The sequence below is a fragment of the Pseudophryne corroboree genome, unplaced genomic scaffold (genome assembly GCF_028390025.1).
Source record: "Pseudophryne corroboree isolate aPseCor3 unplaced genomic scaffold, aPseCor3.hap2 scaffold_571, whole genome shotgun sequence".
In the NCBI taxonomy this organism is placed as follows: Eukaryota; Metazoa; Chordata; class Amphibia; order Anura; family Myobatrachidae; genus Pseudophryne; species Pseudophryne corroboree.
Window position 1 is genome coordinate 38,113 of NW_026970170.1, and position 121,896 is coordinate 160,008.

The 121,896-nt window shown below is 46.1% G+C and overlaps 69 non-coding genes and 8 pseudogenes across 69 annotated transcripts; 72 read left to right on the forward strand and 5 right to left on the reverse strand.

Moving 5' to 3' along the window:
• The first annotated feature begins 19,743 nt into the window (after positions 1 to 19,743).
• On the forward strand, positions 19,744 to 19,906 carry LOC135033336 (U1 spliceosomal RNA). The gene has a single exon (XR_010228724.1). It is a non-coding gene; the product is annotated as a U1 spliceosomal RNA (small nuclear RNA).
• Positions 19,907 to 23,158: 3,252 nt separating this feature from the next.
• Positions 23,159 to 23,337, reverse strand: LOC135033413 (U1 spliceosomal RNA; annotated as a pseudogene).
• Positions 23,338 to 45,407: 22,070 nt separating this feature from the next.
• TRNAN-AUU (transfer RNA asparagine (anticodon AUU)) lies at positions 45,408 to 45,481 on the forward strand. Its single transcript has one exon. It is a non-coding gene; the product is annotated as a tRNA-Asn (tRNA).
• An 18,557-nt stretch (positions 45,482 to 64,038) lies between these two features.
• Positions 64,039 to 64,154, reverse strand: LOC135033437 (U5 spliceosomal RNA). The gene has a single exon (XR_010228802.1). It is a non-coding gene; the product is annotated as a U5 spliceosomal RNA (small nuclear RNA).
• Positions 64,155 to 64,428: 274 nt separating this feature from the next.
• LOC135033431 (U5 spliceosomal RNA) lies at positions 64,429 to 64,544 on the reverse strand. Its single transcript, XR_010228796.1, has one exon. It is a non-coding gene; the product is annotated as a U5 spliceosomal RNA (small nuclear RNA).
• Positions 64,545 to 64,830: 286 nt separating this feature from the next.
• Positions 64,831 to 64,946, reverse strand: LOC135033427 (U5 spliceosomal RNA). Its single transcript, XR_010228792.1, has one exon. It is a non-coding gene; the product is annotated as a U5 spliceosomal RNA (small nuclear RNA).
• Positions 64,947 to 65,216: 270 nt separating this feature from the next.
• Positions 65,217 to 65,332, reverse strand: LOC135033429 (U5 spliceosomal RNA). Its single transcript, XR_010228794.1, has one exon. It is a non-coding gene; the product is annotated as a U5 spliceosomal RNA (small nuclear RNA).
• A 144-nt stretch (positions 65,333 to 65,476) lies between these two features.
• On the forward strand, positions 65,477 to 65,639 carry LOC135033399 (U1 spliceosomal RNA). The gene has a single exon (XR_010228771.1). It is a non-coding gene; the product is annotated as a U1 spliceosomal RNA (small nuclear RNA).
• A 671-nt stretch (positions 65,640 to 66,310) lies between these two features.
• LOC135033263 (U1 spliceosomal RNA) lies at positions 66,311 to 66,474 on the forward strand. The gene has a single exon (XR_010228654.1). It is a non-coding gene; the product is annotated as a U1 spliceosomal RNA (small nuclear RNA).
• A 152-nt stretch (positions 66,475 to 66,626) lies between these two features.
• On the forward strand, positions 66,627 to 66,789 carry LOC135033403 (U1 spliceosomal RNA). The gene has a single exon (XR_010228775.1). It is a non-coding gene; the product is annotated as a U1 spliceosomal RNA (small nuclear RNA).
• Positions 66,790 to 67,450: 661 nt separating this feature from the next.
• Positions 67,451 to 67,614, forward strand: LOC135033470 (U1 spliceosomal RNA). Its single transcript, XR_010228834.1, has one exon. It is a non-coding gene; the product is annotated as a U1 spliceosomal RNA (small nuclear RNA).
• A 152-nt stretch (positions 67,615 to 67,766) lies between these two features.
• LOC135033387 (U1 spliceosomal RNA) lies at positions 67,767 to 67,929 on the forward strand. Its single transcript, XR_010228760.1, has one exon. It is a non-coding gene; the product is annotated as a U1 spliceosomal RNA (small nuclear RNA).
• Positions 67,930 to 68,544: 615 nt separating this feature from the next.
• On the forward strand, positions 68,545 to 68,708 carry LOC135033266 (U1 spliceosomal RNA). The gene has a single exon (XR_010228657.1). It is a non-coding gene; the product is annotated as a U1 spliceosomal RNA (small nuclear RNA).
• A 152-nt stretch (positions 68,709 to 68,860) lies between these two features.
• On the forward strand, positions 68,861 to 68,996 carry LOC135033375 (U1 spliceosomal RNA; annotated as a pseudogene).
• A 688-nt stretch (positions 68,997 to 69,684) lies between these two features.
• On the forward strand, positions 69,685 to 69,848 carry LOC135033471 (U1 spliceosomal RNA). The gene has a single exon (XR_010228835.1). It is a non-coding gene; the product is annotated as a U1 spliceosomal RNA (small nuclear RNA).
• Positions 69,849 to 70,000: 152 nt separating this feature from the next.
• Positions 70,001 to 70,163, forward strand: LOC135033388 (U1 spliceosomal RNA). The gene has a single exon (XR_010228761.1). It is a non-coding gene; the product is annotated as a U1 spliceosomal RNA (small nuclear RNA).
• A 615-nt stretch (positions 70,164 to 70,778) lies between these two features.
• Positions 70,779 to 70,942, forward strand: LOC135033267 (U1 spliceosomal RNA). Its single transcript, XR_010228658.1, has one exon. It is a non-coding gene; the product is annotated as a U1 spliceosomal RNA (small nuclear RNA).
• Positions 70,943 to 71,094: 152 nt separating this feature from the next.
• On the forward strand, positions 71,095 to 71,230 carry LOC135033376 (U1 spliceosomal RNA; annotated as a pseudogene).
• Positions 71,231 to 71,928: 698 nt separating this feature from the next.
• LOC135033472 (U1 spliceosomal RNA) lies at positions 71,929 to 72,092 on the forward strand. The gene has a single exon (XR_010228836.1). It is a non-coding gene; the product is annotated as a U1 spliceosomal RNA (small nuclear RNA).
• Positions 72,093 to 72,244: 152 nt separating this feature from the next.
• On the forward strand, positions 72,245 to 72,407 carry LOC135033389 (U1 spliceosomal RNA). Its single transcript, XR_010228762.1, has one exon. It is a non-coding gene; the product is annotated as a U1 spliceosomal RNA (small nuclear RNA).
• Positions 72,408 to 73,079: 672 nt separating this feature from the next.
• Positions 73,080 to 73,243, forward strand: LOC135033316 (U1 spliceosomal RNA). Its single transcript, XR_010228705.1, has one exon. It is a non-coding gene; the product is annotated as a U1 spliceosomal RNA (small nuclear RNA).
• A 153-nt stretch (positions 73,244 to 73,396) lies between these two features.
• Positions 73,397 to 73,559, forward strand: LOC135033357 (U1 spliceosomal RNA). The gene has a single exon (XR_010228737.1). It is a non-coding gene; the product is annotated as a U1 spliceosomal RNA (small nuclear RNA).
• Positions 73,560 to 74,230: 671 nt separating this feature from the next.
• Positions 74,231 to 74,394, forward strand: LOC135033269 (U1 spliceosomal RNA). The gene has a single exon (XR_010228660.1). It is a non-coding gene; the product is annotated as a U1 spliceosomal RNA (small nuclear RNA).
• Positions 74,395 to 74,546: 152 nt separating this feature from the next.
• LOC135033332 (U1 spliceosomal RNA) lies at positions 74,547 to 74,709 on the forward strand. Its single transcript, XR_010228721.1, has one exon. It is a non-coding gene; the product is annotated as a U1 spliceosomal RNA (small nuclear RNA).
• Positions 74,710 to 75,380: 671 nt separating this feature from the next.
• Positions 75,381 to 75,543, forward strand: LOC135033360 (U1 spliceosomal RNA). The gene has a single exon (XR_010228740.1). It is a non-coding gene; the product is annotated as a U1 spliceosomal RNA (small nuclear RNA).
• Positions 75,544 to 75,695: 152 nt separating this feature from the next.
• Positions 75,696 to 75,847, forward strand: LOC135033378 (U1 spliceosomal RNA; annotated as a pseudogene).
• Positions 75,848 to 76,530: 683 nt separating this feature from the next.
• Positions 76,531 to 76,694, forward strand: LOC135033383 (U1 spliceosomal RNA). The gene has a single exon (XR_010228757.1). It is a non-coding gene; the product is annotated as a U1 spliceosomal RNA (small nuclear RNA).
• A 152-nt stretch (positions 76,695 to 76,846) lies between these two features.
• Positions 76,847 to 76,988, forward strand: LOC135033372 (U1 spliceosomal RNA; annotated as a pseudogene).
• A 694-nt stretch (positions 76,989 to 77,682) lies between these two features.
• LOC135033291 (U1 spliceosomal RNA) lies at positions 77,683 to 77,846 on the forward strand. Its single transcript, XR_010228681.1, has one exon. It is a non-coding gene; the product is annotated as a U1 spliceosomal RNA (small nuclear RNA).
• A 152-nt stretch (positions 77,847 to 77,998) lies between these two features.
• On the forward strand, positions 77,999 to 78,161 carry LOC135033352 (U1 spliceosomal RNA). Its single transcript, XR_010228732.1, has one exon. It is a non-coding gene; the product is annotated as a U1 spliceosomal RNA (small nuclear RNA).
• A 671-nt stretch (positions 78,162 to 78,832) lies between these two features.
• LOC135033462 (U1 spliceosomal RNA) lies at positions 78,833 to 78,996 on the forward strand. Its single transcript, XR_010228826.1, has one exon. It is a non-coding gene; the product is annotated as a U1 spliceosomal RNA (small nuclear RNA).
• A 152-nt stretch (positions 78,997 to 79,148) lies between these two features.
• On the forward strand, positions 79,149 to 79,311 carry LOC135033353 (U1 spliceosomal RNA). The gene has a single exon (XR_010228733.1). It is a non-coding gene; the product is annotated as a U1 spliceosomal RNA (small nuclear RNA).
• A 671-nt stretch (positions 79,312 to 79,982) lies between these two features.
• On the forward strand, positions 79,983 to 80,146 carry LOC135033317 (U1 spliceosomal RNA). Its single transcript, XR_010228706.1, has one exon. It is a non-coding gene; the product is annotated as a U1 spliceosomal RNA (small nuclear RNA).
• Positions 80,147 to 80,299: 153 nt separating this feature from the next.
• Positions 80,300 to 80,462, forward strand: LOC135033358 (U1 spliceosomal RNA). Its single transcript, XR_010228738.1, has one exon. It is a non-coding gene; the product is annotated as a U1 spliceosomal RNA (small nuclear RNA).
• Positions 80,463 to 81,133: 671 nt separating this feature from the next.
• LOC135033270 (U1 spliceosomal RNA) lies at positions 81,134 to 81,297 on the forward strand. The gene has a single exon (XR_010228661.1). It is a non-coding gene; the product is annotated as a U1 spliceosomal RNA (small nuclear RNA).
• A 152-nt stretch (positions 81,298 to 81,449) lies between these two features.
• On the forward strand, positions 81,450 to 81,612 carry LOC135033334 (U1 spliceosomal RNA). The gene has a single exon (XR_010228722.1). It is a non-coding gene; the product is annotated as a U1 spliceosomal RNA (small nuclear RNA).
• A 671-nt stretch (positions 81,613 to 82,283) lies between these two features.
• On the forward strand, positions 82,284 to 82,446 carry LOC135033371 (U1 spliceosomal RNA). Its single transcript, XR_010228750.1, has one exon. It is a non-coding gene; the product is annotated as a U1 spliceosomal RNA (small nuclear RNA).
• Positions 82,447 to 82,598: 152 nt separating this feature from the next.
• LOC135033351 (U1 spliceosomal RNA) lies at positions 82,599 to 82,750 on the forward strand (annotated as a pseudogene).
• Positions 82,751 to 83,433: 683 nt separating this feature from the next.
• LOC135033395 (U1 spliceosomal RNA) lies at positions 83,434 to 83,597 on the forward strand. The gene has a single exon (XR_010228768.1). It is a non-coding gene; the product is annotated as a U1 spliceosomal RNA (small nuclear RNA).
• Positions 83,598 to 83,749: 152 nt separating this feature from the next.
• Positions 83,750 to 83,891, forward strand: LOC135033373 (U1 spliceosomal RNA; annotated as a pseudogene).
• A 694-nt stretch (positions 83,892 to 84,585) lies between these two features.
• On the forward strand, positions 84,586 to 84,749 carry LOC135033302 (U1 spliceosomal RNA). The gene has a single exon (XR_010228692.1). It is a non-coding gene; the product is annotated as a U1 spliceosomal RNA (small nuclear RNA).
• Positions 84,750 to 84,901: 152 nt separating this feature from the next.
• On the forward strand, positions 84,902 to 85,064 carry LOC135033354 (U1 spliceosomal RNA). Its single transcript, XR_010228734.1, has one exon. It is a non-coding gene; the product is annotated as a U1 spliceosomal RNA (small nuclear RNA).
• A 671-nt stretch (positions 85,065 to 85,735) lies between these two features.
• Positions 85,736 to 85,899, forward strand: LOC135033463 (U1 spliceosomal RNA). Its single transcript, XR_010228827.1, has one exon. It is a non-coding gene; the product is annotated as a U1 spliceosomal RNA (small nuclear RNA).
• Positions 85,900 to 86,051: 152 nt separating this feature from the next.
• Positions 86,052 to 86,214, forward strand: LOC135033355 (U1 spliceosomal RNA). Its single transcript, XR_010228735.1, has one exon. It is a non-coding gene; the product is annotated as a U1 spliceosomal RNA (small nuclear RNA).
• Positions 86,215 to 86,885: 671 nt separating this feature from the next.
• Positions 86,886 to 87,049, forward strand: LOC135033310 (U1 spliceosomal RNA). Its single transcript, XR_010228699.1, has one exon. It is a non-coding gene; the product is annotated as a U1 spliceosomal RNA (small nuclear RNA).
• A 152-nt stretch (positions 87,050 to 87,201) lies between these two features.
• Positions 87,202 to 87,364, forward strand: LOC135033344 (U1 spliceosomal RNA). The gene has a single exon (XR_010228726.1). It is a non-coding gene; the product is annotated as a U1 spliceosomal RNA (small nuclear RNA).
• A 674-nt stretch (positions 87,365 to 88,038) lies between these two features.
• Positions 88,039 to 88,202, forward strand: LOC135033298 (U1 spliceosomal RNA). The gene has a single exon (XR_010228688.1). It is a non-coding gene; the product is annotated as a U1 spliceosomal RNA (small nuclear RNA).
• Positions 88,203 to 88,354: 152 nt separating this feature from the next.
• On the forward strand, positions 88,355 to 88,517 carry LOC135033323 (U1 spliceosomal RNA). Its single transcript, XR_010228712.1, has one exon. It is a non-coding gene; the product is annotated as a U1 spliceosomal RNA (small nuclear RNA).
• A 674-nt stretch (positions 88,518 to 89,191) lies between these two features.
• Positions 89,192 to 89,355, forward strand: LOC135033300 (U1 spliceosomal RNA). The gene has a single exon (XR_010228690.1). It is a non-coding gene; the product is annotated as a U1 spliceosomal RNA (small nuclear RNA).
• Positions 89,356 to 89,507: 152 nt separating this feature from the next.
• LOC135033345 (U1 spliceosomal RNA) lies at positions 89,508 to 89,670 on the forward strand. Its single transcript, XR_010228727.1, has one exon. It is a non-coding gene; the product is annotated as a U1 spliceosomal RNA (small nuclear RNA).
• Positions 89,671 to 90,344: 674 nt separating this feature from the next.
• On the forward strand, positions 90,345 to 90,508 carry LOC135033293 (U1 spliceosomal RNA). The gene has a single exon (XR_010228683.1). It is a non-coding gene; the product is annotated as a U1 spliceosomal RNA (small nuclear RNA).
• Positions 90,509 to 90,660: 152 nt separating this feature from the next.
• LOC135033321 (U1 spliceosomal RNA) lies at positions 90,661 to 90,823 on the forward strand. The gene has a single exon (XR_010228710.1). It is a non-coding gene; the product is annotated as a U1 spliceosomal RNA (small nuclear RNA).
• Positions 90,824 to 91,497: 674 nt separating this feature from the next.
• LOC135033491 (U1 spliceosomal RNA) lies at positions 91,498 to 91,661 on the forward strand. The gene has a single exon (XR_010228854.1). It is a non-coding gene; the product is annotated as a U1 spliceosomal RNA (small nuclear RNA).
• Positions 91,662 to 91,813: 152 nt separating this feature from the next.
• Positions 91,814 to 91,976, forward strand: LOC135033369 (U1 spliceosomal RNA). The gene has a single exon (XR_010228748.1). It is a non-coding gene; the product is annotated as a U1 spliceosomal RNA (small nuclear RNA).
• A 671-nt stretch (positions 91,977 to 92,647) lies between these two features.
• LOC135033473 (U1 spliceosomal RNA) lies at positions 92,648 to 92,811 on the forward strand. The gene has a single exon (XR_010228837.1). It is a non-coding gene; the product is annotated as a U1 spliceosomal RNA (small nuclear RNA).
• A 152-nt stretch (positions 92,812 to 92,963) lies between these two features.
• Positions 92,964 to 93,126, forward strand: LOC135033390 (U1 spliceosomal RNA). The gene has a single exon (XR_010228763.1). It is a non-coding gene; the product is annotated as a U1 spliceosomal RNA (small nuclear RNA).
• A 672-nt stretch (positions 93,127 to 93,798) lies between these two features.
• On the forward strand, positions 93,799 to 93,962 carry LOC135033303 (U1 spliceosomal RNA). Its single transcript, XR_010228693.1, has one exon. It is a non-coding gene; the product is annotated as a U1 spliceosomal RNA (small nuclear RNA).
• A 152-nt stretch (positions 93,963 to 94,114) lies between these two features.
• Positions 94,115 to 94,277, forward strand: LOC135033359 (U1 spliceosomal RNA). Its single transcript, XR_010228739.1, has one exon. It is a non-coding gene; the product is annotated as a U1 spliceosomal RNA (small nuclear RNA).
• Positions 94,278 to 94,892: 615 nt separating this feature from the next.
• On the forward strand, positions 94,893 to 95,056 carry LOC135033468 (U1 spliceosomal RNA). The gene has a single exon (XR_010228832.1). It is a non-coding gene; the product is annotated as a U1 spliceosomal RNA (small nuclear RNA).
• A 152-nt stretch (positions 95,057 to 95,208) lies between these two features.
• Positions 95,209 to 95,371, forward strand: LOC135033370 (U1 spliceosomal RNA). Its single transcript, XR_010228749.1, has one exon. It is a non-coding gene; the product is annotated as a U1 spliceosomal RNA (small nuclear RNA).
• A 671-nt stretch (positions 95,372 to 96,042) lies between these two features.
• Positions 96,043 to 96,206, forward strand: LOC135033474 (U1 spliceosomal RNA). Its single transcript, XR_010228838.1, has one exon. It is a non-coding gene; the product is annotated as a U1 spliceosomal RNA (small nuclear RNA).
• Positions 96,207 to 96,358: 152 nt separating this feature from the next.
• LOC135033391 (U1 spliceosomal RNA) lies at positions 96,359 to 96,521 on the forward strand. Its single transcript, XR_010228765.1, has one exon. It is a non-coding gene; the product is annotated as a U1 spliceosomal RNA (small nuclear RNA).
• Positions 96,522 to 97,193: 672 nt separating this feature from the next.
• Positions 97,194 to 97,357, forward strand: LOC135033304 (U1 spliceosomal RNA). Its single transcript, XR_010228694.1, has one exon. It is a non-coding gene; the product is annotated as a U1 spliceosomal RNA (small nuclear RNA).
• A 152-nt stretch (positions 97,358 to 97,509) lies between these two features.
• On the forward strand, positions 97,510 to 97,672 carry LOC135033361 (U1 spliceosomal RNA). The gene has a single exon (XR_010228741.1). It is a non-coding gene; the product is annotated as a U1 spliceosomal RNA (small nuclear RNA).
• Positions 97,673 to 98,287: 615 nt separating this feature from the next.
• On the forward strand, positions 98,288 to 98,451 carry LOC135033469 (U1 spliceosomal RNA). Its single transcript, XR_010228833.1, has one exon. It is a non-coding gene; the product is annotated as a U1 spliceosomal RNA (small nuclear RNA).
• Positions 98,452 to 98,603: 152 nt separating this feature from the next.
• On the forward strand, positions 98,604 to 98,766 carry LOC135033402 (U1 spliceosomal RNA). The gene has a single exon (XR_010228774.1). It is a non-coding gene; the product is annotated as a U1 spliceosomal RNA (small nuclear RNA).
• A 671-nt stretch (positions 98,767 to 99,437) lies between these two features.
• LOC135033476 (U1 spliceosomal RNA) lies at positions 99,438 to 99,601 on the forward strand. The gene has a single exon (XR_010228840.1). It is a non-coding gene; the product is annotated as a U1 spliceosomal RNA (small nuclear RNA).
• Positions 99,602 to 99,753: 152 nt separating this feature from the next.
• LOC135033394 (U1 spliceosomal RNA) lies at positions 99,754 to 99,916 on the forward strand. Its single transcript, XR_010228767.1, has one exon. It is a non-coding gene; the product is annotated as a U1 spliceosomal RNA (small nuclear RNA).
• A 672-nt stretch (positions 99,917 to 100,588) lies between these two features.
• Positions 100,589 to 100,752, forward strand: LOC135033305 (U1 spliceosomal RNA). The gene has a single exon (XR_010228695.1). It is a non-coding gene; the product is annotated as a U1 spliceosomal RNA (small nuclear RNA).
• A 153-nt stretch (positions 100,753 to 100,905) lies between these two features.
• LOC135033362 (U1 spliceosomal RNA) lies at positions 100,906 to 101,068 on the forward strand. Its single transcript, XR_010228742.1, has one exon. It is a non-coding gene; the product is annotated as a U1 spliceosomal RNA (small nuclear RNA).
• A 671-nt stretch (positions 101,069 to 101,739) lies between these two features.
• LOC135033485 (U1 spliceosomal RNA) lies at positions 101,740 to 101,903 on the forward strand. Its single transcript, XR_010228848.1, has one exon. It is a non-coding gene; the product is annotated as a U1 spliceosomal RNA (small nuclear RNA).
• Positions 101,904 to 102,055: 152 nt separating this feature from the next.
• LOC135033379 (U1 spliceosomal RNA) lies at positions 102,056 to 102,219 on the forward strand. The gene has a single exon (XR_010228752.1). It is a non-coding gene; the product is annotated as a U1 spliceosomal RNA (small nuclear RNA).
• Positions 102,220 to 102,890: 671 nt separating this feature from the next.
• LOC135033276 (U1 spliceosomal RNA) lies at positions 102,891 to 103,054 on the forward strand. Its single transcript, XR_010228666.1, has one exon. It is a non-coding gene; the product is annotated as a U1 spliceosomal RNA (small nuclear RNA).
• Positions 103,055 to 103,206: 152 nt separating this feature from the next.
• Positions 103,207 to 103,348, forward strand: LOC135033374 (U1 spliceosomal RNA; annotated as a pseudogene).
• Positions 103,349 to 104,043: 695 nt separating this feature from the next.
• On the forward strand, positions 104,044 to 104,207 carry LOC135033306 (U1 spliceosomal RNA). Its single transcript, XR_010228696.1, has one exon. It is a non-coding gene; the product is annotated as a U1 spliceosomal RNA (small nuclear RNA).
• Positions 104,208 to 104,359: 152 nt separating this feature from the next.
• On the forward strand, positions 104,360 to 104,522 carry LOC135033346 (U1 spliceosomal RNA). Its single transcript, XR_010228728.1, has one exon. It is a non-coding gene; the product is annotated as a U1 spliceosomal RNA (small nuclear RNA).
• A 674-nt stretch (positions 104,523 to 105,196) lies between these two features.
• On the forward strand, positions 105,197 to 105,360 carry LOC135033299 (U1 spliceosomal RNA). The gene has a single exon (XR_010228689.1). It is a non-coding gene; the product is annotated as a U1 spliceosomal RNA (small nuclear RNA).
• The last annotated feature ends 16,536 nt before the right edge of the window (positions 105,361 to 121,896 follow it).

Below are 121,896 nucleotides of genomic sequence, written 5' to 3' on the forward strand. Positions count from 1 at the left end.
GCAACACAATGCAGCACAAGACAATGAACAGTGATACTGAGCACTGATGAGGATACTACTGAGAACTGACACTGAGCAGGAGAGACACACTACTAGTATTACTGAGCAGCAATAAGTAACCACTGATACTGAGCACTGATATTGAGATTTCCACTGAGAGAACATAGCCACGTCCTCTCCGCTCTCTCTTCAATGCACGAGTAAAAATGGCGGCAACGCGCAGCTCTATATATAATATCCGAATCTCGCGAGAATCCGACAGCGGGATGATGACATTTTCCCTTGTTCAGGTTTTCCGAGTCAGGCGGGAACAACCGAGCCTGCCTCAGACCAGTGTAAACCACGTGGAGTTCGTGGGGAATTCGGTTCTCGGAGAACCGAACCCGCTCCTCTCTACCTTATACCCATCAATTTTTTTTATTTTCAATCTAAGCCCCTGCAGTTTTCTGTAAGCATCTGCTTCGCTATGATGATCAACAAGTCACAAGGGCAAACACTCAGGGCTTGAGGCATAGATCTTTGGACCAGCTGCTACAAGCATTTCAGAGGTGTCACTATCACTGGTGACACCCAGAGAGGTGGCGAGGGAGATTGTAATGCAGTGCGTGCAAATAAGCAGCGCAATGGTAAAAAGGAGGCATTATTTCATAGGTAGGGGCGTGGCCTGGTGGCCTGAATCTACATTTTGTTGCTCCGGGTGTCCCGGGGGTTGGGGGCTGCACCCGGGGACTAGTGTGTAAGCGGTGCTGGCTCCTGCACAGTGACAGGGCATGGCCACCCAGTATGACACCTCCCTTCTTGACCATGCTGTAATTGCAGTCGCACTGCAGTTCAGCGTGATCATAAACAATGGTGTAGCCTCCTGCTGGTGCAGACTGTATGTGCGCGCAGGAAGCCGCCACCATTTTTGTGATTACAGCGGCTGAATGTGATGTCATACAGCCGCTGTGACCACGCCCCCTGTGTCTCCTCCATTGCAGACCCCATTTTGAAGCCTTGCCCCCGCACTGCTCCATCCCTGACTTGGAAATGGAGTGTTGCTGACCCCACTCTCCCCCCCTGCCCCGATTGACAGGCAGAGGCGATCGCATGCAGGCACATGCGTATGCTCTTAGCAATTTTTGCAGTTGGATCGCTTATTGTGATTGCAATCCAACCTGAATCAGGCCCTATTACCTATCACAATGCGCTGCGGGCAGTACAAAATTGGGTTAATATAGGAGAAAAACCCCCAGACCTGTGCTCCTTAACTGTACCTGGTGGCTAGTGGAGCGGCTGCCCAGTAATCAGTGTCCACCCCAGTGCGCACACGGCCCACCCCCTACGGCCACGCTCCCCTTAATCAGCGGCCTCGTGATCCGGAAGGGCGGTGTGTGTGTGACTGACCTTAGGAAGAAACCGGAGCCTCCGCTGCAGTGACCCAGCAACCAGGGCACGGGAGTATACAGCGCCGCTGGGAGTGATGAAGCTGCAGTAAAGATGTCTATTAGACCTAGCCTGCTGCAGCCCTTGTAGATTCTCATAAAACAAGTTCTTCTTTTCTTGTCAAAATTAATAGCTAAGAATAGGCTGCCTGAGGCAGGCCCCTGTTAAGTGGCCTGCTACTGAAGGCACCAACTACAAACTGAGCTCCCTGTTCATGGAAGCGGGGTTATAGAGGAGGATGCGCTGAGCATCTTGGGAACAGTCAAAAGCTTTGAGCCGGTTGGTGCCTCAGATCAAGATCCTACTCTACACCCCAATGTGAATCCTTGTGGAGTCCAGTGTACCCCACAGAAGAAATTAATGTGTCACACCCATTGGCAGCAACCTTAGAATAGCTGCTGACGGGCACAATTGAGAAAGGAAGGGGGGGGGGGGGGCATTTGAATCCAGCACATAGATGCAATTCAAATATGTAATTTGTACCTTCCTATTTTAAAATATAATGGATGAACCTAACCCTGTGAGAACAATCTTCATGATCAAGAGATCTAATATGTAAAATAAGTATGAGTTGGGATAGGGCTGGGGAGGGTGGCAGCTCGGGCAGCCCCTCCCCCGTCAAGTTAAGGAGATTCAACTGAGGAAGCACAAGGGAACTCTCGTCTGGGGACAACAACTGCAGGGAGACCACATCTTTTCAGATGAACATGGGAGGGCGGAAGGCTGCCTAATACTGAAGCACCATCAAATATCAAACCATATCCAACAACTAGTACAAGCATTCCTGGGGGAAGGTCTGCAGCAGACGGATTTGCATACGGTGATGTCATCCAAGCAGTGGGCCAAAGTTGGCTGGAACCCTCATCTGCATATAAAAAGAGAAAAGGGGCATGCAGGGCATGGCGGCCTTTTGCAGTGCTTGGATGACCCCTAGTTCGCATTAAACACCCCCACCCTCCTTTGGTGTGGGGCTCATGTTGGCCATGCCCAATCCCCTGAAGCATTCATGCTGATTTCTTGCAGCAGCTGGGCACTGTAACAGCTCCAGAGCTGCTCTGTAAGGCAAGTAAAAGGGTGTGGGCCCTGCAGCACCACCTGTAGTTCGCATTGTGCGTTGGAAGGCACAAAGTAAGCAGACGGGAGGAGAAGTCAGGATAGTACACAAGGGCATCCTTTTCTCTTAGTCCGTAAAGGATGCTGGGGTCACATTAAGAACCATGGGGTATAGACGGGATCCGCAAGAGACATGGGCACTTTAAGACTTTCAAAGGGTGTGGACTGGCTCCTCCCTCTATGCCCCTCCTCCAGACTCCAGTTATAGGAACTGTGCCCAGGGAGACTGACATTTCGAGGAAAGGATTTATTGTTAAACTAAGGTGAGCATCTTACCAGCTCACACCTTAAGCATGCCGCAGAACGTGGCATTCAACAGAACACAAGCCAACGGCATGAACAATTGCAGCAAAAAGCTGACCAGAACCGTAACACAACATGTGTATAACCACAAGTAATAACTGCAGACACAGTATGGACTGGGACGGGTGCCCAGCATCCTCTACGTACTAAGAGAAAAGGATTTACCGGTAGGTATTAAAATCCTATTTTCTCATACGACCTAGAGGACCTAGAGGATGCTGGGGTCACATTAAGAACCATGGGGTTATACCAAAGCTCGTGTCCGCGTGGTTGGATGTGCATCTGTCAGCCTGGCGCCTCCTGTCTCCGGTGGCCGGCGCCGCCATTACTGTTTTCATTACCACATGGATTACAAACCAAAACTTCCCTCCAAGTGTCTGCATGGGCGCAGCCATCTTGGATTCTGTCAGCTGATCATTTCCACCAATCTGTTCTCAGTATTGATAATCTGCATAATTGCCTAGCCAATCCCTTCCTTGCTGCAGGTATAAATACACTGTGCCTGAGTAAGGAAGGCGTCAGTGCTTTGGTTGTCAAACCTAGTTCCTGTTTGTCTCTCTCCTGTGATTGTCTTCCAGGTTCCAGCTCCTGTCTCAAGACTTCCACCATAGAGACCCGCACCAGCATTCCACCTGCGGTGTAGCCTGACTCTCCAATCCATTGTGGATTCATCTGTTTCCAGCTACAACATTACCTGCTTCCAGCTCAGCTTCCAGCAGAGTACAGCTTCCCTTAAAGGGCCGGTGTCCTTTCTACACTTTACCACTCTCCACCGGTATTATTATTTCTCCGCTCTCAAGTTCTACATTTCAGTTCATATTTCATCGCTCCCAAGTTCATTTATTATTTAACTGGTTCCAGCCAGTATCCACTCCGTGCTAACAACAGTCTGGTTCCAGCCAGTATCCACAGCAGCTGTTTTATCTTCAGCAACCCAGCTTTTCCTGGAACACCAGCTGGCACAATCCTGGGTTATCTCCATTGCTACAGTCGGGCCTGGTAAGGACTTTCCATCTAGAAGATCATAAGAGCTATCTCACACTACCAGTGCCCTGTGGCTCCTGCCATCCTGTAGTACCCAGGAACTGTATTTATTCTTTGCTGACTTTTACGTTTTCTTTTACTGCTGCTGTGTTGCAGAGTTGTCATAATAAACATCATTGACTTTTATCCAAGTTGTCGTGGTCACGCCTTCGGGCATTTATTATTTATGTTACTTACATGTCCAGGGGTCTGATACAACCTCCCAGGTTCCGGTACATCTCAGCCCCTACAACTGAGGCTGCCTCCCGTCAGCTCAGGCCCTCAGTTGTGACAGTAAGCACTGACCAAATGAATCCAGCCGGAGACCAGGATCAAGCGGCCAGGCCGATGCAAGAACTGGCAGCCCGACTAGAACATCAGGAGGCTGCACAGGGCCACATCATCCGCTGTCTCCAGGATCTCTCTACTCGGCTGGATGGGATTCAGACAACTCTCCGTGGATCAGGCGCGTCTGGTGCGTCAACCACAGTGACTCCAGCTATAACCCCACCCACCTTACCCATTTCTGCTCCACGTCTTCATCTTCCAACGCCAGCAAAATTTGACGGATCTCCAAGATTCTGCAGGGGATTTCTCAACTAGTGTGAGATTCAGTTTGAGCTACAACCTGGCAATTTTCCCAGTGACCGTACAAAAATTGCCTACATTATTTCTCTTCTCAGTGGCTCAGCCCTTGATTGGGCATCACCGTTATGGGAGAGGTCCGACACCCTGCTATCTTCCTACACTGCCTTCGTGTCAACATTCAGGCGCATCTTCGACGAGCCAGGCCGGGTAACCTCAGCTTCATCCGAGATTCTCCGTTTACGCCAGGGGTCACGTACTGTAGGACAATATCTGATACAGTTCCAGATCCTGGCATCCGAACTGGCATGGAACGACGAGGCCCTGTATGCTGCATTCTGGCATGGCTTATCTGAGCGTATTAAAGATGAGTTAGCTACCAGAGACTTACCTTCTAAGTTAGATGAGCTAATCTCACTCTGCACGAAAGTTGATTTACGTTTCAGAGAGAGAGCAACTGAGCGTGGAAGATCATCTGCTCCAAAATCTTCTGCTCCTCCTCCTCGTCAACTGTCACCATCTAAAGATGAGCCCATGCAACTTGGCCGTTCCCGTTTAACCCCTGCTGAGCGCCGAAGACGTCTCTCCGAGTTTCTCTGTCTCTATTGTGCAGCTCCGTCTCACACCATTAATGCCTGTCCCAAACGTCTGGGAAACTTCAAATCCTAGCTCGCCAAGGAGAGGGCCGGCTAGGAGTAATGATCTCCTCTCCATCTTCTCAAGATTGTAATCTCCCAGTCTCGCTTCAAGTTGCTCAACGTTATCGGAACGTCATTGCCCTCCTTGATTCCGGAGCAGCTGGGAACTTTATTACCGAAGCCTATGTTAAACGGTGGTCCCTACCCACCGAGAGACTTCCTTCGTCCATTTCTTTAACTGCCGTGGATGGCAGCAAAATTTTTGATGCAGTTATTTCTTTAAGGACTCTACCAGTTCGTCTGAGAGTGGGAGTTCTTCATTCCGAACTTATTTCTTTTTTAGTGATTCCAAGAGCCACACATCCTGTGGTCCTGGGCCTTCCATGGCTCCGTCTTCACAATCCTACAATTGATTGGACGACTACGCAAATCCTGGCATGGGGTTCCTCCTGTGCTGAGACATGTTTGTTTAAAGTATTGCCTGTCTGTTCTTCCTCCCCCAGGTCGTCTGATGTTCCACCTCCTCCATATCAAGATTTCACGGATGTGTTCAGTAAAGCTTCTGCTGATATCCTTCCTCCTCATAGAGAATGGGACTGTCCGATTGATCTCGTTCCAGGGAAGGTTCCACCTCGAGGCCGAACTTATCCGTTGTCTCTGCCTGAGACGCATTCTATGGAGGAATATATTAAAGAGAACCTAGCAAAGGGGTTCATTCGACCTTCTTCTTCTCCAGCCGGCGCAGGCTTCTTTTTTGTAAAAAAGAAAGATGGTGGTCTGCGGCCGTGCATCGACTACAGAGGTTTGAACGACATTACCATCAAGAACCGTTATCCTTTACCCCTGATTACTGAGCTCTTTGACAGAGTTAGCGGAGCTACCATCTTTACAAAGCTGGACTTGCGAGGTGCATACAATCTCATCCGGATCCGTGAGGGTGACGAGTGGAAGACCGCATTTAACACCCGTGACGGACATTATGAGTACCTCGTCATGCCCTTCGGATTGAGCAATGCTCCAGCTGTCTTCCAGCATTTCGTCAATGAGATCTTCAGAGACATTCTATACCGTCATGTCGTGGTCTATCTAGATGATATCCTCATTTTTGCCAACAATTTAGAGGAACATCGTTTTTGGGTAAAGGAGGTTCTGTCCCGTCTCCGTGTCAATCATCTCTATTGCAAATTAGAGAAATGCGTCTTTGAAGTCAAGTCCATTCCGTTTCTAGGGTACATTGTGTCCGGTTTCGGACTAGAGATGGATCCTGAGAAACTACAAGCAATTCAGAATTGGCCAGTACCCTTAACCCTCAAAGGGGTCCAGAGGTTCTTAGGGTTCGCCAATTATTACCGAAAGTTTATACGAGACTTTCCCACCATTGTGGCGCCTATTACTGCTTTCACCAAGAAGGGTGCTAACCCGTCCAAGTGGTCTGAAGAAGCCATGCAAGCTTTTCATCTTTTAAAACAGAGGTTCATCTCTGCGCCTGTCCTGAAACAGCCTGACATCGACTCTCCTTTCATCCTAGAGGTGGATGCCTCCTCCGTTGGAGTAGGAGCGGTGTTATCTCAGAGGGCTAAAGATGGCCATTTACATCCTTGCAGTTTCTTTTCACGGAAGTTCTCCCCAGCGGAGCGCAACTATGCCATTGGCGACCAGGAGTTGCTAGCCATCAAGCTCGCTCTAGAGGAGTGGAGATATCTGTTGGAGGGAGCTTCTCATTCAATCACCATCCTTACAGACCACAAGAACGTTCTATATTTGAAAGGCGCACAATGTCTCAACCCTCGTCAGGCCAGATGGGCACTTTTCTTTTCCAGGTTCGACTTTAAACTCCAGTTCTGTCCGGGCTCTCAGAATCGCAAGGCCGATGCCCTTTCCCGCTCATGGGAGCAAGAAAATGAGTCAGAGTCTTCAGACAAGCATCCTATTATAAGTCCGTTGGCATTCTCCACGGTAGGGATGGACTCTACGCCCCCATCAGGGAAAAGTTTTGTGAAGCCGATGCTAAGGAAGAAGCTCATGCATTGGGCCCATGCTTCCCGTTTTGCCGGACATACAGGTATCCAAAAAACCCTGGAGTTTATCTCTAGGTCCTATTGGTGGCCAACTCTGAAAAAGGACGTCTTGGAGTTTATTGCATCTTGCCCAAAGTGTGCCCAACATAAAGTATCCCGCCAGTCGCCTGCGGGGCAACTGGTTCCACTATCCGTTCCCCGTCGACCATGGACCCACTTGTCGATGGATTTCATTACAGACTTACCCATGTGCAACAAGTTCAATACCATCTGGGTGGTAGTTGACCGGTTCACCAAGATGGCACACTTCATTCCTCTCACCGGTCTTCCGTCAGCTTCCAAGTTGGCTCAAGTATTCATACAAGAGATCTTCCGACTCCACGGTCTTCCTGAAGAAATTATCTCAGATCGAGGAGTTCAATTCACAGCCAAATTCTGGCGAAGTTTATGTCAAGTCCTCCAAGTCAAGCTAAAGTTTTCCACGGCTTACCATCCTCAGACCAATGGTCAAACCGAGAGGGTGAATCAGGACTTGGAGGCCTTCCTCCGCATCTATGTGTCCTCCTCTCAAGATGACTGGGTTCAATTACTTCCCTGGGCCGAGTTCTGTCATAACAACCAGTATCATTCTTCATCTGCTTCAACACCATTCTTCACTAACTTTGGATTCCACCCTAAAGTCCCTGAGTTCCAACCGCTTCCAGCAACTTCTGTTCCCGCAGTGGATATCACCTTGCATCAGTTTGCCAATATCTGGAAGAGCGTACGATCAGCTCTGCTCAAGGCATCGTTCAGGTACAAGAAGTTTGCGGATAAGAAGCGTCGAGCAGTTCCTGCTCTCAAGGTGGGTGATCGGGTATGGTTATCCACGAAGAATTTGAGGTTAAGAGTTCCCAGTATGAAGTTTGCACCTCGCTATATCGGTCCTTTCAAGATTGAACAAGTCATCAATCCTGTTGCTTACAGACTCCAGTTGCCTCCCTTCTTAAAAATACCCAGGACATTCCATGTTTCCCTGTTGAAACCGCTGATCTTGAATCGGTTTCATTCCTCACTTCCTCCAACTCCGAAAGTCCAAACTCAATGAGGCGTTGAGTATGAAGTGGCCAAGATCCTGGACTCACGTCACCGTTACGGTCAACTACAATATCTTATTGACTGGAAGGGTTATGGTCCTGAGGAACGTTCATGGACCAATGCTTCTGATGTCCATGCTCCTGCCTTGGTCCGGAGATTCCATTCCAAGTTTCCTCAAAAGCCAAAGAAGTGTCCTGGGGCCACTCCTAAAGGGGGGGGTGCTGTCACGATCCGGGTATCTGGACGCCATTTCTTACCCATCAGATGCCTCCTAAGGCTGGCTCAGCGCTCCAGGACCGGATCCCATCTGTTATCCTGATGTGTACATTCCTGTATTCTCTCCTGTCACTCTGGGACGCTGTCACAGTAAACGCCATATTACACCTGGCATGGCGTCTCCCGCGGCCTCCGCCGTGTCCGCGTGGTTGGATGTGCATCTGTCAGCCTGGCGCCTCCTGTCTCCGGTGGCCGGCGCCGCCATTACTGTTTTCATTACCACATGGATTACAAACCAAAACTTCCCTCCAAGTGTCTGCATGGGCGCAGCCATCTTGGATTCTGTCAGCTGATCATTTCCACCAATCTGTTCTCAGTATTGATAATCTGCACAATTGCCTAGCCAATCCCTTCCTTGCTGCAGGTATAAATACACTGTGCCTGAGTAAGGAAGGCGTCAGTGCTTTGGTTGTCAAACCTAGTTCCTGTTTGTCTCTCTCCTGTGATTGTCTTCCAGGTTCCAGCTCCTGTCTCAAGACTTCCACCATAGAGACCCGCACCAGCATTCCACCTGCGGTGTAGCCTGACTCTCCAATCCATTGTGGATTCATCTGTTTCCAGCTACAACATTACCTGCTTCCAGCTCAGCTTCCAGCAGAGTACAGCTTCCCTTAAAGGGCCGGTGTCCTTTCTAGAGATGAGCGCCGGAAATTTTTCGGGTTTTGTGTTTTGGTTTTGGGTTCGGTTCCGCGGCCGTGTTTTGGGTTCGACCGCGTTTTGGCAAAACCTCACCGAATTTTTTTTGTCGGATTCGGGTGTGTTTTGGATTCGGGTGTTTTTTTCCAAAAAACCTAAAAAACAGCTTAAATCATAGAATTTGGCGGTCATTTTGATCCCAAAGTATTATTAACCTCAAAAACCATAATTTCCACTCATTTCAGTCTATTCTGAATACCTCACACCTCACAATATTATTTTTAGTCCTAAAATTTGCACCGAGGTCGCTGTGTGAGTAAGATAAGCGACCCTAGTGGCCGACACAAACACCGGGCCCATCTAGGAGTGGCACTGCAGTGTCACGCAGGATGGCCCTTCCAAAAAACCCTCCCCAAACAGCACATGACGCAAAGAAAAAAAGAGGCGCAATGAGGTAGCTGTGTGAGTAAGATTAGCGACCCTAGTGGCCGACACAAACACCGGGCCCATCTAGGAGTGGCACTGCAGTGTCACGCAGGATGTCCCTTCCAAAAAACCCTCCCCAAACAGCACATGACGCAAAGAAAAAAAGAGGCGCAATGAGGTAGCTGTGTGAGTAAGATAAGCGACCCTAGTGGCCGACACAAACACCGGGCCCATCTAGGAGTGTCACTGCAGTGTCACGCAGGATGTCCCTTCCAAAAAACCCTCCCCAAACAGCACATGACGCAAAGAAAAAAAGAGGCGCAATGAGGTAGCTGTGTGAGTAAGATAAGCGACCCTAGTGGCCGACACAAACACCGGGCCCATCTAGGAGTGGCACTGCAGTGTCACGCAGGATGTCCCTTCCAAAAAACCCTCCCCAAACAGCACATGACGCAAAGAAAAAGAAAAGAAAAAAGAGGTGCAAGATGGAATTGTCCTTGGGCCCTCCCACCCACCCTTATGTTGTATAAACAGGACATGCACACTTTAACCAACCCATCATTTCAGTGACAGGGTCTGCCACACGACTGTGACTGATATGACGGGTTGGTTTGGACCCCCACCAAAAAAGAAGCAATTAATCTCTCCTTGCACAAACTGGCTCTACAGAGGCAAGATGTCCACCTCATCATCATCCTCCGATATATCACCGTGTACATCCCCCTCCTCACAGATTATCAATTCGTCCCCACTGGAATCCACCATCTCAGCTCCCTGTGTACTTTGTGGAGGCAATTGCTGCTGGTCAATGTCTCCACGGAGGAATTGATTATAATTCATTTTAATGAACATCATCTTCTCCACATTTTCTGGATGTAACCTCGTACGCCGATTGCTGACAAGGTGAGCGGCGGCACTAAACACTCTTTCGGAGTACACACTTGTGGGAGGGCAACTTAGGTAGAATAAAGCCAGTTTGTGCAAGGGCCTCCAAATTGCCTCTTTTTCCTGCCAGTATAAGTACGGACTGTGTGACGTGCCTACTTGGATGCGGTCACTCATATAATCCTCCACCATTCTTTCAATGGGGAGAGAATCATATGCAGTGACAGTAGACGACATGTCCGTAATCGTTGTCAGGTCCTTCAGTCCGGACCAGATGTCAGCATCAGCAGTCGCTCCAGACTGCCCTGCATCACCGCCAGCGGGTGGGCTCGGAATTCTGAGCCTTTTCCTCGCACCCCCAGTTGCGGGAGAATGTGAAGGAGGAGATGTTGTTGACAGGTCGCGTTCCGCTTGACTTGACAATTTACTCACCAGCAGGTGTTTGAACCCCAGCAGACTTGTGTCTGCCGGAAAGAGAGATCCAAGGTAGGCTTTAAATCTAGGATCGAGCACGGTGGCCAAAATGTAGTGCTCTGATTTCAACAGATTGACCACCCGTGAATCCTTGCTAAGCGAATTAAGGGCTACATCCACAAGTCCCACATGCCTAGCGGAATCGCTCCGTGTTAGCTCCTCCTTCAATGTCTCCAGCTTCTTCTGCAAAAGCCTGATGAGGGGAATGACCTGACTCAGGCTGGCAGTGTCTGAACTGACTTCACGTGTGGCAAGTTCAAAGGGCATCAGAACCTTGCACAACGTTGAAATCATTCTCCACTGCGCTTGAGACAGGTGCATCCCACCTCCTATATCGTGCTCAATTGTATAGGCTTGAATGGCCTTTTGCTGCTCCTCCAACCTCTGAAGCATATACAGGGTTGAATTCCACCTCGTTACCACTTCTTGCTTCAGATGATGGCAGGGCAGGTTCAGTAGTTTTTGGTGGTGCTCCAGTTTTCTGTACGTGGTGCCTGTACGCCGAAAGTGTCCCGCAATTCTTCTGGCCACCGACAGCATCTCTTGCACGCCCCTGTCGTTTTTTAAAAAATTCTGCACCACCAAATTCAAGGTATGTGCAAAACATGGGACGTGCTGGAATTGGCCCAGATTTAATGCACACACAATATTGCTGGCGTTGTCCGATGCCACAAATCCACAGGAGAGTCCAATTGGGGTAAGCCATTCCGCGATGATCTTCCTCAGTTGCCGTAAGAGGTTTTCAGCTGTGTGCGTATTCTGGAAACCGGTGATACAAAGCGTAGCCTGCCTAGGAAAGAGTTGGCGTTTGCGAGATGCTGCTACTGGTGCCGCCGCTGCTGTTCTTGCGGCGGGAGTCCATACATCTACCCAGTGGGCTGTCACAGTCATATAGTCCTGACCCTGCCCTGCTCCACTTGTCCACATGTCCGTGGTTAAGTGGACATTGGGTACAACTGCATTTTTTAGGACACTGGTGAGTCTTTTTCTGACGTCCGTGTACATTCTCGGTATCGCCTGCCTAGAGAAGTGGAACCTAGATGGTATTTGGTAACGGGGGCACACTACCTCAAGAAATTGTCTAGTTCCCTGTGAACTAACGGCGGATACCGGACGCACGTCTAACACCAACATAGTTGTCAAGGCCTCAGTTATCCGCTTTGCAACAGGATGACTGCTGTGATATTTCATCTTCCTCGCAAAGGACTGTTGGACAGTCAATTGCTTGGTGGAAGTAGTAAAAGTGTGCTTACGACTTCCCTTCTGGGATGACCATCGACTCCCAGCAGCAACAACAGCAGCGCCAGCAGCGCCAGCAGCAGTAGGCGTTACACGCAAGGATGCATCGGAGGAATCCCAGGCAGGAGAGGACTCGTCAGAATTGCCAGTGACATTGCCTGCAGGACTATTGGCATTCCTGGGGAAGGAGGAAATTGACACTGAGGGAGTTGGTGGGGTGGTTTGCGTGAGCTTGGTTACAAGAGGAAGGGATTTACTGGTCAGTGGACTGCTTCCGCTGTCACCCAAAGTTTTTGAACTTGTCACTGACTTATTATGAATGCGCTGCAGGTGACGTATAAGGGAGGATGTTCCGAGGTGGTTAACGTCCTTACCCCTACTTATTACAGCTTGACAAAGGGAACACACGGCTTGACACCTGTTGTCCGCATTTCTGGTGAAATACTTCCACACCGAAGAGCTGATTTTTTTGGTATTTTCACCAGGCATGTCAACGGCCATATTCCTACCACGGACAACAGGTGTCTCCCCGGGTGCCTGACTTAAACAAACCACCTCACCATCAGAATCCTCCTGGTCAATTTCCTCCCCAGCGCCAGCAACACCCATATCCTCCTCATCCTGGTGTACTTCAACACTGACATCTTCAATCTGACTATCAGGAACTGGACTGCGGGTGCTCCTTCCATCACTTGCAGGGGGCGTGCAAATGGTGGAAGGCGCATGCTCTTCACGTCCAGTGTTGGGAAGGTCAGGCATCGCAACCGACACAATTGGAGTCGGACTCTCCTTGTGGATTTGGGATTTCGAAGAACGCACAGTTCTTTGCGGTGCTACTGCTTTTGCCAGCTTTAGTCTTTTCATTTTTCTAGCGAGAGGCTGAGTGCTTCCATCCTCATGTGAAGCTGAACCACTAGCCATGAACATAGGCCAGGGCCTCAGCCGTTCCTTGCCACTCCGTGTGGTAAATGGCATATTGGCAAGTTTACGCTTCTCCATCAGAGAAGGCCAGGTACCCTACACCATAAGAGGGGTTTTGCAATTTTGACTTGTCTACTTAAATATTACCAAAATCTGATCACAAGGTCAATTACGTCCCTGGGTGGGATTGAACCACCAACCTTTTGATTAATAGCTGAACACACTAACCGATTGCGCCACAGAGACACTTTGCAAAAAGTACATACTGACAAAGACTAATAAGCATTCATCTAGAACGTTTCCTAGAAAAACTTTAAAAAGTCAATAATCTGGAGAGTTTTTGTAAGATGTTTCTTCCAGCAACCAATGAAGAAACACATTGGTACTTTCGCATGATGAGTGAGTGCTTCAGGATCTCTTGCACTTACATGTGCAGCAGAGTACTGCACTGGAAGCATGCTGGGCCCATAACCCAGAGGTAGGCAGATTGAAACTATCCTTTGCTATATGCATTTTTTTTTTGTTCATTAAAGTAATCCAAAACTGGGATTGATATTTTAGCTTTTATTTTTACTTAAAGTACAATAACTTTTACCATTTTAATTTGTTTTAATAGTATATTGACAGTATTGTTTTCTTTCAAAAATCCAATTAATTTTCTTTACCCGATTATTAAAATGGTAATTGACAAAAACAAACTACATTGTCACCAGAAGAGCAATACAAAATGTACAAGTGATATATTAAAATCATCTTTCCAGCTTGAATTTCAATGATGCATTGGGGCAACGATTTTGTGAGAAACATCTTCACCCTTAAATAAAGATTTTCTTAATTCCTTACCTGTGTGCTAATTAGATATCACCTTGTTTTCACATTAAACAGACTTCCACATGAGAAAACAGCAAAGATGCAGTGGCGTTAATGTTTCCTGGTGTCAACCTGTATTATTTCCGTAGATATTGAAATGAGGATGCATCTTGCTGCCTTTCCAATGAAGCAAGTTTAATTTAGTAATAGGTGAAAAACCATCCCTACAAAAATGTTAATCAGATACTTGGCTTTGTGGACACTTTTCAGAGAACAAATTTGTTATCATAAAAATAAAGCCAGAAAATGAAGAGCTGTTTAATCACTCAATTGGATTTTTCTGCCAGCATTTTTCTTTTTCTCTGCAACCCACTGCTAAATTGTGCTTCCTAGCTGTTTTTTTATAAAATCACTTAATCAAATCTAACTCTGATTACATCAGAGAAGGCCAGGTACCCTACACCATAAGAGAGGGTTTGCAATTTTGACTTGTCTACTTGTATATATCACCAAAATCTGATCACAAGGTCAATTACGTCCCTGGGTGGGATTGAACCACCAACCTTTTGATTAATAGCTGAACACACTAACAGATTGCGCCACAGAGACACTTTGCAAAAAGTCCATACTGACAAAGACTAATAAGCATTCATCTAGAACGTTTCCTAGAAAAACTTTAAAAAGTCAATAATCTGGAGAGTTTTTGTAAGATGTTTCTTCCAGCAACCAATGAAGAAACACATTGGTACTTTCGCATGATGAGTGAGTGCTTCAGGATCTCTTGCACTTAAATGTGCAGCAGAGTACTGCAATGGAAGCATGCTGGGCCCATAACCCAGAGGTAGGCAGATTGAAACTAACCTTTGCTATATGCATTTTTTTTTTGTTCATTAAAGTAATCCAAAACTGGGATTGATATTTTAGCTTTTATTTTTACTTAAAGTACAATAACTTTTACCATTTTAATTTGTTTTAATAGTATATTGACAGTATTGTTTTCTTTCAAAAATCCACTTAATTTTCTTTACCCTATTATTAAAATGGTAATTGACAAAAACAAACTACATTGTCACCAGAAGAGCAATACAAAATGTACAAGTGATACATTAAAATCATCTTTCCAGCTTGAATTTCAATGATGCATTGGGGCAACGATTTTGTGAGAAACATCTTCACCCTTAAATAAAGATTTTCTTAATTCCATACCTGTGTGCTAATTAGATATCACCTTGTTTTCACATTAAACAGACTTCCACATGAGAAAACAGCAAAGATGCAGTGGCGTTAATGTTTCCTGGTGTCAACCTGTATTATTTCCGTAGATATTGAAATGAGGATGCATCTTGCTGCCTTTCCAATGAAGCAAGTTTAATTTAGTAATAGGTGAAAAACCATCCCTACAAAAATGTTAATCAGATACTTGGCTTTGTGGACACTTTTCAGAGAACAAATTTGTTATCATAAAAATAAAGCCAGAAAATGAAGAGCTGTTTAATCACTCAATTGGATTTTTCTGCCAGCATTTTTCTTTTTCTCTGCAACCCACTGCTAAATTGTGCTTCCTAGCTGTTTTTTTATAAAATCACTTAATCAAATCTAACTCTGATTACATCAGAGAAGGCCAGGTACCCTACACCATAAGAGAGGGTTTGCAATTTTGACTTGTCTACTTAAATATCACCAAAATCTGATCACAAGGTCAATTACGTCCCTGGGTGGGATTGAACCACCAACCTTTTGATTAATAGCTGAACACACTAACAGATTGCGCCACAGAGACACTTTGCAAAAAGTCCATACTGACAAAGACTAATAAGCATTCATCTAGAACGTTTCCTAGAAAAACTTTAAAAAGTCAATAATCTGGAGAGTTTTTGTAAGATGTTTCTTCCAGCAACCAATGAAGAAACACATTGGTACTTTCGCATGATGAGTGAGTGCTTCAGGATCTCTTGCACTTAAATGTGCAGCAGAGTATTGCAATGGAAGCATGCTGGGCCCATAACCCAGAGGTAGGCAGATTGAAACTATCCTTTGCTATATGCATTTTTTTTTTGTTCATTAAAGTAATCCAAAACTGGGATTGATATTTTAGCTTTTATTTTTACTTAAAGTACAATAACTTTTACCATTTTAATTTGTTTTAATAGTATATTGACAGTATTGTTTTCTTTCAAAAATCCACTTAATTTTCTTTACCCTATTAATAAAATGGTAATTGACAAAAACAAACTACATTGTCACCAGAAGAGCAATACAAAATGTACAAGTGATACATTAAAATCATCTTTCCAGCTTGAATTTCAATGATGCATTGGGGCAACGATTTTGTGAGAAACATCTTCACCCTTAAATAAAGATTTTCTTAATTCCTTACCTGTGTGCTAATTAGATATCACCTTGTTTTCACATTAAACAGACTTCCACATGAGAAAGCAGCAAGGATGCAGTGGCGTTAATGTTTCCTGGTGTCAACCTGTATTATTTCAGTAGATATTGAAATGAGGATGCATCTTGCTGCCTTTCCAATGAAGCAAGTTTAATTTAGTAATAGATGAAAAACCATCCCTACAAATATGTTAATCAGATACTTGGCTTTGTGGACACTTTTCAGAGAACAAATTAGTTAGCATAAAAATAAAGCCAGAAAATGAAGAGCTGTTTAATCACTCAATTGGATTTTTCTGCCAGCATTTTTATTTTTCTCTGCAACCCACTGCTAAATTGTGCTTCCTAGCTGTTTTTATAAAATCACTGAATCAAATCTAACTACATCAGAGAAGGCCAGGTACCCTACACCATAACAGGGGGTTTGAAATTTTGACTTGTCTACTTAAAGATCACCAAAATCTGATAACAAGGTCAATTAAGTCCCTGGGTGGGATTGAACCACCAACCTTTTGGTTAATAGCCTTACACACTAACTGATTGCGCCACAGCAACACTTTGCAAAAGTACATACTGACAAAGGCTAATAAGCATTCATCTAGAACGATTCCTAGAAACATTTTAAAAAGTCAATAATGTGGAGAGTTTTTGTAAGATGTTTCTTCCATCAACCAATGAAGAAACACATTGGTACTTTCCCATGATGAGTGAGTGCTTCAGGATCTTTTGCACTTACATGTGCAGCAGAGTACTGTAATGGAAGCATGCTGGGTCCATAACCCAGAGGTAGGCAGATTGAAACTATCCTCTGCTATATGCATTTTTTTTTTGTTAATTAAAGTAATCCAAAACTGGGATTGATATTTTTGCTCTTTTATTTTTACTTAAAGTACAATAACTTTTACCATTTTAATTTGTTTTAATAGTATATTGACAGTATTGTTTTCTTTCAAAAATCCACTTAATTTTCTTTACCCGATTATTAAAATGGTAATTGACAAAAACAAACTACATTGTCACCAGAAGAGCAATACAAAATGTACAAGTGATATATTAAAATCATCTTTCCAGCTTGAATTTCAATGATGCATTGGGGCAACGATTTTGTGAGAAACATCTTCACCCTTAAATAAATATTTTCTTAATTCCTTACCTGTGTGCTAATTAGATATCACCTTGTTTTCATATTAAACAGACTTTCACATGAGAAAACAGCAAAGATGCAGTGGCGTTAATGTTTCCTGGTGTCAACCTGTATTATTTCCGTAGATATTGAAATGAGGATGCATCTTGCTGCCTTTCCAATGAAGCAAGTTTAATTTAGTAATAGGTGAAAAACCATCCCTACAAAGATGTTAATCAGATACTTGGCTTTGTGGACACTTTTCAGAGAACAAATTTGTTATCATAAAAATAAAGCCAGAAAATGAAGAGCTGTTTAATCACTCAATTGGATTTTTCTGCCAGCATTTTTCTTTTTCTCTGCAACCCACTGCTAAATTGTGCTTCCTAGCTGTTTTTTTATAAAATCACTTAATCAAATCTAACTCTGATTACATCAGAGAAGGCCAGGTACCCTACACCATAAGAGGGGGTTTGAAATTTTGACTAGTCTACTTAAAGATCACCAAAATCTGATAACAAGGTCAATTACATCCCTGGGTGGGATTGAACCACCAACCCTTTGATTAACAACCAAACACACTAACCGATTGCGCCACAGAGACACTTTGCAAACTTCCATACTGACAAAGGCTAATAAGCATTCATCTAGAACGTTTCCTAGAAAAACTTTAAAAAGTCAATAATCTGGAGAGTTTTTGTAAGATGTTTCTTCCATCAACCAACGAAGAAACACATTGGTACTTTCCCATGATGAGTGAGTGCTTCAGGATCTCTTGCACTTACATGTGCAGCAGAGTACTGCATTGGAAACATGCTGGGCCCATAACCCAGAGGTAGGCAGATTGAAACTATCCTCTGCTATATGCATTTTTTTTTGTTAATTAAAGTAATCCAAAACTGGGATTGATATTTTTGCTCTTTTATTTTTACTTAAAGTACAATAACTTTTACCATTTTAATTTGTTTTAATAGTATATTGACAGTATTGTTTTCTTTCAAAAATCCAATTAATTTTCTTTACCCGATTATTAAAATGGTAATTAACAAAAACAAACTACATTGTCACCAGAAGAGCAATACAAAATGTACAAGTGATATATTAAAATCATCTTTCCAGCTTGAATTTCAATGATGCATTGGGGCAACGATTTTGTGAGAAACATCTTCACCCTTTAATAAAGATTTTCTTAATTCCTTACCTGTGTGCTAATTAGATATCACCTTGTTTTCACATTAAACAGACTTCCACATGAGAAAGCAGCAAGGATGCAGTGGCGTTAATGTTTCCTGGTGTCAACCTGTATTATTTCAGTAGATATTGAAATGAGGATGCATCTTGCTGCCTTTCCAATGAAGCAAGTTTAATTTAGTAATAGGTGAAAAACCATCCAAGAGCTGTTTAATCACTCAATTGGATTTTTTTGCCAGCATATTTCTTTTTCTCTGCAACCCACTGCTAAATTGTGCTTCCTAGCTGTTTTTATAAAATCACTGAATCAAATCTAACTCTGATTACATCAGAGAAGTCTAAATACCTAACACCATAACAGGGGGTTTGAAATTTTGACTTGTCTACTTAAAGATCACCAAAATCTGATAACAAAGTCAATTACATCCCTAGGTGGGATTGAACCACCAACCTTTTGGTTAATAGCCATACACACTAACTGATTGCGCCACAGCGACACTTTGCAAAATTACATACTGACAAAGGCTAATAAACAATCATCTAGAACGTTTCCTAGAAAAACTTTAAAAAGTCAATAATCTGGAGTGTTTTTGTAAGATGTTTCTGCCATCAACCAATGAAGAAACACATTGGTACTTTCCGATGATGAGTGAGTGCTTCAGGATCTCTTGCACTTACATGTGCAGCAGAGTACTGCAATGGAAGCATGCTGGGCCCATAACCCAGAGGTAGAAAGATTGAAACTATCCTCTGCTATATGCATTTTTTTTGTTAATTAAAGTAATCCAAAACTGGGATTGATATTTTTGCTCTTTTATTTTTACTTAAAGTACAATAACTTTTACCATTTTAATTTGTTTTAATAGTATATTGACAGTATTGTTTTCTTTCAAAAATTCACTTAATTTTCTTTTCTGTGTGCTAATTAGATATCACCTTGTTTTCACATTAAATAGACTTCCACATGAGAAAGCAGCAAGGATGCAGTGGCGTTAATGTTTCCTGGTGGTAGTGGGGGACTGTGTTTGTGCTTTCCTCTGGTCAGCTCTGGTAAAAGTCAGATTTCTTTGACTCAGATCTTCCTCTAGCCTTGTTCTTCTTTCGAGAGTTCCCTTGTGCTGCCTCAGTTGGATTTCCTTCACTTGACAGGGGGGTACCCGAGCAGCGACCTTCCCCAGCTCTAGCCCAACTCCTACTTACCTGCCAGGTGAGATACTATGATCATGAAGGTGCTTCTCCCAGGGAAAGGCTCACCCATTGCACTCTGGGTGTGCTGCTCCTGCGATTTCCCCAAATGTGGGAAACTTGACTGCATAATTTGTGTTTCCCCTGGTCGGCTCTAGTATAATTCAGATCTCTTTGTCTCAGGTCTCTCTCCAGCCTAGTTTGCTGTCTGTTTCCACTTCTCTTTTCTTAAACCGCTCCCTTCTATGCCCTTGCGCACCTTAATTAAATCTAACTCTGATTACGTCAGAGAAGGCCAGGTACCCTACACCATAAGAGGGGGTTTGAAATTTTGACTTGTCTACTTAAAGATCACCAAAATCTGATCACAAGGTCAATTACATCACTGGGTGGGAACCTTTTGGTTAATAGCCCATGTAAGTGCAAGAGATCCTGAAGCACTCACTCATCATGGGAATGTACCAATGTGTTTCTTACAAAAATTCTCCAGATTATTGACTTTTTAAAGTTTTTCTAGGAAACGTTCTAGATGAATGCTTATTAGCCTTTGTCAGTATGTACTTTTGCAAAGTGTCGCTGTGGCGCAATCAGTTAGTGTGTATGGCTATTAACCTAAAGGTTGGTGATTCAATCCCACAGAGGGACGTAATAGACCTTGTTATCAGATTTTGGTGATCTTTAAGTAGACAAGTCAAAATTTCAAACCCCCTCTTAAGGTGTAGGGTACCCGGCCTTCTCTGATGTAATCAGAATTAGATTTGATTAAGTGATTTTATAAAAAACAGCTAGGAAGCACAATTTAGCAGTGGGTTGCAGAGAAAAAAAATTATGCTGGCAGAAAAGTCCAATTGAGTGATTAAACAGCTCTTCATTTTCTGATTTTATGTTTATTCTAACAAATTTGCTCTCTGAAAAGTGTCCACAAAGCCAAGTCTCTGATTAACACCTTTGTAGGAATGGTTTTTCACCTATTACTGAATTAAACTTGCTTCATTGGAAAGGCAGCAAGATGCATCCTCATTTCAATGTCTACTGAAATAATACAGGTTGACACCAGGAAACATAAACGTCACTGCATCCTTGCTGCTTCCTCATGGGGAAGTCTGTTTAATGTGAAAACAAGGTGATATCTAATCAGCACACAGGTAAGGAATTAAGAAAATCTTTCTTTATGGGTGAAGATGTTTCTCACAAAATTGTTGCACCAAGGCATCATTGAAATTCAAGCTGGAAAGATGATTTTAATATATCACTTGTACATTTTGTATTGCTCTTCTGGTGACAATGTAGTTTGTTTTTGTCAATTACCATTTTAATAATCGGGTAAAGAAAATTAATTGGATTTTTGAAAGAAAACAATACTGTCAATATACTATTAAAACAAATTAAAATGGTAAAAGTTATTGTACTTTAAGTAAAAATAAAAGAGCAAAAATATCAATCCCAGTTTTGGATTACTTTAATTAATAAAAACAATGCATATAGCAGAGGATAGTTTCAATCTGCCTACCTCTGGGTTATGGACCCAGCATGCTTCCATTACAGTACTCTGCTGCACATGTAAGTGCAAGAGATCCTGAAGCACTCACTCATCATAGGAAAGTACCAATGTGTTTCTTCATTGGTTGATGGAAGAAACATCTTACAAAAACTCTCCACATTATTGACTTTTTAAAATGTTTCTAGGAAACGTTCTAGATGAATGCTTATTAGCCTTTGTCAGTATGTACTTTTGAAAAGTGTCGCTGTGGCGCAATCAGTTAGTGTATAAGGCTATTAACCAAAAGGTTGGTGGTTCAATCCCACCCAGGGACAAAATTGACCTTGTTATCAGATTTTGGTGATCTTTAAGTAGACAAGTCAAAATTTCAAACCCCCTCTTATGGTGTAGGGTACCTGGCCTTCTCTGATGTAATCAGAGTTAGATTTGATTAAGTGATTTTATAAAAAAAACAGCTAGGAAGCACAATTTAGCAGTGGGTTGCAGAGAAAAAGAAAAATGCTGGCAGAAAAATCCAATTGAGTGATTAAACAGCTCTTCATTTTCTGGCTTTATTTTTATGCTAACAAATTTGTTCTCTGAAAAGTGTCCACAAAGCCAAGTCTCTGATTAACACCTTTGTAGGGATGGTTTTTAACCTATTACTAAATTAAACTTGCTTCATTGGAAAGGCAGCAAGATGCATCCTCATTTCAATGTCTACTGAAATAATACAGGTTGACACCAGGAAACATTAAAGCCACTGCATCCTTGCTGCTTTCTCATGTGGAAGTCTGTTTAATGTGAAAACAAGGTGATATCTAATTAGCACACAGGTAGGGAATTAAGAAAATCTTTATTTAAGGGTGAAGATGTTTCTCACAAAATCGTTACCTCAATGCATCATTGAAATTCAAGCTGAAAAGATGATTTTAATATATCACTTGTACATTTTGTATTGCTCTTCTGGTGACAATGTAGTTTGTTTTTGTCAATTACCATTTTAATAATAGGGTAAAGAAAATTAAGTGGATTTTTGAAAGAAAACAATACTGTCAATATACTATTAAAACAAATTAAAACGGTAAAAGTTATTGTACTTTAAGTAAAAATAAAAGAGCCAAAATATCAATCCCAGTTTTGGATTACTTTAATTAACAAAAAAAATGCATATAGCAGAGGACAGTTACAATCTGCCTACCTCTGGGTTATAGGCCCAGCATGCTTCCATTGTAGTCCTTTGCTGCACATGTAAGTGCAAGAGATCCTGAAGCACTCACTCATCATGGGAAAGTACCAATGTGTTTCTTCATTGGTTGATGGAAGGAACATCTTACAAAAACTCTCCAGATTATTGACTTTTTAAAGTTTTTCTAGGAAACGTTCTAGATGAATGCTTATTAACCTTTGTCAGTATGTACTTTCGCAAAGTGTCTCTGAGGCGCAAACAGTTAGCGTGTTCAGTTGTTAACCAAAAGGTTGGTGGTTCAATCCCACCTAGGGACGTAATTGACCTCGTTATCAGATTTTGGTGATCTTTAAGTAGACAAGTAAAAATTTCAAACCACCTCTTATGGTGTAGGGTACCTGGCCTTCTCTGATGTAATCAGAGTTAGATTTGATTAAGTGATTTTATAAAAAAAACAGCCACGAAGCACAATTTAGCAGTGGGTTGCAGAGAAAAAGAAATATGCTGGCAGAAAAATCCAATTGAGTGATTAAACAGCTCTTCATTTTCTGGCTTTATTTTTATGCTAACAAATTTGTGCTCTGAAAAGTGTCCACAAAGCCAAGTATCTGATTAACACCTTTGTAGGGATGGTTTTTCACCTATTATTAAATTAAACTTGCTTCATTGGAAAGGCAGCAAGTGATGTCATCCAAGCAGTGGGTCAAAGTTGGCTTCAAACCTCGTCTGCTTATGAAAAGAGAAAAGGGGTATGCAGGGCATGGCGGCCTTTTGCGGTGCTTGGATGACCCCTAGTTCGCATTAAATAATGCAGTCGAGTTTCCCACATTTGGGGAAATCACAGGGGTCAGCATACCCAGAATGCAATGAATGAACCGCACCCTGGGAGAACAGTCTTCATGACCATGGTATCTCCTATGCAAAATAAGTATGATTTGGGATAGGGCTGGGGAGGGCCGCTGCTCAGGCACATCTCTGTCAAGTAAAGGAGATTCAACTGAGGCAGCACAAGGGAACTCTCATCTGGGGACAACAACTGCAGAGAGAACACATATTTTCAGATGAACATGGGAGGGCAGAAGGCTGCCTAATACTGAAGCACCCCCAAACAACAAACCAAATGCAACAACTAGTGCAAGCATTCCTGGGGGAAGGCCTGCAGCAGATGGATTTGCATATGGCGATGTCATCCAAGCAGTGGGTCAAAGTTGGCTTCAACCCTCGTCTGCATATGAAAAGAGAAAAGGGGCGTGCAGGGCATGGCGGCCTTTTGCGGCACTTGGATGACCCCTAGTTCGCATTAAACACCTCCACCCTCCGTCGGTGTGGGGCTCATGTTGGATATGCCCCAGCCCCTGAAGCATTCAAGCTGATTTCTTGCAGCAGCTGGGCACTGTAACAGCTCCAGAGCTGCTCTGTAAGGCAAGTAAAAGGGTGTGGGCCCTGCAGCACTACCTGTAGTTCGCATTGTGCGAGACCCCTAGTTCGCATTAAACACCTCCACCCTCCTTCGGTGTGGGGCTCATGTTGGCCATGCCCCAGCCCCTGAAGCATTCACGCTGATTTCTTGCAGCAGCTGGGCACTGTAACAGCTCAAGAGCTGCTCTATAAGGCAAGTAAAAGGGTGTGGGCCCTGCAGCACTACCTGTAGTTTGCATTGTGCATTGGAAGGCACAAAGTAAGCAGACGGGAGGAGAAGTCAGGATAGTGCACAAGGGTATAGACGGGAGGGGCTCAAGAAAAAAGAAGTGGAAACAGACAGCAAACTAGGCTTCCAATGCACAATGCAAACTACAGGTAGTGCTGCAGGGCCCACACCCTTTTACTTGCCTTACAGAGCAGCTCTGGAGCTGTTTAATCACTCAATTGGATTTTTCTGCCAGCATAATTTTTCTCTTACGTCCTAGAGGATGCTGGGGACTCCGTAAGGACCATGGGGGATAGACGGGCTCCGCAGGAGACATGGGCACTTAAAGAAAGACTTTAGATCTGGGTGTGCACTGGCTCCTCCCTCTATGCCCCTCCTCCAGACCTCAGTTTACTACTGTGCCCAGAGGAGACTGGGTGCTTTTCAGGGAGCTCTCCTGAGTTTCCTGACAGAAAGTATATTTGTTAGATTTTTTTATTTTCAGGGAGCCTGCTGGCAACAGACTCCCTGCATCGAGGGGCGGAGGGGAGAGATGCACACCTACTTCTGTGAGTTGATAGGCTCTGCTTCTTAGGCTACTGTACAGCATTAGCTCCAGAGGGATCGGTACGCAGGTCTCACCCTCGCCGTCCGTCCCAGAGCCGCGCCGCCGTCCCCCTCGCAGAACCGGAAGATAGAAGCCGGGTGAGTATGAGAAGAAAAGAAGACTTCAGAGCCGGCGGAAGACTTCATGATCTTCACTGAGGTAACGCACAGCAGTAAAGCTGTGCTCCATTGCTCCCATACACCTCACACACGGCAGTCAGTGTAAGGGTGAAGGGCTCAGGGGAGACGCCCTGGGCAGCAATATAGACCTCTCTTTGGCAAAATAAATATATATGCAGCTAGGCACTGTATATATATATATATAAGAGCCCCCGCCATTTTTTTACTATATTTGAGCGGGACAGAAGCCCGTCGCTGAAGGGGTGGGGCTTCTCCCTCAGCACTCACCAGCACCATTTTCTCCACAGCACCGCTGAGGGGAAGCTCCACGGACTCTCCCCTGCTTATACCACGGTAGAAAGAGGGTCTTAAAGAAGAGGGGGGCACATAATTAGGCGCATATATATATGGAAATACAGCGCTACTGGGTAAACATAAAATTATTGTGTTTTTTTCCTGGGTCATATAGCGCTGGGGTGTGTGCTGGCATACTCTCTCTCTCTGTCTCTCCAAAGGGCCTTGTTGGGGAACTGTCCTCAGATAAGAGGATTCCCTGAGTGTATGGTGTGTCGGTACACGTGTGTCGACATGTCTGAGGTAGAAGGCTCTCCTAGAGAGGAGCAGGAGCAAATTAATGTGGTGTCTCCATCGACAACGCCGACACCTGACTGAATGGATATGTGAAATGTTTTATGTGCTAATGTAAACTTATTACACAAGAGATTAGACAAAGCTGAAGCTAGGGAACAGTCAGGGAGTCAACCCATGCCTGTCCCTATGTCGCAGGGACCTTCGGGGTCTCAAAAGCGCCCACTATCCCAAATAGTTGACACAGATACCGACACGGATTCTGACTCCAGTGTCGACTACGATGATGCAAAGTTACAGCCAAAATTGGCTAAATGTATTCGATATATGATTATTGCAATAAAAGATGTTTTGCACATCACAGAGTCCCCTGTCCCTGACACGAGGGTACACATGTATAAGGGAAAGAAACCTGAGATAACCTTTCCCCCCTCACATGAGTTGAACGAATTATGTGAAAAAGCTTGGGAATCTCCAGACAAAAAGCTGCAGATTCCCAAAAGGATTCTTATGGCGTATCCTTTCCCGCCAATGGACAGGATACGGTGGGAATCCTCCCCTAGGGTGGATAAAGCATTGACACGCTTATCCAAAAAGGTAGCGCTGCCATCCCAGGATACGGCTACCATCAGGGACCATGCTGACCGCAAGCAGGAGGTTACCCTAAAGTCCATTTACACACATTCTGGTACCTTACTCAGACCGGCAATTGCGTCGGCCGGGGTTGTAGCGCGGTGGCAGCATGGACAGATACCTTATCAGCAGAGATTGAGACCCTAGATAAGGATGCTATGTTATTGACCATAGGGCATATAAAAGATGCTGTCCTATATATGAGAGATGCTCAAAGTGACATTAGTCTACTGGGTTCTAGAATAAACGCTATGTCGATTTCTGCTAGACGAGTCCTATGGACCCGGCAATGGACAGGTGATGCCGACTCAAAAAGGCATATGGAGGTTTTACCTTACAGGGGTGAGGAATTGTTTGGGGAAGGTCTCTCGGACCTAGTCTTCACAGCTACAGCTGGTAAATCAAATTTTTTGCCTTATATTCCCTCACAGCCTAAGAAAGCACCACATTATCAAATGCAGTCCTTTCGATCACAGAGAAACAAGAAAGTACGAGGTGCGTCCTTTCTTGCCAGAGGTAAGGGCAGAGGGAAGAAGCTGCACAACACAGCTAGTTCCCAGGAACAGAAGTCCTCCCCGGCCTCTACAAAATCCACCGCATGACGCTGGGGCTCCGCTAAAGGAGTCCGCCCAGTTGGGGGCACGTCTTCGAGTTTTCAGCCACATCTGGGTTCATTCGCAGGTGGATCCCTAGGCAATAGAAATTGTTTCTCAGGGTTACAAGCTGAAATTCGAAGAGGTGCCTCCTCGCCGGTTTTTCAAATCGGCCCTACCATCTTCTCCCCAGGAAAGGGAGATAGTGTTAAATGCAATTCACAAATTGTATCTTCAACAGGTGGTGGTCAAGGTTCCCCTGCTTCAACAAGGAAAGGGAAATTATTCGACCCTGTTTGTAGTCCCAAAACCGGACGGTTTGGTCAGACCCATATTAAATTTAAAATCCCTGAACCTATACTTGAAAAGGTTCAAGTTCAAGATGGAATCGCTAAGAGCGGTCATCGCCAGCCTAGAAGGGGGGGATTTTATGATATCTCTGGACCTTCATGTACTCATTTATCCACCTCATCAGGCGTACCTAAGATTTGCGGTACAGTATTGTCATTACCAATTTCAGACGTTGCCGTTTGGTCTCTCCAGAATTTTCTCCGAGAATTTTCACCAAGGTAATGACGGAAATTATGGTGCTCCTGCGAAAGCAAGGTGTCACAATTATCCCGTACTTGAACGATCTCCTCATAAAAGCGAGATCAAGAGAGCAGTTGCTGAACAGCGTATAACTTTCACTGAAGGTGTTACAGCAACACGGCTGGATTCTCAATATCCCGAAGTCGCAGTTGGTTCCTACGACTCGTCTGACTTTGCTTGGGCATTATTCTGGATACGGACCAGAAAAGGGGTTATCTTCCGATAGAAAAGGCCCAGGAACTCATGACTCTGGTCAGGAACCTATTGAAACCAAAACAGGTGTCAGTGCATCACTGCACTCGAGTCCTGGGAATGATGGTGGCATCATACGAGGCCATTCCCTTTGGCAGGTTCCATGCGAGGATCTTGCAATGGGACCTACTGGACAAGTGGTCCGGGTCACATCTACAGATTCATCAGTTGATCACCCTGTCCCCCAGGGCCAGGGTATCTCTCCTGTGGTGGCTGCAGAGTGCTCACCTTCTAGAGGGCCGCAGGTTCGGCATTCAGGACTGGATCCTGGTGACCACGAACGCGAGCCTCCGAGGTTGGGGAGCAGCCACACAGGGAAGAAATTTCCAAGGTCTTTGGTCAAGTCAGGAGACTTGTCTTCACATCAACATCCTGGAGCTAAGGGCCATATACAACGCCCTATGTCAAGCGGAGACCTTACTTCGCGACCAACCAGTTCTGATCCAGTCAGACAACGTCACCGCAGTAGTTCATGTAAACCGCCAAGGCGGCACAAGGAGCAGAGTGGCGATGGCGGAAGCCACCAGAATTCTTCGCTGGGCGGAGAATCATGTAAGCTGTCAAAGTCAGAAAAATATCACGATGCACACTGCCATATTTGCACCTCATATGTGTCCCTGCTGCGCATGCGTGCGCTCTCCCGTGCGTGCGCATACTCGCTGTTGCGGGCACCCGCAGGCGCACGGTATGCGCATTTACGGTAGAGATTGTGTGCGTCTAGCGGGCAACTCTTTCGTTACATATTTTCACCATATAATGCATTTTGTAGATTATGGTCCCTTTGATAGATTCTGAAAGTTTAGTTAATGTAGTATGTTCCTGGACAGAGAGATCCCTCATTGTTTGATACGAAGGGTCAGACAGGAGTAATACAGTGGTGTTTAGTATCCATCGGAAGAGTATTTAATTAGCAATATTCCGGTGTTGGTTTGAAGCGGATCAATCGCTCGTGCGAATAGTTATGGACATAAGAAGTTTATGAACATTTACTGTATTTGCACTTACTTATCCATGCGGCGGGAAACCCAGTTTCCCTCCCACCTGAGCTGTTGGAAATAGTCACAGCCCACCTGTATGAATCAACCTATGACCTTTTGTTATAATGCAAAGACGAATTCCTGTGTCCAATGAACAATGAGATTGTAGGGACCATTGAATTGTATTGTGTGTGGGGCATAAATAGACAGGCCGATCACATCCAGCACTCACTCTTCATCGGTTATCATTGCTGAAAATCGGGAGCTGGATGTCCAGAGGCGCATGCGATCGTTTCCTTTGTGCGTAAGTTTTCTCCGTAATCATATTGTCTTTTCTTGTTATTATGGGCCATATCTTTCTCTCTCGCTCTTCTCTTTCTCTCATTTTCTCTTAAACGTACTTGTATTGTATTTACTGTGTAGTTACCTGGTTAGTTAGTCTATGTTATATTGTAGTGTATGACTTGTATTGTGTTAATTCTTTTGCAAGTATAACATTCATAATATATATATTAGGCGTTGGACCCTAAGCACGGTATTTGTGTATTTCTTATAGTGTTAAGTATTCTCAGAGCGTCGGTGACGCTCGAACAGCTTTTGAGTTAATAAGGTTATACAGTGTTGCATTTACACCCTATCTCTACACTAAGGTTTTACAGCAAATTACATTGTTTGTGGTTTAGACATAAAGGTTTAACATTGTGAGCGTCGGCGCCGCTCGTGATCTCCTCGTGGTCTCGAGCGTCCGCTACGCTGATAGCGTAGCATTACGGTAGTCGCTCACCTATAAGTGTGCCCGATACCAACAGCGTATTCTCGTGAGCGTCTGTATCGCTCGAGCAGCCCGCTCCCGATACAGCGTCCGTTACGCTATAGCGAACCATTACGTTAGTCAGCAGCCAATAGCGTGCCTGCCTGTGATCTCTTGGCCGTGAGCGAACGTGACGCTTGAGCGTCTCGACCACGGCTAAGCGATTGTTACGCAACGAGCGTACCCTTACGGTACTCCATACGCAAATAGCGTACAGTGTTCTTAGACCTCACAAAGGGTTTTAAATAAGATAAATATTTAGCTTTATCAATTGGCGGCTCGTCCTGTCCTTCACATATCTCTGCTAGGTAATTTCAGCAGACATTATCCATCAGCAAAGGGTGGGAGATCATATTCTTCGCAGTGCTGACGGGTTAAGCGTCTGTTTCGCTTAGTAAAGGGTGCTGAAGGAATCCGGGAACCGGAGGTAAGAACAACACACTAGTGTCTTTTAAAACTGTTTATTTCTATCTTGCGTACGCACACACGCATATCTGCATTTCTTTTTCATTCGTGTATTTTCATATATCACTCTCCTGTTTGCCATTTTATAATTGATAAAACGTGCTAAGAGAGATTTGTCGCTATTTCATAGTTAAAGTGTAAAAGTAATGCGTTAAGGGATAAAGTGTAAAGCACACACGCAGCTCTACCTAAAGGTAAAAGGAGAGATTGGTGTGTTGCACGGTAGACGATCGAGGATCATCTACATTGATAAAACGTGTTAGTTGTGTTACGGTGGACATTGGTTTTGTATACACGTGTCTCTAACAAAAGGCTGAGACTCGCGTACGCAAAGGCCGACGCACGTAGCGTAAATTACGCAACGGAGCGTCTGGGTACGCCCACGTAACTCAAATCACACGATAGTGTTGATTTTTAAATAGCACAATAAGCGATAAATAGCGCAATAAGCGATAAATAGCGCAACAGGCGATAAATAGCGCAACAAGCGATAAATAGCGCAACAGGCGATAAATAGCGCAAATCTATTTTAAATCCGAAATTTAAATTAACAGATCCTTCTCCAAATTTACAACACATCTGGTCTAAAGAAAAATTTCTGCGCAGAAATAGAAATAGAAACAAAAGTGTGTATGTGGTGAGTGAGTGTTTGTTTTTACAATTTTGGGGATTGAACCACAGAAATCATCGAGTTCTCGTGAAGTACATACGTGTAAGTGACATACGTGGTGGCTAGGGAGGCATCTCTGGTTAAACATAAAATTTGAGCATTAGAGTGTAGCAGACCAGGAGGTCATACTGTAACAGACCAGGAGGTCGCATAACAGACCAGGAGGTCCAAGTACAGCAGACAAGGAAGTCCGCTATAGAGACAAGGCACAACACCAAGAAGGGTTGGTGCGACACCCATATAGGCCATAAAAAGCTCAGGCTGAAGGAATTCGCAGCTGCTGAATGTCGATTCCACTTGTCGCTCCGTACATAAGATTAGTTGCTTATGTGCTGAACGATTGTACCGCACGTAATTGTGTGCATTAAGTTAGTCTGACCAGTACCATTTGTGTACAAACCCGGTCATAAAACTATTTGTACATTCTGACGTGATTTGTGTAATTTTTTATTTTCTGAAGGGAAGTTCGCTGGTCACTCAGGAATTGTCCAACAACCAATAGTTACTGGAAAGAGTAAGTGTTCTTCGGATATCTCTCGCATGTTCCAGTAAATAGAGGTTCATAGGGGCCCTGGGTCGAGTACGCCAGCGCTATATCAGTGTGTGGGCGTATTGGTCGGCGTGGGCGAGTGAGTGAGGTGCTCGGTAAACTTCACCGTCAACCTATCTTTTAATATTTTGGTTTTTTGTAAGGGTTCGCTGAAGACCCTGAGATAAAGGTCAGAGGTAGAGCAAGCAACACCTGCAAATTATGGGGGCCAGTTGTTCAGGAAGGGGGCGATCAACCTCGGTTCGGGTTGATTCAGTAAACCGACCAGTCGGGTCGGCAAGGTATGTAATGTGTGAAAAATATGGTTTACATACAGAAATTTTATGTGATGAATGGGAGAGAATGACAGTACATGACGGGGAGAAATTCCCAAGAGTAGGTAGCTTCAGCCTAGAAGTGTTAATGAATTTAAGGAGGAGGATATGTCTCATTAAATCAACAAAGAGACGAATCCAACATTATGATTATTTGCAGCTATGGCAACAGGAGGGTGAAATACAGAGAGGATTGGCTCTGGCGGCGGGATCTGGCCCTATCAGGAAACTGATAGCCACGGCCCCGCCGCCACCATACATATCAGGAGAGAAATTGGTTGCGGAGAATGACGCATCAGGGGGTAACAAACAGGCACTTAGCAACTGTATAAATGTTAAGGATAATGTTAATAAGTTAACCAATGCAAGTATTAACCCGTGCAAGTTGTACCCTGTTTTGAACTTTCTCCAGGAGTGTGATCAAGAGGACGAATCGGCAACAATATCGGCGCTCTCTCTAGCAGCCACTATATCAGAAACGACAGTAGGCACGGCCCAACCCATAAGATTAGTAACAAAGCCCCCTAGCGGAGGGACAGGTGAGGTCGTATCAACGGGTAAGTACGGCACCTTACACTATGCTGAAACCATTTCACCACAGGCTGTAGAATCTACACAGAATGATGTTAGTAGACTTAATCCTGTTAGGGTAATAGCTGTTCCAAATGGGAAAACTGACACATCAGGAGTCACTCCTATCAGGAACATTGCCATGTATAGCCCATTTTCCAGAATGGAATTAAGGACCATAGTGTCTGAATTCCCTGACCCCAGAAAAGACTTAGTTGCTAGCCAAAAATACATCAGAGACCTAGGAAACACTTTAGAGCCCAATAACAAAGACTGGCAGATATTGCTGAGGGCATGTTTACCCTCCAATGTCGACTCAGCTCAATTTTTAGCTGACTGTGGATTGGATCTGGATGTACCTCTTACAGATGTGTACAACAAAGATAACGTAAAAAGAATAAATTTACAGTTAAAGGAGTATTTCCCAGCTGTAGCCAAATGGAATAGAATTTTTTCCATTAAACAAAAAGAGACAGAAACAGCTGCTGATTATTTTCACCGGGCATTATTAGAAATGGCAAAGTACACTGGCATAGAGGACATTAGGACCAATGCAAACCATCAAGAAGTAGCAGTATCTGTGCTAATGGATGGTTTAAAAGAAGCATTAAAGACAAGGGTACAGACCACGCAACCATGTTGGCGAGGTCTGTCAGTGGCTACTTTGAGAGAGGCTGCTATTGATCACGACCGGAATATCACCAGACACAGGGAGTCGCAAGGTGATAAGTTAATGTCAGTAAGTATACAGGCCCTGACCACAAAACAGCCTGTGTTTATATCACCAAACCCTGTGGGTAAGTCAAATGTGGTAACATGTTATTTTTGTCATAAACAGGGACACATAGCACGAGACTGTAGAGCGAAAAATTCGCAAAGATCTTACCAACCCCCTAGACAACGACACGACACACGACATTGGGAGCAAGGTCCGCAGAGACGGAGTTATGAGCCACATGCAGGAGAAACAAAAAGATACCCCCTGAACAGAGACTGGCAAACTCCTGGCAGTTCCCATTTAACCCCTTCACAAGTAGTTGCTGCCAGCGGGATTCAGGGAGGTCACCATACCCAATAGGGGTGTGGCCATACCTGTAATCTGCAGCCAGTAAAATTGATTGCAAGCCTTGGGAGTGAACCTGAAATTGCAATCAATGTAGCTGGTAAATCATTAAACTTTCTTGTAGACACAGGGGCGGCCAAATCAGTGATAAATTCGACAGTGGGCATGAGAACCACTGGTAAGACAATTCCAGCCATAGGGGTAACGGGAGTAGTCCAGCACTACCCTGTTAGCAAACCAGCCGAGATTACAGTAGGGCCTTTACATACCAAGCATTCCTTTTTGCTGGCTGCATCGGCACCGACTAATCTCCTGGGAAGAGACTTATTGTGTAAAATGGGGTGCGTCATTTATTGTACTCCTGAAGGTGTATTCTTGGACATACCTGAGAATCACGCTCAGGAAGTGCGAGACATGTTAGACTCCCCATCAAAATTAATGTCACATACCATTATGACAAATAGGACTCCATCCCAAGTAGAAGAAATGACATCCCAGATACCAGAGTCACTTTGGACTAAAGATGGACAGGACACTGGATTAATGGCAAACGTAGCTCCAGTAGTTGTACAAGTAAAAGATGGTAGGATAGCTCCAAAAATCCCACAGTACCCTCTGAAGCCAGAGGTGGAGTTAGGAGTGTATCCCGTAATAGAGCGCTTGCTACAACAGGGTATTCTGGTAAGAACGTCCAGCACTGCCAATAGTCCCATCTTCCCTGTGAAAAAGAGTGGGGGGAGGGGTTACCGGCTAGTGCAGGATCTAAGGGGGATCAACAAAATAGTTGAGAGTCAGTTCCCCGTAGTGCCAAATCCAGCTGTCATCCTTATGCAAATCCCTCCCACTGCAAAATTTTTCACTGTTATTGACCTCTGCTCCGCTTTCTTTTCGGTACCTCTGCACCCTGACAGCCAATATTTGTTTGCATTCACATACAGAGGAGTCCAATACACATGGACTCGATTACCACAAGGTTTCATAGACAGTCCAAGTATATTTTCCCAGGCTTTGCATGATTGTTTACAGTCTTTCCAACCAGAGAGTTGATCAGTATTAATACAGTACGTGGATGATCTACTACTGTGTTCTGATTCATTGGAAGCATCCCTGAAGGATACGAAACAGCTCCTGTTTCATCTTTCAGACACAGGACACAAGGTTTCCAAAGACAAGTTGCAATTATGCCAAACTAAGGTAAAATATTTGGGACACTGTCTAACACAAGGACTGAGACACCTGACCACTGATAGAATTCCAGCAATTAGAGACATGACTCTGCCAAAAACCCAGCAACAGATCAGAACATTTTTAGGAATGTGTGGGTATTGCCGTAACTGGATCCCAGGGTTTTCCATTCTAGCGTTACCTCTGCAGGAGATGGTCTCCTCAAACAAACCTGATCGGATTTCGCATACAGACGAGTCCGAGATGGCATTTGAGAGACTTAAACAGTGCCTAACGCAGGCACCAGCATTAGGTATGCCAGACTATGGGAAACCCTTTGAGCTGTACGGAACAGAGAGTGCTGGTTGCGCGGCAGGCGTCTTAACCCAAAAGCACGGTGATGCCAGCAGGCCAGTAGCATACTACAGCGCTCAGCTAGACACGGTAGCGCGATCCCTCCCCACATGCTTGCGAAGCGTCGCTGCGATAGCATTGCTAGTAACGAAAAGCGAAGATGTAGTGCTAGGTCACAACCTCACAATTCATACACCACATGCAGTGTCAGCCTTGCTAAATTCTGCCCAAACCAGGCACGTCTCATCAGCGCGGTTTACAAGATGGGAATTGGCACTAATGGCCCCCGTAAACATCACCATAAGGAGATGCAGTGCATTAAATCCTGCAACATATCTCCCAGGTGTGCCTGGACAGGCACAAAGGGTGGAGGATGAGAGTGGTGGGGAAGGAGAATTTAACACACAGAAGGACACACATGATTGTATGGAATATTTGACCCAAAATTTTACCGCAAGGCCTGACATCAGTGACAACCCGCTGGAAAATGTAGATCTAACTTTCTACACGGACGGTAGTTGTCACAGACAGTCAGACTCGGGAGACTTGTGTACTGGATACGCAGTCGTAGATGACCAAGGCACCATAGAAGCGGAACCGCTAGGCCCACCTCACTCAGCCCAGGTTGCTGAACTGGTCGCCCTAACCAGAGCATGTGAATTGGCTAAGGGCAAATCAGCCAATATCTACACCGACTCTAGATACGCATTCGGGGTAGTCCATGATTTCGGAGCCCTATGGCGCCTCAGAAATTTCATGACGGCAGCTGGTACACCGGTAGCGCATGCAGCTCACATCAAAAGGCTTCTAACAGCGATACAGGAACCCGACAGAGTGGCTGTTATCAAGTGTAAAGCACACACATATAGCCAGGACCCAGTATCACTTGGTAACAGCCGAGCAGACGAAGCAGCTAAGTTAGCAGCTGGTACCCCCAGACAGACAGACACCACACAACTGATGGTATTTAATACCATCAACACACAGAAGTTGTGTGAAATGCAAAATTTGTGTTCCACACAGGAAAAGGCAGTCTGGAAGGCGAAGGGATATGGCCAGGAGTCCTCAGGACTCTGGACGGATGGACAAGGTAAACCGGTGGCCGCCAGAGCATATCTTCCATGTTTAGCTGAGGCAGCTCACGGGCTGACTCATCTGGGCAAGGAAGGAAAGTGCAAGTTGGTAAGAGCATATTGGTGCGCCCCAGGATTTTCATCTCATGCAAGTAAGAGAGCAATGTCATGCCTTACCTGTTTGAGAAAGAATATCGGAAAGGCAATACCAACAGAACCATCTCATATCCCACCTGCAGGCGGTCCTTTCCAGGCAATACAGATTGACTTCATTCAATTACCCCCTTGTCGAAATTTGAAATATGTACTTGTTTGTATAGATGTGTTCTCAAATTGGGTTGAAGCATTCCCGGCGGCCACAAATACCGCTATGTTTACTGCTAAGAAAATTGTGCAGGAATTTGTATGTAGATATGGTATCCCTAGAATTATCGAAAGTGATAGGGGTACCCATTTTACAGGTGATGTCTTTCAAGGAATGTGTAAGTTGATGGGAATTGATAGCAAGCTGCACACTCCATACCGTCCACAGGCGAGTGCGAAGGTGGAAAGAGTGAATAGCACTATTAAAAATAATTTGAGCAAAGTTATGGCAGAAACAGGATTGACATGGCCAGAAGCTTTACCCATTGTACTGTACAGCATCAGAACCACTCCCAGGTCCCCTCTTAATCTGTCCCCTTTTGAAATCTTGTTTGGTCGACAACCGCATGTTATGATTAACCCTCAGGATGATTTGAAGTGTAACAATGAAGTGACTGTAAAGTACCTGGTTAATATGAGTAAACAGCTAAGGAATCAAAATAATAATTTGAAGTTGGTGATTCCTGATTTACCAGATAGTAATTGTCATGACATTGAACCTGGGGAGTATGTAATGATACGAAATTTTCTACGCTCAGGTTGCCTTATTGACAGATGGGAAGGACCATACCAAGTCTTATTGACTAGCACTACAGCATTGAAAGTTGCCGAGAGAGAGACTTGGGTTCATTCGTCCCATTGTAAGAAGGTTGCTGATCCAGAGAGGTCCCGTGATAAGGAACAGACGGTAGAGGACGTTGTATCACTGGAGTGTCTGTTCCAGGAGGACTGAGGCGGCACCTGAGCATTGAAAATCACAAGATCAAAAGCAGTTGTCGATTCCCTGTTCCCTTTTATTGTTTTTCTCCAACTTCCCATCCCCTCTCCCTCAAATTATTTTCCCCCCCTTCTCATTCTTCTTCGTTTCCTCCTATAAGATGGACTTGCCCCAAGAGACTGTGATCCGGATTTTCCTGTTGACCATGATGTTGACCAGAGCAGTCTGTTCCGGCGAGAGTACCATGGAGGTCGAGAGAGATTCTGGAATGGGTTCTGATGACAGAGATGGAGGCGTAGTTTTCCGAGAACAACATAATCAACAAGCAAAGGCGAGTATCAGAAAACGATCCGATAGCATTGACAATAGAAGGAATTGTGAAGGATTGTTAGCTGAAGAAAACTGTATCTGTAGGCTCTGTGACAACGTAGTCGAGGATGGGTGCATTAAGAAATGCCAATCCAGTTTTAATATCCACATGGACCGGCATCCCTTGAGTGACTATCACTCCTTAGTGGGTAGCGTGTTAAATCAAACAGATTGTTGGGTATGCTCTCAAGTACCTCAAGGTCATAGCAAATCAGGACTAGTACCATTTCCTTTAACGATAGGGGAGGTACTTGAGCTAAGTGGTGGGAGACCGGTGGACAGGAGGTTTAATATCTCCAGTCCTCCTAGTTTGAAGCTCCACCAATATCATGTGGATAGATCCCTCATATGTTTTAACATTTCCAATCCCCGAAAGCCGGGAAATTGGGAAGTGTCATGGAGTAACCAAACCATGACCTTTTCATATAGAGCAGATAGAATGCCGACAGATACAGAGCTTATACGCCACATAGCCAGTAGAGGAAAATCTTTCCGGTATAGGTATACCCTAGGAAGTAGGATTACGAGAGTTGGAGAGGTATCACCAGGATACTGTGCACATATCGTACAAGCTGATACGTGTACTAGACAGATGGGAGAATTAGGGTTAGGAGATTTCACATGGAAAATGTGTAATATGGTTATGTCCTACTCCGTCCCATATGTTCTCCCCGATGATGCATATTTCATATGCGGGAGGAAGGCGTATAAGTGGCTTGCCCCAAACTCTGAAGGATTGTGTTATATTGGAAAAGTATTGCTTGAGGTAATGACTGTATCACATGCCAAAATGAAAGACATACACCGTGTTGCCCAAACTCCTTATACTCACACCCATTACGAGCACGTAGTTAAACGGCACCTGATAGAAAGAACAGAGCACCCGGCCTCTGACATGATCCATGAATCAACCGGGATTCAGTTTCTACTTGCGTTAGACCTCACTCGCACCGCCAGAGGAGTGTTGAATTATAAATACATATCTGCGCTCGCAAATTTGTTAGACAATATCACAGAAATGTATGATGACACATTTAGGTATACTGGAAGAGAACTTCAAGCTTATAAAACAGAACTAGTTCAGCATAGAATGATTCTCAATTATCTCACAGCAGTAACAGGTGGATATTGTGTCACACTGGCAACACAGTACGGCGTGAAATGCTGCACATATATAACGAATAGTACCGAGGACCCGGTCGAGGTCATAGACCAAAAGATGGACGATATTCTCCAATTGAAGTGGGAATTTCGCAGGAGACACAATCTCACCCTTGCTGCTGTGAGTAATGAGCTGACTAGTTGGGTGTCATGGTTGAACCCGCGAAATTGGTTCTCCGGTTTAGGAGAATGGGCTCAAGGAGTTATAATGGATGTAGGGAAGTTTCTCCTATGTATCTTAGGTGTTATCATAACGATTGGCTTGATATTTAGATGCGGTCAGGCTTTAACGAAGTGCAAACGAAGTACCAGGGTGATGAGTTTAAGGAGTGAGGAAATTGTAATGCGATTTCTACGGTCCGTTTCTTTCATCTGTTTTTCCGTTTTCCTCTGAGGTAAAAAGACCCACTTGGACGAGGAATTTGATGAGCCGATATACAGACAACAGATGGATTAAAGAAGAAGTTTTGACAACCTTATACACAGATTTTTGATGAACTATGCCATAGATCCCCAGTTTCCCTAGAAATTTTAAAATTACGCTAGCCCAACACTTTTGTAAATCTATGGACATTGACAAAGCTTTTTGCTCGCACCTTATGGGCAAAAGCACAAAGAAGACTGCATTCAACAGACACCAAACAAGACCTCAATCGACGAATGTTCATTAACCTGACATAGAATACCACTGCATTTACCGTAATTATGTATTTTCTTCATCTCTACAACCTTCAGGTAATTACACACATAGTATAGGGAATACAGGCACAGATATCAGCAATCACATATTCCCCCATTCATGTATCATCAACTAAAATGTGCTCCCCATTTTTGTTACAACCAAAATCCGAAAAAAGCTCGGTAAAGTTTGACAGCCCATCCACAGACCCGTACCACGGGATAAGAAGGAATTCAAATGTATACTTCGCAATACCTCGAAGCTTGATTTAAAACACGTACGGCACGATGATACATGACCCCCCAAACATGGATTCATACACACATGCTTCTGCTATCTCACTAGGTCATACCCTTTTCCTACCTTCTCCTCTCCTCCCCTACCCAACCATGTAAATGTATTAACCCCTGACATATATTTTTCTCTTTTTGAAATGTTTTAGGAAGTGGCAGTTATTGTTGACTGCCAAAGGGTGGACTGTCAAAGTCAGAAAAATATCACGATGCACACTGCCATATTTGCACCTCATATGTGTCCCTGCTGCGCATGCGTGCGCTCTCCCGTGCGTGCGCATACTCGCTGTTGCGGGCACCCGCAGGCGCACGGTATGCACATTTACGGTAGAGATTGTGTGCGTCTAGCGGGCGACTCTTTCGTTACATATTTTCACCATATAATGCATTTTGTAGATTATGGTCCCTTTGATAGATTCTGAAAGTTTAGTTAATGTAGTATGTTCCTGGACAGAGAGATCCCTCATTGTTTGATACGAAGGGTCAGACAGGAGTAATACAGTGGTGTTTAGTATCCATCGGAAGAGTATTTAATTAGCAATATTCCGGTGTTGGTTTGAAGCGGATCAATCGCTCGTGCGAATAGTTATGGACATAAGAAGTTTATGAACATTTACTGTATTTGCACTTACTTATCCATGCGGCGGGAAACCCAGTTTCCCTCCCACCTGAGCTGTTGGAAATAGTCACAGCCCACCTGTATGAATCAACCTATGACCTTTTGTTATAATGCGAAGACGAATTCCTGTGTCCAATGAACAATGAGATTGTAGGGACCATTGAATTGTATTGTGTGTGGGGCATAAATAGACAGGCCGATCACATCCAGCACTCACTCTTCATCGGTTATCATTGCTGAAAATCGGGAGCTGGATGTCCAGAGGCGCATGCGATCGTTTCCTTTGTGCGTAAGTTTTCTCCGTAATCATATTGTCTTTTCTTGTTATTATGGGCCATATCTTTCTCTCTCTCTCTTCTCTTTCTCTCATTTTCTCTTAAACGTACTTGTATTGTATTTACTGTGTAGTTACCTGGTTAGTTAGTCTATGTTATATTGTAGTGTATGACTTGTATTGTATTAATTCTTTTGCAAGTATAACATTCATAATATATATATTAGGCGTTGGACCCTAAGCACGGTATTTGTGTATTTCTTATAGTGTTAAGTATTCTCAGAGCGTCGGTGACGCTCGAACAGCTTTTGAGTTAATAAGGTTATACAGTGTTGCATTTACACCCTATCTCTACACTAAGGTTTTACAGCAAATTACATTGTTTGTGGTTTAGACATAAAGGTTTAACATTGTGAGCGTCGGCGCCGCTCGTGATCTCCTCGTGGTCTCGAGCGTCTGCTACGCTGATAGCGTAGCATTACGGTAGTCGCTCACCTATAAGTGTGCCCGATACCAACAGCGTATTCTCGTGAGCGTCTGTATCGCTCGAGCAGCCCGCTCCCGATACAGCGTCCGTTACGCTATAGCGAACCATTACGTTAGTCAGCAGCCAATAGCGTGCCTGCCTGTGATCTCTTGGCCGTGAGCGAACGTGACGCTTGAGCGTCTCGACCACGGCTAAGCGATTGTTACGCAACGAGCGTACCCTTACGGTACTCCATACGCAAATAGCGTACAGTGTTCTTAGACCTCACAAAGGGTTTTAAATAAGATAAATATTTAGCTTTATCAAAGCGCACTGTCAGCAGTGTTCATTCCGGGAGTGGACAACTGGGATGCAGACTTCCTCAGCAGACACGACCTACATCCAGGAGAGTGGGGACTCCATCAGGAAGTCTTCGCACAGATTGCAAGTCGGTGGGGACTGTTCCAGATAGACATGATGGCGTCCCGCCTCAACAAAAAGCTACAGAGGTATTGCACCAGGTCAAGAGACCCTCGGGCAGTAGCTGTAGACGCCCTAGTGACACCGTGGGTGTTCCGGTCGGTCTATGTATTTCCTCCTCTACCTCTCATACCCAAGGTGTTGATAATAGTAAGAAAAAGAGGAGTAAGAACAATTCTCATTGTTCCAGATTGGCCGCGAAGGACCTGGTATCCAGATCTGCAGGAAATGCTCACAGAAGATCCGTGGCCACTTCCTCTAAGACAGGACCTGTTGCAACAGGGGCCCTGTCTGTTCCAAGACTTACCGCGGCTGCGTTTGACGGCATGGCGGTTGAACGCCGGATCCTAGCGGAAAAGGGTATTCCAGATGAGGTCATTCCTACGCTAATAAAGGCTAGGAAGGACGTGACATCTAAACATTATCACTGTATATGGCGAAAATATGTTTCTTTGTGTGAGGCCAGGAATGCTCATACGTAAGAATTCCACCTGGGCCACTTCCTTCACTTCCTACAAACTGGAGTGAATTTGGGCCTAAAATTAGGCTCTATTAAGGTTCAGATTTTGGCCTTATCCATTTTCTTTCAAAAGGAATTGGCCTCTCTTCCTGAAGTAAGTACAAACTTTTGTGAAGGGAGTACTGCATATTCAGCCTCCTTTTGTACCTCCGGTGGTCCCTTGGGACCTTAACGTGGTGTTAAGGTTATGGTTTGAACCACTTAAAATGGTGGAGTTTAAATATCTCACTTGGAAGGTAGTCATGTTATTAGCCTTGGCTTCCGCTAGGCGAGTGTCGGAATTAGCAGCTTTATCACATAAAATCCCCTATCTGGTTTTCCATATGGATAGAGCGGAATTGCAGACCCGTCCTCAATTCCTGCTAAAAGTGGACTCATTCTTTCATATGAACCAACCTATTGTGGTGCCTGTGGCTACGCGTGACTTGGAGGATTCCGAGTCCCTTGATGTGGTCAGGGCTTTGAAAATTTACGTGGCCAGAACGGCTAGAGTCAGAAAAACAGAAGCACTGTTTGTCCTGTATGCAGCCAACAAGATTGGCACCCCTGCTTCAAATCAGACTATTGCTCTCTGGATCTGTAACACGATTCAGCAGGCGCATTCTATGGCGGGATTGCCATTGCCTAATTCAGTCAAGGCCCATTCCACTAGGAAGGTGGGCTCTTCTTGGGCAGCTGCCAGAGGGGTCTCGGCACTACAGCTGTGCCGAGCTGCTACTTGGTCGGGTTCAAACACCTTTGCAAAGTTCTATAAGTTTGATACCCTGGCTGAGGAGGACCTCCTGTTTGCTCAATCGGTGCTGCAGAGTCATCCGCAGGAGCCCGTTTGGGAGCTTTGGTATAATCCCCATGGTCCTTACGGAGTCCCCAGCATCTTTTAGGACGTAAGAGAAAATAAGATTTTAAACCTACCGGTAAATCTTTTTCTCGTAGTCCGTAGAGGATGCTGGGTGCCCGTCCCAAGTGCGGACTACTTCTGCAAGACTTGTATATAGTTATTGCTTACATAAGGGTTATATGTTAGTTTTCATCGGTCTTGGACTGATGCTATGTTGTTTTCATACTGTTAACTGGGTAGTATATCACAAGTTATACGGTGTGATTGGTGTGGCTGGTATGAATCTTGACCTTGGATTAACAAAAATCCTTTCCTCGTACTGTCCGTCTCCTCTGGGCACAGTTTCTCTAACTGAGGTATGGAGGAGGGGCATAGAGGGAGGAGCCAGTGCACACCCAGATCTAAAGTCTTTCTTAAAGTGCCCATGTCTGCTGCGGAGCCCGTCTATCCCCCATGGTCCTTACGGAGTCCCCATCATCCTCTACGGACTACGAGAAAAAAAATTTACCGGTAGGTTTAAAATGTTATTTTTTTCTCTGCAACCCACTGCTAAATTGTGCTTCCTAGCTGTTTTTTATAAAATCACTTAATTAAATCTAACTCTGATTACGTCAGAGAAGGCCAGGTACCCTACACCATAAGAGGGGGTTTGAAATTTTGACTTGTCTACTTAAAGATCACCAAAATCCGATCACAAGGTCAATTACATCCCTGGGTGGGATTGAACCACCAACCTTTTGGTTAATAGCCCATGTAAGTGAAAGAGATCCTGAAGCACTCACTCATCATGGGAAAGTACCAATGTGTTTCTTACAAAAATTCTCCAGATTATTGACTTTTTAAAGTTTTTCTAGGAAACGTTCTAGATAAATGCTTATTAGCCTTTGTCAGTATCTACTTTTGCAAGGTGTCTATGTGGCGCAATCGGTTAGCATGTTTGGCTATTAACCAAAAGGTTGGTGGTTCAATCCCACCCAGGTATGTAATTGACCTTGTAATCAGATTTTGGTGATCTTTAAATAGACAAGTCAAAATTTCAAACCCCCTCTTATGGTGTAGGGTACCTGGCCTTCTCTGATGTAATCAGAGTTAGATTTGATTAAGTGATTTTATAAAAAAACAGCTAGGAAGCACAATTTAGCAGTGGGTTGCAGAGAAAAAAAATTATGCTGGCAGAAAAGTCCAATTTAGTGACGAAACAGCTCTTCATTTTCTGATTTTATGTTTATGCTAACAAATTTGCTCTCTGAAAAGTGTCCACAAAGCCAAGTCTCTGATTAACACCTTTGTAGGGATGGTTTTTCACCTATTACTGAATTAAACTTGCTTCATTGGAAAGGCAGCAAGATGCATCCTCATTTCAATGTCTACTGAAATAATACAGGTTGACACCAGGAAACATAAACGTCACTGCATCCTTGCTGCTTCCTCATGGGGAAGTCTGTTTAATGTGAAAACAAGGTGATATCTAATCAGCACACAGGTAAGGAATTAAGAAAATCTTTCTTTATGGATGAAGATGTTTCTCACAAAATTGTTGCACCGAAGCATCATTGAAATTCAAGCTGGAAAGATGATTTTAATATATCACTTGTACATTTTGTACTGCTCTTCTGGTGACAATGTAGTTTGTTTTTGTCAATTACCATTTTAATAATAGGGTAAAGAAAATTAAGTGGATTTTTGAAAGAAAACAATACTGTCAATATACTATTAAAACAAATTAAAATGGTAAAAGTTATTGTACTTTAAGTAAAAATAAAAGAGACAAAATATCAATCCCAGTTTTGGATTACTTTAATTAACAAAAAACAATGCATATAGCAGAGGATAGTTTCAATCTGCCTACCTCTGGGTTATGGGCCCAGCATGCTTCCGTTGCAGTACTCTGCTGCTCATGTAAGTGCAAGAGATCCTGAAGCACTCACTCATCATGGGAAAGTACCAATGTGTTTCTTACAAAAACTCTCCAGATTATTGACTTTTTAAAGTTTTTCTAGGAAACGTTCTAGATGAATGCTTATTAGCCTTTGTCAGTATATACTTTTACGAGGTGTCTCTGTGGTGCAATCGGTTAGCATGTTTGGCTATTAACCAAAAGGTTGGTGGTTCAATCCCACCCATGGATGTAATTGACCTTGTGATTAGATTTTGGTAACCTTTAAGTAGACAAGTCAAAATGTCAAACTCCCTCTTATGGTGTAGGGTACCTGGCCTTCTCTGATGTAATCAGAGTTAGATTTGATTAAGTGATTTTATAAAAAAACAGCTAGGAAGCACAATTTAGCAGTGGGTTGCAGAGAAAAAAAACTATGCTGGCAGAAAAGTCCAATTGAGTGATTAAACAGCTCTTCATTTTCTGATTTTATGTTTATGCTAACAAATTTGCTCTCTGAAAAGTGTCCACAAAGTAAAGTCTCTGATTAACACCTTTGTAGGAATGGTTTTTCACCTATTACTGAATTAAACTTGCTTCATTGGAAAGGCAGCAAGATGCATCCTCATTTCAATGTCTACTGAAATAATACAGGTTGACACCAGGAAACATAAACGTCACTGCATCCTTGCTGCTTCCTCATGGGGAAGTCTGTTTAATGTGAAAACAAGGTGATATCTAATCAGCACACAGGTAAGGAATTAAGAAAATCTTTCTTTATGGGTGAAGATGTTTCTCACAAAATTGTTGCACCAAAGCATCATTGAAATTCAAGCTGGAATGATGATTTTAATATATCACTTGTACATTTTGTACTGCTCTTCTGGTGACAATGTAGTTTGTTTTTGTCAATTACCATTTTAATAATAGGGTAAAGAAAATTAAGTGGATTTTTGAAAGAAAACAATACTGTCAATTTACTATTAAAACAAATTAAAATGGTAAAAGTTATTGTACTTTAAGTAAAAATAAAAGAGCCAAAATATCAATCCCAGTTTTGGATTACTTTAATTAACAAAAAACAATGCATATAGCAGAAGATAGTTTCAATCTGCCTACATCTGGGTTATGGGCCCAGCATGCTTCCGTTGCAGTACTCTGCTGCTCATGTAAGTGCAAGAGATCCTGAAGCACTCACTCATCATGGGAAAGTAGCAATGTGTTTCTTACAAAAACTCTCCAGATTATTGACTTTTTAAAGTTTTTCTAGGAAACGTTCTAGATGAATGCTTATTAGCCTTTGTCAGAATGGACTTTTACGAGGTGTCTCTGTGGTGCAATCGGTTAGCATGTTTGGCTATTAACCAAAAGGTTGGTGGTTCAATCCCACCCAGGGATGTAATTGACCTTGTGATCAGATTTTGGTGATCTTTAAGTAGACAAGTCAAAATTTCAAACCCCCTCTTATGGTGTAGGGTACCTGGCCTTCTCTGATGTAATCAGAGTTAGATTTGATTAAGTGATTTTATAAAAAACAGCTAGGAAGCACAATTTAGCAGTGGGTTGCAGAGAAAAAAAAACTATGCTGGCAGAAAAGTCCAATTGAGTGATTAAACAGCTCTTCATTTTCTGACTTTATTTTTATGCTAACAAATTTGCTCTCTGAAAAGTGTCCACAAAGCCAAGTCTCTGATTAACACCTTTGTAGGAATGTTTTTTCACCTATTACTGAATTAAACTTGCTACATTGGAAAGGCAGCAAGATGCATCCTCATTTCAATGTCTACTGAAAAAATACAGGTTTACACCAGGACACATAAACGTTACTGCATCCTTGCTGCTTTCTCATGTGGAAGTCTGTTTAATGTGAAAACAAGGTAATATCTAATCAGCACACAGATAAGGAATTAAGAAAATCTTTCTTTATGGGTGAAGATGTTTCTCACAAAATTGTTGTCCCAATGCATCATTGAAATTCAAGATGGAAGATGATTTTAATATATCACTTGTACATTTTGCATTGCTCTTCTGGTGACAATGTAGTTTGTTTTTGTCAATTACCATTTCAGTAATAGGGTAAAGAAAATTAAGTGGATTTTTTAAAGAAAACAATGCTGTCAATATACTATTAAAACAAATTAAAATGATAAAAGTTATTGTACTTTAAGTAAAAATAAAAGAGCCAAAATATCAATCCCAGTTTTTGATTACTTTAATTATAAAAAAAAATGCACATAGCAGAGGATAGTTTCGATTAATCGACCTCTGGGTTATGGGCCCAGCATCCTTCCATTGCACTACTCTGCTGCTCATGGAAGTCCGAGAGATCCTGAAGACTAAATTGATTAAAGGCCTAAAAGTACTGGACTATAAGGAAAGACTTACTAGGCTGAATATGTATACACTAGAAAAGAGGTGCCTAAGAGGAGATATTATTAATATCTTCAAATATGTAAAGATACATAACAAAGAGTTATCAGAGGAATTATTTATTAAAAGAACACGTGGTCACTCGCTGCGACTGGAGGAAAGTTCAGAATGCAATGGAGGAAAGGGTTCTTCACTGTTAGGGCAATCAGGATGTGGAATTCCCTGCCAGGGAAGGTGGTAATGGCGGACTCTGTAATTGGATTTAAAAAAGGAATGGATACATTTCTGAATGAAAAAGCTATCCAAGGTTATAATACTTAAAATATCAACATGGTTAATCCGGGGGTAACATGAGTTATAGTAGCTAACTAGTCATAAAACATTATTCAGCAAGTATGTAGAATCATCACAACTTAAAACAGGTTGAACACGATGGGCAATTTGCCTCTATTCAACCTCAAAAACTATGTTACTATATGTTACTATATTACTGTAGTATACAGAACACCACAATGCAATGAGCAGTGATAGTGAGCACTGATGAGGATACTAGAACTGACACTGAGCAGCAAGATGCAGCACTGGACTATTAGTAATGTACTGTAGTATGCTGAGCAACACAATGCAGCACAAGACAATGAACAGTGATACTGAGCACTGATGAGGATACTACTGAGAACTGACACTGAGCAGGAGAGACACACTACTAGTATTACTGAGCAGCAATAAGTAACCACTGATACTGAGCACTGATATTGAGATTTCCACTGAGAGAACATAGCCACGTCCTCTCCGCTCTCTCTTCAATGCACGAGTAAAAATGGCGGCAACGCGCAGCTCTATATATAATATCCGAATCTCGCGAGAATCCGACAGCGGGATGATGACATTTTCCCTTGTTCAGGTTTTCCGAGTCAGGCGGGAACAACCGAGCCTGCCTCAGACCAGTGTAAACCACGTGGAGTTCGTGGGGAATTCGGTTCTCGGAGAACCGAACCCGCTCCTCTCTACCTTATACCCATCAATTTTTTTTATTTTCAATCTAAGCCCCTGCAGTTTTCTGTAAGCATCTGCTTCGCTATGATGATCAACAAGTCACAAGGGCAAACACTCAGGGCTTGAGGCATAGATCTTTGGACCAGCTGCTACAAGCATTTCAGAGGTGTCACTATCACTGGTGACACCCAGAGAGGTGGCGAGGGAGATTGTAATGCAGTGCGTGCAAATAAGCAGCGCAATGGTAAAAAGGAGGCATTATTTCATAGGTAGGGGCGTGGCCTGGTGGCCTGAATCTACATTTTGTTGCTCCGGGTGTCCCGGGGGTTGGGGGCTGCACCCGGGGACTAGTGTGTAAGCGGTGCTGGCTCCTGCACAGTGACAGGGCATGGCCACCCAGTATGACACCTCCCTTCTTGACCATGCTGTAATTGCAGTCGCACTGCAGTTCAGCGTGATCATAAACAATGGTGTAGCCTCCTGCTGGTGCAGACTGTATGTGCGCGCAGGAAGCCGCCACCATTTTTGTGATTACAGCGGCTGAATGTGATGTCATACAGCCGCTGTGACCACGCCCCCTGTGTCTCCTCCATTGCAGACCCCATTTTGAAGCCTTGCCCCCGCACTGCTCCATCCCTGACTTGGAAATGGAGTGTTGCTGACCCCACTCTCCCCCCCTGCCCCGATTGACAGGCAGAGGCGATCGCATGCAGGCACATGCGTATGCTCTTAGCAATTTTTGCAGTTGGATCGCTTATTGTGATTGCAATCCAACCTGAATCAGGCCCTATTACCTATCACAATGCGCTGCGGGCAGTACAAAATTGGGTTAATATAGGAGAAAAACCCCCAGACCTGTGCTCCTTAACTGTACCTGGTGGCTAGTGGAGCGGCTGCCCAGTAATCAGTGTCCACCCCAGTGCGCACACGGCCCACCCCCTACGGCCACGCTCCCCTTAATCAGCGGCCTCGTGATCCGGAAGGGCGGTGTGTGTGTGACTGACCTTAGGAAGAAACCGGAGCCTCCGCTGCAGTGACCCAGCAACCAGGGCACGGGAGTATACAGCGCCGCTGGGAGTGATGAAGCTGCAGTAAAGATGTCTATTAGACCTAGCCTGCTGCAGCCCTTGTAGATTCTCATAAAACAAGTTCTTCTTTTCTTGTCAAAATTAATAGCTAAGAATAGGCTGCCTGAGGCAGGCCCCTGTTAAGTGGCCTGCTACTGAAGGCACCAACTACAAACTGAGCTCCCTGTTCATGGAAGCGGGGTTATAGAGGAGGATGCGCTGAGCATCTTGGGAACAGTCAAAAGCTTTGAGCCGGTTGGTGCCTCAGATCAAGATCCTACTCTACACCCCAATGTGAATCCTTGTGGAGTCCAGTGTACCCCACAGAAGAAATTAATGTGTCACACCCATTGGCAGCAACCTTAGAATAGCTGCTGACGGGCACAATTGAGAAAGGAAGGGGGGGGGGGGCATTTGAATCCAGCACATAGATGCAATTCAAATATGTAATTTGTACCTTCCTATTTTAAAATATAATGGATGAACCTAACCCTGTGAGAACAATCTTCATGATCAAGAGATCTAATATGTAAAATAAGTATGAGTTGGGATAGGGCTGGGGAGGGTGGCAGCTCGGGCAGCCCCTCCCCCGTCAAGTTAAGGAGATTCAACTGAGGAAGCACAAGGGAACTCTCGTCTGGGGACAACAACTGCAGGGAGACCACATCTTTTCAGATGAACATGGGAGGGCGGAAGGCTGCCTAATACTGAAGCACCATCAAATATCAAACCATATCCAACAACTAGTACAAGCATTCCTGGGGGAAGGTCTGCAGCAGACGGATTTGCATACGGTGATGTCATCCAAGCAGTGGGCCAAAGTTGGCTGGAACCCTCATCTGCATATAAAAAGAGAAAAGGGGCATGCAGGGCATGGCGGCCTTTTGCAGTGCTTGGATGACCCCTAGTTCGCATTAAACACCCCCACCCTCCTTTGGTGTGGGGCTCATGTTGGCCATGCCCAATCCCCTGAAGCATTCATGCTGATTTCTTGCAGCAGCTGGGCACTGTAACAGCTCCAGAGCTGCTCTGTAAGGCAAGTAAAAGGGTGTGGGCCCTGCAGCACCACCTGTAGTTCGCATTGTGCGTTGGAAGGCACAAAGTAAGCAGACGGGAGGAGAAGTCAGGATAGTACACAAGGGCATCCTTTTCTCTTAGTCCGTAAAGGATGCTGGGGTCACATTAAGAACCATGGGGTATAGACGGGATCCGCAAGAGACATGGGCACTTTAAGACTTTCAAAGGGTGTGGACTGGCTCCTCCCTCTATGCCCCTCCTCCAGACTCCAGTTATAGGAACTGTGCCCAGGGAGACTGACATTTCGAGGAAAGGATTTATTGTTAAACTAAGGTGAGCATCTTACCAGCTCACACCTTAAGCATGCCGCAGAACGTGGCATTCAACAGAACACAAGCCAACGGCATGAACAATTGCAGCAAAAAGCTGACCAGAACCGTAACACAACATGTGTATAACCACAAGTAATAACTGCAGACACAGTATGGACTGGGACGGGTGCCCAGCATCCTCTACGTACTAAGAGAAAAGGATTTACCGGTAGGTATTAAAATCCTATTTTCTCATACGACCTAGAGGACCTAGAGGATGCTGGGGTCACATTAAGAACCATGGGGTTATACCAAAGCTCGTGTCCGCGTGGTTGGATGTGCATCTGTCAGCCTGGCGCCTCCTGTCTCCGGTGGCCGGCGCCGCCATTACTGTTTTCATTACCACATGGATTACAAACCAAAACTTCCCTCCAAGTGTCTGCATGGGCGCAGCCATCTTGGATTCTGTCAGCTGATCATTTCCACCAATCTGTTCTCAGTATTGATAATCTGCATAATTGCCTAGCCAATCCCTTCCTTGCTGCAGGTATAAATACACTGTGCCTGAGTAAGGAAGGCGTCAGTGCTTTGGTTGTCAAACCTAGTTCCTGTTTGTCTCTCTCCTGTGATTGTCTTCCAGGTTCCAGCTCCTGTCTCAAGACTTCCACCATAGAGACCCGCACCAGCATTCCACCTGCGGTGTAGCCTGACTCTCCAATCCATTGTGGATTCATCTGTTTCCAGCTACAACATTACCTGCTTCCAGCTCAGCTTCCAGCAGAGTACAGCTTCCCTTAAAGGGCCGGTGTCCTTTCTACACTTTACCACTCTCCACCGGTATTATTATTTCTCCGCTCTCAAGTTCTACATTTCAGTTCATATTTCATCGCTCCCAAGTTCATTTATTATTTAACTGGTTCCAGCCAGTATCCACTCCGTGCTAACAACAGTCTGGTTCCAGCCAGTATCCACAGCAGCTGTTTTATCTTCAGCAACCCAGCTTTTCCTGGAACACCAGCTGGCACAATCCTGGGTTATCTCCATTGCTACAGTCGGGCCTGGTAAGGACTTTCCATCTAGAAGATCATAAGAGCTATCTCACACTACCAGTGCCCTGTGGCTCCTGCCATCCTGTAGTACCCAGGAACTGTATTTATTCTTTGCTGACTTTTACGTTTTCTTTTACTGCTGCTGTGTTGCAGAGTTGTCATAATAAACATCATTGACTTTTATCCAAGTTGTCGTGGTCACGCCTTCGGGCATTTATTATTTATGTTACTTACATGTCCAGGGGTCTGATACAACCTCCCAGGTTCCGGTACATCTCAGCCCCTACAACTGAGGCTGCCTCCCGTCAGCTCAGGCCCTCAGTTGTGACAGTAAGCACTGACCAAATGAATCCAGCCGGAGACCAGGATCAAGCGGCCAGGCCGATGCAAGAACTGGCAGCCCGACTAGAACATCAGGAGGCTGCACAGGGCCACATCATCCGCTGTCTCCAGGATCTCTCTACTCGGCTGGATGGGATTCAGACAACTCTCCGTGGATCAGGCGCGTCTGGTGCGTCAACCACAGTGACTCCAGCTATAACCCCACCCACCTTACCCATTTCTGCTCCACGTCTTCATCTTCCAACGCCAGCAAAATTTGACGGATCTCCAAGATTCTGCAGGGGATTTCTCAACTAGTGTGAGATTCAGTTTGAGCTACAACCTGGCAATTTTCCCAGTGACCGTACAAAAATTGCCTACATTATTTCTCTTCTCAGTGGCTCAGCCCTTGATTGGGCATCACCGTTATGGGAGAGGTCCGTCACCCTTCTATCTTCCTACACTGCCTTCGTGTCAACATTCAGGCGCATCTTCGACGAGCCAGGCCGGGTAACCTCAGCTTCATCCGAGATTCTCCGTTTACGCCAGGGGTCACGTACTGTAGGACAATATCTGATACAGTTCCAGATCCTGGCATCCGAACTGGCATGGAACGACGAGGCCCTGTATGCTGCATTCTGGCATGGCTTATCTGAGCGTATTAAAGATGAGTTAGCTACCAGAGACTTACCTTCTAAGTTAGATGAGCTAATCTCACTCTGCACGAAAGTTGATTTACGTTTCAGAGAGAGAGCAACTGAGCGTGGAAGATCATCTGCTCCAAAATCTTCTGCTCCTCCTCCTCGTCAACTGTCACCATCTAAAGATGAGCCCATGCAACTTGGCCGTTCCCGTTTAACCCCTGCTGAGCGCCGAAGACGTCTCTCCGAGTTTCTCTGTCTCTATTGTGCAGCTCCGTCTCACACCATTAATGCCTGTCCCAAACGTCTGGGAAACTTCAAATCCTAGCTCGCCAAGGAGAGGGCCGGCTAGGAGTAATGATCTCCTCTCCATCTTCTCAAGATTGTAATCTCCCAGTCTCGCTTCAAGTTGCTCAACGTTATCGGAACGTCATTGCCCTCCTTGATTCCGGAGCAGCTGGGAACTTTATTACCGAAGCCTATGTTAAACGGTGGTCCCTACCCACCGAGAGACTTCCTTCGTCCATTTCTTTAACTGCCGTGGATGGCAGCAAAATTTTTGATGCAGTTATTTCTTTAAGGACTCTACCAGTTCGTCTGAGAGTGGGAGTTCTTCATTCCGAACTTATTTCTTTTTTAGTGATTCCAAGAGCCACACATCCTGTGGTCCTGGGCCTTCCATGGCTCCGTCTTCACAATCCTACAATTGATTGGACGACTACGCAAATCCTGGCATGGGGTTCCTCCTGTGCTGAGACATGTTTGTTTAAAGTATTGCCTGTCTGTTCTTCCTCCCCCAGGTCGTCTGATGTTCCACCTCCTCCATATCAAGATTTCACGGATGTGTTCAGTAAAGCTTCTGCTGATATCCTTCCTCCTCATAGAGAATGGGACTGTCCGATTGATCTCGTTCCAGGGAAGGTTCCACCTCGAGGCCGAACTTATCCGTTGTCTCTGCCTGAGACGCATTCTATGGAGGAATATATTAAAGAGAACCTAGCAAAGGGGTTCATTCGACCTTCTTCTTCTCCAGCCGGCGCAGGCTTCTTTTTTGTAAAAAAGAAAGATGGTGGTCTGCGGCCGTGCATCGACTACAGAGGTTTGAACGACATTACCATCAAGAACCGTTATCCTTTACCCCTGATTACTGAGCTCTTTGACAGAGTTAGCGGAGCTACCATCTTTACAAAGCTGGACTTGCGAGGTGCATACAATCTCATCCGGATCCGTGAGGGTGACGAGTGGAAGACCGCATTTAACACCCGTGACGGACATTATGAGTACCTCGTCATGCCCTTCGGATTGAGCAATGCTCCAGCTGTCTTCCAGCATTTCGTCAATGAGATCTTCAGAGACATTCTATACCGTCATGTCGTGGTCTATCTAGATGATATCCTCATTTTTGCCAACAATTTAGAGGAACATCGTTTTTGGGTAAAGGAGGTTCTGTCCCGTCTCCGTGTCAATCATCTCTATTGCAAATTAGAGAAATGCGTCTTTGAAGTCAAGTCCATTCCGTTTCTAGGGTACATTGTGTCCGGTTTCGGACTAGAGATGGATCCTGAGAAACTACAAGCAATTCAGAATTGGCCAGTACCCTTAACCCTCAAAGGGGTCCAGAGGTTCTTAGGGTTCGCCAATTATTACCGAAAGTTTATACGAGACTTTCCCACCATTGTGGCGCCTATTACTGCTTTCACCAAGAAGGGTGCTAACCCGTCCAAGTGGTCTGAAGAAGCCATGCAAGCTTTTCATCTTTTAAAACAGAGGTTCATCTCTGCGCCTGTCCTGAAACAGCCTGACATCGACTCTCCTTTCATCCTAGAGGTGGATGCCTCCTCCGTTGGAGTAGGAGCGGTGTTATCTCAGAGGGCTAAAGATGGCCATTTACATCCTTGCAGTTTCTTTTCACGGAAGTTCTCCCCAGCGGAGCGCAACTATGCCATTGGCGACCAGGAGTTGCTAGCCATCAAGCTCGCTCTAGAGGAGTGGAGATATCTGTTGGAGGGAGCTTCTCATTCAATCACCATCCTTACAGACCACAAGAACGTTCTATATTTGAAAGGCGCACAATGTCTCAACCCTCGTCAGGCCAGATGGGCACTTTTCTTTTCCAGGTTCGACTTTAAACTCCAGTTCTGTCCGGGCTCTCAGAATCGCAAGGCCGATGCCCTTTCCCGCTCATGGGAGCAAGAAAATGAGTCAGAGTCTTCAGACAAGCATCCTATTATAAGTCCGTTGGCATTCTCCACGGTAGGGATGGACTCTACGCCCCCATCAGGGAAAAGTTTTGTGAAGCCGATGCTAAGGAAGAAGCTCATGCATTGGGCCCATGCTTCCCGTTTTGCCGGACATACAGGTATCCAAAAAACCCTGGAGTTTATCTCTAGGTCCTATTGGTGGCCAACTCTGAAAAAGGACGTCTTGGAGTTTATTGCATCTTGCCCAAAGTGTGCCCAACATAAAGTATCCCGCCAGTCGCCTGCGGGGCAACTGGTTCCACTATCCGTTCCCCGTCGACCATGGACCCACTTGTCGATGGATTTCATTACAGACTTACCCATGTGCAACAAGTTCAATACCATCTGGGTGGTAGTTGACCGGTTCACCAAGATGGCACACTTCATTCCTCTCACCGGTCTTCCGTCAGCTTCCAAGTTGGCTCAAGTATTCATACAAGAGATCTTCCGACTCCACGGTCTTCCTGAAGAAATTATCTCAGATCGAGGAGTTCAATTCACAGCCAAATTCTGGCGAAGTTTATGTCAAGTCCTCCAAGTCAAGCTAAAGTTTTCCACGGCTTACCATCCTCAGACCAATGGTCAAACCGAGAGGGTGAATCAGGACTTGGAGGCCTTCCTCCGCATCTATGTGTCCTCCTCTCAAGATGACTGGGTTCAATTACTTCCCTGGGCCGAGTTCTGTCATAACAACCAGTATCATTCTTCATCTGCTTCAACACCATTCTTCACTAACTTTGGATTCCACCCTAAAGTCCCTGAGTTCCAACCGCTTCCAGCAACTTCTGTTCCCGCAGTGGATATCACCTTGCATCAGTTTGCCAATATCTGGAAGAGCGTACGATCAGCTCTGCTCAAGGCATCGTTCAGGTACAAGAAGTTTGCGGATAAGAAGCGTCGAGCAGTTCCTGCTCTCAAGGTGGGTGATCGGGTATGGTTATCCACGAAGAATTTGAGGTTAAGAGTTCCCAGTATGAAGTTTGCACCTCGCTATATCGGTCCTTTCAAGATTGAACAAGTCATCAATCCTGTTGCTTACAGACTCCAGTTGCCTCCCTTCTTAAAAATACCCAGGACATTCCATGTTTCCCTGTTGAAACCGCTGATCTTGAATCGGTTTCATTCCTCACTTCCTCCAACTCCGAAAGTCCAAACTCAATGAGGCGTTGAGTATGAAGTGGCCAAGATCCTGGACTCACGTCACCGTTACGGTCAACTACAATATCTTATTGACTGGAAGGGTTATGGTCCTGAGGAACGTTCATGGACCAATGCTTCTGATGTCCATGCTCCTGCCTTGGTCCGGAGATTCCATTCCAAGTTTCCTCAAAAGCCAAAGAAGTGTCCTGGGGCCACTCCTAAAGGGGGGGGTGCTGTCACGATCCGGGTATCTGGACGCCATTTCTTACCCATCAGATGCCTCCTAAGGCTGGCTCAGCGCTCCAGGACCGGATCCCATCTGTTATCCTGATGTGTACATTCCTGTATTCTCTCCTGTCACTCTGGGACGCTGTCACAGTAAACGCCATATTACACCTGGCATGGCGTCTCCCGCGGCCTCCGCCGTGTCCGCGTGGTTGGATGTGCATCTGTCAGCCTGGCGCCTCCTGTCTCCGGTGGCCGGCGCCGCCATTACTGTTTTCATTACCACATGGATTACAAACCAAAACTTCCCTCCAAGTGTCTGCATGGGCGCAGCCATCTTGGATTCTGTCAGCTGATCATTTCCACCAATCTGTTCTCAGTATTGATAATCTGCACAATTGCCTAGCCAATCCCTTCCTTGCTGCAGGTATAAATACACTGTGCCTGAGTAAGGAAGGCGTCAGTGCTTTGGTTGTCAAACCTAGTTCCTGTTTGTCTCTCTCCTGTGATTGTCTTCCAGGTTCCAGCTCCTGTCTCAAGACTTCCACCATAGAGACCCGCACCAGCATTCCACCTGCGGTGTAGCCTGACTCTCCAATCCATTGTGGATTCATCTGTTTCCAGCTACAACATTACCTGCTTCCAGCTCAGCTTCCAGCAGAGTACAGCTTCCCTTAAAGGGCCGGTGTCCTTTCTAGAGATGAGCGCCGGAAATTTTTCGGGTTTTGTGTTTTGGTTTTGGGTTCGGTTCCGCGGCCGTGTTTTGGGTTCGACCGCGTTTTGGCAAAACCTCACCGAATTTTTTTTGTCGGATTCGGGTGTGTTTTGGATTCGGGTGTTTTTTTCCAAAAAACCTAAAAAACAGCTTAAATCATAGAATTTGGCGGTCATTTTGATCCCAAAGTATTATTAACCTCAAAAACCATAATTTCCACTCATTTTCAGTCTATTCTGAATACCTCACACCTCACAATATTATTTTTAGTCCTAAAATTTGCACCGAGGTCGCTGTGTGAGTAAGATAAGCGACCCTAGTGGCCGACACAAACACCGGGCCCATCTAGGAGTGGCACTGCAGTGTCACGCAGGATGGCCCTTCCAAAAAACCCTCCCCAAACAGCACATGACGCAAAGAAAAAAAGAGGCGCAATGAGGTAGCTGTGTGAGTAAGATTAGCGACCCTAGTGGCCGACACAAACACCGGGCCCATCTAGGAGTGGCACTGCAGTGTCACGCAGGATGTCCCTTCCAAAAAACCCTCCCCAAACAGCACATGACGCAAAGAAAAAAAGAGGCGCAATGAGGTAGCTGTGTGAGTAAGATAAGCGACCCTAGTGGCCGACACAAACACCGGGCCCATCTAGGAGTGTCACTGCAGTGTCACGCAGGATGTCCCTTCCAAAAAACCCTCCCCAAACAGCACATGACGCAAAGAAAAAAAGAGGCGCAATGAGGTAGCTGTGTGAGTAAGATAAGCGACCCTAGTGGCCGACACAAACACCGGGCCCATCTAGGAGTGGCACTGCAGTGTCACGCAGGATGTCCCTTCCAAAAAACCCTCCCCAAACAGCACATGACGCAAAGAAAAAGAAAAGAAAAAAGAGGTGCAAGATGGAATTGTCCTTGGGCCCTCCCACCCACCCTTATGTTGTATAAACAGGACATGCACACTTTAACCAACCCATCATTTCAGTGACAGGGTCTGCCACACGACTGTGACTGATATGACGGGTTGGTTTGGACCCCCACCAAAAAAGAAGCAATTAATCTCTCCTTGCACAAACTGGCTCTACAGAGGCAAGATGTCCACCTCATCATCATCCTCCGATATATCACCGTGTACATCCCCCTCCTCACAGATTATCAATTCGTCCCCACTGGAATCCACCATCTCAGCTCCCTGTGTACTTTGTGGAGGCAATTGCTGCTGGTCAATGTCTCCACGGAGGAATTGATTATAATTCATTTTAATGAACATCATCTTCTCCACATTTTCTGGATGTAACCTCGTACGCCGATTGCTGACAAGGTGAGCGGCGGCACTAAACACTCTTTCGGAGTACACACTTGTGGGAGGGCAACTTAGGTAGAATAAAGCCAGTTTGTGCAAGGGCCTCCAAATTGCCTCTTTTTCCTGCCAGTATAAGTACGGACTGTGTGACGTGCCTACTTGGATGCGGTCACTCATATAATCCTCCACCATTCTTTCAATGGGGAGAGAATCATATGCAGTGACAGTAGACGACATGTCCGTAATCGTTGTCAGGTCCTTCAGTCCGGACCAGATGTCAGCATCAGCAGTCGCTCCAGACTGCCCTGCATCACCGCCAGCGGGTGGGCTCGGAATTCTGAGCCTTTTCCTCGCACCCCCAGTTGCGGGAGAATGTGAAGGAGGAGATGTTGTTGACAGGTCGCGTTCCGCTTGACTTGACAATTTACTCACCAGCAGGTGTTTGAACCCCAGCAGACTTGTGTCTGCCGGAAAGAGAGATCCAAGGTAGGCTTTAAATCTAGGATCGAGCACGGTGGCCAAAATGTAGTGCTCTGATTTCAACAGATTGACCACCCGTGAATCCTTGCTAAGCGAATTAAGGGCTACATCCACAAGTCCCACATGCCTAGCGGAATCGCTCCGTGTTAGCTCCTCCTTCAATGTCTCCAGCTTCTTCTGCAAAAGCCTGATGAGGGGAATGACCTGACTCAGGCTGGCAGTGTCTGAACTGACTTCACGTGTGGCAAGTTCAAAGGGCATCAGAACCTTGCACAACGTTGAAATCATTCTCCACTGCGCTTGAGACAGGTGCATCCCACCTCCTATATCGTGCTCAATTGTATAGGCTTGAATGGCCTTTTGCTGCTCCTCCAACCTCTGAAGCATATACAGGGTTGAATTCCACCTCGTTACCACTTCTTGCTTCAGATGATGGCAGGGCAGGTTCAGTAGTTTTTGGTGGTGCTCCAGTTTTCTGTACGTGGTGCCTGTACGCCGAAAGTGTCCCGCAATTCTTCTGGCCACCGACAGCATCTCTTGCACGCCCCTGTCGTTTTTTAAAAAATTCTGCACCACCAAATTCAAGGTATGTGCAAAACATGGGACGTGCTGGAATTGGCCCAGATTTAATGCACACACAATATTGCTGGCGTTGTCCGATGCCACAAATCCACAGGAGAGTCCAATTGGGGTAAGCCATTCCGCGATGATCTTCCTCAGTTGCCGTAAGAGGTTTTCAGCTGTGTGCGTATTCTGGAAACCGGTGATACAAAGCGTAGCCTGCCTAGGAAAGAGTTGGCGTTTGCGAGATGCTGCTACTGGTGCCGCCGCTGCTGTTCTTGCGGCGGGAGTCCATACATCTACCCAGTGGGCTGTCACAGTCATATAGTCCTGACCCTGCCCTGCTCCACTTGTCCACATGTCCGTGGTTAAGTGGACATTGGGTACAACTGCATTTTTTAGGACACTGGTGAGTCTTTTTCTGACGTCCGTGTACATTCTCGGTATCGCCTGCCTAGAGAAGTGGAACCTAGATGGTATTTGGTAACGGGGGCACACTACCTCAAGAAATTGTCTAGTTCCCTGTGAACTAACGGCGGATACCGGACGCACGTCTAACACCAACATAGTTGTCAAGGCCTCAGTTATCCGCTTTGCAACAGGATGACTGCTGTGATATTTCATCTTCCTCGCAAAGGACTGTTGGACAGTCAATTGCTTGGTGGAAGTAGTAAAAGTGTGCTTACGACTTCCCTTCTGGGATGACCATCGACTCCCAGCAGCAACAACAGCAGCGCCAGCAGCAGTAGGCGTTACACGCAAGGATGCATCGGAGGAATCCCAGGCAGGAGAGGACTCGTCAGAATTGCCAGTGACATTGCCTGCAGGACTATTGGCATTCCTGGGGAAGGAGGAAATTGACACTGAGGGAGTTGGTGGGGTGGTTTGCGTGAGCTTGGTTACAAGAGGAAGGGATTTACTGGTCAGTGGACTGCTTCCGCTGTCACCCAAAGTTTTTGAACTTGTCACTGACTTATTATGAATGCGCTGCAGGTGACGTATAAGGGAGGATGTTCCGAGGTGGTTAACGTCCTTACCCCTACTTATTACAGCTTGACAAAGGGAACACACGGCTTGACACCTGTTGTCCGCATTTCTGGTGAAATACTTCCACACCGAAGAGCTGATTTTTTTGGTATTTTCACCAGGCATGTCAACGGCCATATTCCTACCACGGACAACAGGTGTCTCCCCGGGTGCCTGACTTAAACAAACCACCTCACCATCAGAATCCTCCTGGTCAATTTCCTCCCCAGCGCCAGCAACACCCATATCCTCCTCATCCTGGTGTACTTCAACACTGACATCTTCAATCTGACTATCAGGAACTGGACTGCGGGTGCTCCTTCCATCACTTGCAGGGGGCGTGCAAATGGTGGAAGGCGCATGCTCTTCACGTCCAGTGTTGGGAAGGTCAGGCATCGCAACCGACACAATTGGAGTCGGACTCTCCTTGTGGATTTGGGATTTCGAAGAACGCACAGTTCTTTGCGGTGCTACTGCTTTTGCCAGCTTTAGTCTTTTCATTTTTCTAGCGAGAGGCTGAGTGCTTCCATCCTCATGTGAAGCTGAACCACTAGCCATGAACATAGGCCAGGGCCTCAGCCGTTCCTTGCCACTCCGTGTGGTAAATGGCATATTGGCAAGTTTACGCTTCTCCTCCGACAATTTTATTTTAGGTTTTGGAGTCCTTTTTTTACTGATATTTGGTGTTTTGGATTTGACATGCTCTGTACTATGACATTGGGCATCGGCCTTGGCAGACGACGTTGCTGGCATTTCATCGTCTCGGCCATGACTAGTGGCAGCAGCTTCAGCACGAGGTGGAAGTGGATCTTGATCTTTCCCTAATTTTGGAACCTCAACATTTTTGTTCTCCATATTTTAATAGGCACAACTAAAAGGCACCTCAGGTAAACAATGGAGATGGATGGATTGGATACTAGTATACAATTATGGACGGGCTGCCGAGTGCCGACACAGAGGTAGCCACAGCCGTGAACTACCGCACTGTACTGTGTCTGCTGCTAATATATAGACTGGTTGATAAAGAGATAGTATACTCGTAACTAGTATGTATGTATAAAGAAAGAAAAAAAAACCACAGTTAGGTGGTATATACAATTATGGACGGGCTGCCGAGTGCCGACACAGAGGTAGCCACAGCCGTGAACTACCGCACTGTACTGTGTCTGCTGCTAATATATAGACTGGTTGATAAAGAGATAGTATACTCGTAACTAGTATGTATGTATAAAGAAAGAAAAAAAAACCACGGTTAGGTGGTATATACAATTATGGACGGGCTGCCGAGTGCCGACACAGAGGTAGCCACAGCCGTGAACTACCGCACTGTACTGTGTCTGCTGCTAATATATAGACTGGTTGATAAAGAGATAGTATACTCGTAACTAGTATGTATGTATAAAGAAAGAAAAAAAAACCACGGTTAGGTGGTATATACAATTATGGACGGGCTGCCGAGTGCCGACACAGAGGTAGCCACAGCCGTGAACTACCGCACTGTACTGTGTCTGCTGCTAATATAGACTGGTTGATAAAGAGATAGTATACTCGTAACTAGTATGACTATAAAGAAAGAAAAAAAAACCACGGTTAGGTGGTATATACAATTATGGACGGGCTGCCGAGTGCCGACACAGAGGTAGCCACAGCCGTGAACTACCGCACTGTACTGTGTCTGCTGCTAATATATAGACTGGTTGATAAAGAGATAGTATACTCGTAACTAGTATGTATGTATAAAGAAAGAAAAAAAAACCACGGTTAGGTGGTATATACAATTATGGACGGGCTGCCGAGTGCCGACACAGAGGTAGCCACAGCCGTGAACTACCGCACTGTACTGTGTCTGCTGCTAATATATAGACTGGTTGATAAAGAGATAGTATACTCATAACTAGTATGTATGTATAAAGAAAGAAAAAAAAACCACGGTTAGGTGGTATATACAATTATGGACGGGCTGCCGAGTGCCGACACAGAGGTAGCCACAGCCGTGAACTACCGCACTGTACTGTGTCTGCTGCTAATATATAGACTGGTTGATAAAGAGATAGTATACTCGTAACTAGTATGTATGTATAAAGAAAGAAAAAAAAACCACGGTTAGGTGGTATATACAATTATGGACGGGCTGCCGAGTGCCGACACAGAGGTAGCCACAGCCGTGAACTACCGCACTGTACTGTGTCTGCTGCTAATATAGACTGGTTGATAAAGAGATAGTATACTCGTAACTAGTATGTATGTATAAAGAAAGAAAAAAAAACCACGGTTAGGTGGTATATACAATTATGGACGGGCTGCCGAGTGCCGACACAGAGGTAGCCACAGCCGTGAACTACCGCACTGTACTGTGTCTGCTGCTAATATATAGACTGGTTGATAAAGAGATAGTATACTCGTAACTAGTATGTATGTATAAAGAAAGAAAAAAAAACCACGGTTAGGTGGTATATACAATTATGGACGGGCTGCCGAGTGCCGACACAGAGGTAGCCACAGCCGTGAACTACCGCACTGTACTGTGTCTGCTGCTAATATATAGACTGGTTGATAAAGAGATAGTATACTCGTAACTAGTATGTATGTATAAAGAAAGAAAAAAAAACCACGGTTAGGTGGTATATACAATTATGGACGGGCTGCCGAGTGCCGACACAGAGGTAGCCACAGCCGTGAACTACCGCACTGTACTGTGTCTGCTGCTAATATAGACTGGTTGATAAAGAGATAGTATACTCGTAACTAGTATGTATGTATAAAGAAAGGAAAAAAAACCACGGTTAGGTGGTATATACAATTATGGACGGGCTGCCGAGTGCCGACACAGAGGTAGCCACAGCCGTGAACTGCCGCACTGTACTGTGTCTGCTGCTAATATAGACTGGTTGATAAAGAGATAGTATACTCGTAACTAGTATGACTATAAAGAAAGAAAAAAAAAACCACGGTTAGGTGGTATATACAATTATGGACGGGCTGCCGAGTGCCGACACAGAGGTAGCCACAGCCGTGAACTACCGCACTGTACTGTGTCTGCTGCTAATATAGACTGGTTGATAAAGAGATAGTATACTACTAATATTATATATACTGGTGGTCAGGTCACTGGTCACTAGTCACACTGGCAGTGGCACTCCTGCAGCAAAAGTGTGCACTGTTTAATTTTAATATAATATTATGTACTCCTGGCTCCTGCTATAACCTATAACTGGCACTGCAGTGCTCCCCAGTCTCCCCCACAATTATAAGCTGTGTGAGCTGAGCACAGTCAGATATATATATATACATTGATGCAGCACACTGGGCTGAGCAGTGCACACAGATATGGTATGTGACTGAGTCACTGTGTGTATCGTTTTTTTCAGGCAGAGAACGGATATATTAAATAAAACAAACAACTGCACTGTCTGGTGGTCACTGTGGTCGTCAGTCACTAAACTCTGCACTCTCTTCTACAGTATCACAGCCTCGGGTCAATCTCTCTCTCTCTCTCTCAACCCTAATCTAAATGGAGAGGACGCCAGCCACGTCCTCTCCCTATCAATCTCAATGCACGTGTGAAAATGGCGGCGACGCGCGGCTCCTTATATAGAATCCGAGTCTCGCGAGAATCCGACAGCGTCATGATGACGTTCGGGCGCGCTCGGGTTAACCGAGCAAGGCGGGAGGATCCGAGTCTGCTCGGACCCGTGAAAAAAACATGAAGTTCGTGCGGGTTCGGATTCAGAGAAACCGAACCCGCTCATCTCTAGTCCTTTCTACACTTTACCACTCTCCACCGGTATTATTATTTCTCCGCTCTCAAGTTCTACATTTCAGTTCATATTTCATCGCTCCCAAGTTCATTTATTATTTAACTGGTTCCAGCCAGTATCCACTACGTGCTAACAACAGTCAGGTTCCAGCCAGTATCCACAGCAGCTGTTTTATCTTCAGCAACCCAGCTTTTCCTGGAACACCAGCTGGCACAATCCTGGGTTATCTCCATTGCTACAGTCGGGCCTGGTAAGGACTTTCCATCTAGAAGATCATAAGAACTATCTCACACTACCAGTGCCCTGTGGCTCCTGCCATCCTGTAGTACCCAGGAACTGTATTTATTCTTTGCTGACTTTTACGTTTTCTTTTACTGCTGCTGTGTTGCGGAGTTGTCATAATAAACATCATTGACTTTTATCCAAGTTGTCGTGGTCACGCCTTCGGGCATTTATTATTTATGTTACTTACATGTCCAGGGGTCTGATACAACCTCCCAGGTTCCGGTACATCTCAGCCCCTACAACTGAGGCTGCCTCCCGTCAGCTCAGGCCCTCAGTTGTGACAGCTTCCCCTTGCTATAAACATGGTTTGTACTCTTTTCCATGTGCTCCCAGATCTTTCAAACAATTAGTGTGGTCAAGAAAGTTCTGTTTGAAAAGAAACAAACATTTACTGTCATTTCTATGCAAATGAGCTTACATTAAAGCACACTCGTTCTATCTTTAAACCGATAAAATAAAACCCCAATAAGATGGGGCATGCAAAAATTGAGATAAAACTCAGTTTTGCTCCTCTCCACGGAAATCTTTAGTAAAAGGCGAAAGATTTGTTCGTTCTGAAGAGAAACCACAGCATGACCAAGATTCTACCTGTCGCCTGAGTGCCATGCCAGCAGTCCTCATTCAGCTCAAAGTGAGCACCAACTTTGAAAGAAAGAAAGCAGATTTCTCACCAGGCTTCCCCTTGCTATAAACATGGTTTGTACTCTTTTCCATGTGCTCCCAGATCTTTCAAGCAATTAGTATAGTCAAGAAAGTTCTGTTTGAAAAGAAACAAACATTTACTGTCATTTCTATGCAAATGAGCTTACATTAAAGCACACTCGTTCTATCTTTAAACTGATAAAAGAAACCCCAATAAGACGGGGCATGCAAAAATTGAGATAAAACTCAGTTTTGCTCCTCTCCACGGAAATCTTTAGTAAAAGGCGAAAGATTTGTTCGTTCTGAAGAGAAACCAGAGCATGACCAAGATTCCACCTGTCGCCTGAGTGCCATGCCAGCAGTCCTCATTCAGCTCAAAGTGAGCACCCAATTTGAAAGAAAGAAAGCAGATTTCTCACCAGGCTTCCCCTTGCTATAAGCATGGTTTGTACTCTTTTCCATGTGCTCCCAGATCTTTCAAGCAATTAGTATGGTCAAGAAAGTTCTGCTTGAAAAGAAACAGGCATTTATTGTCATTGTTATGCAAATAAACTTACATTAAAGCTAACAAGAAAGCACACTCGTTCTGTCTTTAATCCGATAAAAGAAACCCCAATAATATGGGGCATGCAAAAATTGAGATAAAACTCAGTTTTGCTCCTCTCCACGGAAATCTTTAGTAAAAGGCGAAAGATTTGTTCGTTCTGAAGAGAAACCAGAGCATGACCAAGATTCCACCTGTCGCCTGAGTGCCGTGCCAGCAGTCCTCATTCAGATCAAAGTGAGCGCCCAATTTGAAAGAAAGCAGATTTCTCACCTGTCTTCTCCTTGCTATAAGCATGGTTTGTACTGTATTCCATGTGCTCCCAGATCTTTCAAGCAAGTAGCATGGTCAAGAAAGTTCTGTTTGAAAAGAAACAAACATTTACTGTCATTTCTATGCAAATGAGCTTACATTAAAGCACACTCATTCTATCTTTAAACCGATAAAAGAAACCCCAAAAAGATGGGGCATGCAAAAATTGAGATAAAACTCGGTTTTGCTCCTCTCCACGGAAATCTTTAGTAAAAGGCGAAAGATTTGTTCGTTCTGAAGAGAAACCAGAGCATGACCAAGATTTTTATCTGAAAATATGTGTTCTCCCTGCAGTTGTTGTCCCCAGATGAGAGTTCCCTTGTGCTGCCTCAGTTGAATCTCCTTTACTTGACAGGGGGATGCTCGAGCAGCGACCCTCCCCAGCTCTAGCCCAACTCCTACTTACCTGCCAGGTGAGATACTATGATCATGAAGGTGCTTCTCCCAGGGCAAGGCTCACCCATTGCACTCTGGGTGTGCTGCTTCTGCGTTTTCCCCAAATGTGGGAAACTTGACTGCATAATTTGTGTTTCCCCTGGTCGGCTCTCGTATAATTCAGATCTCTTTGTCTCAGGTCTCTCTCCAGCCTAGTTTGCTGTCTGTTTCCACTTCTCTTTTCTTGAGCCGCTCCCTTCTATGCCCTTGCGCACTATCCTGACTTCTCCCGTCTGCTTACTTCGTGCCTTCCAACGCACAATGCAAACTACAGGTAGTGCTGCAGGGCCCACACCCTTTTACTTGCCTTACAGAGCGTCTCTGGAGCAGTTACAGTGCCCAGCTGCTGCAAGAAATCAGCTTGAATGCTTCAGGGGCTGGGGCATAGCCAACATGAGCCCCACACCGAAGGAGGGTGGAGGTGTGTAATGCGAACTAGGGGTCATCCAAGCGCCGCAAAAGGCCGCCATGCCCTGCACGCCCCTTGTCTCTTTTCATATGCAGACGAGGGTTGAAGCCAACTTTGACCCACTGTTTGGATGACATCACCATATGCAAATCCATCTGCTGCAGGCCTTCCCCCAGGAATGCTTGCACTAGTTGTTGCATTTGGTTTGTTGTTTGGGGGTGCTTCAGTATTAGGCAGCCTTCTGCCCTCCCATGTTCATCTGAAAATATGTGATCTCCCTGCAGTTGTTGTCCCCAGATGAGAGTTCCCTTGTGCTGCCTCAGTTGAATCTCCTTTACTTGACAGAGATGTGCCTGAGCAGCGGCCCTCCCCAGCCCTATCCCAAATCATACTTATTTTGCATAGGCGATACCATGGTCATGAAGATTGTTCTCCCAGGGTGAGGTTCATTCATTGCATTCTGGGTATGCTGACCCCTGTGATTTCCCCAAATGTGGGAAACTCGACTGCATTATTTGTGGTAGTGGGGGACTGTGTTTGTGCTTTCCTCTGGTCAGCTCTGGTAAAAATCAGATTTCTTTATATCAGATCTTCCTCTAGCCTTGTTCTTCTTTCGAGAGTTCCCTTGTGCTGCCTCAGTTGGATCTCTTTCACTTGAGAGGGGGGTGCCCGAGCAGCGACCCTCCCCAGCTCTAGCCCAACTCCTACTTACCTGCCAGGTGAGATACTATGATCATGGAGGTGCTTCTCCCAGGGCAAGGCTCACCCATTGCACTCTGGTTGTGCTGCCCCTGCGATTTCCCCAAATGTGGGAAACTTGACTGCATAATTTGTGTTTCCCTTGGTCATCTCTCGTATAATTCAGATCTCTTTGTCTCAGGTCTCTCTCCAGCCTAGTTTGCTGTCTGTTTCCACTTCTCTTTTCTTGAGCCGCTCCCTTCTATGCCCTTGCGCACTATCCTGACTTCTCCCGTCTGCTTACTTCGTGCCTTCCAATGCACAATGCAAACTACAGGTAGTGCTGCAGGGCCCACACCCTTTTACTTGCCTTACAGAGCAGCTCTGGAGCAGTTACAGTGCCCAGCTGCTGCAAGAAATCAGCTTGAATGCTTCAGGGGCTGGGGCATAGCCAACATGAGCCCCACACCGAAGGAGGGTGGAGGTGTGTAATGCGAACTAGGGGTCATCCAAGCGCCGCAAAAGGCCGCCATGCCCTGCACGCCCCTTTTCTCTTTTCATATGCAGACGAGGGTTGAAGCCAACTTTGACCCACTGCTTGGATGGCATCACCATATGCAAATCCATCTGCTGCAGGCCTTCCCCCAGGAATGCTTGCACTAGTTGTTGCATTTGGTTTGTTGTTTGGGGGTGCTTCAGTATTAGGCCCTCCCATGTTCATCTGAAAATATGTGTTCTCCCTGCAGTTGTTGTCCCCAGATGAGAGTTCCCTTGTGCTGCCTCAGTTGAATCTCCTTTACTTGAAAGAGATGTGCCTGAGCAGCGGCCCTCCCAAGCCCTATCCCAAATCATACTTATTTTGCATAGGAGAGACCATGGTCTTGAAGATTGTTCTCCCAGGGTGAGGTTCATTCATTGCATTCTGGGTATGCTGACCCCTGTGATTTCCCCAAATGTGGGAAACTCAACTGCATTATTTGTGGTAGTGGGGGACTGTGTTTGTGCTTTCCTCTGGTCAGCTCTGGTAAAAGTCAGATTTCTTTGTTTCAGATCTTCCTCTAGCCTTGTTCTTCTTTCGAGAGTTCCCTTGTGCTGCCTCAGTTGGATCTCCTTCACTTGACAGGGGGGTGCCCGTGCAGCGACTCTCCCCAGCTCTAGCCCAACTTCTACTTACCTGCCAGGTGAGATACTATAATCATGAAGGTGCTTCTCCCAGGGCAAGGCTCACCCATTGCACTCTGGATGTGCTGCCCCTGCGATTTCCCCAAATGTGGGAAACTTGACTGCATAATTTGTGTTTCCCCTGGTCGGCTCTCGTATAATTCAGATCTCTTTGTCTCAGGTCTCTCTCCAGCCTAGTTTGCTGTCTGTTTCCACTTCTCTTTTCTTAAGTGCCTTCCAATGCACAATGCAAACTACAGGTAGTGCTGCAGGGCCCACACCCTTTTACTTGCCGTACAGAGCAGCTCTGGAGCTGTTACAGTGCCCAGCTGCTGCAAGAAATCAGCTTGAATGCTTCAGGGGCTGGGGCATAGCAAACATGAGCCCCACACCGAAGGAGGGTGGGGGTGTTTAATGCGAACTAAGGGTCATCCAAGCGCCGCAAAAGGCCGCCATGCCCTGCATACCCCTTTTCTTTTTTCATATGCAGATAAGGGTTCCAGCCAACTTTGGCCCACTGCTTGGATGACATCACCGTATGCAAATCCGTCTTCTGCAGAACTTCCCCCAGGAATGCTTGTACTAGTTGTTGCATTTGGTTTGTTGTTTGGGGGTGCTTCAGTATTAGGCAGCCTTCTGCCCTCCCATGTTCATCTGAAAATATGTGTTCTCCCTGCAGTTGTTGTCCCCAGATGGGAGTTCCCTTGTGCTGCCTCAGTTGAATCTCCTTTACTTGACAGAGATGTGCCTGAGCAGCGGCCCTCCCCAGCCCTATCCCAAATCATACTTATTTTGCATAGGAGATACCATGGACATGAAGATTGTTCTCCGAGGGTGAGGTTCATTCATTGCATTTTGGGTATGCTGACCCCTGTGATTTCCCCAAATGTGGGAAACTCGACTGCATTATTTGTGGTAGTGGGGGACTGTGTTTGTGCTTTCCTCTGGTCAGCTCTGGTAAAAATCAGATTTCTTTATATCAGATCTTCCTCTAGCCTTGTTCTTCTTTCGAGAGTTCCCTTGTGCTGCCTCAGTTGGATCTCTTTCACTTGAGAGGGGGGTGCCCGAGCAGCGACCCTCCCCAGCTCTAGCCCAACTCCTACTTACCTGCCAGGTGAGATACTATGATCATGAAGGTGCTTCTCCCAGGGCAAGGCTCACCCATTGCACTCTGGTTGTGCTGCCCCTGCGATTTCCCCAAATGTGGGAAACTTGACTGCATAATTTGTGTTTCCCTTGGTCATCTCTCGTATAATTCAGAACTCTTTGTCTCAGGTCTCTCTCCAGCCTAGTTTGCTGTCTGTTTCCACTTCTCTTTTCTTGAGCCGCTCCCTTCTATGCCCTTGCGCACTATCCTGACTTTTCCCGTCTGCTTACTTCGTGCCTTCCAACGCACAATGCAAACTACAGGTAGTGCTGCAGGGCCCACACCCTTTTACTTGCCTTACAGAGCAGCTCTGGAGCAGTTACAGTGCCCAGCTGCTGCAAGAAATCAGCTTGAATGCTTCAGGGGCTGGGGCATAGCCAACATGAGCCCCACACCGAAGGAGGGTGGAGGTGTGTAATGCGAACTAGGGGTCATCCAAGCGCCGCAAAAGGCCGCCATGCCCTGCACGCCCCTTTTCTCTTTTCATATGCAGACGAGGGTTGAAGCCAACTTTGACCCACTGCTTGGATGGCATCACCATATGCAAATCCATCTGCTGCAGGCCTTCCCCCAGGAATGCTTGCACTAGTTGTTGCATTTGGTTTGTTGTTTGGGGGTGCTTCAGTATTAGGCCCTCCCATGTTCATCTGAAAATATGTGTTCTCCCTGCAGTTGTTGTCCCCAGATGAGAGTTCCCTTGTGCTGCCTCAGTTGAATCTCCTTTACTTGAAAGAGATGTGCCTGAGCAGCGGCCCTCCCAAGCCCTATCCCAAATCATACTTATTTTGCATAGGAGAGACCATGGTCTTGAAGATTGTTCTCCCAGGGTGAGGTTCATTCATTGCATTCTGGGTATGCTGACCCCTGTGATTTCCCCAAATGTGGGAAACTCAACTGCATTATTTGTGGTAGTGGGGGACTGTGTTTGTGCTTTCCTCTGGTCAGCTCTGGTAAAAGTCAGATTTCTTTGTTTCAGATCTTCCTCTAGCCTTGTTCTTCTTTCGAGAGTTCCCTTGTGCTGCCTCAGTTGGATCTCCTTCACTTGACAGGGGGGTGCCCGTGCAGCGACTCTCCCCAGCTCTAGCCCAACTTCTACTTACCTGCCAGGTGAGATACTATAATCATGAAGGTGCTTCTCCCAGGGCAAGGCTCACCCATTGCACTCTGGATGTGCTGCCCCTGCGATTTCCCCAAATGTGGGAAACTTGACTGCATAATTTGTGTTTCCCCTGGTCGGCTCTCGTATAATTCAGATCTCTTTGTCTCAGGTCTCTCTCCAGCCTAGTTTGCTGTCTGTTTCCACTTCTCTTTTCTTAAGTGCCTTCCAATGCACAATGCAAACTACAGGTAGTGCTGCAGGGCCCACACCCTTTTACTTGCCGTACAGAGCAGCTCTGGAGCTGTTACAGTGCCCAGCTGCTGCAAGAAATCAGCTTGAATGCTTCAGGGGCTGGGGCATAGCAAACATGAGCCCCACACCGAAGGAGGGTGGGGGTGTTTAATGCGAACTAAGGGTCATCCAAGCGCCGCAAAAGGCCGCCATGCCCTGCATACCCCTTTTCTTTTTTCATATGCAGATGAGGGTTCCAGCCAACTTTGGCCCACTGCTTGGATGACATCACCGTATGCAAATCCGTCTTCTGCAGAACTTCCCCCAGGAATGCTTGTACTAGTTGTTGCATTTGGTTTGTTGTTTGGGGGTGCTTCAGTATTAGGCAGCCTTCTGCCCTCCCATGTTCATCTGAAAATATGTGTTCTCCCTGCAGTTGTTGTCCCCAGATGGGAGTTCCCTTGTGCTGCCTCAGTTGAATCTCCTTTACTTGACAGAGATGTGCCTGAGCAGCGGCCCTCCCCAGCCCTATCCCAAATCATACTTATTTTGCATAGGAGATACCATGGACATGAAGATTGTTCTCCGAGGGTGAGGTTCATTCATTGCATTTTGGGTATGCTGACCCCTGTGATTTCCCCAAATGTGGGAAACTCGACTGCATTATTTGTGGTAGTGGGGGACTGTGTTTGTGCTTTCCTCTGGTCAGCTCTGGTAAAAATCAGATTTCTTTATATCAGATCTTCCTCTAGCCTTGTTCTTCTTTCGAGAGTTCCCTTGTGCTGCCTCAGTTGGATCTCTTTCACTTGAGAGGGGGGTGCCCGAGCAGCGACCCTCCCCAGCTCTAGCCCAACTCCTACTTACCTGCCAGGTGAGATACTATGATCATGAAGGTGCTTCTCCCAGGGCAAGGCTCACCCATTGCACTCTGGTTGTGCTGCCCCTGCGATTTCCCCAAATGTGGGAAACTTGACTGCATAATTTGTGTTTCCCTTGGTCATCTCTCGTATAATTCAGAACTCTTTGTCTCAGGTCTCTCTCCAGCCTAGTTTGCTGTCTGTTTCCACTTCTCTTTTCTTGAGCCGCTCCCTTCTATGCCCTTGCGCACTATCCTGACTTCTCCCGTCTGCTTACTTCGTGCCTTCCAACGCACAATGCAAACTACAGGTAGTGCTGCAGGGCCCACACCCTTTTACTTGCCTTACAGAGCAGCTCTGGAGCAGTTACAGTGCCGAGCTGCTGCAAGAAATCAGCTTGAATGCTTCAGGGGCTGGGGCATAGCCAACATGAGCCCCACACCGAAGGAGGGTGGAGGTGTGTAATGCGAACTAGGGGTCATCCAAGCGCCGCAAAAGGCCGCCATGCCCTGCACGCCCCTTTTCTCTTTTCATATGCAGACGAGGGTTGAAGCCAACTTTGACCCACTGCTTGGATGGCATCACCATATGCAAATCCATCTGCTGCAGGCCTTCCCCCAGGAATGCTTGCACTAGTTGTTGCATTTGGTTTGTTGTTTGGGGGTGCTTCAGTATTAGGCAGCCTTCTGCCCTCCCATGTTCATCTGAAAATATGTGTTCTCCCTGCAGTTGTTGTCCCCAGATGAGAGTTCCCTTGTGCTGCCTCAGCTGAATCTCCTTTACTTGACAGAGATGTGCCTGAGCAGCGGCCCTCCCCAGCCCTATCCCAAATCATACTTATTTTGCATAGGAGAGACCATGGTCTTGAAGATTGTTCTCCCAGGGTGAGGTTCATTCATTGCATTCTGGGTATGCTGACCCCTGTGATTTCCCCAAATGTGGGAAACTCAACTGCATTATTTGTGGTAGTGGGGGACTGTGTTTGTGCTTTCCTCTGGTCAGCTCTGGTAAAAGTCAGATTTCTTTGTTTCAGATCTTCCTCTAGCCTTGTTCTTCTTTCGAGAGTTCCCTTGTGCTGCCTCAGTTGGATCTCCTTCACTTGACAGGGGGATGCCCGTGCAGCGACTCTCCCCAGCTCTAGCCCAACTTCTACTTACCTGCCAGGTGAGATACTATAATCATGAAGGTGCTTCTCCCAGGGCAAGGCTCACCCATTGCACTCTGGATGTGCTGCCCCTGCGATTTCCCCAAATGTGGGAAACTTGACTGCATAATTTGTGTTTCCCCTGGTCGGCTCTCGTATAATTCAGATCTCTTTGTCTCAGGTCTCTCTCCAGCCTAGTTTGCTGTCTGTTTCCACTTCTCTTTTCTTAAGCCGCTCCATTCTATGGCCTTGCGCACTATCCTTACTTCTCCCGTCTGCTTACTTTGTGCCTTCCAATGCACAATGCAAACTACAGGTAGTGCTGCAGGGCCCACACCCTTTTACTTGCCGTACAGAGCAGCTCTGGAGCAGTTACAGTGCCCAGCTACTGCAAGAAATCAGCTTGAATGCTTCAGGGGCTGGGGCATAGCCAACATGAGCCCCACACCGAAGGAGGGTGGAGGTGTTTAATGCGAACTAGGGGTCATCCAAGTGCCGCAAAAGGCCGCCATGCCCTGCACGCCCCTTTTCTCTTTTCATATGCAGACGAGGGTTGAAGCCAACTTTGACCCACTGCTTTGGATGACATCACCATATGCAAATCCATCTGCTGCAGGCCTTCCCCCAGGAATGCTTGCACTAGTTGTTGCATTTGGTTTGTTGTTTGGGGGTGCTTCAGTATTAGGCAGCCTTCTGCCCTCCCATGTTCATCTGAAAATATGTGTTCTCCCTGCAGTTGTTGTCCCCAGATGAGAGTTCCCTTATGCTGCCTCAGTTGAATCTCCTTTACTTGACAGAGATGTGCCTGAGCAGCGGCCCTCCCCAGCCCTATCCCAAATCATACTTATTTTGCATAGGAGAGACCATGGTCATGAAGATTATTCTCCCAGTGTGAGGTTCATTCATTGCATTCTGGGTATGCTGACCCCTGTGATTTCCCCAAATGTGGGAAACTCGACAGCATTAATTGTGGTAGTGGGGGACTGTGTTTGTGTTTTCCTCTGGTCAGCTCTGGTAAAAGTCAGATTTCTTTGTCTCAGATCTTCCTCTAGCCTTGTTCTTCTTTCGAGAATTCCCTTGTGCTGCCTCAGTTGGATCTCCTTCACTTGACAGGGGGGGTACCCGAGCAGCGACCCTCCCCAGCTCTAGCCCAACTCCTACTTACCTGCCAGGTGAGATACTATGATCACGTAGGTGCTTCTCCCAGGGCAAGGCTCACCCATTGCACTCTGGGTGTGCTGCTCCTGCGATTTCCCCAAATGTGGGAAACTTGACTGCATAATTTGTGTTTCCCCTGGTCGGCTCTCGTATAATTCAGATCTCTTTGTCTCAGGTCTCTCTCCAGCCTAGTTTGCTGTCTGTTTCCACTTCTCTTTTCTTAAGCCGCTCCATTCTATGGCCTTGCGCACTATCCTTACTTCTCCCGTCTGCTTACTTTGTGCCTTCCAATGCACAATGCAAACTACAGGTAGTGCTGCAGGGCCCACACCCTTTTACTTGCCGTACAGAGCAGCTCTGGAGCTGTTACAGTGCCAAGCTGCTGCAAGAAATCAGCTTGAATGCTTCAGGGGCTGGGGCATGGCCAACATGAGCCCCACACCGAAGGAGGGTGGGGGTGTTTAATGCGAACTAAGGGTCATCCAAGCGCCGCAAAAGGCCGCCATGCCCTGCATACCCCTTTTCTCTTTTCATATGCAGATGAGGGTTCCAGCCAACTTTGGCCCACTGCTTGGATGACATCACCGTATGCAAATCCGTCTTCTGCAGACCTTCCCCCAGGAATGCTTGTACTAGTTGTTGCATTTGGTTTGTTGTTTGGGCGTGCTTCAGTATTAGGCAGCCTTCTGCCCTCCCATGTTCATCTGAAAATATGTGTTCTCCCTGCAGTTGTTGTCCCCAGATGAGAGTTCCCTTGTGCTGCCTCAGTTGAATCTCCTTTACTTGACAGAGATGTGCCTGAGCAGCGGCCCTCCCCAGCCCTATCCCAAATCATACTTATTTTGCATAGGAGATACCATGGTCATAAAGATTGTTCTCCCAGGGTGAGGTTCATTCATTGCATTCTGGGTATGCTGACCCCTGTGATTTCCCCAAATGTGGGAAACTCAACTGCATTATTTGTGGTAGTGGGGGACTGTTTTTGTGTTTTCCTCTGGTCAGCTCTGGTAAAAGTCAGATTTCTTTGTCTCAGATCTTACTCTAGCCTTGTTCTTCTTTCGAGAGTTCCATTGTGCTGCCTCAGTTTGATCTCCTTCACTTGACAGGGTGGTACCCGAGCAGCGACCCTCCCCAGCTCTAGCCCAACTCCTACATACCTGCCAGGTGAGATACTATGATCATGAAGGTGCTTCTCCCAGGGCAAGGCTCACCCATTGCACTCTGGGTGTGCTGCTCCTGCGATTTCCCCAAATGTGGGAAACTTGACTGCATAATTTGTGTTTCCCCTGGTCGGCGCTCGTATAATTCAGATCTCTTTGTCTCAGGTCTCTCTCCAGCCTAGTTTGCTGTCTGTTTCCACTTCTGTTTTCTTGAGCCGCTCCCTTCTATGCCCTTGCGCACTATCCTGACTTCTCCCGTCTGCTTACTTTGTGCCTTCCAACGCACAATGCGAACTACAGGTAGTGCTGCAGGGCCCACACCCTTTTACTTGCCGTACAGAGCAGCTCTGGAGCTGTTACAGTGCCCAGCTGCTGCAAGAAATCAGCTTGAATGCTTCAGGGGCTGGGGCATAGCCAACATGAGCCCCACACCGAAGGAGGGTGGAGGTGTGTAATGCGAACTAGGGGTCATCCAAGCACCGCAAAAGGCCGCCATGCCCTGCATAACCCTTTTCTCTTTTCATATGCAGATGAGGGTTCCAGCCAACTTTGGCCCACTGCTTGGATGACATCACCGTATGCAAATCCGTCTTCTGCAGACCTTCTCCCAGGAATGCTTGCACTAGTTGTTACATTTGGTTTGTTGTTTGGGGGTGCTTCAGTATTAGGCAGCCTTCTGCCCTCCCATGTTCATCTGAAAATATGTGTTCTCCCTGCAGTTGTTGTCCCCAGATGAGAGTTCCCTTGTGCTGCCTCAGTTGAATCTCCTTTACTTGACAGAGATGTGCCTGAGCAGCGGCCCTCCCCAGCCCTATCCCAAATCATACTTATTTTGCATAGGAGATACCATGGTCATGAAGATTGTTCTCCCAGGGTGAGGTTCATTCATTGCATTCTGGGTATGCTGACCCCTGTGATTTCCCCAAATTGGGAAACTCGACTGCATTATTTGTGGTAGTGGGGGACTGTGTTTGTGCTTTCCTCTGGTCAGCTCTGGTAAAATACAGATTTCTTTGTCTCAGATCTTCCTCTAGCCTTGTTCTTTTTTCGAGAGTTTCCTTGTGCTGCCTCAGTTGGATCTCCTTCACTTGACAGGGGGGTGCCCGAGCAGCGACCCTCCCCAGCTCTAGCCCAACTCCTACTTACCTGCCAGGTGAGATACTATGATCAGGAAGGTGCTTCTCCCAGGGCAAGGCTCACCCATTGCACTCTGGGTGTGCTGCTCCTACGATTTCCCCAAATGTGGGACACTTGACTGCACAATTTGTGTTTCCTCTAGTTGGCTACTCGTATAATTCAGATCTCTTTGTCTCAGGTCTCTCTCCAGCCTAGTTTGCTGTCTGTTTCCACTTCTCTTTTCTTGAGCCCCTGCCTTCTATGCCCTTGTGCACTCTCCTGACTTCTCCTGTCTGCTTACTTTGTGCCTTCCAACGCACAATGCGAACTACAGGTAGTGCTGCAGGGCCCACACCCTTTTACTTGCCTTACAGAGCAGCTCTGGAGCTGTTACAGTGCCCAGCTGCTGCAAGAAATCAGCTTGAATACTTCAGGGGCTGGGGCATAGCCAACATGAGCCCCACACCGAAGGAGAATGGAGGTGTTTAATGCGAACTAGGGGTCATCCAAGCACCGCAAAAGGCCGCCATGCCCTGCATAACCCTTTTCTCTTTTCATATGCAGATGAGGGTTCCAGCCAACTTTGGCCCACTGCTTGGATGACATCACCGTATGCAAATCCGTCTTCTGCAGACCTTCTCCCAGGAATGCTTTTACTAGTTGTTGCATTTGGTTTGTTGTTTGGGGGTGCTTCAGTATTAGGCAGCCTTCTGCCCTCCCATGTTCATCTGAAAATATGTGTTCTCCCTGCAGTTGTTGTCCCCAGATGAGAGTTCCCTTGTGCTGCCTCAGTTGAATCTCCTTTACTTGACAGAGATGTGCCTGAGCAGCGGCCCTCCCCAGCCCTATCCCAAATCATACTTATTTTGCATAGGAGATACCATGGTCATGAAGATTGTTCTCCCAGGGTTAGGTTCATTCATTGCATTCTGGGTATGCTGACCCCTGTGATTTCCCCAAATGTGGGAAACTCAACTGCATTATTTGTGGTAGTGGGGGACTGTGTTTGTGCTTTCCTCTGGTCAGCTCTGGTAAAAGTCAGATTTCTTTGTCTCAGATCTTCCTCTAGCCTTGTTCTTCTTTCGAGAGTTCCCTTGTGCTGCCTCAGTTGGATCTCCTTCACTTGACAGGGGGGTGCCCGAGCAGCGACCCTCCCCAGCTCTAGCCCAACTCCTACTTACCTGCCAGGTGAGATACTATGATCATGTAGGTGCTTCTCCCAGGGCAAGGCTCACCCATTGCACTCTGGGTGTGCTGCCCCTGCGATTTCCCCAAATGTGGGAAACTTGACTGCATAATTTGTGTTTCCCCTGGTCGGCTCTCATATAATTCAGATCTCTTTGTCTCAGGTCTCTCTCCAGCCTAGTTTGCTGTCTGTTTCCACTTCTTTTTTCTTGAGCCCCTCCCTTCTATACCCTTGTGGACTCTCCTGACTTCTCCTCCTGTCTGCTTACTTTGTGCCTTCCAACGCACAATGCAAACTACAGGTAGTGCTGCAGGGCCCACACCCTTTTACTTGCCTTTCAGAGCAGCTCTGGAGCTGTTACAGTGCCCAGCTGCTGCAAGAAATCAGCTTGAATGCTTCAGGGGCTGGGGCATAGCCAACATGAGCCCCACACCGACGGAGGGTGGAGGTGTTTAATGCGAACTAAGGGTCATCCAAGCACCGCAAAAGGCCGCCATGCCCTGCATACCCCTTTTCTCTTTTCATATGCAGATGAGGGTTCCAGCCAACTTTGGCCCACTGCTTGGATGACATCACCGTATGCAAATCCGTCTTCTGCAGACCTTCCCCCAGGAATGCTTGTACTAGTTGTTGCATTTGGTTTGTTGTTTGGGGTGCTTCAGTATTAGGCAGCCTTCTGCTCTCCCATGTTTATCTGAAAATATGTGTTCTCCCTGCAGTTGTTGTCCCCAGATGAGAGTTCCCTTGTGCTGCCTCAGTTGAATCTCCTTTACTTGACAGAGATGTGCCTGAGCAGCGGCCCTCCCCAGCCCTATCCCAAATCATACTTATTTTGCATAGGAGATACCATGGTCATGAAGATTGTTCTCCCAGGGTGAGGTTCATTCATTGCATTCTGGGTATGCTGACCCCTGTGATTTCCCCAAATGTGGGAAACTCGACTGCATTATTTGTGGTAGTGGGGGACTGTGTTTGTGCTTTCCTCTGGTCAGCTCTGGTAAAAGTCAGATTTCTTTGTCTCAGATCTTCCTCTTGCCTTGTTCTTTTTTTGAGAGTTTCCTTGTGCTGCCTCAGTTGAATCTCCTTCACTTGACAGGGGGGTGCCCGAGCAGCGACCCTCCCCAGCTCAAGCCCAACTCCTACTTACCTGCCAGGTGAGATACTATGATCAGGAAGGTGCTTCTCCCAGGGCAAGGCTCACCCATTGCACTCTGGGTGTGCTGCTCCTACGATTTCCCCAAATGTGGGAAACTTGACTGCATAATTTGTGTTTCCCTTGGTCATCTCTCGTATAATTCAGATCTCTTTGTCTCAGGTCTCTCTCCAGCCTAGTTTGCTGTCTGTTTCCACTTCTCTTTTCTTGAGCCGCTCCCTTCTATGCCCTTGCGCACTATCCTGACTTCTCCCGTCTGCTTACTTCGTGCCTTCCAACGCACAATGCAAACTACAGGTAGTGCTGCAGGGCCCACACCCTTTTACTTGCCTTACAGAGCAGCTCTGGAGCAGTTACAGTGCCCAGCTGCTGCAAGAAATCAGCTTGAATGCTTCAGGGGCTGGGGCATAGCCAACATGAGCCCCACACCGAAGGAGGGTGGAGGTGTGTAATGCGAACTAGGGGTCATCCTAGCGCCGCAAAAGGCCGCCATGCCCTGCACGCCCCTTTTCTCTTTTCATATGCAGACGAGGGTTGAAGCCAACTTTGACCCACTGCTTGGATGGCATCACCATATGCAAATCCATCTGCTGCATGCCTTCTCCCAGGAATGCTTGCACTAGTTGTTGCATTTGGTTTGTTGTTTGGGGATGCTTCAGTATTAGGCAGCCTTCTGCCCTCCCATGTTCATCTGAAAATATGTGTTCTCCCTGCAGTTGTTGTCCCCAGATGAGAGTTCCCTTGTGCTGCCTCAGTTGAATCTCCTTTACTTGACAGAGATGTGCCTGAGCAGCGGCCCTCCCCAGCCCTATCACAAATCATACTTATTTTGCATAGGAGATACCATTATCATGAAGATTGTTCTCCCAGGGTGAGGTTCATTCATTGCATTCTGGGTATGCTGACCCCTGTGATTTCCCCAAATGTGGGAAACTCGACTGCATTATTTGTGGTAGTGGGGGACTGTGTTTGTGCTTTCCTCTGGTCAGCTCTGGTAAAAGTCAGATTTCTTTGTCTCAGATCTTCCTCTAGCCTTGTTCTTTTTTCGAGAGTTTCCTTGTGCTGCCTCAGTTGGATCTCCTTCACTTGGCAGGGGGGTGCCCGAACAGCGACCCTCCCCAGCTCTAGCCCAACTCCTACTTACCTGCCAGGTGAGATACTATGATCAGGAAGGTGCTTCTCCCAGGGCAAGGCTCACCCATTGCACTCTGGGTGTGCTGCTCCTACGATTTCCCCAAATGTGGGAAACTTGACTGCATAATTTGTGTTTCCCTTGGTCATCTCTCGTATAATTCAGATCTCTTTGTCTCAGGTCTCTCTCCAGCCTAGTTTGCTGTCTGTTTCCACTTCTCTTTTCTTGAGCCGCTCCCTTCTATGCCCTTGCGCACTATCCTGACTTCTCCCGTCTGCTTACTTCGTGCCTTCCAACGCACAATGCAAACTACAGGTAGTGCTGCAGGGCCCACACCCTTTTACTTGCCTTACAGAGCAGCTCTGGAGCTGTTACAGTGCCCAGCTGCTGCAAGAAATCAGCTTGAATGCTTCAGTGGCTGGGGCATAGCCAACATGAGCCCCACACCGAAGGAGGGTGGAGGTGTTTAATGCGAACTAGGGGTCATCCAAGCACCGCAAAAGGCCGCCATGCCCTGCACACCCCTTTTTTATTTTCATATGCAGACGAGGGTTGAAGCCAACTTTGACCCACTGCTTGGATGACATCACCATATGCAAATCCATCTGTGGCAGGCCTTCCCCCAGGAATGCTTGCACTAGTTGTTGCATTTGGTTTGTTGTTTGGGGGTGCTTCAGTATTAGGCAGCCTTCTGCCCTCCCATGTTCATCTGAAAATATGTGTTCTCCCTGCAGTTGTTGTCCCCAGATGAGAGTTCCCTTATGCTGCCTCAGTTGAATCTCCTTTACTTGACAGAGATGTGCCTGAGCAGCGGCCCTCCCCAGCCCTATCCCAAATCATACTTATTTTGCATAGGAGAGACCATGGTCATGAAGATTATTCTCCCAGTGTGAGGTTCATTCATTGCATTCTGGGTATGCTGACCCCTGTGATTTCCCCAAATGTGGGAAACTCGACAGCATTAATTGTGGTAGTGGGGGACTGTGTTTGTGTTTTCCTCTGGTCAGCTCTGGTAAAAGTCAGATTTCTTTGTCTCAGATCTTCCTCTAGCCTTGTTCTTCTTTCGAGAATTCCCTTGTGCTGCCTCAGTTGGATCTCCTTCACTTGACAGGGGGGGTACCCGAGCAGCGACCCTCCCCAGCTCTAGCCCAACTCCTACTTACCTGCCAGGTGAGATACTATGATCACGTAGGTGCTTCTCCCAGGGCAAGGCTCACCCATTGCACTCTGGGTGTGCTGCTCCTGCGATTTCCCCAAATGTGGGAAACTTGACTGCATAATTTGTGTTTCCCCTGGTCGGCTCTCGTATAATTCAGATCTCTTTGTCTCAGGTCTCTCTCCAGCCTAGTTTGCTGTCTGTTTCCACTTCTCTTTTCTTAAGCCGCTCCATTCTATGGCCTTGCGCACTATCCTTACTTCTCCCGTCTGCTTACTTTGTGCCTTCCAATGCACAATGCAAACTACAGGTAGTGCTGCAGGGCCCACACCCTTTTACTTGCCGTACAGAGCAGCTCTGGAGCTGTTACAGTGCCAAGCTGCTGCAAGAAATCAGCTTGAATGCTTCAGGGGCTGGGGCATGGCCAACATGAGCCCCACACCGAAGGAGGGTGGGGGTGTTTAATGCGAACTAAGGGTCATCCAAGCGCCGCAAAAGGCCGCCATGCCCTGCATACCCCTTTTCTCTTTTCATATGCAGATGAGGGTTCCAGCCAACTTTGGCCCACTGCTTGGATGACATCACCGTATGCAAATCCGTCTTCTGCAGACCTTCCCCCAGGAATGCTTGTACTAGTTGTTGCATTTGGTTTGTTGTTTGGGCATGCTTCAGTATTAGGCAGCCTTCTGCCCTCCCATGTTCATCTGAAAATATGTGTTCTCCCTGCAGTTGTTGTCCCCAGATGAGAGTTCCCTTGTGCTGCCTCAGTTGAATCTCCTTTACTTGACAGAGATGTGCCTGAGCAGCGGCCCTCCCCAGCCCTATCCCAAATCATACTTATTTTGCATAGGAGATACCATGGTCATAAAGATTGTTCTCCCAGGGTGAGGTTCATTCATTGCATTCTGGGTATGCTGACCCCTGTGATTTCCCCAAATGTGGGAAACTCAACTGCATTATTTGTGGTAGTGGGGGACTGTTTTTGTGTTTTCCTCTGGTCAGCTCTGGTAAAAGTCAGATTTCTTTGTCTCAGATCTTACTCTAGCCTTGTTCTTCTTTCGAGAGTTCCATTGTGCTGCCTCAGTTTGATCTCCTTCACTTGACAGGGTGGTACCCGAGCAGCGACCCTCCCCAGCTCTAGCCCAACTCCTACATACCTGCCAGGTGAGATACTATGATCATGAAGGTGCTTCTCCCAGGGCAAGGCTCACCCATTGCACTCTGGGTGTGCTGCTCCTGCGATTTCCCCAAATGTGGGAAACTTGACTGCATAATTTGTGTTTCCCCTGGTCGGCGCTCGTATAATTCAGATCTCTTTGTCTCAGGTCTCTCTCCAGCCTAGTTTGCTGTCTGTTTCCACTTCTGTTTTCTTGAGCCGCTCCCTTCTATGCCCTTGCGCACTATCCTGACTTCTCCCGTCTGCTTACTTTGTGCCTTCCAACGCACAATGCGAACTACAGGTAGTGCTGCAGGGCCCACACCCTTTTACTTGCCGTACAGAGCAGCTCTGGAGCTGTTACAGTGCCCAGCTGCTGCAAGAAATCAGCTTGAATGCTTCAGGGGCTGGGGCATAGCCAACATGAGCCCCACACCGAAGGAGGGTGGAGGTATTTAATGCGAACTAGGGGTCATCCAAGCACCGCAAAAGGCCGCCATGCCCTGCATAACCCTTTTCTCTTTTCATATGCAGATGAGGGTTCCAGCCAACTTTGGCCCACTGCTTGGATGACATCACCGTATGCAAATCCGTCTTCTGCAGACCTTCTCCCAGGAATGCTTGCACTAGTTGTTACATTTGGTTTGTTGTTTGGGGGTGCTTCAGTATTAGGCAGCCTTCTGCCCTCCCATGTTCATCTGAAAATATGTGTTCTCCCTGCAGTTGTTGTCCCCAGATGAGAGTTCCCTTGTGCTGCCTCAGTTGAATCTCCTTTACTTGACAGAGATGTGCCTGAGCAGCGGCCCTCCCCAGCCCTATCCCAAATCATACTTATTTTGCATAGGAGATACCATGGTCATGAAGATTGTTCTCCCAGGGTGAGGTTCATTCATTGCATTCTGGGTATGCTGACCCCTGTGATTTCCCCAAATTGGGAAACTCGACTGCATTATTTGTGGTAGTGGGGGACTGTGTTTGTGCTTTCCTCTGGTCAGCTCTGGTAAAATACAGATTTCTTTGTCTCAGATCTTCCTCTAGCCTTGTTCTTTTTTCGAGAGTTTCCTTGTGCTGCCTCAGTTGGATCTCCTTCACTTGACAGGGGGGTGCCCGAGCAGCGACCCTCCCCAGCTCTAGCCCAACTCCTACTTACCTGCCAGGTGAGATACTATGATCAGGAAGGTGCTTCTCCCAGGGCAAGGCTCACCCATTGCACTCTGGGTGTGCTGCTCCTACGATTTCCCCAAATGTGGGACACTTGACTGCATAATTTGTGTTTCCTCTAGTTGGCTACTCGTATAATTCAGATCTCTTTGTCTCAGGTCTCTCTCCAGCCTAGTTTGCTGTCTGTTTCCACTTCTCTTTTCTTGAGCCCCTGCCTTCTATGCCCTTGTGCACTCTCCTGACTTCTCCTGTCTGCTTACTTTGTGCCTTCCAACGCACAATGCGAACTACAGGTAGTGCTGCAGGGCCCACACCCTTTTACTTGCCTTACAGAGCAGCTCTGGAGCTGTTACAGTGCCCAGCTGCTGCAAGAAATCAGCTTGAATACTTCAGGGGCTGGGGCATAGCCAACATGAGCCCCACACCGAAGGAGAATGGAGGTGTTTAATGCGAACTAGGGGTCATCCAAGCACCGCAAAAGGCCGCCATGCCCTGCATAACCCTTTTCTCTTTTCATATGCAGATGAGGGTTCCAGCCAACTTTGGCCCACTGCTTGGATGACATCACCGTATGCAAATCCGTCTTCTGCAGACCTTCTCCCAGGAATGCTTTTACTAGTTGTTGCATTTGGTTTGTTGTTTGGGGGTGCTTCAGTATTAGGCAGCCTTCTGCCCTCCCATGTTCATCTGAAAATATGTGTTCTCCCTGCAGTTGTTGTCCCCAGATGAGAGTTCCCTTGTGCTGCCTCAGTTGAATCTCCTTTACTTGACAGAGATGTGCCTGAGCAGCGGCCCTCCCCAGCCCTATCCCAAATCATACTTATTTTGCATAGGAGATACCATGGTCATGAAGATTGTTCTCCCAGGGTTAGGTTCATTCATTGCATTCTGGGTATGCTGACCCCTGTGATTTCCCCAAATGTGGGAAACTCAACTGCATTATTTGTGGTAGTGGGGGACTGTGTTTGTGCTTTCCTCTGGTCAGCTCTGGTAAAAGTCAGATTTCTTTGTCTCAGATCTTCCTCTAGCCTTGTTCTTCTTTCGAGAGTTCCCTTGTGCTGCCTCAGTTGGATCTCCTTCACTTGACAGGGGGGTGCCCGAGCAGCGACCCTCCCCAGCTCTAGCCCAACTCCTACTTACCTGCCAGGTGAGATACTATGATCATGTAGGTGCTTCTCCCAGGGCAAGGCTCACCCATTGCACTCTGGGTGTGCTGCCCCTGCGATTTCCCCAAATGTGGGAAACTTGACTGCATAATTTGTGTTTCCCCTGGTCGGCTCTCATATAATTCAGATCTCTTTGTCTCAGGTCTCTCTCCAGCCTAGTTTGCTGTCTGTTTCCACTTCTTTTTTCTTGAGCCCCTCCCTTCTATACCCTTGTGGACTCTCCTGACTTCTCCTCCTGTCTGCTTACTTTGTGCCTTCCAACGCACAATGCAAACTACAGGTAGTGCTGCAGGGCCCACACCCTTTTACTTGCCTTTCAGAGCAGCTCTGGAGCTGTTACAGTGCCCAGCTGCTGCAAGAAATCAGCTTGAATGCTTCAGGGGCTGGGGCATAGCCAACATGAGCCCCACACCGACGGAGGGTGGAGGTGTTTAATGCGAACTAAGGGTCATCCAAGCGCCGCAAAAGGCCGCCATGCCCTGCATACCCCTTTTCTCTTTTCATATGCAGATGAGGGTTCCAGCCAACTTTGGCCCACTGCTTGGATGACATCACCGTATGCAAATCCGTCGTCTGCAGACCTTCCCCCAGGAATGCTTGTACTAGTTGTTGCATTTGGTTTGTTGTTTGGGGTGCTTCAGTATTAGGCAGCCTTCTGCTCTCCCATGTTTATCTGAAAATATGTGTTCTCCCTGCAGTTGTTGTCCCCAGATGAGAGTTCCCTTGTGCTGCCTCAGTTGAATCTCCTTTACTTGACAGAGATGTGCCTGAGCAGCGGCCCTCCCCAGCCCTATCCCAAATCATACTTATTTTGCATAGGAGATACCATGGTCATGAAGATTGTTCTCCCAGGGTGAGGTTCATTCATTGCATTCTGGGTATGCTGACCCCTGTGATTTCCCCAAATGTGGGAAACTCGACTGCATTATTTGTGGTAGTGGGGGACTGTGTTTGTGCTTTCCTCTGGTCAGCTCTGGTAAAAGTCAGATTTCTTTGTCTCAGATCTTCCTCTAGCCTTGTTCTTTTTTTGAGAGTTTCCTTGTGCTGCCTCAGTTGAATCTCCTTCACTTGACAGGGGGGTGCCCGAGCAGCGACCCTCCCCAGCTCAAGCCCAACTCCTACTTACCTGCCAGGTGAGATACTATGATCAGGAAGGTGCTTCTCCCAGGGCAAGGCTCACCCATTGCACTCTGGGTGTGCTGCTCCTACGATTTCCCCAAATGTGGGAAACTTGACTGCATAATTTGTGTTTCCCTTGGTCATCTCTCGTATAATTCAGATCTCTTTGTCTCAGGTCTCTCTCCAGCCTAGTTTGCTGTCTGTTTCCACTTCTCTTTTCTTGAGCCGCTCCCTTCTATGCCCTTGCGCACTATCCTGACTTCTCCCGTCTGCTTACTTCGTGCCTTCCAACGCACAATGCAAACTACAGGTAGTGCTGCAGGGCCCACACCCTTTTACTTGCCTTACAGAACAGCTCTGGAGCAGTTACAGTGCCCAGCTGCTGCAAGAAATCAGCTTGAATGCTTCAGGGGCTGGGGCATAGCCAACATGAGCCCCACACCGAAGGAGGGTGGAGGTGTGTAATGCGAACTAGGGGTCATCCAAGCGCCGCAAAAGGCCGCCATGCCCTGCACGCCCCTTTTCTCTTTTCAGATGCAGACGAGGGTTGAAGCCAACTTTGACCCACTGCTTGGATGGCATCACCATATGCAAATCCATCTGCTGCATGCCTTCTCCCAGGAATGCTTGCACTAGTTGTTGCATTTGGTTTGTTGTTTGGGGGTGCTTCAGTATTAGGCAGCCTTCTGCCCTCCCATGTTCATCTGAAAATATGTGTTCTCCCTGCAGTTGTTGTCCCCAGATGAGAGTTCCCTTGTGCTGCCTCAGTTGAATCTCCTTTACTTGACAGAGATGTGCCTGAGCAGCGGCCCTCCCCAGCCCTATCACAAATCATACTTATTTTGCATAGGAGATACCATTATCATGAAGATTGTTCTCCCAGGGTGAGGTTCATTCATTGCATTCTGGGTATGCTGACCCCTGTGATTTCCCCAAATGTGGGAAACTCGACTGCATTATTTGTGGTAGTGGGGGACTGTGTTTGTGCTTTCCTCTGGTCAGCTCTGGTAAAAGTCAGATTTCTTTGTCTCAGATCTTCCTCTAGCCTTGTTCTTTTTTCGAGAGTTTCCTTGTGCTGCCTCAGTTGGATCTCCTTCACTTGGCAGGGGGGTGCCCGAACAGCGACCCTCCCCAGCTCTAGCCCAACTCCTACTTACCTGCCAGGTGAGATACTATGATCAGGAAGGTGCTTCTCCCAGGGCAAGGCTCACCCATTGCACTCTGGGTGTGCTGCTCCTACGATTTCCCCAAATGTGGGAAACTTGACTGCATAATTTGTGTTTCCCTTGGTCATCTCTCGTATAATTCAGATCTCTTTGTCTCAGGTCTCTCTCCAGCCTAGTTTGCTGTCTGTTTCCACTTCTCTTTTCTTGAGCCGCTCCCTTCTATGCCCTTGCGCACTATCCTGACTTCTCCCGTCTGCTTACTTCGTGCCTTCCAACGCACAATGCAAACTACAGGTAGTGCTGCAGGGCCCACACCCTTTTACTTGCCTTACAGAGCAGCTCTGGAGCTGTTACAGTGCCCAGCTGCTGCAAGAAATCAGCTTGAATGCTTCAGGGGCTGGGGCATAGCCAACATGAGCCCCACACCGAAGGAGGGTGGAGGTGTTTAATGCGAACTAGGGGTCATCCAAGCACCGCAAAAGGCCGCCATGCCCTGCACACCCCTTTTTTATTTTCATATGCAGACGAGGGTTGAAGCCAACTTTGACCCACTGCTTGGATGACATCACCATATGCAAATCCATCTGTGGCAGGCCTTCCCCCAGGAATGCTTGCACTAGTTGTTGCATTTGGTTTGTTGTTTGGGGGTGCTTCAGTATTAGGCAGCCTTCTGCCCTCCCATGTTCATCTGAAAATATATGTTCTCCCTGCAGTTGTTGTCCCAAGATGAGAGTTCCCTTGTGCTGCCTCAGTTGAATCTCCTTTACTTGACAGAGATGTGCATGAGCAGCGGCCCTCCCCAGCCCTATTCCAAATCATACTTATTTTGCATAGGAGATACCATGGTCATGAAGATTTTTCTCCCAGGGTGAGGTTCATTCATTGCATTTTGGGTATGCTGACCGCTGTGATTTCCCCAAATGTGGGAAACTTGACTGCATTATTTGTGTTAGTGGGAGACTGTGTTTGTGCTTTCCTCTGGTCAGCTCTGGTAAAAGTCAGATTTCTTTGTCTCAGATTTTCCTTTAGCCTTATTCTTCTTTCGAGAGTTCCCTTGTGCTGCCTCAGTTTGATCTCCTTCACTTTACAGGGGGGTACACGAGCAGCGACCCTCCCCAGCTCTAGCCCAACTCCTACTTACCTGCCAGGTGAGATACTATGATCATGAAGGTGCTTCTCCCAGGGCAAGGCTCACCCATTGTACTCTGGGTGTGCTGCTCCTGCGATTTCCCCAAATGTGGGAAACTTGACTGCATAATTTGTGTTTCCCCTGGTCGGCTCTCGTATAATTCAGATCTCTTTGTCTCAGGTCTCTCTCCAGCCTAGTTTGCTGTCTGTTTCCACTTCTCTTTTCTTCAGCCGCTCCCTTCTATACCCTTGTGCACTATCCTGACTTCTCCTCCCGTCTGCTTACTTTGTGCCTTCCAATGCACAATGCAAACTACAGGTAGTGCTGCAGGGCCCACACCCTTTTACTTGCCTTACAGAGCAGCTCTGGAGCTGTTACAGTGCCCAGCTGCTGCAAGAAATCAGCTTGAATGCTTCAGGGGCTGGGGCATAGCCAACATGAGCCCCACACCGAAGGAGGGTGGAGGTGTTTAATGCAAACTAGGGGTCAGACAAGCGCCGCAAAAGGCCACCATGCCCTGCACGCCCCTTTTCTGTTTTCATATGCAGACGAGGGTTGAAGCCAACTTTGACCCACTGCTTGGATGACATCACCATATGCAAATCCATCTGCGGCAGGCCTTCCCCCAGGAATGCTTGCACTAGTTGTTGCATTTGGTTTGTTGTTTGGGGGTGTTTCAGTATTAGGCAGCCTTCTGCCCTCCCATGTTTATCTGAAAATATGTGTTCTCCCTGCAGTTGTTGTCCCCAGATGAGAGTTCCCTTGTGCTGCCTCAGTTGAATCTCCTTAACTTGACAGAGATGTGCCTGAGCAGCGGCCCTCCCCAGCTCTATCCCAAATCATACTTATTTTGCATAGGAGATACCATGGTCATGAAGATTATTCTCCCAGGGTGAGGTTCATTCATTGCATTCTGGGTATGCTGACCCCTGTGATTTCCCTTAATGTGGGAAACTTGACTGCTTTATTTGTGGTAGTGGGGGACTGTGTTTGTGTTTTCCTCTGGTCAGCTCTGGTAAAAGTCAGATTTCTTTGTTTCAGATCTTCCTCTAGCCTTGTTCTTCTTTCGAGAGTTCCCTTGTGCTGCCTCAGTTGGATCTCCTTCACTTGACAGGGGGGTGCCCGAGCAGAGACCCTCCCCAGCTCTAGCCCAACTCCTACTTACCTGCCAGGTGAGATACTATGATCATGAAGGTGCTTCTCCCAGGGCAAGGCTCACCCATTGCACTCTGGGTGTGCTGCCCCTGCGATTTCCCCAAATGTGGGAAACTTGACTGCATAATTTGTGTTTCCCCTGGTCGGCTCTCGTATAATTCAGATCTCTTTGTCTCAGGTCTCTCTCCAGCCTAGTTTGCTGTCTGTTTCCACTTCTCTTTTCTTGAGCCGCTCCCTTCTATGCCCTTGCGCACTATCCTGACTTCTCCTCCTGTCTGCTTACTTTGTGCCTTCCAACGCACAATGCGAACTACAGGTAGTGCTGCAGGGCCCACACCCTTTTACTTGCCTTACAGAGCAGCTCTGGAGCTGTTACAGTGCCCAGCTGCTGCAAGAAATCAGCTTGAATGCTTCAGGGGCTGGGGCATAGCCAACATGAGCCCCACACCAAAGGAGGGTGGAGGTGTTTAATGCAAACTAGGGGTCAGCCAAGCGCCGCAAAAGGCCACCATGCCCTGCACGCCCCTTTTCTCTTTTCATATGCAGACGAGGGTTGAAGCCAACTCTGACCCACTGCTTGGATGACATCACCATATGCAAATCCATCTGCGGCAGGCCTTCCCCCAGGAATGCTTGCACTAGTTGTTGCATTTGGTTTGTTGTTTGGGGGTGCTTCAGTATTAGGCAGCCTTCTGCCCTCCCATGTTCATCTGAAAATATATGTTCTCCCTGCAGTTGTTGTCCCCAGATGAGAGTTCCCTTGTGCTGCCTCAGTTGAATCTCCTTTACTTGATAGAGATGTGCATGAGCAGCGGCCCTCCCCAGCCCTATTCCAAATCATACTTATTTTGCATAGGAGATACCATGGTCATGAAGATTTTTCTCCCAGGGTGAGGTTCATTCATTGCATTTTGGGTATGCTGACCCCTGTGATTTCCCCAAATGTGGGAAACTTGACTGCATTATTTGTGGTAGTGGGAGGCTGTGTTTGTGATTTCTTCTGGTCAGCTCTGGTAAAAGTCAGATTTCTTTGTCTCAGATTTTCCTTTAGCCTTGTTCTTCTTTCGAGAGTTCCCTTGTGCTGCCTCAGTTGGATCTCCTTCACTTTACAGGGGGGTACCCGAGCAGCGACCCTGCCCAGCTCTAGACCAACTCCTACTTACCTGCCAGGTGAGATACTATGATCATGAAGGTGCTTCTCCCAGGGCAAGGCTCACCCATTGTACTCTGGGTGTGCTGCTCCTGCGATTTCCCCAAATGTGGGAAACTTGACTGCATAATTTGTGTTTCCCCTGGTCGGCTCTCGTATAATTCAGATCTCTTTGTCTCAGGTCTCTCTCCAGCCTAGTTTGCTGTCTGTTTCCACTTCTCTTTTCTTCAGCCGCTCCCTTCTATACCCTTGTGCACTATCCTGACTTCTCCTCCCGTCTGCTTACTTTATGCCTTCCAATGCACAATGCAAACTACAGGTAGTGCTGCAGGGCCCACACCCTTTTACTTGCCTTACAGAGCAGCTCTGGAGCTGTTACAGTGCCCAGCTGCTGCAAGAAATCAGCTTGAATGCTTCAGGGGCTGGGGCATAGCCAACATGAGCCCCACACCGAAGGAGGGTGGAGGTGTTTAATGCAAACTAGGGGTCAGTCAAGCGCCGCAAAAGGCCACCATGCCCTGCACGCCCCTTTTCTGTTTTCATATGCAGACGAGGGTTGAAGCCAACTTTGACCCACTGCTTGGATGACATCACCATATGCAAATCCATCTGCGGCAGGCCTTCCCCCAGGAATGCTTGCACTAGTTTTTGCATTTGGTTTGTTGTTTGGGGGTGCTTCAGTATTAGGCAGCCTTCTGCCCTCCCATGTTCATCTGAAAATATGTGTTCTCCCTGCAGTTGTTGTCCCCAGATGAGAGTTCCCTTGTGCTGCCTCAGTTGAATCTCCTTAACTTGACAGAGATGTGCCTGAGCAGCGGCCCTCCCCAGCTCTATCCCAAATCATACTTATTTTGCATAGGAGATACCATGGTCATGAAGATTATTCTCCCAGGGTGAGGTTCATTCATTGCATTCTGGGTATGCTGACCCCTGTGATTTCCCCAAATGTGGGAAACTCGACTGCTTTATTTGTGGTAGTGGGGGACTGTGTTTGTGTTTTCTTCTGGTCAGCTCTGGTAAAAGTCAGATTTCTTTGTTTCAGATCTTCCTCTAGCCTTGTTCTTCTTTTGAGAGTTCCCTTGTGCTGCCTCAGTTGGATCTCCTTCTCTTAACAGGGGGGTGCCCGAGCAGCGACCCTCCCCAGTTCTAGCCCAACTCCTACTTACCTGCCAGGTGAGATACTATGATCATGAAGGTGCTTCTCCCAGGGCAAGGTTTACCCATTGCACTCTGGGTGTGCTGCCCCTGCGATTTCCCCAAATGTGGGAAACTTGACTGCATAATTTGTGTTTCCCCTGGTCGGTTCTCGTATAATTCAGATCTCTTTGTCTCAGATCTCTCTACAGCCTAGTTTGCTGTCTGTTTCCACTTCTCTTTTCTTCAGCCGCTCCCTTCTATACCCTTGTGCACTATCCTGACTTCTCCTCCCGTCTGCTTACTTTGTGCCTTCCAATGCACAATGCAAACTACAGGTAGTACTGCAGGGCCCACACCCTTTTACTTGCCTTACAGAGCAGCTCTGGAGCTGTTACAGTGCCCAGCTGCTGCAAGAAATCAGCTTGAATGCTTCAGGGGCTGGGGCATAGCCAACATGAGCCCCACACCGAAGGAGGGTGGAGGTGTGTAATGCGAACTAGGGGTCATCCAAGCGCCGCAAAAGGCCGCCATGCCCTGCACGCCCCTTGTCTCTTTTCATATGCAGACGAGGGTTGAAGCCAACTTTGACCCACTGTTTGGATGACATCACCATATGCAAATCCATCTGCTGCAGGCCTTCCCCCAGGAATGCTTGCACTAGTTGTTGCATTTGGTTTGTTGTTTGGGGGTGCTTCAGTATTAGGCAGCCTTCTGCCCTCCCATGTTCATCTGAAAATATGTGTTCTCCCTGCAGTTGTTGTCCCCAGATGAAAGTTCCCTTGTGCTGCCTCAGTTGAATCTCCTTTACTTGACAGAGATGTGCCTGAGCAGCGGCCCTCCCCAGCCCTATCCCAAATCATACTTATTTTGCATAGGCGATACCATGGTCATGAAGATTGTTCTCCCAGGGTGAGGTTCATTCATTGCATTCTGGGTATGCTGACCCCTGTGATTTCCCCAAATGTGGGAAACTCGACTGCATTATTTGTGGTAGTAGGGGACTGTGTTTGTGCTTTCCTCTGGTCAGCTCTGGTAAAAATCAGATTTCTTTATATCAGATCTTCCTCTAGCCTTGTTCTTCTTTCGAGAGTTCCCTTGTGCTGCCTCAGTTGGATCTCTTTCACTTGAGAGGGGGGTGCCCGAGCAGCGACCCTCCCCAGCTCTAGCCCAACTCCTACTTACCTGCCAGGTGAGATACTATGATCATGAAGGTGCTTCTCCCAGGGCAAGGCTCACCCATTGCACTCTGGTTGTGCTGCCCCTGCGATTTCCCCAAATGTGGGAAACTTGACTGCATAATTTGTGTTTCCCTTGGTCATCTCTCGTATAATTCAGATCTCTTTGTCTCAGGTCTCTCTCCAGCCTAGTTTGCTGTCTGTTTCCACTTCTCTTTTCTTGAGCCGCTCCCTTCTATGCCCTTGCGCACTATCCTGACTTCTCCCGTCTGCTTACTTCGTGCCTTCCAACGCACAATGCAAACTACAGGTAGTGCTGCAGGGCCCACACCCTTTTACTTGCCTTACAGAGCAGCTCTGGAGCAGTTACAGTGCCCAGCTGCTGCAAGAAATCAGCTTGAATGCTTCAGGGGCTGGGGCATAGCCAACATGAGCCCCACACCGAAGGAGGGTGGAGGTGTGTAATGCGAACTAGGGGTCATCCAAGTGCCGCAAAAGGCCGCCATGCCCTGCACGCCCCTTTTCTCTTTTCATATGCAGACGAGGGTTGAAGCCAACTTTGACCCACTGCTTGGATGGCATCACCATATGCAAATCCATCTGCTGCAGGCCTTCCCCCAGGAATGCTTGCACTAGTTGTTGCATTTGGTTTGTTGTTTGGGGGTGCTTCAGTATTAGGCAGCCTTCTGCCCTCCCATGTTCATCTGAAAATATGTGTTCTCCCTGCAGTTGTTGTCCCCAGATGAGAGTTCCCTTGTGCTGCCTCAGTTGAATCTCCTTTACTTGAAAGAGATGTGCCTGAGCAGCGGCCCTCCCCAGCCCTATCCCAAATCATACTTATTTTGCATAGGAGAGACCATGGTCTTGAAGATTGTTCTCCCAGGGTGAGGTTCATTCATTGCATTCTGGGTATGCTGACCCCTGTGATTTCCCCAAATGTGGGAAACTCAACTGCATTATTTGTGGTAGTGGGGGACTGTGTTTGTGCTTTCCTCTGGTCAGCTCTGGTAAAAGTCAGATTTCTTTGTTTCAGATCTTCCTCTAGCCTTGTTCTTCTTTCGAGAGTTCCCTTGTGCTGCCTCAGTTGGATCTCCTTCACTTGACAGGGGGGTGCCCGTGCAGCGACTCTCCCCAGCTCTAGCCCAACTTCTACTTACCTGCCAGGTGAGATACTATAATCATGAAGGTGCTTCTCCCAGGGCAAGGCTCACCCATTGCACTCTGGATGTGCTGCCCCTGCGATTTCCCCAAATGTGGGAAACTTGACTGCATAATTTGTGTTTCCCCTGGTCGGCTCTCGTATAATTCAGATCTCTTTGTCTCAGGTCTCTCTCCAGCCTAGTTTGCTGTCTGTTTCCACTTCTCTTTTCTTAAGCCGCTCCATTCTATGGCCTTGCGCACTATCCTTACTTCTCCCGTCTGCTTACTTTGTGCCTTCCAATGCACAATGCAAACTACAGGTAGTGCTGCAGGGCCCACACCCTTTTACTTGCCGTACAGAGCAGCTCTGGAGCAGTTACAGTGCCCAGCTACTGCAAGAAATCAGCTTGAATGCTTCAGGGGCTGGGGCATAGCCAACATGAGCCCCACACCGAAGGAGGGTGGAGGTGTTTAATGCGAACTAGGGGTCATCCAAGCGCCGCAAAAGGCCGCCAAGCCCTGCACGCCCCTTTTCTCTTTTCATATGCAGACGAGGGTTGAAGCCAACTTTGACCCACTGCTTTGGATGACATCACCATATGCAAATCCATCTGCTGCAGGCCTTCCCCCAGGAATGCTTGCACTAGTTGTTGCATTTGGTTTGTTGTTTGGGGGTGCTTCAGTATTAGGCAGCCTTCTGCCCTCCCATGTTCATCTGAAAATATGTGTTCTCCCTGCAGTTGTTGTCCCCAGATGAGAGTTCCCTTATGCTGCCTCAGTTGAATCTCCTTTACTTGACAGAGATGTGCCTGAGCAGCGGCCCTCCCCAGCCCTATCCCAAATCATACTTATTTTGCATAGGAGAGACCATGGTCATGAAGATTATTCTCCCAGTGTGAGGTTCATTCATTGCATTCTGGGTATGCTGACCCCTGTGATTTCCCCAAATGTGGGAAACTCGACAGCATTATTTGTGGTAGTGGGGGACTGTGTTTGTGTTTTCCTCTGGTCAGCTCTGGTAAAAGTCAGATTTCTTTGTCTCAGATCTTCCTCTAGCCTTGTTCTTCTTTTGAGAATTCCCTTGTGCTGCCTCAGTTGGATCTCCTTCACTTGACAGGGGGGTACCCGAGCAGCGACCCTCCCCAGCTCTAGCCCAACTCCTACTTACCTGCCAGGTGAGATACTATGATCACGTAGGTGCTTCTCCCAGGGCAAGGCTCACCCATTGCACTCTGGGTGTGCTGCTCCTGCGATTTCCCCAAATGTGGGAAACTTGACTGCATAATTTGTGTTTCCCCTGGTCGGCTCTCGTATAATTCAGATCTCTTTGTCTCAGGTCTCTCTCCAGCCTAGTTTGCTGTCTGTTTCCACTTCTCTTTTCTTAAGTGCCTTCCAATGCACAATGCAAACTACAGGTAGTGCTGCAGGGCCCACACCCTTTTACTTGCCGTACAGAGCAGCTCTGGAGCTGTTACAGTGCCCAGCTGCTGCAAGAAATCAGCTTGAATGCTTCAGGGGCTGGGGCATAGCAAACATGAGCCCCACACCGAAGGAGGGTGGGGGTGTTTAATGCGAACTAAGGGTCATCCAAGCGCCGCAAAAGGCCGCCATGCCCTGCATACCCCTTTTCTCTTTTCATATGCAGATGAGGGTTCCAGCCAACTTTGGCCCACTGCTTGGATGACATCACCGTATGCAAATCCGTCTTCTGCAGAACTTCCCCCAGGAATGCTTGTACTAGTTGTTGCATTTGGTTTGTTGTTTGCGGGTGCTTCAGTATTAGGCAGCCTTCTGCCCTCCCATGTTCATCTGAAAATATGTGTTCTCCCTGCAGTTGTTGTCCCCAGATGGGAGTTCCCTTGTGCTGCCTCAGTTGAATCTCCTTTACTTGACAGAGATGTGCCTGAGCAGCGGCCCTCCCCAGCCCTATCCCAAATCATACTTATTTTGCATAGGAGATACCATGGTCATGAAGATTGTTCTCCGAGGGTGAGGTTCATTCATTGCATTTTGGGTATGCTGACCCCTGTGATTTCCCCAAATGTGGGAAACTCGACTGCATTATTTGTGGTAGTGGGGGACTGTGTTTGTGCTTTCCTCTGGTCAGCTCTGGTAAAAATCAGATTTCTTTATATCAGATCTTCCTCTAGCCTTGTTCTTCTTTCGAGAGTTCCCTTGTGCTGCCTCAGTTGGATCTCTTTCACTTGAGAGGGGGGTGCCCGAGCAGCGACCCTCCCCAGCTCTAGCCCAACTCCTACTTACCTGCCAGGTGAGATACTATGATCATGAAGGTGCTTCTCCCAGGGCAAGGCTCACCCATTGCACTCTGGTTGTGCTGCCCCTGCGATTTCCCCAAATGTGGGAAACTTGACTGCATAATTTGTGTTTCCCTTGGTCATCTCTCGTATAATTCAGATCTCTTTGTCTTAGGTCTCTCTCCAGCCTAGTTTGCTGTCTGTTTCCACTTCTCTTTTCTTGAGCCGCTCCCTTCTATGCCCTTGCGCACTATCCTGACTTCTCCCGTCTGCTTACTTCGTGCCTTCCAACGCACAATGCAAACTACAGGTAGTGCTGCAGGGCCCACACCCTTTTACTTGCCTTACAGAGCAGCTCTGGAGCAGTTACAGTGCCCAGCTGCTGCAAGAAATCAGCTTGAATGCTTCAGGGGCTGGGGCATAGCCAACATGAGCCCCACACCGAAGGAGGGTGGAGGTGTGTAATGCGAACTAGGGGTCATCCAAGCGCCGCAAAAGGCCGCCATGCCCTGCACGCCCCTTTTCTCTTTTCATATGCAGACGAGGGTTGAAGCCAACTTTGACCCACTGCTTGGATGGCATCACCATATGCAAATCCATCTGCTGCAGGCCTTCCCCCAGGAATGCTTGCACTAGTTGTTGCATTTGGTTTGTTGTTTGGGGGTGCTTCAGTATTAGGCAGCCTTCTGCCCTCCCATGTTCATCTGAAAATATGTGTTCTCCCTGCAGTTGTTGTCCCCAGATGAGAGTTCCCTTGTGCTGCCTCAGTTGAATCTCCTTTACTTGAAAGAGATGTGCCTGAGCAGCGGCCCTCCCCAGCCCTATCCCAAATCATACTTATTTTGCATAGGAGAGACCATGGTCTTGAAGATTGTTCTCCCAGGGTGAGGTTCATTCATTGCATTCTGGGTATGCTGACCCCTGTGATTTCCCCAAATGTGGGAAACTCAACTGCATTATTTGTGGTAGTGGGGGACTGTGTTTGTGCTTTCCTCTGGTCAGCTCTGGTAAAAGTCAGATTTCTTTGTTTCAGATCTTCCTCTAGCCTTGTTCTTCTTTCGAGAGTTCCCTTGTGCTGCCTCAGTTGGATCTCCTTCACTTGACAGGGGGGTGCCCGTGCAGCGACTCTCCCCAGCTCTAGCCCAACTTCTACTTACCTGCCAGGTGAGATACTATAATCATGAAGGTGCTTCTCCCAGGGCAAGGCTCACCCATTGCACTCTGGATGTGCTGCCCCTGCGATTTCCCCAAATGTGGGAAACTTGACTGCATAATTTGTGTTTCCCCTGGTCGGCTCTCGTATAATTCAGATCTCTTTGTCTCAGGTCTCTCTCCAGCCTAGTTTGCTGTCTGTTTCCACTTCTCTTTTCTTAAGCCGCTCCATTCTATGGCCTTGCGCACTATCCTTACTTCTCCCGTCTGCTTACTTTGTGCCTTCCAATGCACAATGCAAACTACAGGTAGTGCTGCAGGGCCCACACCCTTTTACTTGCCGTACAGAGCAGCTCTGGAGCAGTTACAGTGCCCAGCTACTGCAAGAAATCAGCTTGAATGCTTCAGGGGCTGGGGCATAGCCAACATGAGCCCCACACCGAAGGAGGGTGGAGGTGTTTAATGCGAACTAGGGGTCATCCAAGCGCCGCAAAAGACCGCCAAGCCCTGCACGCCCCTTTTCTCTTTTCATATGCAGACGAGGGTTGAAGCCAACTTTGACCCACTGCTTTGGATGACATCACCATATGCAAATCCATCTGCTGCAGGCCTTCCCCCAGGAATGCTTGCACTAGTTGTTGCATTTGGTTTGTTGTTTGGGGGTGCTTCAGTATTAGGCAGCCTTCTGCCCTCCCATGTTCATCTGAAAATATGTGTTCTCCCTGCAGTTGTTGTCCCCAGATGAGAGTTCCCTTATGCTGCCTCAGTTGAATCTCCTTTACTTGAAAGAGATGTGCCTGAGCAGCGGCCCTCCCCAGCCCTATCCCAAATCATACTTATTTTGCATAGGAGAGACCATGGTCATGAAGATTATTCTCCCAGTGTGAGGTTCATTCATTGCATTCTGGGTATGCTGACCCCTGTGATTTCCCCAAATGTGGGAAACTCGACAGCATTATTTGTGGTAGTGGGGGACTGTGTTTGTGTTTTCCTCTGGTCAGCTCTGGTAAAAGTCAGATTTCTTTGTCTCAGATCTTCCTCTAGCCTTGTTCTTCTTTTGAGAATTCCCTTGTGCTGCCTCAGTTGGATCTCCTTCACTTGACAGGGGGGTACCCGAGCAGCGACCCTCCCCAGCTCTAGCCCAACTCCTACTTACCTGCCAGGTGAGATACTATGATCACGTAGGTGCTTCTCCCAGGGCAAGGCTCACCCATTGCACTCTGGGTGTGCTGCTCCTGCGATTTCCCCAAATGTGGGAAACTTGACTGCATAATTTGTGTTTCCCCTGGTCGGCTCTCGTATAATTCAGATCTCTTTGTCTCAGGTCTCTCTCCAGCCTAGTTTGCTGTCTGTTTCCACTTCTCTTTTCTTAAGTGCCTTCCAATGCACAATGCAAACTACAGGTAGTGCTGCAGGGCCCACACCCTTTTACTTGCCGTACAGAGCAGCTCTGGAGCTGTTACAGTGCCCAGCTGCTGCAAGAAATCAGCTTGAATGCTTCAGGGGCTGGGGCATAGCAAACATGAGCCCCACACCGAAGGAGGGTGGGGGTGTTTAATGCGAACTAAGGGTCATCCAAGCGCCGCAAAAGGCCGCCATGCCCTGCATACCCCTTTTCTCTTTTCATATGCAGATGAGGGTTCCAGCCAACTTTGGCCCACTGCTTGGATGACATCACCGTATGCAAATCCGTCTTCTGCAGAACTTCCCCCAGGAATGCTTGTACTAGTTGATGCATTTGGTTTGTTGTTTGCGGGTGCTTCAGTATTAGGCAGCCTTCTGCCCTCCCATGTTCATCTGAAAATATGTGTTCTCCCTGCAGTTGTTGTCCCCAGATGGGAGTTCCCTTGTGCTGCCTCAGTTGAATCTCCTTTACTTGACAGAGATGTGCCTGAGCAGCGGCCCTCCCCAGCCCTATCCCAAATCATACTTATTTTGCATAGGAGATACCATGGTCATGAAGATTGTTCTCCGAGGGTGAGGTTCATTCATTGCATTTTGGGTATGCTGACCCCTGTGATTTCCCCAAATGTGGGAAACTCGACTGCATTATTTGTGGTAGTGGGGGACTGTGTTTGTGCTTTCCTCTGGTCAGCTCTGGTAAAAATCAGATTTCTTTATATCAGATCTTCCTCTAGCCTTGTTCTTCTTTCGAGAGTTCCCTTGTGCTGCCTCAGTTGGATCTCTTTCACTTGAGAGGGGGGTGCCCGAGCAGCGACCCTCCCCAGCTCTAGCCCAACTCCTACTTACCTGCCAGGTGAGATACTTTGATCATGAAGGTGCTTCTCCCAGGGCAAGGCTCACCCATTGCACTCTGGTTGTGCTGCCCCTGCGATTTCCCCAAATGTGGGAAACTTGACTGCATAATTTGTGTTTCCCTTGGTCATCTCTCGTATAATTCAGATCTCTTTGTCTCAGGTCTCTCTCCAGCCTAGTTTGCTGTCTGTTTCCACTTCTCTTTTCTTGAGCCGCTCCCTTCTATGCCCTTGCGCACTATCCTGACTTCTCCCGTCTGCTTACTTCGTGCCTTCCAACGCACAATGCAAACTACAGGTAGTGCTGCAGGGCCCACACCCTTTTACTTGCCTTACAGAGCAGCTCTGGAGCAGTTACAGTGCCCAGCTGCTGAAAGAAATCAGCTTGAATGCTTCAGGGGCTGGGGCATAGCCAACATGAGCCCCACACCGAAGGAGGGTGGAGGTGTGTAATGCGAACTAGGGGTCATCCAAGCGCCGCAAAAGGCCGCCATGCCCTGCACGCCCCTTTTCTCTTTTCATATGCAGACGAGGGTTGAAGCCAACTTTGACCCACTGCTTGGATGGCATCACCATATGCAAATCCATCTGCTGCAGGCCTTCCCCCAGGAATGCTTGCACTAGTTGTTGCATTTGGTTTGTTGTTTGGGGGTGCTTCAGTATTAGGCAGCCTTCTGCCCTCCCATGTTCATCTGAAAATATGTGTTCTCCCTGCAGTTGTTGTCCCCAGATGAGAGTTCCCTTGTGCTGCCTCAGTTGAATCTCCTTTACTTGACAGAGATGTGCCTGAGCAGCGGCCCTCCCCAGCCCTATCCCAAATCATACTTATTTTGCATAGGAGAGACCATGGTCTTGAAGATTGTTCTCCCAGGGTGAGGTTCATTCATTGCATTCTGGGTATGCTGACCCCTGTGATTTCCCCAAATGTGGGAAACTCAACTGCATTATTTGTGGTAGTGGGGGACTGTGTTTGTGCTTTCCTCTGGTCAGCTCTGGTAAAAGTCAGATTTCTTTGTTTCAGATCTTCCTCTAGCCTTGTCCTTCTTTCGAGAGTTCCCTTGTGCTGCCTTAGTTGGATCTCCTTCACTTGACAGGGGGGTGCCCGTGCAGCGACTCTCCCCAGCTCTAGCCCAACTTCTACTTACCTGCCAGGTGAGATACTATAATCATGAAGGTGCTTCTCCCAGGGCAAGGCTCACCCATTGCACTCTGGATGTGCTGCCCCTGCGATTTCCCCTAATGTGGGAAACTTGACTGCATAATTTGTGTTTCCCCTGGTCGGCTCTCGTATAATTCAGATCTCTTTGTCTCAGGTCTCTCTCCAGCCTAGTTTGCTGTCTGTTTCCACTTCTCTTTTCTTAAGCCGCTCCATTCTATGGCCTTGCGCACTAACCTTACTTCTCCCGTCTGCTTACTTTGTGCCTTCCAATGCACAATGCAAACTACAGGTAGTGCTGCAGGGCCCACACCCTTTTACTTGCCGTACAGAGCAGCTCTGGAGCAGTTACAGTGCCCAGCTACTGCAAGAAATCAGCTTGAATGCTTCAGGGGCTGGGGCATAGCCAACATGAGCCCCACACCGAAGGAGGGTGGAGGTGTTTAATGCGAACTAGGGGTCATCCAAGCGCCGCAAAAGGCCGCCATGCCCTGCACGCCCCTTTTCTCTTTTCATATGCAGACGAGGGTTGAAGCAAACTTTGACCCACTGCTTTGGATGACATCACCATATGCAAATCCATCTGCTGCAGGCCTTCCCCCAGGAATGCTTGCACTAGTTGTTGCATTTGGTTTGTTGTTTGGGGGTGCTTCAGTATTAGGCAGCCTTCTGCCCTCCCATGTTCATCTGAAAATATGTGTTCTCCCTGCAGTTGTTGTCCCCAGATGAGAGTTCCCTTATGCTGCCTCAGTTGAATCTCCTTTACTTGACAGAGATGTGCCTGAGCAGCGGCCCTCCCCAGCCCTATCCCAAATCATACTTATTTTGCATAGGAGAGACCATGGTCATGAAGATTATTCTCCCAGTGTGAGGTTCATTCATTGCATTCTGGGTATGCTGACCCCTGTGATTTCCCCAAATGTGGGAAACTCGACAGCATTATTTGTGGTAGTGGGGGACTGTGTTTGTGTTTTCCTCTGGTCAGCTCTGGTAAAAGTCAAATTTCTTTGTCTCAGATCTTCCTCTAGCCTTGTTCTTCTTTCGAGAATTCCCTTGTGCTGCCTCAGTTGGATCTCCTTCACTTGACAGGGGGGGTACCCGAGCAGCGACCCTCCCCAGCTCTAGCCCAACTCCTACTTACCTGCCAGGTGAGATACTATGATCACGTAGGTGCTTCTCCCAGGGCAAGGCTCACCCATTGCACTCTGGGTGTGCTGCTCCTGCGATTTCCCCAAATGTGGGAAACTTGACTGCATAATTTGTGTTTCCCCTGGTCGGCTCTCGTATAATTCAGATCTCTTTGTCTCAGGTCTCTCTCCAGCCTAGTTTGCTGTCTGTTTCCACTTCTGTTTTCTTGAGCCGCTCCCTTCTATGCCCTTGCGCACTATCCTGACTTCTCCCGTCTGCTTACTTTGTGCCTTCCAACGCACAATGCGAACTACAGGTAGTGCTGCAGGGCCCACACCCTTTTACTTGCCGTACAGAGCAGCTCTGGAGCTGTTACAGTGCCCAGCTGCTGCAAGAAATCAGCTTGAATGCTTCAGGGGCTGGGGCATAGCCAACATGAGCCCCACACCGAAGGAGGGTGGAGGTATTTAATGCGAACTAGGGGTCATCCAAGCACCGCAAAAGGCCGCCATGCCCTGCATAACCCTTTTCTCTTTTCATATGCAGATGAGGGTTCCAGCCAACTTTGGCCCACTGCTTGGATGACATCACCGTATGCAAATCCGTCTTCTGCAGACCTTCTCCCAGGAATGCTTTTACTAGTTGTTACATTTGGTTTGTTGTTTGGGGGTGCTTCAGTATTAGGCAGCCTTCTGCCCTCCCATGTTCATCTGAAAATATGTGTTCTCCCTGCAGTTGTTGTCCCCTGATGAGAGTTCCCTTGTGCTGCCTCAGTTGAATCTCCTTTACTTGACAGAGATGTGCCTGAGCAGCGGCCCTCCCCAGCCCTATCCCAAATCATACTTATTTTGCATAGGAGATACCATGGTCATGAAGATTGTTCTCTCAGGGTGAGGTTCATTCATTGCATTCTGGGTATGCTGACCCCTGTGATTTCCCCAAATGTGGGAAACTCGACTGCATTATTTGTGGTAGTGGGGGACTGTGTTTGTGCTTTCCTCTGGTCAGCTCTGGTAAAATACAGATTTCTTTGTCTCAGATCTTCCTCTAGCCTTGTTCTTTTTTCGAGAGTTTCCTTGTGCTGCCTCAGTTGGATCTCCTTCACTTGACAGGGGGGTGCCCGAGCAGCGACCCTCCCCAGCTCTAGCCCAACTCCTACTTACCTGCCAGGTGAGATACTATGATCAGGAAGGTGCTTCTCCCAGGGCAAGGCTCACCCATTGCACTCTGGGTGTGCTGCTCCTACGATTTCCCCAAATGTGGGACACTTGACTGCATAATTTGTGTTTCCTCTAGTCGGCTACTCGTATAATTCAGATCTCTTTGTCTCAGGTCTCTCTCCAGCCTAGTTTGCTGTCTGTTTCCACTTCTCTTTTCTTGAGCCCCTGCCTTCTATGCCCTTGTGCACTCTCCTGACTTCTCCTGTCTGCTTACTTTGTGCCTTCCAACGCACAATGCGAACTACAGGTAGTGCTGCAGGGCCCACACCCTTTTACTTGCCTTACAGAGCAGCTCTGGAGCTGTTACAGTGCCCAGCTGCTGCAAGAAATCAGCTTGAATACTTCAGGGGCTGGGGCATAGCCAACATGAGCCCCACACCGAAGGAGAATGGAGGTGTTTAATGCGAACTAGGGGTCATCCAAGCACCGCAAAAGGCCGCCATGCCCTGCATAACCCTTTTCTCTTTTCATATGCAGATGAGGGTTCCAGCCAACTTTGGCCCACTGCTTGGATGACATCACCGTATGCAAATCCGTCTTCTGCAGACCTTCTCCCAGGAATGCTTTTACTAGTTGTTGCATTTGGTTTGTTGTTTGGGGGTGCTTCAGTATTAGGCAGCCTTCTGCCCTCCCATGTTCATCTGAAAATATGTGTTCTCCCTGCAGTTGTTGTCCCCAGATGAGAGTTCCCTTGTGCTGCCTCAGTTGAATCTCCTTTACTTGACAGAGATGTGCCTGAGCAGCGGCCCTCCCCAGCCCTATCCCAAATCATACTTATTTTGCATAAGAGATACCATGGTCATGAAGATTGTTCTCCCAGGGTTAGGTTCATTCATTGCATTCTGGGTATGCTGACCCCTGTGATTTCCCCAAATGTGGGAAACTCAACTGCATTATTTGTGGTAGTGGGGGACTGTGTTTGTGCTTTCCTCTGGTCAGCTCTGGTAAAAGTCAGATTTCTTTGTCTCAGATCTTCCTCTAGCCTTGTTCTTCTTTCGAGAGTTCCCTTGTGCTGCCTCAGTTGGATCTCCTTCACTTGACAGGGGGGTGCCCGAGCAGCGACCCTCCCCAGCTCTAGCCCAACTCCTACTTACCTGCCAGGTGAGATACTATGATCATGTAGGTGCTTCTCCCAGGGCAAGGCTCACCCATTGCACTCTGGGTGTGCTGCCCCTGCGATTTCCCCAAATGTGGGAAACTTGACTGCATAATTTGTGTTTCCCCTGGTCGGCTCTCATATAATTCAGATCTCTTTGTCTCAGGTCTCTCTCCAGCCTAGTTTGCTGTCTGTTTCCACTTCTTTTTTCTTGAGCCCCTCCCTTCTATACCCTTGTGGACTCTCCTGACTTCTCCTCCTGTCTGCTTACTTTGTGCCTTCCAATGCACAATGCAAACTACAGGTAGTGCTGCAGGGCCCACACCCTTCTACTTGCTTTACAGAGCAGCTCTGGAGCTGTTACAGTGCCCAGCTGCTGCAAGAAATCAGCTTGAATGCTTCAGGGGCTGGGGCATAGCCAACATGAGCCCCACACCGAAGGAGGGTGGAGGTGTTTAATGCGAACTAGGGGTCATCCAAGCACCGCAAAAGGCCGCCATGCCCTGCACACCCCTTTTTTATTTTCATATGCAGACGAGGGTTGAAGCCAACTTTGACCCACTGCTTGGATGACATCACCATATGCAAATCCATCTGTGGCAGGCCTTCCCCCAGGAATGCTTGCACTAGTTGTTGCATTTGGTTTGTTGTTTGGGGGTGCTTCAGTATTAGGCAGCCTTCTGCCCTCCCATGTTCATCTGAAAATATATGTTCTCCCTGCAGTTGTTGTCCCAAGATGAGAGTTCCCTTGTGCTGCCTCAGTTGAATCTCCTTTACTTGACAGAGATGTGCATGAGCAGCGGCCCTCCCCAGCCCTATTCCAAATCATACTTATTTTGCATAGGAGATACCATGGTCATGAAGATTTTTCTCCCAGGGTGAGGTTCATTCATTGCATTTTGGGTATGCTGACCGCTGTGATTTCCCCAAATGTGGGAAACTTGACTGCATTATTTGTGGTAGTGGGAGACTGTGTTTGTGCTTTCCTCTGGTCAGCTCTGGTAAAAGTCAGATTTCTTTGTCTCAGATTTTCCTTTAGCCTTATTCTTCTTTCGAGAGTTCCCTTGTGCTGCCTCAGTTTGATCTCCTTCACTTTACAGGGGGGTACACGAGCAGCGACCCTCCCCAGCTCTAGCCCAACTCCTACTTACCTGCCAGGTGAGATACTATGATCATGAAGGTGCTTCTCCCAGGGCAAGGCTCACCCATTGTACTCTGGGTGTGCTGCTCCTGCGATTTCCCCAAATGTGGGAAACTTGACTGCATAATTTGTGTTTCCCCTGGTCGGCTCTCGTATAATTCAGATCTCTTTGTCTCAGGTCTCTCTCCAGACTAGTTTGCTGTCTGTTTCCACTTCTCTTTTCTTCAGCCGCTCCCTTCTATACCCTTGTGCACTATCCTGACTTCTCCTCCCGTCTGCTTACTTTGTGCCTTCCAATGCACAATGCAAACTACAGGTAGTGCTGCAGGGCCCACACCCTTTTACTTGCCTTACAGAGCAGCTCTGGAGCTGTTACAGTGCCCAGCTGCTGCAAGAAATCAGCTTGAATGCTTCAGGGGCTGGGGCATAGCCAACATGAGCCCCACACCGAAGGAGGGTGGAGGTGTTTAATGCAAACTAGGGGTCAGACAAGCGCCGCAAAAGGCCACCATGCCCTGCACGCCCCTTTTCTGTTTTCATATGCAGACGAGGGTTGAAGCCAACTTTGACCCACTGCTTGGATGACATCACCATATGCAAATCCATCTGCGGCAGGCCTTCCCCCAGGAATGCTTGCACTAGTTGTTGCATTTGGTTTGTTGTTTGGGGGTGCTTCAGTATTAGGCAGCCTTCTGCCCTCCCATGTTTATCTGAAAATATGTGTTCTCCCTGCAGTTGTTGTCCCCAGATGAGAGTTCCCTTGTGCTGCCTCAGTTGAATCTCCTTAACTTGACAGAGATATGCCTGAGCAGCGGCCCTCCCCAGCTCTATCCCAAATCATACTTATTTTGCATAGGAGATACCATGGTCATGAAGATTATTCTCCCAGGGTGAGGTTCATTCATTGCATTCTGGGTATGCTGACCCCTGTGATTTCCCTTAATGTGGGAAACTTGACTGCTTTATTTGTGGTAGTGGGGGACTGTGTTTGTGTTTTCCTCTGGTCAGCTCTGGTAAAAGTCAGATTTCTTTGTTTCAGATCTTCCTCTAGCCTTGTTCTTCTTTCGAGAGTTCCCTTGTGCTGCCTCAGTTGGATCTCCTTCACTTGACAGGGGGGTGCCCGAGCAGAGACCCTCCCCAGCTCTAGCCTCATCTACACGACATAGCCCTGAATTTTCCAATGCGCAGCTCTTTGCAAAAGAGAGATATTGGCAAGGAAAAGCTGTCTTGTACCATTGCATTTTTCTCCCAAACGAAGGGCACTAGAAAGAAAATTTTAAAGCCTCCTGTTAGGCCATCATCTACACGACATAGCCCTGAATTTTCCAATGCGCAGCTCTTTGCAAAAGAGAGATATTGGCAAGGAAAAGCTGTCTTGTACCTTTGCATTTTTCTCCCAAACGAAGGTCACTAGAAAGAAAATTTTAAAGCCTCCTGTTAGGCCATCATCTACACGACATAGCCCTGAATTTTCCAATGCGCAGCTCTTTGCAAAAGAGAGATATTGGCAAGGAAAAGCTGTCTTGTACCTTTGCATTTTTCTCCCAAACGAAGGTCACTAGAAAGAAAATGTTAAAGCCTCCTGTTAGGCCATCATCTACACGACATAGCCCTGAATTTTCCAATGCGCAGCTCTTTGCAAAAGAGAGATATTGGCAAGGAAAAGCTGTCTTGTACCATTGCATTTTTCTCCCAAACGAAGGGCACTAGAACGAAAATTTTAAAGCCTCCTGTTAGGCCATCATCTACACGACATAGCCCTGAATTTTCCAATGCGCAGCTCTTTGCAAAAGAGAGATATTGGCAAGGAAAAGCTGTCTTGTACCTTTGCATTTTTCTCCCAAACGAAGGTCACTAGAAAGAAAATTTTAAAGCCTCCTGTTAGGCCATCATCTACACGACATAGCCCTGAATTTTCCAATGCGCAGCTCTTTGCAAAAGAGAGATATTGGCAAGGAAAAGCTGTCTTGTACCATTGCATTTTTCTCCCAAACGAAGGACACTAGAAAGAAAATTTTAAAGCCTCCTGTTAGGCCATCATCTACACGACATAGCCCTGAATTTTCCAATGCGCAGCTCTTTGCAAAAGAGAGATATTGGCAAGGAAAAGCTGTCTTGTACCATTGCATTTTTCTCCCAAACGAAGGACACTAGAAAGAAAATTTTAAAGCCTCCTTTTAGGCCATCATCTACACGACATAGCCCTGAATTTTCCAATGCGCAGCTCTTTGCAAAAGAGAGATATTGGCAAGGAAAAGCTGTCTTGTACCATTGCATTTTTCTCCCAAACGAAGGACACTAGAAAGAAAATTTTAAAGCCTCCTGTTAGGCCATCATCTACACGACATAGCCCTGAATTTTCCAATGCGCAGCTCTTTGCAAAAGAGAGATATTGGCAAGGAAAAGCTGTCTTGTACCATTGCATTTTTCTCCCAAACGAAGGACACTAGAAAGAACATTTTAAAGCCTCCTGTTAGGCCATCATCTACACGACATAGCCCTGAATTTTCCAATGCGCAGCTCTTTGCAAAAGAGAGATATTGGCAAGGAAAAGCTGTCTTGTACCTTTGCATTTTTCTCCCAAACGAAGGACACTAGAAAGAAAATTTTAAAGCCTACTGTTAGGCCATCATCTACACGACATAGCCCTGAATTTTCCAATGCGCAGCTCTTTGCAAAAGAGAGATATTGGCAAGGAAAAGCTGTCTTGTACCTTTGCATTTTTCTCCCAAACGAAGGTCACTAGAAAGAAAATTTTAAAGCCTCCTGTTAGGCCATCATCTACACGACATAGCCCTGAATTTTCCAATGCGCAGCTCTTTGCAAAAGAGAGATATTGGCAAGGAAAAGCTGTCTTGTACCATTGCATTTTTCTCCCAAACGAAGGACACTAGAAAGAATATTTTAAAGCCTCCTGTTAGGCCATCATCTACACGACATAGCCCTGAATTTTCCAATGCGCAGCTCTTTGCAAAAGAGAGATATTGGCAAGGAAAAGCTGTCTTGTACCTTTGCATTTTTCTACCAAACGAAGGTCACTAGAAAGAAAATTTTAAAGCCTCGTTAGGCCATCATCTACACGACATAGCCCTGAATTTTCCAATGCGTAGCTCTTTGCAAAAGAGAGATATTGGCAAGGAAAAGCTGTCTTGTACCATTGCATTTTTCTCCCAAACGAAGGGCACTAGAAAGAAAATTTTAAAGCCTCCTGTTAGGCCATCATCTACACGACATAGCCCTGAATTTTCCAATGCGCAGCTCTTTGCAAAAGAGAGATATTGGCAAGGAAAAGCTGTCTTGTACCTTTGCATTTTTCTCCCAAACGAAGGTCACTAGAAAGAAAATTTTAAAGCCTCCTGTTAGGCCATCATCTACACGACATAGCCCTAAATTTTCCAATGCGCAGCTCTTTGCAAAAGAGAGATATTGGCAAGGAAAAGCTGTCTTGTACCTTTGCATTTTTCTCCCAAACGAAGGTCACTAGAAAGAAAATTTTAAAGCCTCCTGTTAGGCCATCATCTACACGACATAGCCCTGAATTTTCCAATGCGCAGCTCTTTGCAAAAGAGAGATATTGGCAAGGAAAAGCTGTCTTGTACCATTGCATTTTTCTCCCAAACGAAGGGCACTAGAAAGAAAATTTTAAAGCCTCCTGTTAGGCCATCATCTACACGACATAGCCCTGAATTTTCCAATGCGCAGCTCTTTGCAAAAGAGAGATATTGGCAAGGAAAAGCTGTCTTGTACCTTTGCATTTTTCTCCCAAACGAAGGTCACTAGAAAGAAAATTTTAAAGCCTCCTGTTAGGCCATCATCTACACGACATAGCCCTGAATTTTCCAATGCGCAGCTCTTTGCAAAAGAGAGATATTGGCAAGGAAAAGCTGTCTTGTACCATTGCATTTTTCTCCCAAACGAAGGACACTAGAAAGAAAATTTTAAAGCCTCCTGTTAGGCCATCATCTACACGACATAGCCCTGAATTTTCCAATGCGCAGCTCTTTGCAAAAGAGAGATATTGGCAAGGAAAAGCTGTCTTGTACCATTGCATTTTTCTCCCAAACGAAGGACACTAGAAAGAACATTTTAAAGCCTCCTGTTAGGCCATCATCTACACGACATAGCCCTGAATTTTCCAATGCGCAGCTCTTTGCAAAAGAGAGATATTGGCAAGGAAAAGCTGTCTTGTACCTTTGCATTTTTCTCCCAAACGAAGGTCACTAGAAAGAAAATTTTAAAGCCTCCTGTTAGGCCATCATCTACACGACATAGCCCTGAATTTTCCAATGCGCAGCTCTTTGCAAAAGAGAGATATTGGCAAGGTAAAGCTGTCTTGTACCATTGCATTTTTCTCCCAAACGAAGGACACTAGAAAGAAAATTTTAAAGCCTCCTGTTAGGCCATCATCTACACGACATAGCCCTGAATTTTCCAATGCGCAGCTCTTTGCAAAAGAGAGATATTGGCAAGGAAAAGCTGTCTTGTACCATTGCATTTTTCTCCCAAACGAAGGACACTAGAAAGAACATTTTAAAGCCTCCTGTTAGGCCATCATCTACACGACATAGCCCTGAATTTTCCAATGCGCAGCTCTTTGCAAAAGAGAGATATTGGCAAGGAAAAGCTGTCTTGTACCTTTGCATTTTTCTCCCAAACGAAGGACACTAGAAAGAAAATTTTAAAGCCTACTGTTAGGCCATCATCTACACGACATAGCCCTGAATTTTCCAATGCGCAGCTCTTTGCAAAAGAGAGATATTGGCAAGGAAAAGCTGTCTTGTACCTTTGCATTTTTCTCCCAAACGAAGGCCACTAGAAAGAAAATTTTAAAGCCTCCTGTTAGGCCATCATCTACACGACATAGCCCTGAATTTTCCAATGCGCAGCTCTTTGCAAAAGAGAGATATTGGCAAGGAAAAGCTGTCTTGTACCATTGCATTTTTCTCCCAAACGAAGGACACTAGAAAGAATATTTTAAAGCCTCCTGTTAGGCCATCATCTACACGACATAGCCCTGAATTTTCCAATGCGCAGCTCTTTGCAAAAGAGAGATATTGGCAAGGAAAAGCTGTCTTGTACCTTTGCATTTTTCTACCAAACGAAGGTCACTAGAAAGAAAATTTTAAAGCCTCCTGTTAGGCCATCATCTACACGACATAGCCCTGAATTTTCCAATGCGTAGCTCTTTGCAAAAGAGAGATATTGGCAAGGAAAAGCTGTCTTGTACCTTTGCATTTTTCTCCCAAACGAAGGACACTAGAAAGAAAATTTTAAAGCCTCCTGTTAGGCCATCATCTACACGACATAGCCCTGAATTTTCCAATGCGCAGCTCTTTGCAAAAGAGAGATATTGGCAAGGAAAAGCTGTCTTGTACCATTGCATTTTTCTCCCAAACGAAGGGCACTAGAAAGAAAATTTTAAAGCCTCCTGTTAGGCCATCATCTACACGACATAGCCCTGAATTTTCCAATGCGCAGCTCTTTGCAAAAGAGAGATATTGGCAAGGAAAAGCTGTCTTGTACCTTTGCATTTTTCTCCCAAACGAAGGTCACTAGAAAGAAAATTTTAAAGCCTCCTGTTAGGCCATCATCTACACGACATAGCCCTGAATTTTCCAATGCGCAGCTCTTTGCAAAAGAGAGATATTGGCAAGGAAAAGCTGTCTTGTACCTTTGCATTTTTCTCCCAAACGAAGGTCACTAGAAAGAAAATTTTAAAGCCTCCTGTTAGGCCATCATCTACACGACATAGCCCTGAATTTTCCAATGCGCAGCTCTTTGCAAAAGAGAAATATTGGCAAGGAAAAGCTGTCTTGTACCATTGCATTTTTCTCCCAAACGAAGGACACTAGAAAGAAAATTTTAAAGCCTCCTGTTAGGCCATCATCTACACGACATAGCCCTAAATTTTCCAATGCGCAGCTCTTTGCAAAAGAGAGATATTGGCAAGGAAAAGCTGTCTTGTACCTTTGCATTTTTCTCCCAAACGAAGGTCACTAGAAAGAAAATTTTAAAGCCTCCTGTTAGGCCATCATCTACACGACATAGCCCTGAATTTTCCAATGCGCAGCTCTTTGCAAAAGAGAGATATTGGCAAGGAAAAGCTGTCTTGTACCATTGCGTTTTTCTCCCAAACGAAGGACACTAGAAAGAAAATTTTAAAGCCTCCTGTTAGGCCATCATCTACACGACATAGCCCTTAATTTTCCAATGCGCAGCTCTTTGCAAAAGAGAGATATTGGCAAGGAAAAGCTGTCTTGTACCTTGGCATTTTTCTCCCAAACGAAGGACACTAGAAAGAAAATTTTAAAGCCTCCTGTTAGGCCATCATCTACACGACATAGCCCTGAATTTTCCAATGCGCAGCTCTTTGCAAAAGAGAGATATTGGCAAGGAAAAGCTGTCTTGTACCATTGCATTTTTCTCCCAAACGAAGGACACTAGAAAGAAAATTTTAAAGCCTCCTTTTAGGCCATCATCTACACGACATAGCCCTGAATTTTCCAATGCGCAGCTCTTTGCAAAAGAGAGATATTGGCAAGGAAAAGCTGTCTTGTACCATTGCATTTTTCTCCCAAACGAAGGACACTAGAAAGAAAATTTTAAAGCCTCCTGTTAGGCCATCATCTACACGACATAGCCCTGAATTTTCCAATGCGCAGCTCTTTGCAAAAGAGAGATATTGGCAAGGAAAAGCTGTCTTGTACCTTTGCATTTTTCTCCCAAACGAAGGTCACTAGAAAGAAAATTTTAAAGCCTCCTGTTAGGCCATCATCTACACGACATAGCCCTGAATTTTCCAATGCGCAGCTCTTTGCAAAAAATAGATATTGGCAAGGAAAAGCTGTCTTGTACCATTGCATTTTTCTCCCAAACGAAGGACACTAGAAAGAATATTTTAAAGCCTCCTGTTAGGCCATCATCTACACGACATAGCCCTGAATTTTCCAATGCGCAGCTCTTTGCAAAAGAGAGATATTGGCAAGGAAAAGCTGTCTTGTACCTTTGCATTTTTCTACCAAACGAAGGTCACTAGAAAGAAAATTTTAAAGCCTCCTGTTAGGCCATCATCTACACGACATAGCCCTGAATTTTCCAATGCGTAGCTCTTTGCAAAAGAGAGATATTGGCAAGGAAAAGCTGTCTTGTACCTTTGCATTTTTCTCCCAAACGAAGGACACTAGAAAGAAAATTTTAAAGCCTCCTGTTAGGCCATCATCTACACGACATAGCCCTGAATTTTCCAATGCGCAGCTCTTTGCAAAAGAGAGATATTGGCAAGGAAAAGCTGTCTTGTACCATTGCATTTTTCTCCCAAACGAAGGGCACTAGAAAGAAAATTTTAAAGCCTCCTGTTAGGCCATCATCTACACGACATAACCCTGAATTTTCCAATGCGCAGCTCTTTGCAAAAGAGAGATATTGGCAAGGAAAAGCTGTCTTGTTCCATTGCATTTTTCTCCCAAACGAAGGACACTAGAAAGAAAATTTTAAAGCCTCCTGTTAGGCCATCATCTACACGACATAGCCCTGAATTTTCCAATGCGCAGCTCTTTGCAAAAGAGAGATATTGGCAAGGAAAAGCTGTCTTGTACCTTTGCATTTTTCTACCAAACGAAGGTCACTAGAAAGAAAATTTTAAAGCCTCCTGTTAGGCCATCATCTACACGACATAGCCCTGAATTTTCCAATGCGTAGCTCTTTGCAAAAGAGAGATATTGGAAAGGAAAAGCTGTCTTGTACCTTTGCATTTTTCTCCCAAACGAAGGACACTAGAAAGAAAATTTTAAAGCCTCCTGTTAGGCCATCATCTACACGACATAGCCCTGAATTTTCCAATGCGCAGCTCTTTGCAAAAGAGAGATATTGGCAAGGAAAAGCTGTCTTGTACCATTGCATTTTTCTCCCAAACGAAGGGCACTAGAAAGAAAATTTTAAAGCCTCCTGTTAGGCCATCATCTACACGACATAGCCCTGAATTTTCCAATGCGCAGCTCTTTGCAAAAGAGAGATATTGGCAAGGAAAAGCTGTCTTGTACCTTTGCATTTTTCTCCCAAACGAAGGTCACTAGAAAGAAAATTTTAAAGCCTCCTGTTAGGCCATCATCTACACGACATAGCCCTGAATTTTCCAATGCGCAGCTCTTTGCAAAAGAGAGATATTGGCAAGGAAAAGCTGTCTTGTACCTTTGCATTTTTCTCCCAAACGAAGGTCACTAGAAAGAAAATTTTAAAGCCTCCTGTTAGGCCATCATCTACACGACATAGCCCTGAATTTTCCAATGCGCAGCTCTTTGCAAAAGAGAGATATTGGCAAGGAAAAGCTGTCTTGTACCATTGCATTTTTCTCCCAAACGAAGGACACTAGAAAGAACATTTTAAAGCCTCCTGTTAGGCCATCATCTACACGACATAGCCCTGAATTTTCCAATGCGCAGCTCTTTGCAAAAGAGAGATATTGGCAAGGAAAAGCTGTCTTGTACCTTTGCATTTTTCTCCCAAACGAAGGTCACTAGAAAGAAAATTTTAAAGCCTCCTGTTAGGCCATCATCTACACGACATAGCCCTGAATTTTCCAATGCGCAGCTCTTTGCAAAAGAGAGATATTGGCAAGGAAAAGCTGTCTTGTACCATTGCATTTTTCTCCCAAACGAAGGACACTAGAAAGAAAATTTTAAAGCCTCCTGTTAGGCCATCATCTACACGACATAGCCCTGAATTTTCCAATGCGCAGCTCTTTGCAAAAGAGAGATATTGGCAAGGAAAAGCTGTCTTGTACCATTGCATTTTTCTCCCAAACGAAGGACACTAGAAAGAACATTTTAAAGCCTCCTGTTAGGCCATCATCTACACGACATAGCCCTGAATTTTCCAATGCGCAGCTCTTTGCAAAAGAGAGATATTGGCAAGGAAAAGCTGTCTTGTACCTTTGCATTTTTCTCCCAAACGAAGGACACTAGAAAGAAAATTTTAAAGCCTACTGTTAGGCCATCATCTACACGACATAGCCCTGAATTTTCCAATGCGCAGCTCTTTGCAAAAGAGAGATATTGGCAAGGAAAAGCTGTCTTGTACCTTTGCATTTTTCTCCCAAACGAAGGCCACTAGAAAGAAAATTTTAAAGCCTCCTGTTAGGCCATCATCTACACGACATAGCCCTGAATTTTCCAATGCGCAGCTCTTTGCAAAAGAGAGATATTGGCAAGGAAAAGCTGTCTTGTACCATTGCATTTTTCTCCCAAACGAAGGACACTAGAAAGAATATTTTAAAGCCTCCTGTTAGGCCATCATCTACACGACATAGCCCTGAATTTTCCAATGCGCAGCTCTTTGCAAAAGAGAGATATTGGCAAGGAAAAGCTGTCTTGTACCTTTGCATTTTTCTACCAAACGAAGGTCACTAGAAAGAAAATTTTAAAGCCTCCTGTTAGGCCATCATCTACACGACATAGCCCTGAATTTTCCAATGCGTAGCTCTTTGCAAAAGAGAGATATTGGCAAGGAAAAGCTGTCTTGTACCTTTGCATTTTTCTCCCAAACGAAGGACACTAGAAAGAAAATTTTAAAGCCTCCTGTTAGGCCATCATCTACACGACATAGCCCTGAATTTTCCAATGCGCAGCTCTTTGCAAAAGAGAGATATTGGCAAGGAAAAGCTGTCTTGTACCATTGCATTTTTCTCCCAAACGAAGGGCACTAGAAAGAAAATTTTAAAGCCTCCTGTTAGGCCATCATCTACACGACATAGCCCTGAATTTTCCAATGCGCAGCTCTTTGCAAAAGAGAGATATTGGCAAGGAAAAGCTGTCTTGTACCTTTGCATTTTTCTCCCAAACGAAGGTCACTAGAAAGAAAATTTTAAAGCCTCCTGTTAGGCCATCATCTACACGACATAGCCCTGAATTTTCCAATGCGCAGCTCTTTGCAAAAGAGAGATATTGGCAAGGAAAAGCTGTCTTGTACCTTTGCATTTTTCTCCCAAACGAAGGTCACTAGAAAGAAAATTTTAAAGCCTCCTGTTAGGCCATCATCTACACGACATAGCCCTGAATTTTCCAATGCGCAGCTCTTTGCAAAAGAGAAATATTGGCAAGGAAAAGCTGTCTTGTACCATTGCATTTTTCTCCCAAACGAAGGACACTAGAAAGAAAATTTTAAAGCCTCCTGTTAGGCCATCATCTACACGACATAGCCCTAAATTTTCCAATGCGCAGCTCTTTGCAAAAGAGAGATATTGGCAAGGAAAAGCTGTCTTGTACCATTGCATTTTTCTCCCAAACGAAGGGCACTAGAAAGAAAATTTTAAAGCCTCCTGTTAGGCCATCATCTACACGACATAACCCTGAATTTTCCAATGCGCAGCTCTTTGCAAAAGAGAGATATTGGCAAGGAAAAGCTGTCTTGTTCCATTGCATTTTTCTCCCAAACGAAGGACACTAGAAAGAAAATTTTAAAGCCTCCTGTTAGGCCATCATCTACACGACATAGCCCTGAATTTTCCAATGCGCAGCTCTTTGCAAAAGAGAGATATTGGCAAGGAAAAGCTGTCTTGTACCTTTGCATTTTTCTCCCAAACGAAGGTCACTAGAAAGAAAATTTTAAAGCCTCCTGTTAGGCCATCATCTACACGACATAGCCCTGAATTTTCCAATGCGTAGCTCTTTGCAAAAGAGAGATATTGGAAAGGAAAAGCTGTCTTGTACCTTTGCATTTTTCTCCCAAACGAAGGACACTAGAAAGAAAATTTTAAAGCCTCCTGTTAGGCCATCATCTACACGACATAGCCCTGAATTTTCCAATGCGCAGCTCTTTGCAAAAGAGAGATATTGGCAAGGAAAAGCTGTCTTGTACCATTGCATTTTTCTCCCAAACGAAGGGCACTAGAAAGAAAATTTTAAAGCCTCCTGTTAGGCCATCATCTACACGACATAGCCCTGAATTTTCCAATGCGCAGCTCTTTGCAAAAGAGAGATATTGGCAAGGAAAAGCTGTCTTGTACCTTTGCATTTTTCTCCCAAACGAAGGTCACTAGAAAGAAAATTTTAAAGCCTCCTGTTAGGCCATCATCTACACGACATAGCCCTGAATTTTCCAATGCGCAGCTCTTTGCAAAAGAGAGATATTGGCAAGGAAAAGCTGTCTTGTACCTTTGCATTTTTCTCCCAAACGAAGGTCAATAGAAAGAAAATTTTAAAGCCTCCTGTTAGGCCATCATCTACACGACATAGCCCTGAATTTTCCAATGCGCAGCTCTTTGCAAAAGAGAGATATTGGCAAGGAAAAGCTGTCTTGTACCATTGCATTTTTCTCCCAAACGAAGGACACTAGAAAGAACATTTTAAAGCCTCCTGTTAGGCCATCATCTACACGACATAGCCCTGAATTTTCCAATGCGCAGCTCTTTGCAAAAGAGAGATATTGGCAAGGAAAAGCTGTCTTGTACCTTTGCATTTTTCTCCCAAACGAAGGTCACGAGAAAGAAAATTTTAAAGCCTCCTGTTAGGCCATCATCTACACGACATAGCCCTGAATTTTCCAATGCGCAGCTCTTTGCAAAAGAGAGATATTGGCAAGGAAAAGCTGTCTTGTACCATTGCATTTTTCTCCCAAACGAAGGACACTAGAAAGAAAATTTTAAAGCCTCCTGTTAGGCCATCATCTACACGACATAGCCCTGAATTTTCCAATGCGCAGCTCTTTGCAAAAGAGAGATATTGGCAAGGAAAAGCTGTCTTGTACCATTGCATTTTTCTCCCAAACGAAGGACACTAGAAAGAACATTTTAAAGCCTCCTGTTAGGCCATCATCTACACGACATAGCCCTGAATTTTCCAATGCGCAGCTCTTTGCAAAAGAGAGATATTGGCAAGGAAAAGCTGTCTTGTACCTTTGCATTTTTCTCCCAAACGAAGGACACTAGAAAGAAAATTTTAAAGCCTACTGTTAGGCCATCATCTACACGACATAGCCCTGAATTTTCCAATGCGCAGCTCTTTGCAAAAGAGAGATATTGGCAAGGAAAAGCTGTCTTGTACCTTTGCATTTTTCTCCCAAACGAAGGCCACTAGAAAGAAAATTTTAAAGCCTCCTGTTAGGCCATCATCTACACGACATAGCCCTGAATTTTCCAATGCGCAGCTCTTTGCAAAAGAGAGATATTGGCAAGGAAAAGCTGTCTTGTACCATTGCATTTTTCTCCCAAACGAAGGACACTAGAAAGAATATTTTAAAGCCTCCTGTTAGGCCATCATCTACACGACATAGCCCTGAATTTTCCAATGCGCAGCTCTTTGCAAAAGAGAGATATTGGCAAGGAAAAGCTGTCTTGTACCTTTGCATTTTTCTACCAAACGAAGGTCACTAGAAAGAAAATTTTAAAGCCTCCTGTTAGGCCATCATCTACACGACATAGCCCTGAATTTTCCAATGCGTAGCTCTTTGCAAAAGAGAGATATTGGCAAGGAAAAGCTGTCTTGTACCTTTGCATTTTTCTCCCAAACGAAGGACACTAGAAAGAAAATTTTAAAGCCTCCTGTTAGGCCATCATCTACACGACATAGCCCTGAATTTTCCAATGCGCAGCTCTTTGCAAAAGAGAGATATTGGCAAGGAAAAGCTGTCTTGTACCATTGCATTTTTCTCCCAAACGAAGGGCACTAGAAATAAAATTTTAAAGCCTCCTGTTAGGCCATCATCTACACGACATAGCCCTGAATTTTCCAATGCGCAGCTCTTTGCAAAAGAGAGATATTGGCAAGGAAAAGCTGTCTTGTACCTTTGCATTTTTCTCCCAAACGAAGGTCACTAGAAAGAAAATTTTAAAGCCTCCTGTTAGGCCATCATCTACACGACATAGCCCTGAATTTTCCAATGCGCAGCTCTTTGCAAAAGAGAGATATTGGCAAGGAAAAGCTGTCTTGTACCTTTGCATTTTTCTCCCAAACGAAGGTCACTAGAAAGAAAATTTTAAAGCCTCCTGTTAGGCCATCATCTACACGACATAGCCCTGAATTTTCCAATGCGCAGCTCTTTGCAAAAGAGAAATATTGGCAAGGAAAAGCTGTCTTGTACCATTGCATTTTTCTCCCAAACGAAGGACACTAGAAAGAAAATTTTAAAGCCTCCTGTTAGGCCATCATCTACACGACATAGCCCTAAATTTTCCAATGCGCAGCTCTTTGCAAAAGAGAGATATTGGCAAGGAAAAGCTGTCTTGTACCTTTGCATTTTTCTCCCAAACGAAGGTCACTAGAAAGAAAATTTTAAAGCCTCCTGTTAGGCCATCATCTACACGACATAGCCCTGAATTTTCCAATGCGCAGCTCTTTGCAAAAGAGAGATATTGGCAAGGAAAAGCTGTCTTGTACCATTGCATTTTTCTCCCAAACGAAGGACACTAGAAAGAACATTTTAAAGCCTCCTGTTAGGCCATCATCTACACGACATAGCCCTGAATTTTCCAATGCGCAGCTCTTTGCAAAAGAGAGATATTGGCAAGGAAAAGCTGTCTTGTACCTTTGCATTTTTCTCCCAAACGAAGGTCACTAGAAAGAAAATTTTAAAGCCTCCTGTTAGGCCATCATCTACACGACATAGCCCTGAATTTTCCAATGCGCAGCTCTTTGCAAAAGAGAGATATTGGCAAGGAAAAGCTGTCTTGTACCATTGCATTTTTCTCCCAAACGAAGGACACTAGAAAGAAAATTTTAAAGCCTCCTGTTAGGCCATCATCTACACGACATAGCCCTGAATTTTCCAATGCGCAGCTCTTTGCAAAAGAGAGATATTGGCAAGGAAAAGCTGTCTTGTACCATTGCATTTTTCTCCCAAACGAAGGACACTAGAAAGAACATTTTAAAGCCTCCTGTTAGGCCATCATCTACACGACATAGCCCTGAATTTTCCAATGCGCAGCTCTTTGCAAAAGAGAGATATTGGCAAGGAAAAGCTGTCTTGTACCTTTGCATTTTTCTCCCAAACGAAGGACACTAGAAAGAAAATTTTAAAGCCTACTGTTAGGCCATCATCTACACGACATAGCCCTGAATTTTCCAATGCGCAGCTCTTTGCAAAAGAGAGATATTGGCAAGGAAAAGCTGTCTTGTACCTTTGCATTTTTCTCCCAAACGAAGGCCACTAGAAAGAAAATTTTAAAGCCTCCTGTTAGGCCATCATCTACACGACATAGCCCTGAATTTTCCAATGCGCAGCTCTTTGCAAAAGAGAGATATTGGCAAGGAAAAGCTGTCTTGTACCATTGCATTTTTCTCCCAAACGAAGGACACTAGAAAGAATATTTTAAAGCCTCCTGTTAGGCCATCATCTACACGACATAGCCCTGAATTTTCCAATGCGCAGCTCTTTGCAAAAGAGAGATATTGGCAAGGAAAAGCTGTCTTGTACCTTTGCATTTTTCTACCAAACGAAGGTCACTAGAAAGAAAATTTTAAAGCCTCCTGTTAGGCCATCATCTACACGACATAGCCCTGAATTTTCCAATGCGTAGCTCTTTGCAAAAGAGAGATATTGGCAAGGAAAAGCTGTCTTGTACCTTTGCATTTTTCTCCCAAACGAAGGACACTAGAAAGAAAATTTTAAAGCCTCCTGTTAGGCCATCATCTACACGACATAGCCCTGAATTTTCCAATGCGCAGCTCTTTGCAAAAGAGAGATATTGGCAAGGAAAAGCTGTCTTGTACCATTGCATTTTTCTCCCAAACGAAGGGCACTAGAAAGAAAATTTTAAAGCCTCCTGTTAGGCCATCATCTACACGACATAGCCCTGAATTTTCCAATGCGCAGCTCTTTGCAAAAGAGAGATATTGGCAAGGAAAAGCTGTCTTGTACCTTTGCATTTTTCTCCCAAACGAAGGTCACTAGAAAGAAAATTTTAAAGCCTCCTGTTAGGCCATCATCTACACGACATAGCCCTGAATTTTCCAATGCGCAGCTCTTTGCAAAAGAGAGATATTGGCAAGGAAAAGCTGTCTTGTACCTTTGCATTTTTCTCCCAAACGAAGGTCACTAGAAAGAAAATTTTAAAGCCTCCTGTTAGGCCATCATCTACACGACATAGCCCTGAATTTTCCAATGCGCAGCTCTTTGCAAAAGAGAAATATTGGCAAGGAAAAGCTGTCTTGTACCATTGCATTTTTCTCCCAAACGAAGGACACTAGAAAGAAAATTTTAAAGCCTCCTGTTAGGCCATCATCTACACGACATAGCCCTAAATTTTCCAATGCGCAGCTCTTTGCAAAAGAGAGATATTGGCAAGGAAAAGCTGTCTTGTACCATTGCATTTTTCTCCCAAACGAAGGGCACTAGAAAGAAAATTTTAAAGCCTCCTGTTAGGCCATCATCTACACGACATAACCCTGAATTTTCCAATGCGCAGCTCTTTGCAAAAGAGAGATATTGGCAAGGAAAAGCTGTCTTGTTCCATTGCATTTTTCTCCCAAACGAAGGACACTAGAAAGAAAATTTTAAAGCCTCCTGTTAGGCCATCATCTACACGACATAGCCCTGAATTTTCCAATGCGCAGCTCTTTGCAAAAGAGAGATATTGGCAAGGAAAAGCTGTCTTGTACCTTTGCATTTTTCTACCAAACGAAGGTCACTAGAAAGAAAATTTTAAAGCCTCCTGTTAGGCCATCATCTACACGACATAGCCCTGAATTTTCCAATGCGTAGCTCTTTGCAAAAGAGAGATATTGGAAAGGAAAAGCTGTCTTGTACCTTTGCATTTTTCTCCCAAACGAAGGACACTAGAAAGAAAATTTTAAAGCCTCCTGTTAGGCCATCATCTACACGACATAGCCCTGAATTTTCCAATGCGCAGCTCTTTGCAAAAGAGAGATATTGGCAAGGAAAAGCTGTCTTGTACCATTGCATTTTTCTCCCAAACGAAGGGCACTAGAAAGAAAATTTTAAAGCCTCCTGTTAGGCCATCATCTACACGACATAGCCCTGAATTTTCCAATGCGCAGCTCTTTGCAAAAGAGAGATATTGGCAAGGAAAAGCTGTCTTGTACCTTTGCATTTTTCTCCCAAACGAAGGTCACTAGAAAGAAAATTTTAAAGCCTCCTGTTAGGCCATCATCTACACGACATAGCCCTGAATTTTCCAATGCGCAGCTCTTTGCAAAAGAGAGATATTGGCAAGGAAAAGCTGTCTTGTACCTTTGCATTTTTCTCCCAAACGAAGGTCAATAGAAAGAAAATTTTAAAGCCTCCTGTTAGGCCATCATCTACACGACATAGCCCTGAATTTTCCAATGCGCAGCTCTTTGCAAAAGAGAGATATTGGCAAGGAAAAGCTGTCTTGTACCATTGCATTTTTCTCCCAAACGAAGGACACTAGAAAGAACATTTTAAAGCCTCCTGTTAGGCCATCATCTACACGACATAGCCCTGAATTTTCCAATGCGCAGCTCTTTGCAAAAGAGAGATATTGGCAAGGAAAAGCTGTCTTGTACCTTTGCATTTTTCTCCCAAACGAAGGTCACTAGAAAGAAAATTTTAAAGCCTCCTGTTAGGCCATCATCTACACGACATAGCCCTGAATTTTCCAATGCGCAGCTCTTTGCAAAAGAGAGATATTGGCAAGGAAAAGCTGTCTTGTACCATTGCATTTTTCTCCCAAACGAAGGACACTAGAAAGAAAATTTTAAAGCCTCCTGTTAGGCCATCATCTACACGACATAGCCCTGAATTTTCCAATGCGCAGCTCTTTGCAAAAGAGAGATATTGGCAAGGAAAAGCTGTCTTGTACCATTGCATTTTTCTCCCAAACGAAGGACACTAGAAAGAACATTTTAAAGCCTCCTGTTAGGCCATCATCTACACGACATAGCCCTGAATTTTCCAATGCGCAGCTCTTTGCAAAAGAGAGATATTGGCAAGGAAAAGCTGTCTTGTACCTTTGCATTTTTCTCCCAAACGAAGGACACTAGAAAGAAAATTTTAAAGCCTACTGTTAGGCCATCATCTACACGACATAGCCCTGAATTTTCCAATGCGCAGCTCTTTGCAAAAGAGAGATATTGGCAAGGAAAAGCTGTCTTGTACCTTTGCATTTTTCTCCCAAACGAAGGCCACTAGAAAGAAAATTTTAAAGCCTCCTGTTAGGCCATCATCTACACGACATAGCCCTGAATTTTCCAATGCGCAGCTCTTTGCAAAAGAGAGATATTGGCAAGGAAAAGCTGTCTTGTACCATTGCATTTTTCTCCCAAACGAAGGACACTAGAAAGAATATTTTAAAGCCTCCTGTTAGGCCATCATCTACACGACATAGCCCTGAATTTTCCAATGCGCAGCTCTTTGCAAAAGAGAGATATTGGCAAGGAAAAGCTGTCTTGTACCTTTGCATTTTTCTACCAAACGAAGGTCACTAGAAAGAAAATTTTAAAGCCTCCTGTTAGGCCATCATCTACACGACATAGCCCTGAATTTTCCAATGCGTAGCTCTTTGCAAAAGAGAGATATTGGCAAGGAAAAGCTGTCTTGTACCTTTGCATTTTTCTCCCAAACGAAGGAC